We start from the raw sequence: 142409 nt of genomic DNA on the forward strand, positions 1-142409 counted from the left end.
GTGCTCCTGATGGAATTACCTCTGTCCTTTCCTTTTGCCAGTGTAAAAATTCCTATCTCCTGCAAGAGAGAGAAGCAGTCACTGATTTACCTTTGCCAAGTCCTTTCACTTCCATCATAAAGTAAGAAATAACTTTTTGTCCCCAAGAGTAAATATTAGGAAGCAGTTACAAAAAAATTAAGAGTGGGTAACATATTAGAGATATTGAAAGTCAGTAGGATCTCAACATCACACTAAAAACACATGAGAAGTAGGCATTCAGTAAAAGTAAGTCAGTTATATGAGGCTATCTACCTACAAGTTTACTGCTCGTTTCACTTGGTAAAAGCAGAAAGAATGCCATGTAGCTCTGTCATGTTACTGCTAAATTAAACCAACATGTAAGGTCACTAGAGGGGGCTTGGGGAGGAAGGGAAAGGGGCTAGAAAAAGTGGCATAAAGTTACTATTTTGGAATATCCAAGAACTTGAAGCCAAAGCCACTGCCAACGCCAGGTGTGCTTTTCCAGGAACACAGCTGTGATGGAAACAGACCAGAAGCATAGTGTGGTCCAGTGTTGGGAGAACATCCTATGTATATGCTAAATTTAAGTTGCTTAAATATTGAAGAGGTAAAAATGGTAAAACACTTTCTCAAACTAAAGCATTAGAGTTGGAAAAGTGTGTTTTAGAAATAACTGTATGATTATTTGAAAAAGCCACTCAAAAATGTACAGGAAGCAGATGCTGTGCTTGCAGGTGTCCTTTAACAGCAGAAAAAAGTTCTTGGTCAAGTGGAAAAAACCAAAACAAAAAAACCCAGGTTACTTTCTGAGCACGACTCCTCCCAAGACAAGGCTGACTGACAGCTGTCTGACTGGCATCAGACTGGCAAGATAAAATCATGTTGCAACCTGCTGCAATTAGGAAAAATAATGAGATGGGATAAAAACACACACATGGAACACCAAAACAACCCTGCACTCTGTGGAAGAACTGAAGTCATGCTTCACTAGGTTTGATTTTTTTATTTTAAGGTGTAGTGATACTTAATATGCCCCCTTCTGATGAAAGGCTGTTACATCTTCAAGATTGATTTAATCTTCTCAAATACAGCAATGAAGAATCAAGACAGTTTTGTACTAGAGGAATTCGATCTCAGCACAGGTGTTTTATTTTGAATGATGTACACCTGTTCACAGCACAGTAAGCTCACCTAAAAAGCTCAGCAGCCCCAAAAGGGGAAGTTTCCTTATGCTTCCTTCCCTGCTCCCACCCAGGCCATTCCATGGCTGATCACCAGTGGATTCCATTACGTACCCCCAGCTACCTGGGGAAGTTTATAGCCTAGGTTAATTTGTCTCCAAACATCTGAAGCTCTATTGATTTTAAGGCAAGACTTAGGAAAATGCCAATACAATTCCAACACAGCAGCAACCCTGTCTGACCAGGTAACATTTAGGAGGATTATTGCTTTGCCTATCTCCCTTAAAGCAGTTATGCATATAGAGCCCATATGCAAACTCTTAGATGTCAGGAGAAAACATCTGATGCTTACTAACGACTTTTTAAAAAAAGTTAACAGAAGCAGTACTAGGCTATCAGCTTTCAAACTGGAATTCCAGTTTAAGACTGAACTACATTTTTCTACTTGCTACTGCAAGTAAGTATACTATGTACTGCAAGTATCATTCCCTGCATTACCACCTGTCTCTGGAAAAGTGTATTTTTATCAATATCGAGAACAACAAAAAACTGCACCATTTAGATTGTGAGTTGTCATAGTCCACGCTGGAACTACAGAAACATCTTTTCATAACCAAGATTTATTTGGCTTCTTTTTGGTGATCACAGACACTATGAACAATTTTACAATTATTTTTTATTGACATAGTTTTTAAAATCTAAAAACGTTGTTGTGGTTTTTTTCCAAAGCCTATTTCAAATATTTTTCATTTCATCTTTGTAGACAGGCTGTCCTTTAAAACTGGGATGTCAAGTTCCAGTATCTCGAACACATTACTTTGCCAAGAACACACTTCTACTTAGTATTTAAAGATATAATAAAGGTTTCCAGTATTTTGCATCACAGCTACAAAGTTGTTGGAAAAAAATAAAGCTGCAACTACCAAAAATAACTTTGTCACGGATATAACATCACTCAGCAAGAAATCCAACACTAGGGAGCAGTTTTATTAGATAAGCAATTCTACTGATGGTACAACCACAGATAAGTAACTACAATGTTAAGACATTCTCAACATATCATTATGAATTCAAAAGTCAGATCTGTGTTATGCTTCCTTTATTAGGATAGGAAAACTGTCCCTCATAGTCTGTGGAACGTGAAGCTTGATCAAGGCTTCAATGCTCTCCTTAATGTAATATGCCATTAATTTCTGGTTTCATAGAAAACAGACAACCAGTACATGATTTTACCACTTAAAAAAAGCATTTACACTTATCTAAATATGTAAAAAAATGGGTTGAGTTGGGATTCTCTCCTTCTTAAAAATGTGTTTTCTAGAACTACTAAAAAACTTGCATTTACAAAATACTTGATAAAAATATTCCTCTGAATTGTACAAGAAGAAAGGTGTAAGGGCCACCCGCTGAAGACTTGGTACCCGGTATTACTCGGACTTCGCTTCTTTCTCTACTGCTGCATCAGATGCTGGGGGCTGAAAAGAAGACAGAAAAACAGAATGCATCAATGCAGGAAGTTTTTAAGTGATTCAGCTTCTTACTTTGGAGTATTTTTAATACAGAAGTTAGCTAACTTAACATACAGAACAACCATGGCTTGTTTCTACATACCGTGCTTTACAGTCTTAATAAACTGGTGTCATGATCTGCTTATTTCTCTTGGATAATGACCTAGTAAACCCAGGCTGTCTTGAAAAGGCTTCTGTCTCCTCAGATACATCTGTATGACTTTCAGAATGTTGCTATTGTTACTACTCAATACACACTGCAAACGATTTTTATTTTTTTAAAGAAGAAAGCCTATTTCAATTATTGCCTTCATGACAGAAAAAGGGAGCTTTTAAGCCTACTAAGCTAAAAATCCCTGTAGATACGGTGTTTAGAAAAGACATTATAAATACACTTCATGCAGTTAAATTTCAATGCAGCACTAACATTCTCAAATCTTAGCATGTTTTAAAGTAACTGAGACTTATAAACACCATACTGCATTGAACAATTATGTAAAAATATATTAAGTGAAACTGAACTGTAGCAGCAGAGCTATACTGTTGAAGTCTCTTTTTGCTGTACCTCAACTTCAGAACAAGCTCATACAAAACTGACTAAAATTACAACTCCACTTAAGTCAGACAACTCACTGCATTTGCAGTGTAGGTTTAAAAAAAGGAATGCAGTATATGTATTAACATATCAATTATACTTATGATTCCGAAGCTTTGTAGCACCACCAGCAGAACAGATTGTGTAGTTACAGCAGAACCTAGAGAGGAACCCTAACACCACTGCAGTCTGTGCTGGGGGAAGCTTTTGAAGGATGAAGTACAGAAGCCATTTCCATTCACAGATGTTAGTCTTTGCGTCATCAGAAGTCATCACTGGCTTTTCACTGTATCATGGATTAACACCACCACCAATGACACTATTGTCCTGATTGAAAACAGCAACGTCCAACAGGACAGCCTATACCGCTGCCTCTTCTAGATTTAGGTATTACATTAAACCTGCCATTTTCGCTGGCGTGACCAACATGAGACCAGCATGAAGATGTAACCCAGAAGTAGTTATCCATACCTTATAAATGCGTATCATCTCTGCATTAGTGTACTAAATAGACCCCAGTTGAGAAATAACTGCAAAATTTAACTTTTGCTGTTACTGCCAAAACGCTACCTGCACAATTAAAAGACCACATTATGCAACAGTAATACAGAGCTACACAGAAAGTTGTCAGCTGAAGCACAAATTTTCACACTGTAAGCTTTTCAAATGAAAAACTGTTACCCCAAAGTAAGTTGTCTTTTACACTCAAATACCATCCTGTACCTTCCTCACCCACCAAAACGCATCATCTACCTAAAAATCAAATATTCTTCCCCTCTACTTGAAGATCTATCTGCACACTGATAGATCAGTGTGCTAGAATTTAGGTAAGACACTTTTTCCCATCTTAAAAATGTTAACTTTTCAACACAACAACCAGACAGGAAGCATGAATCACATTTAAATGAAAAAATCATCTATCTGATCAAGCTCAACTGAGCTAATTGAAATGAGTGAGGCATTCAATACTGCAGAAACCAGAGACTAATTCTAGGCCTGTTACCACATGAAAACTTGTGTTTCATCCAGTTGTTACCAGCTGGCCTAGGAAGAGGCAGGCACAGCTTCTCCCTACAGATCTTGTCCTAAATTTAAAACTAAATGATGTCCACATTCCAGAAAAAGAACAAAGTGTGGAATATGTCTCAAGTTAGATATTCAGTGATTCCAAAAACTTCAGCAACACAGCCATTTTAGCTCAGTATTACAGCCAACACTGACTTGGCATGTTAGTTTCTTCAACAACACCAGCTATTAGTAAATCTTCTTGCACTTTCCCTTCCCACTCTGCCAACCTGTCCCTTCTAACCAGCAGTGTCTGTATCTAGGACTCCTATAAATGTTACCTCAACTTCGGTTAAGTCATTTCAGCTTTGAGTTTTCATTGTAAACTCATTCCAGTCCCAAGAAAATGAATAATCTGTTTGTCAAAAACACTTCTGCAGCAAGAAAGAACTCCTCTTCTAGTAACAACAAAGATAGACTGCAACACAAACCAAACTCCACAAAGACAGAAAAGGGCCCCACCCCCAAAGCAGTATCCTCTCTGTACACCCTTGTAGGTATTATTTTGTCAGCACCTCCCTGCAGGGAAAACCGACCCTCTCTGAAGAACATCATCCTGTATCAGAACTTTGGTAGAATTCTCACCCTTTTCCTTAATTTGAGAGACTGTTATGACATCCCTGCAACTCTTTTTGGGACAACTAGAAATTTCCAATATATCTTCTAATGTTTCAATAGCATACACCTTTCTCGTGGCAGAAATAGGCTATTATAAAAACTGTGCATGTTCCTGGCACGTGTTTAGATAAACAGTAAGTTATCCAGCTACTTTGCCCCAAAGAATACAGACAACTTTACCTCCTCACTTTTGGCTTCCCCATTTTCTGCAGGCAAGTTGTCCTTTGTCTGTTCTTGGTTTGTCTCCTCTGTCTGTTTTCCTTTAGGCCCCTTCTTCCCCTTTGATAGAGCTTTCTTTTCTTCAGATTTATCCTATAATGAAATGAATTTCCAGTAAGTAAATTCCTATGACTACTAGACAAACTTTGACAATAATAAAAACCACACAAAACCAGGATGGACTTAGAAAATATAATTTTTTAAAATCCTCAAGCACATGGAAAAATAACAATTTTTTTAAATGATAAAGACTAAACTCAATATTACAAATTAAGCTAACAATTTCATAACATGTACACGTCTATCTTTTGATTGTCAAAATATATTTTCTTCATTAGTACTTCAAAAAACCCACCAAGTAACTCCACAATGAGCAAACTTCTCCCGGTGAGAAAAAATAGTCAGTGAAGTTTTAAAAATCTTCAGCATTGATGCAAGAAGCATCTTCTGATGAATCAAGTACAGTAAAAAGGTAACAATAATAAAAAAAAATACATCTATCATTTGACTGGTATGTAACAGTGAAACATTTCTGCAACCCATTTGAACGAGGTTCAGAAATAGCTACAATGAGAAAGTACTGAAGCTAGAAAAGTAAAACACAATCAGAACAAAAGAGATTTTTACAGTAACAACAACCAAGCTTCCAAATGACCAGAGATTATAGTGACAATCTGAGTTTTAGAACAAAGACGATGAAACATAAATTATACATTTGAATTGCCAATGATAATGGCAATTAAAAAAAAATTATATTGTTCACATAATTCACATTGCAGCAACATTCCATGGGGACCTTTTGCAAGGTATACTTAATATTTTACCATTACAATTGTTTATGATGTTACTGGTTTACATGAGTTTGTTCCCAGCTGCAAACTGTGGACATGTTTCTAGAAGCAAAGTAGTTGTAAGAAGCAAAGTAGTTGTAAGAAGCAAGTCAGTATCATGTGTATTAGTTAGCATCAACTAGCAGCATTAGCAATTAGATGGACCACATAAAAGACACTGGGGAAAAAAAAATAAATCAGAATTGAACTAAAACTGGGAAGCTTCCTCAAACTCTTTAGGCTTGCAACTTTGAGAATGGGAGGGCACTGATATTCAAACCATTGGAATGAAGGTGCATTACTGGTAAGTAACTGTTGAGTAGGATTAATGAAATGAAAATGTGAAGAAGCCTGCAAAGCAGAGCTCTAAAGTAGTGTATTTGAAATGCTCTTAATCCATACACGTTATAAACAAAAGCTTATCACCACAACGGAACTTACTTAAACACACATACACAGCCTTCTTTTATTTCTCCCAAGAAACAAAGAATTTCACAGCTCAGTTATTGGCACTATGAAGGCTACACTGACAAATGGAACAATCACACATCATGCTTACTTACACATACACACAAAGACCTGGAAACCAGACTACATGAATGGAAACTCAGATCTTTTCCAGTGTCTGCCTAAGCAATTAAAGTATGTTTTCCTCTCCTAACATACTGCCTTTGTGAAAATACTCTATCCCCGTTTAGTATGTACAGTTGCTTCAACATGCGAGTCGTTCCACCCAGTACCAAACTACCAACAAACCAAAATCAGTGCCCACGCTTCTGCGCAGTGTGAGTGCCTAACAGAGATCTGCCCCAACACTGGGGGAATGTACCTGTAGGTACTGACAGAAGCATCTGAAAATGATAACTTCAGCTACGTGAACGTTCTCTCAAGGAAAATACGAAGACGAGTGAAAACCGTGCATCGGCCGCAGGCACTGGGACGCCACCCTCAGGCACCTGCGCAGCCAACTCCAGCACCTCCTCTCCCTCCCCTTTTCCACAGCGACTCTCACCTTTGCCGCTAGCTTTTTCGGCTTCGGCTCCGCTTTAGCAGGGGCAGGTTTCTGAGAAGAAAAAACGCGAGAGACTCAGCCCCGACGAAGCCCCTTCCCGATACGGGAAGACACCTCCCCACCCTCACCCCCCCGCTCCCGCACTTACCGCGGACAGCCGCGCCGACCGCCTCTTCGGCTGCAGACACGGGAAAGAGAGAGACACGGCGTGAGCGAGCGGACGGGCCCTGAGCAGCCGGGGCCGGGGCCGAGCCCCGCCCGCCCGGCCGCCGCCTCCTCCGCCCTGCCCCGGGCACTTACCTCCTCGGGGGCCTCCCCGTCCGCCACCGTCACCTGCCAACACAAACAACCCGCCTCAGGCGGCGCGGGCGGCGGGGCGGGAGGGGGCGGGCGGGCACGTGACGCCGCCGCTCGCCCGCCCCCCCGCCCGCCCCTTCCCGCCGTTGCCGCCGCCGCTGCTGCTGCTGCTTTCGGAGGTTCAGTCTCGGAGAGGCGACGAGCGCCGCCAGACCCCACCGAAGCTTCCAGGCGCCGCCGCTGCGGCCGGCTGCCCGCGCCCCACGCCGCCGCCCCCGTGGGGCCCCAGGCAGGGCCTGCGGTGCTGGGGGAGGCGCCAGCCCCGGGCAGCGAGCGCCGGAGGCCGCCGCGCCGTGCCCGCCGAGCGGCCGCTGCCTTCCCAGCCCCGTCCCCGCGCAGCCAGGCCGCCCTGCCCTACCCTGCCCTCCCCTTCCGCGCCCTCCCGTCCCCACGGCGGTGGCCGCCCCGGGCAGCGCCGGTTCCCCGCTTCGCCCTGCCGCCCGCTTCACCTTTCTCTTGGGCATGGCGAAGCTGCGCGCCGGCAGCTCCCTGCCGCGACCCCCCGGCGCTGCTGCTGCTGCTGCTGCTGCGGCGGCGGCGGCGGCGGCTCCCGCTCCCGCCCGGCTGCTGCGCGCCCGGAGTGCCCGTCGGGGAGCGGCTGCCTCCTGCCCGCCCGCCCGCCTGCCAGCCCCGCTGCGCAGGGAAACCGCCCCCCCTCCCCATCCCAGCAGCGCCAGCGGCGCCGCAACAGGATCCAGCCGGATTGGAGGGGGGGGCGGGGGGGGGGGAGGGGGCGACGGGGGGGGGGGTGGGACACAGGCGCGCGCGCACACGCGCTCCCGGCTCTTCGGCGGTCACCGGCACCGCCCCGCCGGGCGGGGCGGCTGCGCGCGCACCCCCTCGCTGTCTCGCGCGAGGCGGGATCGCTCACCCCCCCCCCTACACCCCCTCTCCCTGCCCGTTAGCCGGGGGAAGGTGGGCGGCTTTGTGATTGGCCAGCCGCCGTCACGTGGCCGCACCTGTCCCCGTGTCACCTCCTCGCATCCCTGCCCCCCCCTCCCCCCCTCCCCCCCCCCCCAAACCCGGGCAGGCACCTGCCGCCCCACGTGCGCGGGGACCCGCCCGCGAGCACTCGTTAGGGCGGGGCGGGGGCGCGCGGCATGGCGGAGAGCGGCGCGTGGCTGCTGGTGCTGAGCGCCGTCTGCCTCTGCAACGCCCTCAAGATCCTCCTGCCCTCCTGCTCCGCCATCGTGAGTGACGCCGCCGCCGCGCCTGCCCCGCCCCGCCGGAGGGAGGGAGGGAGGGAGCCGGGCTGCGGGGCTGCGGGGCTGGTGCCGCCGGCCTGGGCGCTGCCGCCGCCCGGCGAGGCAGAGCGGGGGGCTGGGGGTGGGGGTCTTGGTGACAGGCCCTGGGGGGGCCGGGGAGAGGGCGAGGCCGCGGGCAGGGCCTCGCGGAGGTGGCGTCACCCGAGAGGCGAAGGGGGGGGGGGGCCGGTTGCGTTCCGGGGGGGGCTCGCGGGGCCCGTCCCGCACCCGCATCTGCGGGTGGCGGGGCCTGGGTGGTGCTCCCCGCCTTGGGAAGCTGGAGGGGCTGATGGTGGGCAGAGCTGGAGATGGTGAAGCGTGGTAGCGCCCCGAGAGCGGGCGCCTTCAGCAGCCGCGTTCCAGCAGGTCTTTGCTTGAAGCAGAGTTACGAGTTGTCAGTGTCCTAAATGTTGCTTCTGCGGCTGCAGCCCTTAGAACACTGCAGGGAATATAAAGGACAGCTTAGCTCGATTTTCCTTCTTTTTGACAGATGGACATCTCCCCTGTTAAGAAGGAAGATAAGTCGATACAGAGATTAAAGGAGTTAGGCGTCATAGTTCCCTAAATTGCAGTCCTTTCCTTAAGTCGCAGACACTAATCAGGATGCCCCCTGGTCTAATCTTAAGCGTTGCTGTGGAAGCATGGATAACAGGTTTACGGACCAATAACCTGAGAAACAAACTTGTATGTGAGAAACCACACTGAAACACCTGCCGTTTTGCTCTTTCAGATAGATAACTGCCGGGTCACGCAGATCAGTGTGCTCTTGTTTGATAATGGATAAAAACCCTTTAGAAGTTACTCTTAACAATTTGGGAAGCTGAACCTCATGTTAATATAGATGACTAATCAAACTCTTTGCTCAACTTTCTGCTGTGGTTTGTGACAAAGTCATGTTCTCATTAACTGCAGTACTGAGAACATGATTTGTGGGGGAAAGATACCCATGTCTTGAGAAAGCTAGAAAGATTTGGAGCAAGAAAAAGAGCTTAAGTCCTTTGTATCTTCATCTCTGAGTTAATGAACCAGTAAGCAGGTGGTGCCTCATGAAAATAAAGTAGGAAGGTGGAAGAAGGGGAGTAAATGTTTGCTAACACAGCATGTGATCACCTTTTTACATTTCTGCTGGTAGGAAATAATTTTAGCCAAGAAACGAATGAGGTGTTACAAGGAAACTGCGTTTAAGCGCATGGGTGAGATGTAAGGAAATAGTAATAGCTAATGGAAATTTGTATTTCTGGTTTTGAGGCAGTGGTAAGATACTGCACTAGGTGGGTCACACCTCTCAGCCAGTGTGGCAATTCCTGTGCTTCTTATAGTCCAGACTAGACAATCTGTAATTTGGAGGAGTGATTCCCAATTAGTGAGCCATTCATTTTGGTGAGGTCTGAAATTTGGCTTCAGTGAATCAAGTTTCCCCATAAACTAGTTTAGGCCCTTGCTGAGGCTCCTGGAGCTGGAAATGGCAACAATGAATGAGTAAAGGGCATTGCTGGAGCTGGAAAGAGCAGTGATGAGAAGGAATGCTTCCCTGGTCCTTCCCCTCCTGCATGTACCTGATGCTTGTCATCCAGGCAGTGGATGATGAGAACTGCAAGGAGGGAGGACAGTGGTTCAGCTCAGGATGCAGCAGCAGGGTCTGGCCTGGGAGGTTTGAAAGGTCTCAGGAGGCAGCAGAGTGAGTGGGGAGATGGGGAGATCAAGACAGAAATAAAGAAGGAAAAAGATGTTAGCCATAGTTAGCACAGTTGAAAATCAGTGTTCTGCAGTGACATTAAAACCCTTTTTGGTTTGCTTCAGCCAGAACAAGAGAGTAAAAATGTAGAATATGTTCCAAACCATAAGCCAAGGTTTTCCTGAGTCCTGATAAGAGAGCCTTTTTTTTACGGGAGTCTTTTGAGTCTTTAGCAGATTTTTGAATTTTAAGCAGATTATAGATATTAAAGAAAATCAATGGAATTCTGGATAAAAAACTGATACTTTTTCTTTACTTCTTAGATATCCAGATTATTACAAAAGGATGCAGAGCAGGAATCCCAAATGAGAGCCGAGATTCACAACATGAAGCAAGAACTCTCAACCATTAGTATGATGGATGAGTTTGCTAGATATGCCCGTCTGGAAAGAAAGATTAACAAAATGACTGACAAGCTTAAAACCCATGGTAGACTGCAATGTTTAGTCACTTTTCTAGTTTCTGAAAAACATTTTCTCAAGCGTGTTTTCAATTTTAAGTATATTTCTCCTTCAGCTTTTCTCCTTCCCTTCTTATCCATTTCTACTGTTAATTTGTTCCCTCTCCTCCCCCTCTCCCTTCCTCTCTCTTCCAGACAGTATTTACAACTGGCAGTTTTAGATTTCTTTTAGTAATATCATTTTTAGCCCAATAATTTCAATTAAACTAAATTTGAATTGTTTACTTAGCAACCAACATTGTTTCAGAAAACTTTAGGCCACCATTATCTTTAAAGATGTGCTGTCTTCACTGGGCTTCTTCATATTGGTCTGAGGTATTTTAACAGCAGAGAAATGGACATGAGAAGTTTTAATACCAAGCCTGACCAAGATTTGCTTAGTGAAGGAATAGTCTTAACTGTGTACTGGAATGAAGTAAGGCAAAAAGTGCATCTGCTAAAGTCATCATTCTTCCCTTCCAGGAAAGGGAAAAATTTATGCTTCATCTGGAGCAGGTTCTTAAATTAGTAGCCACAGTGACTGTTCTCATTTGGGAATAGTGTTCTTGATTATGTGTGGCATTTCTCTGTCTAGGATATTGGTGTTCTGCAATTTTTCATAATAGGGTTAATAAGAAACTATGGTGAGATATGAACTTAGCACTTTATTGCAGAAGGGTACTTTCAATATAGCTATGAGTCATTTGAAATAGATGTTTTTTGAACAGTGTAATGTCCTGATTTGAAGAGTGAAATATTAATACGTTAATAATTTTATGTGCCATTCACTATTATAAATAATGCAGAGTATTTTTTTTAACAGTGAAAGCACGAACTGCCCAATTAGCCAAAATAAAGTGGGTTATAAATATTGTGTTCTACATCTTACAAGTAAGTAAATATTTTCTTATGAATACAAAGTACAAAACCAAATATCCAGTAGTGTTACAATTCTCTCCTGCATTTATTGACTGATGATTTGTTACACAGGTGTTTGACATTCCAGTGACTCAGTGTATGCCAAACTGAAAGAGTTTCTTGAAATAGAAGGGAAAGATGTTGCTGATAAGGTCTAGTACTTGCGGATGGAAGGAGTTTTGAGTTTCACTTTAGCTCTGTGTTTCTGGTTTTAAGATAACAAGATGACAAGATAGTTTTGTCTTAGCCCTTTCATCACTGTTGGGTTGGGTTTTTTTTCATGTATATATGGCACTGGACCCAGGAAAGTTCTGATACCTGTAAATATGTTTTGCTTACGTTTTTGGAAACAAAAATGTGCTTTTGATGAGAATGTAAATCACCACTTAGAACTGCCGCATATTTCTCCCCAGTGCCTCATTAGACTGTCTCTGTAGTTCAGGCTTGATGCCAAAGAATTGTCTGCTAATAAGGATGACAGTGGTCAACCTGAAGGTGTCCTGGTAATGTTAAAGTTGGATTTCTAGCAGACAAGGATTATGGTCACAGTCATCAGAGTATAACAATTGCTACTACTGTGTTTGTCTCTGGATTGGAACCAGGGTCTTCCAAGAAAGCAGTACTTTCAAACATCTCACTGCTACCTCTTAATATTGTGTACAAATTTAAGGTTGTACCGAGTTTAAACATATTTAGAACTTGCTTAAGACCAATGTAGCAAAATAGAGAAACTGTTCCCTTTGATTAAGAGTTTTTATGGCTTCAAAATAGTGGTGGAAATGAACCTTGATGTGTGTTATTAGCCAAGCTAATAAAAATTTCAATTCCAGGCTGCCTTGATGATCTCTCTGATTTGGAAGTACTATTCTGAACCAGTTACAGTGCTTCCAAGCAAGTGGCTTGCTCCACTGGAGCGCTTGGTAGCCTTTCCTACAGGGGTGGCAGGTAAGGACTTCACCTTAGAAGGATCACCTTTCCCAAGCTGGGGAAGATTTCATGTTGGAAATATTTTTATATTAACGACTCCACTGAAATAGTAGAATTGGATTTAAAAATGGGCAAATGCTTAATTGGTCAGTATTGCTTACGTATGTTTCTTATAAATTGCTGGGGTTTCATAGTAGTGTAACTCCAGAACAATTCAAGTATGCTCTCTCCTGGCATCTTGTCTTGTCTGTTCCCACCCTTTTTCCCATCATACTTTTGTTGTGTTTTTACCTACTTAAATCCTTTTCTTTTGGGCAATATAACGGATTCGTGATCAGAACAATATCACAGGTTGCAGACACTTGTTTCTGAGTGAAAAGTGTGCTTGGCTCTAAGCTAACAGTATAAGGAGACAGGCATAATGAGTTGACTGTGTAGTATGGAAAATTACCTTCAAGCTAAAATGCTGCTGGTCAATCTTCATTTTAGGATTCTAAGTCCTAGTTGCCTTAGAAGGAATTCTGAAATACATTGTTGGAATTGTATATTGTTGTATCTTTAAAAGCTGTCTAGAGAGTGATTTGTATCCAGCATCCTTACTGGGCAAGAAGAGTCTGCTTCGGTGCAGGGTGGGGGAATAGTCCTTGGAAAACGTTAATTTACGTAGCTGTTGAAGGCATTTTAAAAGTTTCACATTCATGTCTGCCTTCAAATCTCCTTTTTTTCTCTTGGCTGATAATCACAGTAAAGAGATCAGTTTTGAATTCTAGAGGATAAACAGAAAAATGTCTAAAAATGATCAAAAAAGTTGTTTTTTCACATGTGCACTATGAGGAACTATGTATTCTGTGATACTGTGTAGCATGGTTCTCTGTAGTTTGCAATATGGACCTGCTGTGTATTACAGTCAGGGCACACCCTCTATTCCATCATACCAATACAATCTTTGTCCTTCTAGTTGGAGTAACAGGACCCTGTAAAACACCAGTGCAAGGCCTCTGGGTTAGTAGTGGAGGTCTCAGTGGTTGTTTTATACATTTCTCTATAGCTGTATGGGGAGCAAGGGGAAAGGAGAGAATTTTGGATTCAATACTTTTAAAAAGACTGATAAAAATTTCAGAGTAAATGTACTTTTTACCTCTGACAAATCTTTAATTTAGGTTTTAGCAAAATGTTCCATTACTTGCCAAGCCTTTGACTTCAGCACCTTAGACATTTTCTGTTAGGTATATAGCAAATATTTTTACCTGTGGGTTGTATATAGAATGAGAGAATGGTTAAGGTTGGAAGGGACCTCAGAGATCATCAGGTTCCAACCTCCCTGCTATGAGCAGGGACACCTCACACTAGACCAGGCTGCACAAGCCTCATCCAACCTGGCCTGGAACACCTCCAGGGAGGGGGCATCCACAGCCTCCCTGGGCAACCTATTCCAGTGCCTTACTACCTTCACGGTGAAGAATTTCTTCCTGATGTCTAACCTAAATCTCTCCTCTTTCAGTTTAAAACCATTACCCTTGTCCTATCACTGCACTCTCTGGTAAAACATTTCTCCCTGTCTTTCCTGTAGGACCCCTTTAGGTATTGGAAGACCTTATAGGTCTCCCTGAAGCCACAGGTTGGCCCTTTTTTGAGTTATTTGGCACTCTTTTCCCCAGACAATCTTTAGCTATTCTTGGGATGAGCATGGAGTTAGCTGCCATCCCTTGATGAGACAGTTGTAAATAAATAAGATGTTTTGTGCCTGTTCACCATGTCATAACTTTTATGCTTCTATTTTTTACACTTCCAAAGTTGTTTTCAGAAGTTTGTGTGCTTCAGGGTTATTGATGCAATGACTTAAAAGATGTTTTATCTCTTTCAGGTGGTGTTGGAATTACTTGTTGGCTTGTGGTTTGTAATAAAGTTGTAGCTATCATGCTACATCCTTTCAGCTGAAGGAATCCCAGTAATCCATGGAGACCTCAACTACATTTTCATGATCACCGTTTTAAGTGAATTTAAAAAAAAAAAAAAAAAAAAAAGGAACAGTTGTCTTTCATGAGACTAGGTCTGAGATAATCTTTGCTACTTCATTTGGATGTCAGTTAATATTCCTTCAGATTTATTTTATCTTTCCTTTGTTTTCCAGTTTGGTGGTCAGTTTTCAAAGAATAGCATTGCTATTTATAGAACCTCATGTCTATTTTGACCAACATGAACACTGATTGATGGGAGAACCATGTCATGGTATATATTCATCAGAATGTAAAAGTGTTTGATTTGTATTTTTAAGTTGGAAGATGGGGGAGATTTGCAGTTTCTTTGCTGTATGACAGTTTCACCCAAAGGTGGGATTGTATTCGGTGGCAAGCGGTACTAGAGGACACATTTGCAGAATCATGCCTTAAGAGACTCGCTCAGTTGTTAAATACAGATGGCTGGCTAGTTTTTCCTCTCTGACTTTTAAAACTCATTGAACACTTGATTTTTTTCCTCCTTTTATTGATAGCTGACGTTTTTTTTCTGCTTCCCAAGTGAGGATCACTCAAACAATTTCCTTCCGTGTTTGGGAGGAAAGGTCTGGTCAGCCTTCTCAAGCTCCGTGTTAAGAAAGTAGAAGATAGTGCAGTTCCTTCAGGGTACTACATTTCCAAGGGCTTTAGCATACATTGATGGCAGTCCAGGAAAGCCTGAAACTGCTGTATAAATGTAAAAAGGCAAGTTAGTGATTGAAATGTCTGAAAGGCAGCAAGCAGAAGGAGGAGGGAAAATAATTTTCTGTTTTGGAGTAAAGCTTTCTCGCTGTATTTGGATACAGGAAACAGCCCCAATATTTTGAATTTAAAGGCAGGCAGAATTCTTCCTAATACCATGTCTGTAGCATAGCAACAAAGCTGCATTATCTTCCATGCCACAGTGGTGTCTGCAACCCTGGCATTGCTGTCCTGTAAAATGCATGGGTGGTTTATAAAGTTCTTTTTCCAAACTTCCTTCTTTTCTTTTTTTTTTTTAATATGAGCCGGAGCAAAGCTCTAGAGGACACCTTTCCCTCTTCTGCTGGGCTTTGACAATTCTGGTTCAGCTTCCTTCTGTGTACAGTGGAATGCATCTGGTATGTTATTTCAGGTCCTTTGCCTTCCTGCAGGAAGGAAGGGGTTAGGGGCCCTCCATAATTAGCACTGCATTTAGAAACTAGTTCAAAAGGTCATGAGACATTGTGTGTATGTGTGCATGAATCGCTTGGGGTTTTTTTAATGTTAATTTTTTTTAAAAATTGTTTTGGGATTATGTTTAGCCAATACGAAAAAAAAATGTGATTGAATGTTATGTATCAGTGTTTTTATTAATGAAATAAAGCCTTTCAACCCATTTAAAGTTTTCTAATGCATTTTTCAGTGTTAATTAGTTTTCCTAAAAAAACCCTACAAAATAAAAAGCCCCCAAAACCCAAACCAACACCCACCCCACCCCCCACCATGTCCTTGCATAAGGAGATAGTGTTGGAATCAACAGGATTCATTTAATAATTTTTAAAATGTATTTGTAACAAATTATTTAACTATGACATTGACATTTCTGAATCTAAAGATGCAGCTAGTGGTACTTTTACTCAGCTTGTATGGTGCTTAAGACAGTGAAGTCAGGAAAAACAGCATCATTTAAAATCTTCCCAGTGGCTTTTGCTGTTCATCCATACTTGGCATGGGGTCATCAGACATGCATGCTCTAGTGCAACATTTGTGTAAGGGTGAAAGGCTTTTGGTCACCTCCTCAGTGCAAATAGGAGTGTGGGATTATGTCTGTTTGTTTGCCCTTACCTTTGGGACAGCAGTAGAGGCATTGTATTAAAAGCTAGGAGAGGAGAAAAACCTACTCTTCTGACTACCCAGATCATGCTTTGGAGCCTGTCCACTATACAGCTTAAGCACTGCTTCAAGAATTTGAAAAGATTTTGAAAAATATGCTCTGAGTACGTTCAGATCTAAATGTCTTAATAACCTTTTGTGGTATAATGTTTCAAATTTTTTAAGTGCTACTGCATTTTAAAATTAATAGAATACCCAGTTTTCCCTAACATTACAATTTAGCAAGCATTTCATGAATTACTATCAGGAACAAAACATAATCCTCCTACCCTCGCTTACATAACCTTAAACACAGGATTTTTAAAGGCTTTTTGAGAACTGGTTATGCCTGACTTCTCCAAAACAATAGTTTACTCTTGCACATTCATCTTTGGATGTCAGCTGTGGAAGTTACCAGGCAAACTGCTTTGATAAGTTCTAACAGTGGAAAAGAATGAAGCTTTAGAGCTTTATAATGCTTGTGAAAACAATGTAATAGCGAATTATTTTTCTTATGTGTGAATTCTGGAAACTTTTCAGGAGTGAAGAAAATAAAAAATTATTTTAATACATTGTTGGTACTGACCCAATAATGAACCTTATGAAAGCAGATTGCTCACTTTTGCCAGCTACCAATCAACTTCAAAACTCAAAATGCAGAGAGGGTGCAAAAGGACTAATTTGTTTTGTAATTTGGACTAGCTTGGACACATTTTAACAAGTAAAAATGTAGTAATTGTTAAGGCACTCTTAGGGAGATGCACATGCCTGCATACGGAGCAAGAGCAGAAAGAAGAATGCACTTCTGTGACGATCTGACCATCGTTTTGGAAAAATCATCAAAATAGATTCTCAGTACTTGTTAGATTTAATATGCATTTAATGAAAGTAAAAAAACATTTTTTTTTTTAATGTTTAAAAATATCTGTATTTCTAGAGTAAAAAAAAAAAGTCGATATACTTAACTAAATATCAAATAAAATAATTGTTTTGGGTATTCTTATGGCTGTATCATTAGTGTTAGATGCTTTGCCTTATGAACTAGTTAGTACTGGTGGTTTGAAATTTGTCTTGTGTAGTCCTGCATCCTTTCACTTTCTTCATTCCTCTCATGTTAGAACTTGAATGGTTGTCTCTTCAAACACAGCCTGGTCCGAAGAGTTCTTTCGTAAGACTGTTTTTCCTATCAGCAAATGTCATATGAGCACAGACTTCTGCTTCAGTGGAAGTGACATCTTGCCTTCTTTCGGTAACTTTACCAAAAGATGGTCCATATAAATCAAATGAAGTTCTTGCTTTTGATTGAGCTGTTTCACCGCAGTTCTGACCTGCATGTCTGTTGTTGCAAAGACTGGATTTTGCACCCGATGTAGGAAGCCCGTGATGCAAATTCTCAGTGGCTTCTGAGAATATGTATATTTTTTTCAGCCTAGCGCGTGTTTTGTTTCTTGGACCTGGAGTTACACATTTATTCCCTGTCTTCTCACTGTTATTTAGCTGTTCTTCTGGCTTTTCTTTTTCAGATTCTTTCACAGCATCTTTCTCTTGATTGTTCTCTTTTATGCTGTCTCCTAGAGGAGTTTGTTCAGTTTTCATCAGTTTTTTCAGCTCCTGTTTAAGCAAATCAGTCTCTTTTTCCTTTATAAATTCCAAGAAAGCATGTTCTTCCATCAGCAGTCTGCCCTCTCTTAAATGCCCTAAAATGAAATATTTGGGGTTTTAGGAATGTTCTTAAATTGCCAAGAAACATAAAGAATCATGAAGCATTAATGAGAGCAAGTTTTAGTTCCTTAATTAATTACTTCAGTTGTTATTATTGATAGTATTTCATTCTTGAGGGTTATGGTAATGCTATTTACAAATAAATATAACAGGATGGGGCAAGATTTAAAGAACAGAATTGTACCATTGAATCCAGGTAAATTTACCTCTTCCAATTCTATTTATTTTTATTAAATAAATTAACATGCATGCTGGCAGGAAGGGAGGCCATCCAGAGGGACCTTGACAGGCTTGGGAGGTGGGCCCATGCCAACCTCATGAAGTTCAATAAGGCAAGGTCCTGCACATGGGTTGGGGCAATCCCAAGCACAAATACAGGCTGGGCAGAGAGTCGATTTGGAACAGCCCTGAGGAGAAGGCCTTGAGGGTGCTGGTTGGTGAGAAGCTCAACACGAGCTGGCAATGTGCACTTAACAGCCCAGAAAGCCAAACACTTCCTGGGCTGCATCAAAAGAATCAGGTCAGGCCAGCAAGTCAAGGGAGGTGATTCTCCCCTCTGCTCTGCTCTCGTGGGACCTCACCTGGAGTACTGTGTTCAGGTCTGGAGCCCCCAACATAAGAAGGACATGGAGCTGTTGGAGCAAGTCCAGAGGAGGGCCACAAAGATGATCAGAGGGCTGGAGCACCTCTCCTATGAAGACAGGCTGAGAGAGTTGGGGCTATTGAACCTGGGGAAGAGAAGGCTCCAGGGAGACCTTAGAGTGGCATTCCAGTACCTGAAGGGGCTACAGAAAAGCTGGGAAGGGACTTTTTATACAGGCATGTAGCAAGAGGAAAAGGTTTTAAACTGCAAGTAGGTAGGGTTAGACATTAGAAAGAAATTCTTTAGCGTCGGAGTGGTGAGACACTGGCACAGGTTGTCCAGGGAAGTTGTGGAAGCCCCATCCCTGAAGTGTTCAAGGCCAGACTGGATGGAGCTTTGAGCAACCTGGTCTAGTGGAGATGTCCCTGCCCATTCAGGGGGGGTTGGAACTAGATGATCTTTAAGGTCCCTTCCAATCCAAACCATTCTATGATTTCATTACATATAATCAGTAATGTCTAAGTATAGGGCCAGAAAGTAATAATGCAACAAAGAAACCACATGAGATCTCGACTCTTAATTGTAATTTTCTTGCTTTTAAATGGAACCTAAAAGAGATCTGTTTTTCTCTCTTAATTGACATCACAGTTGCTTGTTGCATGGAGCAGAATATACTGCAATTCTCTAACCCTCTAATAAGTTGGCTCCACTCTTTATTATGAAAAGGTAAGTGTATAGTGAAGGCCTACAGTAAATACATTTGTCTGCTGCAGTGGACAAATTGTAGTAGGTTCTGTGCTGTGGGGAGACTTAAGAGTACCTCCAAAATGAGATAGAGTCCAGGCCTAAAGGAGAATATGAAGTTGCAGTAATTAAAATACTTCTACTTAAAATGATGCTTCAAGTAAGTCTGATATTGGCAGTGGGAGAAAGCCAGAAGAGAGTCTGGCAAACAGTGAGGAAAGAGATTGACAGGCAGCATCAAAAGACCTGTATTTTCTGACAGCTTTAAAAAGGGATTTCAAAGACAAATGATAACTTCAGTTATCTGGTGCAGTCTGGAAAGGCTGGAGGCTGAGAAGTTGGAGTTCAAAACACATTAATGCATTCCAGATTACCAGCTCTGTTACTGATCTAGTAAGTGACCTCAACAACCTGTTTCACCTCCATAAATGCATGACCTTTAGGTCATGTAATGTCTCTAAGCATTTGTGAAGTATTTAGCATGATAGCATTCAGATCTTTGTTCTTTCTACAAGCCTCTCTTTAATGAAAATAACATAAATATTTTTAGAAAGAAAAAAAACTCAGCTAAAGGAATAGAAGTTCTATACAATCGCGTCAAAGTAAAGGTGTGTAAAGGTGTTTATAGATGAGTCCTTTGCATATAACCATCATATGAGAACACAGTCAATGGCTAAGATTTACCTAACATCAATTTACACTGATCATTGTAATGAAGAGACATTCCCAACCCTTGAGGAAGACCTTTTCCTTTCTCAGCAGTAGATCATAAACTAGATATATATGTTGAGATCATCTATGATGAAGATTCACAACCAACAATTTGAGATCAGTATTTCATCAGGGGGGAATTAACATCTATTCATTGAAGTACAGTTTTACAGATGAAACACTGATTTTTTACCAACAGCTAAAGGACCTGGAGCTCCTTTTAGAAGCACAGCAGTATGAGGATGCCTTATTCTGTTGAACTGCTCTGCTGCCAGCCCAGCAGTGCCAGCAGCCTTATTTCAGTGATGCTTAATTACATTATTTTGTTCAACTAGCTCCGGCCAGTCAGGTGCCAGCTAATGGCTGTCAGAGCCATGTAAACTACCATCTGTTCATTCAACTTTTGAAAACATCAAATGAGTTTCTGAAAAAAATGTTAAAATATACCTCTATGTGTTCTATTAAAAGTTTCTGGCTTTGGTATTCTCTTGGTTGATTGATTTTCTGTTCTACATTGGGCATCCATGTATGCTTCATTTGCTTTAGCTTTTTGATTCTTATCTTCAGAAGTCTTTTTCTCCTGTAATTGGCAATTAAAGGCAAAAATAATGAGAGAATAATTGTTTACTGACTTTTAAAAGTACACGGTCAATGCAATATTAATAAAAAGATCAGTAATTTCTATTACTATCATATTATTATTTTGTAATGAAACGTTTGCCCCACATATTTTCTGTAATTACATTCACAGAAAATCCACATCCTAGAAAGTTGACAGATCAGGCTATTCAGGCATATTCCTGAAATCCATGGAATAACATACAGTTTAGTTGAGAGATAAAACAAATTATTAGATCCAGATCTTTCATACCTTTGTTAGCTGAATTGGACTTTCTACAGTTTCCTGAGTTTGGTACTGTGACAGCAGCAGTGATCTAAAACTCAGTTTATCTACTTGTACTGATTTGTTTCTATGAAGACCTATTGAAAAAGGACAATCATTAGTAATACAGTAGTTTCTAGAATTATATTGTTGGCCTAAACAAAAGATTTCTTTGATTACTGATAATACTGGTTTGTGGCCTAGGATTTAAATTTTTTTTTCTTTCTGGTTTTTTTCTGTTTTTTTCTGCCTGATCTATAAGTGTCAAAACTGGAGCACAAACATAGCTACCTGGACTTCTGAGTGTTTCCATCTGTACATCAGTATATCATAAATACACTTCAGTTTTTGATCTACAAAGTCCTGTTCAGGCAGAATATGCAAAATCAGACAAATGTGTCTGTACCCTACAGCCCCTATGGGCTTAATTTGTGTGGTAACATTCTAGTGTAAATTTAAGAGGTGTGGCATGAGGCCTCAGCTTTCAGGTTCCTAAATTCAGATTTTACAAAGTATAATAAACATGCTTGCTTTTATGTCTTATGACTTGGTTTCTCATCTTTCACAAAGTTAATCACTTATCTAACAGTTTATGGAACCACTTATCTAACCAGTTTATGGAGTGATTGAATAAGACATTTGAAGAAATTGCTGAATGGAGATGCGATGGGAAAGGTAAGTATATTGTTCTTTTATTCTAATTTTAGAATAATTTAGACATGACTACACTAGCTGAGAAAGTTGCTAGCACAGCAGCAAAAATGTGATCTTACCTATGTCAATATTCAACCTTATTCCCAGTTTTGATCACTGAAATCAGAAGACTCCATAAAAATGGTGATTTTCAAATGTTTGCAGTTTGGCTATAAAATGAATGTTGATTACCAATCTGAGGATAACTCCTGAAGGAATGGCTGTGACGATTTGGAGGAAATTAGTTTTCCCATTTGAAAGGCAACCAGTAGTTCAGCAGCTTTTCCAACAGCAATCAGCAGAGCATTCCCCAGATTCAGAACTAGGGGGAGCTGCACCTCTAGATGAGCTAGTGTGACCTTCTCACCACTGAGCAAACTTGGCTTTCGGGAAGTTCATGAAATTAATGGCTTCATTCAATAAATAATTTTTATTTATGTACATACATCTTTCTGATAACCTAAGCAAACCTACCATCAGCTATTTCTCAGAAGTGTTAAAAAATGCAGCCCTAAATTTATTTTTTTCTTTCGTGCTGGATAAAAATTCTTGCAAATGCAAAATAGAAAATAACAACTTGAAGATGTAGCTCTTTCTGTTATAGGAAAATTCAAGTCAATCGTGAAAAAGAAAAACAATTGTCAGTAATTCCAGTTCTAGATTTCTAAATCATCTGTTTCCATTAACTGGCAGAGAATGAAATCTTTATTGGTCAAAAATACCAGATGATCAGACAACTTTGCTTGGAACCTTTTCATCAGGCCTTTGCTCAAAGAAAAGAACTTAAATAGTAAACAGTGATCTAAGTACTGTAATTTAAATAACAATATTGAACAAGTCCATTTGTATGTAAAATTTTTAAAAACACAGCTTGTTATGTAACATAACTGCAACTGGAATTCAGAGCTTCCTAAAAAAGTTTCTGACTTGGAATGACAAGTAGAAATTTGTGTTTCTAACTTGGATTGCCATCCTTTTCCCTGATGTTCACTTGTAGTTAAGGCAAAGTAATGAATTTGAAAAGGAAATGAAGAGGAAAGAAATAAGCACTGACTACAATAAGACTTTGTACTGCTTCTATGTTTTTAAGAATTCTGTGGGCATGTGTGATATTTCCATCAAAATTTTAAGTTCTAATTCCTCCTTCAGTTTAGGAGCAGGAAAATCTAAGCAAGTATTTTAAAGAGGTGCTTGACCCAGGAAAGTAAAGGTTTAAATCATTATCCAAAATTAAGGATGTAAATTTGCTGTGCAGAAAACTCTCCTTTGGGATGTGACAGAATGTTTATGTTACTGGTAAGAGGCAAAATATTACTTCCAAGTACTTGGGGAAAGTACTTGAAATGTTTTTAAGTTTCTGTATAAAACACATTTATTATTAAGTTCTAGATCCTATATCTAAAGCATATGACAATTAGAAATTTGTAAATGCTTCAAGAAAATTATCTTCTTCAACATTTTTGTCCTTGATTAATATAGTGAGCACACAGGCACCTTAACATGTCTTGGCTTGTACTGTTTGTACTTGTTCTTAGCTGTTGCTCCCTTAGTTCAAGGGGTGGGATCCACTTGTCTGAACACAGGCGCCTCATGCTATTTGAGATGCCCTCAAGTATTCAAGGTATCCACATAAGGCTGGCCAATATTACACAGAACTGATGAGACACCCATGTCCTTCTGGAACAACTACAGGGCCAGGCAGAATGTGCTGGGACATCTCAAGTGGCACTGAATGCTTATAATGGACGCCGCTCTTCATAATCTTTGAGAAGCCATGGAGAGTGGGAGACATCCCTGAGGACTGGAGAAAGGCTAACATCACCTCCACCTTTAAGAAGGGTTCAAAGGAGGACCCAGGTAATTATAGACCCATTAGTCTTACTTCAGTCCCTGGGAAAGTCATGGAGCAAACCCTCCTGGGGACTGTCGTAAGTCAGTTGAAGCATGTGACTCGAAAAAGCCAACATGGATTTACCAGGGGCAAATCGTGCTTAACGAACCCTATCACATTCTATGACAAAGAAACCCACTCAGCTGATGCAAGGCGAGAGGTGGGCATTGTCTACCTGGACTTTTCCAAGGCTTTTGATACTGTCCCCCCACAGCCTCCTCCTGGAGAAACTGACTCATTATGGCCTTGACAAGTGGTTTGTACACTGAGTGGGGAACTGGCTGACAGATCATACCCAGAGGGTGATAGTAAATAGTTCCTTCTCAAACTGACAACTAGTCACAAGTGGGGTTTCCCAGGGGTTGATATTGGGTCAAATGCTGTTTAACATGTTCATAAATGACCTGGATGTTGGGATCAAGAGCACCCTGATGAAGTTTGCTGACAGCACCAAGATGAGTGGAGAGGCTGACACTCTGGGAGGCAGAACCACCCTCCAGGATGACCTGGACAGGCTAGCAGGAACCTTATGAAGTTCAACAAGGAGAAGTGTAAGGTCTTGCACCTGGGAACACATACCTCAGGAGTGCAGGTCAGATTGGGATCCACCTGGCTGGAGAGCCCTGTGGAAAGGGGCCTGGGGGCCTTAGTGGATAACAGGGTCAACATGAATGAACAGTGTGCTGCAGGGGCAAAGAAAGCCAACAGGTTGCTGGGCTGCATCAACAAGGGCGTCACCAGCAAAGATAAAGAAGTCATCATCTCACTCTGTTCGGCGCTTCTCAGACCACACTTGGAGTATTGTGTTCAGTTCTGGTCCCTGCTCTACAAAAAGCATGCTGGAGACAGGCTGGAGAGGGTCCAGAGAAGGGCCAGAAGGATGATCAGAGGACTGGAGGACCTGCCATATGAGGAGAGGCTGAGAAAACTGGGCTTGCTCAGCCTTGAGAAAATAAGGCTTTGGGGAGACTTCCAAGAAGATGCAAATTCCCTATTTACAAGGAGTCACATGGAAAACATAAGGGGTAATGGGCACAAGTTGCTCCTGGGGAGATTTGATGGGACCCAAGAGGTAAACTTTTCACATGAGGACAGTCAAACATTGGAACAGTGTCCCAAGGGATGAGGTAGATTGCCCCACATTGGACAGTTTTAAGTCTCAGCTTGGGTGCTGAGCCATCTCATACAAACTATAGTATTACCTAGAATGGTTGGACCAGATGATCCTCGAGGCCTTTCCAACCTGGCATTCTATGATTCTATGATAATTAGGCAGTTGAATCCCACACAAAATAGCTGCTCTTGGAATATCTTATAGACAAGACTGCATATAATAGACGTTTGCCTCCAATACCTGTCTGACCATCCACGTGAACGATATATTCTTTAGTAAAGAGCTCTTTCTTCCTTGATAGAAATAACTTTCTATTGTTCTTTTCTATTATTCTACTATATTATTCTAAATAACATCAATTCTGTGGAGAGAATTGAGAGGATATACAATAACTGGGTATTGCAATCTCTGGTTGCCCATTGCACTAAAAATTAAAGAACTACTAAAGATAAACATTCTCTTCTCTCAGATAAACTGACAGTATGCTTACCAGACTGGTCTTTAAACTTCCTAAACCTTGGATCTGAAAACTCCTCCCCTCCTTTCACCCCAACAAAAGGCAAATTGCAGGTGCTTCACTAATAGACATTTAAGCATCTCTGCTATTTGTACATTACAGGGTCTAAGGATTTCCAAGATAAGAAAACAGATCTTAAAGATCCAATTAAATTCATTATTTTTGCTCATATAAAAGCACTTTGAAGGTCTGTAATAAAACTAGGATCTTGCTACAGAAGGGTTGTTTGTGAGGTGCTCTAAGTTACTGCCATGTTGTGGAAATTCTAGGTCTAGGGTAGGCATTCCTCCAGGTCAAGTCAAAGGGAAAAGCCTGAACAAAAATTTGTCTGAAAAAGCTTTGTGGACTGATAGATTCACCTTGGTAAAAAACAAAGAGGCAAACAGCTCTTGATGCAAACAGACACTCAAAATAGTAGCACTACTTCAGTGTCACTGTTAGTATCCTAAAACTGTGTATGCTAAATGGGTCATGTATTTGTATTCATAAATTATCAAAAAAACCCAAGCACTTCTCTTTAACTTATATGTGACAGAATATTTTTAGCCCACATAAAGTACTCTATTGGCTTGTATTTTGTAATATATATCCCAGTTATAAAACAATGTATGTTTCACATCATTAAACAAAAAAAGAAACGAAAAGACACATACTTTTTTCACAAGGTACTCCATAACTTTTGTCTTTTGGGATTTTAGGCATCCGATTTGCATAGATATTTTTTACAGAAAGTTGCCGATCCTTTTCCTAGGAAGAAATAAACACTATTAAGCTTCTAATACGCATTAAGAATTACTTTTTACTGACTTAATTTTCCCATCTTGGGAGAAAACTGTCAGTGATTTTGTTTTGTGCCAGGCCATGTGCTGACTTTGTCATTTACATAAATAGGAATCTGTTATTTTCTTTGATGAGCCAAATAAAAATTCTCCCTTTTTAAGGCTCAGAACACATCTGTACATCTACATGATCTTTTTCATAACACAATGTTCAGAGGATGAAGTCTTCTCTAATGATTTTTTCATTTGTTATTCTGAGAGGGCTTTTTTTCAAACTATTTTTTTTTACTTCCTTTTTAAAATATGAATTTACTTGGTGCCCTTGGTTACAATGTGCTCAGTTCTGGTTAGCAGCCTATTGCTTGGGACATGACATAAACTTCAGAGGCATAATTTTAAAATTGATTTAGCGAGAGTCCTCTTTCCTTACTGAAATCTGTCATAAGCACAGAAGAGAGATTTCAGTAACACTCTCACTGTATCAGTTTTTAGCATGAAAATAGGAGCTGTGTTTACTTTGGACATACAGGTTGTCCTGAAACTGTGTCCAAATACCTTAAATGGTATGAATAAGCCTAGGTGCCCAAAACTACTAATGTGTAAGCATGAACTCTGTTCTGGAACAGAAATAAGGTTCATAAGCAGGTTGGGTCATCTTTGTGGAAAAACAATTCAATGTTTTGTGAATCTAAATGCAACATTGACAGAACTGGACCCACATAGAAAACTGTGTGGTAAACACATGAAATAAAAAATTTTTAGGTAAGTGTTAGGGTGAGAATTGTATTTTGGAATAATTTGCATTTTGGAACAGTTTACAGTAGTGTTCCTGGGACTACAATTATTCCCATCTCCCAGATTTGCACATAGACTCTGGCAGGGAAATAGCAATGAAAGTGCTGTTTGGGGCATTTTGATATGGGGCCTGGGAAGACCACTCTGCTTTTTCCCTTTCCCAACAGCTCACTGGGCTTTTGCAGCTGAGCAGCCTGCATTGGGAGGAAAGTTTCTGCACCTGATACATAGGTAAGACGGACAAACAATGGCCCTGTACGGAAATGCAAATCCCCATGAATCCTCAGGAGTTGCCTCTTCTGCTCTTCACAATGTGTGGGAAAACTCCCCATAACATTTCACAGACATTTTATTCCATTTAGAAAGGGCTCCCTAGTGGGATCAACAGATGGATCGGTCACTTTACATAGAAATAAGGAAGTATATTTTAACTGTGTTACAAACACAGTTTAAACTGTTAAAAAGCCACACATGTTTTTTGAGTTTTCTGGAATATGTACCGTTTTTCTTGTTTGCAACTCATATGACATACCTTTCATGGCAGTTTTGTTTCTTTTTCTGTTTAGCGTCAGTTTTAGGTTTTCCTGTATGTTTGGTTTACAAGCATGACAGTAAGTGTTGAAGTGAAATATTTTTGTTCCAAAAATATTTGTCTAAAAACCAAGCTGGAATTCAAACAAATTATTTAAATATTTACCTAAGTCTTTTTGTTAAACACTAGTTTTGCAGATTGTAAGATTTGGCTCATTATAATTTGAAAGTGTTACTGCAAGAGAGATCCTTTAAAATTAGCATATTAATATATTGACCTAGATATATAAAAATGGTAACAAGTTGGTGAGGATTATTTGTTCAAATTGTGATGCAATCATCTGTTTTGATTAGAGAATCACAGACAAGAATCATTCTGGTTGGAAAAGACCTTTAAGATCACCAAGTCCAACCGTTAACCTAACTCTACCAAGTTCAGTGCTAAACCATACTCCTAAGCACTACATCTACTTGTATTTTAAACACCTCCGGGAATGGTGATGTAACCACCTATCTGGGCAGCCTGTTCCAGTGTTTGATAAACCTTTTAGTGAAGAAGTTTCTTCTAATATCCAATCTAAACCTCCCCTGGTGCAGTTATCAAATTACTTTCAACTTTTCACAAATAAACCCTACAATTATTTCATCATTTGATATTTTGACTTCTTTTGGTAGGCTGTAGACTCAGCTAGGAAACAAATATTCCACTAACAAATAATATAAAAGAGGCAAAATAAATACTTGAATTTTCTTGTAGGAACAGAAACCTATTTAAAATCTTGAATACCTTAATTTTTTGCTGAAGAGCGTTAATTTCCATTCGCAAGTTTTTTGTAATCATCTCAGCTTCCACAGCTTTTTTGTTCTCGTTTGCCAGCTGATGACTAAAGGTGCTATTGTTCAACCTCAGCTGCTTTTCTAGACTCTTAAAAAAAAACAACATATTTTACCACATGATGTACTCATTATGACTGTTGAAAAATTTCAGTTCTTTCTTAGCAGGTTTAAGGAATAAGCATGCTAATATAATGAAAAATAAGCTTCTAATAATTATTGACTATTGTAAACAATGCATGAAATTATGATGAAGTATCTAAAAAATTCCTTTAAAAATGAGCAAAAACTGTTTAAAACCTAATTTACTAAAAAAAAAAAAGTATATTTGGTATTCAAACATATACTATAACATTACCTTTCTGATGGATTAATGAATACAGTTGTCTTTGAGAAATGTTAAGACAACATTTCTGTTCACAATGAGATCTACTACCTGCAGCAGCATAAGGAGGCTTACTGTAAATGAGAACGAGGTAATTTATTGAGTACTTTATCAAGTACTTTATTATTCGATCCCAGTGCCATGCACTGAAATTATAGTTACTAAAACTGTAAGGTGGACACCCAACCCTGTATGCTTTTTATAGCTTCTCAATATGACTTCTGTAAATATAAAGTTTTCAAGGGAGTCTGAATTCAGTGGTTTCTATTTTCATTTTCTTTCATGTAATAAATGTACTTCAGACCTAGCTGTTCAGATGGTGAAACACTTCTAAGATTACCAGGCTTTTTATTTAATTCTATGCATAACATACCCCATAGAAAATAGAAATTAATTCTTGGAGGACAATGGAAATGTCACTCTTCTAGTTTTGTATTAAATAAAAAAATCTGTATTTGTATCTTTTTGTAAAAGGTTTGATAAGAGTAAAGAGCCATGAGACATTAAAAAGAGCTGAATTATCTCCTCTTGAACTCCCACCAGGCTTTTACTACTGATGCATAATAAACCAACAGTAGAACCAACCCTAAAATTTAGGACATCTGACTGCTGCTTAATTCAGCAGCAGCCCTACAGCTGACTACAGTGACTGACAGTAACTAGTGAACAGGAGATGTAGTTATGCCCATACTGTCCACCAGCACCATGTAAAAATAACAGTGATTGCTAGTTCCAGGTAAGCCAGTTTCACTTGTTCAAGGAAGTAGATCAGCAGCAGCCTGGTGGTCTCCATGTGTGTGATAATCCCGTGCTTTGCCAAGGTAAATTAGGGTCAGGGCTATTGTGGTGAGATGGCCTAGGCAAGCCTGGATGCCCCATGCTGCTGGCAGGGAGCAGAGTGGACACTCTGCTGAAGATTGCTCTCCAGCAACGTGCTGCACTTCTGACCTACCAGGGTTAAGGCATATGACTTAATTCCTATAAGATTTTTACTGCAAACTTTATCTACTCATACATTTCTGATGCTGGAAAGGGGTACTAAACTTGGGACAGCACTGGAATTAAAAAAAAAAAAAAAAAAGTTTGACTTTACATGATTGTATCAGAATCATTAATGCAAAAGGTAAAAGCTAAAAACTTGCCACTTTTCTTTCACAGAAAACTCTCCTATTATTGTTCCACAATACAATTATATGGATATATTACCTGTATTCTCTTATCATTCACTTTCATTTTTTCTATAAGGACTGATAATCTGTGATCAAGCTCCTCTCTCTCTGCAAGAGCTTTGTCTTCTGAAAGCATATGCAAGGTCTGGCATGCTTCTTTAGCTTTTAGCAGTTCTGCTTCAACTTTTCTAAGCCTCCTGGATGTATTTCGCTCGTCCTCCTGAGACATCCTCAGGAGCTTCCTTAAATCTGTCACCTCATTATAGTGATTTGTGAAAAGATCCAGCAAATTACTTTCTGAATTTTCATATCTATCTATTGCTTTTGACTGTTGACACTGAAGCTGTTTCAAAATGTTGTTTTCTAAGCTTGATGCTTCTAATTTGTGTTGTAAATAAAATATTTCATTCTTCAGCTCTTTAATTTTGTGAAGTCTTGATGATGATATTCGCTGAGCCATTGCATTTTTTTTCTTGGAAATCATAGTACTCTGCAGGCTTAAAAATGAAGAATTCTGATGTGGTACAATCTCAGTTGGCAATTTTTTTTCCTCCTGCATTGAGACCAAAGTAAACTGGCATTGATATAGAGCAATCATTTGAGATAGCAAAATCTCATGTATGTCTTTACTGCTCACATAAGCTCATACACTGCTCATCCAAGCTACTTAACTGTGGTATATTTAACAAAATACCCAAGATCTATAGTAAGATTCTGATGTTCAAGTATTTCACAGATTAATCCATTAAATATTTTATATCTCTCTGTGTGCATTTATGTGGCTGCACTGGGACACAGCTAACTAGCTCTATAGCAGGTGAAGGTTCCTTCCTTTCATTTTCTGAAGCCATTTTCATTCAAAACAGCCATCATGCTCACTTTCCATTAATAAAGGTGTCTACACTGGCAGTGTCTTCTGAGGCAAACAGCAATAATACTCTGTGAATAACTAATACAGAGCGTTTGTGTTAACACATTACTCCAGTATCAATGGAAATAAGTTTTATCTCTGTAAATCACGTAGCTCACTAATGTAGGCATGATCTGGGGGGTGATGAACAAAATCCAACCCATCTAGAAAGATTCCCAAGAGGGAGGACCTACACCTTGAATGCGGCATGACAAAAAAAAAAACAAACATAACATTGGAATCTACATGTCTGCAAGAACTCAAGAAACAAGGTGATCACAATAGCACATGGTTAAATTTCTCTGCAGATAGGATTTCTAACCAGCTTTCTGGAGTTTTCAAGTTAGCTGTGAAAATAACTTCATTCTTACACCTTACATGCTTATTAGTATAGAACAGTTACACAGTTGTGCACACTGTTTCTATACAGCAATTAAAAAATACTTATGGGCTAATATTCTAAGTATATTACTGCCATTTGCCTTTCTTTATGGCCAGCATTCTGTGAGAGTTACTCTCATTTTCCTTTCCTGAAACATAATTAGTATTTGAAAGTAGTCAAAACTGTAAATCTGAGTGTGTTCCACCTTTTCAGGCATATATTTAATCTCATTATAGCTCTCAAGACATTTCAGGCAGTGTTTTGCCAGAACTTTATTATAATAATTTATAAATCACATAGCATTTTATGGATAAAATAGGCCAGGGAACAAAATACCAAAAAAATACCAGAGGAAAAGGACAGATCTTTTCAAGCATTTCTGTTGAATCCAATGGGGGTTCTGCACACAAAGTCTTTACAGGAGCAGACCCCAACCAGAGCACCCCACAGCAGATGGGCAGCAACATCACACCAGGACTAGGAAAAGTAAAGCAGGACACTGCCTAGGGCACCACCACACCACGCCCTCATGGCTTCCATGACCTAAGCCAGAGTTTTGGAAAGCTACTGAAAGAGTATTAGCTAGGAAGACAGAGCTGTGTGGGGCAGTTGCTTCAGCTGTAGCAGCAGCCACACCAGCTTTCTGGTTCTGCACAGCTCCAGCCCAGCTCCACAACTCTCCTTGCCACAGCAGAGCCTGGAGCTGGCCCAGATACCCATGGGCCTTGTGTGCGAAGCAGGAAATTAGAGGAACGTATACAGGGTGTCAGTCATACAATCTTGTCTGTCCTTTGTTTTTATTCCTGAAACACCTGATCCACTCCATCTTTGTTCTGATGGCCCTGCTGATGGCCCTGTTGGTAGAGGAGAGAAAGCAGGACCAGCTGGTAGGACCTTGCCCTCACAGAGCCACATGGCGAGAACAGGTTATGGCAAACGAAAGGATAGACTCTGAGATGAGGGAATCAAAAGGAGGAGAGACATTTGTGCAGTACAGTCATTTGTTTTACATATGTTTTAAATGGATTAAGAAGGACTATCATGGAAGTTTAAGTAAACAGAGAAGAAATAATAGCAGTCAGCTAAGGCCAGACACATTCGAGACCTGTAGTGGCCAAAATTAACAGGTGCTGTGAAAAAACTCATCAGAGGTAAAAAACAAAGCAAATGGAAGGCATGCAAGCATCACACTTGCATGTTCTCTGTAACATGATTCCATTGCAGGAAGACCACAATATGACCACAAATGTCACACAAATATTTGCAAAATGAGAATGACCATTACATTACTATTTTATGTTGGTGGAATAGAATGAGATGATGTAAAAGAAATGAGAAAATGCCTTCCTGCAAAACCTGACAAAAATCCTGTAAAATGTACAAATGTGTTCCTGGAAAACTGACAATTTCAAGTAGCCATGAACAAGCAAAACCAACCACCTAAAATATCCAACATTACTAGCAGCCAATGATTCTTCTGCTAAGCAGATTTTAAGATGTGGTTATTCTTCCTGGTCTGCTAGTGTCATGTCAGTATGGCTTCTTGATAGCAGCATGTAACTTATATAGTAGAGGAGATAATCAGTGGTTCCTCCCTCCTGTTGTTGGTTGATTTGCATCTTCTAGATTGGGTAGATGTAGATGAATTTTTGTAGCTCAGCAGAAAAGGATCATTAGTTTTATATTCATTTTTTGACATGGCATGGTGGGTTTTAAGAAAGTATGAGTCTAGATATGAAACACGCAGACATAAAAAGATTCTTCACTGTTAACATTTACGTAAAGGGGATGTATTTGTGCTGTGTGGTCATTCCATTGAAGCACTTAATTTTACATGATACACCACGTCAAAACTGACACTTTCCTGTGGACATATAATATTTGAGTAATGTTCCTCAGGAAAGGCTCTTTCAGACTCATCATATGATGCATGGTTAAAAACCAGAAATTGCAGTATATGTGGGAGAGCCATTTACAAGTTCTCAGATTAAAACTGAGCTCCCATATCTCAGGTGATTATCCTGTCTCTTGGATTGCCGAGTATTGTGGGAGAATGCAGTAGGAAACCTCTCTCTCTCTTTCCTTCCTAGTGTTTCAAACATTATTTATAATTTTTCTGCACTGAAAAATTGTTTCCCCTGTCTTCCTAAATACTGAAAAATGCCAAAGAAAGGGAACAGCTATATTTCTCAAGATAACTACATTTTACTACTACCAGAAAACTAAGTACCTTTCTATCATCTTGGGGGTAAATACACTGCCCTTTTTTCTTCTTTCCCTTGTTTTTTTCCTCTTCTGGTGTTTTCTTGTCTTCAGTGCTTGGTAATTCTAAACGTTTGCTGCTCGTCACTGTTTCACAGCAAGTCACTGACAAACGCCTCAGAATAGTTAGTGTGAGAATTTTCACTTCTGTATTCTCTACTGCATTGTCTACAATCATTACCTCTGCTACAGCTGCTGCTTCTCATACTTCTGTGCTTTGGGGAATCCTCAGTTTCCTTGCTTTTTGTGCCATGTTCTACAAAGACTTAGTCCCTGAAATATGGAGCAAACAAGCATCTGAGTTTACCACTGTGTTTTGGTAGAAGACTTAAAAGCTGAGCTCCATAACTATCAGGAATCAGAACGTTACTGAGTTATTACAGCTAACACAAACAATACTAAACAGTGTTAGGGTGTATTAAAATGGTGCTAAGAAACACTTTGTTACCTTTAAAACAAACAAACAACAATACTCTTTAGCCCATTAAAAGAATTGTTTTTATCTCAGAATTTACAATGACACTAGCATGTGTTTTCTAAAGATTTACAAGGCACTACCATTTAAATATAAAGAAATACCATTGTTTGTTTCCTATAATGTATACTTTTTCTCCACAATGTAAGTAATTTAAAATAAGTTTAATTGTAGTTATGCTCAATACCTACAAAGTGCTATATGATATTTAAAAAATGTGTTCAAGTCTCTAGAAACTGGATATTTCTGTGTTTTTATAGTATTTTTAGCTTTCTACTAATGTAATAAAAATATTATTTAGTAATAATTTTCAATAATTAGATCACAAATCAGATCACAGAATTAACTTACATATTAAAATAGAAAAAAGTCAGCTGCCTTATTAATATTATAGGTAGAGAATACAGCAACACCTAAAGCTGCACCACAGAGTACCTGACTTGGACAATGAAATTAAGGTTTTCTAAAGCTTTTGAGATGTTTATTTTATTTATTTTAAAATCAGGATTGTTTGTAAACAAGAAACATTGCTAAATAAAACCTCACAATAAAATAAAATTGTCTCTGCAAAATTTCAGAAGAAACACGATGGAAAATTTCAGGTTTTTTTAATGAAACAATTTCTTCACAGCCTAACTGTAGCTAACACACTTGTTTGCTTTTGAAAATGCTGCAAGACACTTATCTGCATGTCTACATACCCATATAGCTTGGAATGTATCACCTGTAATGCACTGTTGTTGTCAGAGTTATGGTTCTCTGATGAGATTATGATCTCGTTTCCTTAATCAGGTTCTAAGTAACACTGCTGCTTCCTCTGGAATAGTCTTTTCTCAGCAGTCCAATTCAATAAAATGAATGCTCCTAAGTGTTTGGCTTTTTAAAAAACATGTATGTAACATACAATATAGAATAGTGACTAATTTTTAATGTCTTGGTGAATATCTTTTACACCTCAGTTTTTTTCCCTACTGAGGCTACTGGAGAGTAGAACAGACCACTTCATATTCCTGGCAGCGTTATTTAAACACTGTGATTTTATTATTTCTTGTCATATTGTTCAATCCACTAAATTTCCATAATATCACATTAGGACTACTCAGACCATAGTCTTATTGATGCAGAATTCTACCCAGCAGTAAAATAAATTGTACATTTGGGGGTGTCTAAAAAGGGCATAGCAATTATGTAAAAGCAATTTTAGGGGGGGTTAAAATGATATTTTAGTTCAAACATACAAGTAGCCTTCACTAAAATAATTAGAAGGTATCATTCCAACTCCTTTGTTGGCATTTTTGCTTTGTGGTGGCATTTTATTTTAAATTAAGTTTCTGAAAGGGGCAGGGGAAATCACGTAACATCCCAAGGAAAATTAAAAAGTCTAATTTCGGATTGCATAAGATGTTCCAGGTTGAAACAGAATAGTTTCATTACTCTTGATTCCCTTACATGAACAACTCTTCCTTGTAGAAAACTGACAAATGCCCAGGGTCCTACTAAATTTGAGCCAGTGCAATAACCCCTAAGAGATAAGAACTTGTAAGATGAGGATTAAGCAATGGCCAGCTTGGCACATAGATTTGTACTTCTGTTTAAATTTGATTTGGCACTGTCAACACTTTCTGGCTAAATCGTCTTTGAATCAAATTAGCTTAAATTCAACTTAAAACTACTGCTTGAATCTGACAAGAAGTGTGGGCTGAACCTCACTCACCATCCACCTTCAAGAGCAGATGTTGAGAAGTAAAAAAAATGGAAACGGAGACAAAAAGACAGAAAATCAAAAGGTGAAGGACAAGAAACAAAGAAATAAAATAAAAGCTATTACTATAGAAATGAAGGGGGAAAAGGAGTAGCTGAAGGGGGACTGAAACGGACAAACACTAGGACAGTGTATGCTTAAGGAAGAGATACAGGAACAAAATAATTATGGCCAGATCGATCTGTCAAAGATGAAAATGCCATTCCAAGCAACCAGAAACTGCAAAACTGTCACATGGAAGAATGAACTGTAGTCTGTGTGTAAAAATGAAGGTAAATGCAGGGGGAATCCCGGTGGGAGAACACTGCCTGGCTTCCCAAACCAACCGGCCCTCGGCCTGACCGCCAGGCCCTGAGTGAGCCCCAGGGGAACCAAGCAGGGAGGGAGCGCGAGGTCCTATCCAGGGCCCTCAGACCTGCCCCTGGGCTCCTCCAAGGGCGGAATCAGCTCCCTGGTGTGGCCTGCACAAGCCAGACCTCTCCCACCTCCCCCACGAGTTCCCCCGGGTGCTGGCGGGCTCCAGCTGCCACCCCGCCCGCCACAGCCGCCTCCCAGGCCTCAGAACCCCAGGGCCTCCCTCCGCGCCCTCGCACCCCCGCCAGCCGCGCCCTGCCAGCGCAGCCCCCCGCCCCAAAGCCAGTTCAGCCCCCGAGCATCCCGGCGGCCGCCGCCAGGCCCTGCCGCCCAGCCTGACAACGCCTTGCCCTGCTCCCCGCGCCCGGAGCGGGAGAGCGTGCCCCCGGCCCCGCGCACCCCTGAGCGGGGCATCCCGCTTTCCCCTCGGCCCTCTCAAGAAACCTCCTTCCCCCCCTCCCCAGTCGCGTCCCGCTCCGGCCCCAGTGCCCAGCCCAGCCTGCCTGGTCCCCACCGCCCCTCAGGGCCGCCCCCCCGGGGCCGCCCCCCGCCGCCATTACCGGCCTCCCCGCCCGCCCGGCGCGTCGCCGTTGCCATGGCGACGGGCCGCGGCCCGCGGGGCGCCCCGGGAGGCGGCGGGCCCAGCCCCACGGGCTCCCGGCTCGACGCAGGGCGGGGAAATCCCGTAGGAGTGAAGGCAGACGGGGCACTCTTTTTTAATTCAAGGGTGGGCAGCGTAGGAATCCTGCCCTGAAGTCCCCCGCCGCCCAGCCGTCGGCGGGCGGAGGCCGCGGGCCGCATCCTGTTCCCTCGCCATCTGCTTCGGGAGGGATGCTCAGCGGGAAGGAGAGCAGGAGGGCGTTAACTGGCAATTTTGTCCCAGTCCTGACCGTGGGCGTTTGATGGTACAAATACTTGCTGCTTTGCGTATTAATTATTGGTATCCCTATACTGGCAAGGCCTACCGGTATGTTTTGAAACAAAGGACCGCTGCATCTTGTTTGTACTGGTTGAGAGCATTAGTAACCAAGTAAATTAATTTGGAAATGGTATGTTCCAAATGGCCAGTTATTTATGTGGAGTTTAGTACACTATATTTACATACAAAATCTCCTGAGAAGCAAGCGTGTGTAATAACTTCTGGCTATGCTTTATGTTTTTGCATTAAGGTGGATTTGTTTGTTTGTTTTACAGGAAAACACGCTATTCTAGCAGGCTTTTATTTTACTGGACTTCCTATTGCCTCTCCAAAGAAGAAAGAAATGACAGATGATAAGACACAGAAAACAGTGCAAACACCATACTGTTATTTTAGTGAAGTTCTTTCACAGGATCCCGGCTCCATGCATGCAATACTGAATTTCCAGCTTCACATAATGGTTTGCACAGACAAAAAACTTACTTTCACGAGTGTCTTTACTATTGTGCGTTTGGTCCTACCTAGTTGATCCTGGAAAGAAAGTTTTACATTCCATTTTAAGTATTTTCAGGATTGGACACTGCTATATTCAATCTTAACATTTAAAATATGTGTGAAGACTTTCTAAAACAGTTTCACCTCCGACATAAGGGAATCTTTACTGAGCTCGGTGGCAGGTTGCTCAATTACAGCAGAAACAAACTTTGCCCTTAAAATTTGAAAGTAATGTTACCATTTAACATTCTTAAAATACCTCACATGCTCAAAGACCTCCTTAAGCAAATACATCCAGGCAGCCACTGCACTGTAGCCATCTCTGGGCTAGGAAGTGACAGCCAGACAGAAAGAGCATCCTGGATGACACAGCAGAACAGAATATTTTTTACCAAGTATTTGAGTGCTGGAAATTTTCACTGGTAATGCAAAAAGAAGGAGAAAATACAACAGCACATTCTGGATATGAAAATCAGCCAAATCACTTTCCTTAGTATTAGGAAGTGTACTGGCACATTAATTTCAGAGAAGCCCCTGAGCCCTGCAGCACGGGTGATGATCTGAATTCTTTAAAGCTGATAGAATTTGTAACCGAGGCTTATTTCAATATGATCTCTGCTGAAATTACTTCTGCATCTATACTCCTCTGCCTCTCCTCTTCCTTCTTCCCCTTTGATAATGTAAAATTTGCAGCTGCAAGTCTGAAGTCTCCTTGCTGTGGTCAGGGAGAGGACACAAGCCCTTTTATGCAGGAGGTAGCTGTGACAGTGCCCATGCAACATTAAACATTACCTGACAGCTTTGTGATCTCCCCCGGCACTAATTTGCCAGCTCCCTGTCCCTTCTCCCTTCTCCCTCATCCCTTCCCCCTCTCCCAAATATTTCTCCAGCCCTGTCTCATTGGTGCACTACTCTCCTTTGCCTTTTTTGGACTGCCACCCTGTCAATCTAATGCAGTAAGGCCAGGGGCAGGTGCAAACCCCTTGCTATGGCTCTTCTTACTAACCAATCCCCTGCTGGCCCCTTGTCCCAAAATACCTAAGAGCCAATGGAGTGGGAAAACCTGGGACCCTGGGGAGAGGCCAAAGCTGCTGGATTGCTGGTGGGGGGGCATCCATTTAGGACCCCAGTTAGCCCAGGAGCTGCCGAACACTTGAATTCCTCTTGGGACTGTGGTGACTTGTGAATAGCTGCTGTGCTCTGCTGATTCTTTTTCTTCGCTTTCAACATGGTGATCAAAGTCTTTGTAGCCACATCTTCGGGGTCTACAGCGGTAGGTATCTCATTTAACATACTCTTCTTTCTTCTGGAATCTGGTTGTTAAGTTAGTCTAGAACAGCACAGAAGCCAGGGCAGCTTGAGTTTGCATATGAGAAAAAAAACTCCAGTGAATTTCTTCTAGTCTATATTGCATGCCTTGTTCTTAGAATCAACTCAAGATGTGGAGAAATCCTGTTAATGCAGGTCTGCTTGCATGCAAGGTTTTACTACAGGTGTAATATTTACAAATAAATTATCTAGTAGTTACTGGATGTTCTACTGTTTGGTATATTTTGATATATGTTTGATATATATTCATTGAAGAAGGAAGAAGTGGATATTGTATTTGCACAAAAGGTAAGATAGATTGTTTATGGTAAAAGTTAATGTATTTGTTTTTAAAAGAGGCTTTAGGACAATGCTCCTGCAAAAGGGAAGCTCTTTCTATGAAAAAGCCTGGAGCCAAATCAAGCTAAATAAAGCTATGCAGAAAAAATACTCTTCCTCACCCCCCTCCCTTTCTGTAAGTTTTTGAGGATTTTGGTTGGTTGGTTGGGTTTGGTGGCTATTTTTTTGTGGTTTTCTGTTTGTTTGTTTGTTTGTTATTGTTTTTCTTGTGGTATGTTTTTTGGTATGTGTGGCTCTTGAGTTACTATACTGATGATTTTTAGTATTGAGATCTACTGCTGTAGCTGTCAGCATAGGGTAACAGTTGAAGACAAGGGCATGAGAATACTAGGGAGGCTGGAAGTCTGTGGGAGGTGGGAACCGGGAAAGGACTGTTTCCTTTTATATCCAGTTCCAGATGAGCTCAGATTGCAGCTTTCCTTTGGCAGTCACTCACTCCCAGTGACATGGCTAAACAAACTATCTGGTGCTTGCACATAGCTGTAACTACATCTCTATCTCTCTGACACCAGCTCCATTTCTTTAAGAAGCTTCCAGAGTTGAAAAGCTCCAAAACCTGCCCCTGTTCAAAGGGCCATGTCTAGAAAATGAACCAGGGGACATTCACAAAAATTCAAAGAGGAATACAGCTGAGAAAATTTGCAGTTCTCTCATGAGCTTGTTTCACCAGCCTGTCACTAAGCCTGACATTCTAAATTTGCTATTGATGCTGTACCATTCCTTTTTTAATAAGAAACCACAGATGCAAGGGAGAAGAAGAAGGGGTTGGAAACTTCAGTTTTGGTAATTTGTAATATAGCAAATACTGGTCAAGCAGCTTTATAAATTGCCATGTACCATGCACTGGCAGTCTTTTCTCCCCTGTTTGGTCTCCTGTTTTGAGCTCTCCTGGTTGACCAAGGCAGAGTTATCCCTTCCTGCTTTGACAGTCATCTATTCTCTGGGAAAAGTTGTGACCATGACTGAAATCCCAGTGCAGACATTCTGTATGTGTGTTGGGGCCGTTATCTGTTGGGGCCGTTATCATCTTGTGCACCTCAAGAATGAACTTTGGCCACTTCAGCCATAGGATTGGGGCTGTAGTTCACCAAGACTTTGTTTGCAGGTGCTTTGATTAAGCACTGACATTCAGAGATCACTTATGCAATAAAAGCTAAGTGTATCACATATTTAGCACTAGCTGAACCAAGATCTTTCCTCTAGTATACACATGCCTTGTATCTCCTCCCAGCTAACAGCTATAACTAATTCCTTTCCTCTTGAACTGCAGTCAAGGAATGTGCATGCTGCACTGAACACTAAGCAACATGCAAGCTTTATCCAGCCATTTTGAGCTGAAAAGCATTGCTCCTGTGATTTATTACTGCTAAGAAAGATACAAATGCCAGGGAACGGTAACAGGTTTTAAGCTTAGCATCGTAGAATCATAGAATTGTTTTGGCTGGTAAAGACCTTTCAGATCATCAACTATTAACAAACTGCCAAATTCATCATTAAACCATGCCCCTAAACACCACACCTACACATCTTTTAAATACCTCCAGGGATGGTGACTCAACCACTTCCCTGGGCAGCCTGTTCCAGTGCCTGACAACCCTTTCAGTGAAGATTTTTTTCCTAATTTCCAATCTAAACCTCCCCTATAACAGTTTGAGGCCATTTCCTCTTGTTCTATTGCTTGCTACCGGGAGAAGAGACCAACACCCACCCCTCTAGAACCTCCTTTCAGGTACTTGCAGGGGGCAATAAGGTCTCCCTTCAGCCTCCTTTTCTCCAGGCTAAACAACCCCAGTTCCCTAAGACGCTCCTCATAAGACTTGTGCTCCAGACCGTTCACCAGCTTTGGTGCCTTTCTTTGAACTTGCTTCAGCATCTCGATGTCCTTCTTGTAGTAAGGGGCCTAAAACTGAACACAGTACTTGAGGTGCAGCCTCACCAGTGCTAAGTACAGGGAGACAATCACTTCCCTACTCCTGCTGGCTGCACTATTTCTCATACAAGCCAGGATGCTGCTGGCCTTCTTGGCCACCTGGACACACTCCTGGCTCATGTTCAACCAGCTGTCAACCAACACTCTTAGGTCCTTTACCTCTGGGCAGCTTTTCAGCCACTCTTCCCCAAGCTTGTAGCATTTCATGGGGTTGTTGTGACCCAAGTGCAGGACCCAACACTTGGCCGTGTTAAACCCTCATACGATTCATTGGCCTCAGCTCATCGATCCAGTCTGTCCAGGCCCTGCTGTAGAGCAGATCAACACACCTGCCAGACTTGAAATCATCTGCAAACTTACTGAGAGTGCAGTCGATCCCCTCGTCCAGGTCAGTGGTAAAGATATTAAGAGAATGACCCCAATTCTGAGCCCTGGGGAACACCAGGAGTGACCAGGCACCACCGTGGCCCCAGCTGATTAATGCCAGTCTCCACTGTATGTTTAGCAGCCCACAGAAGCTCTCAGTGAGATCCCAGACACATATTGGAAGGAAGATTATGGCTTCTTTACAGGGCAACATGCCTCTCTGTTTCCTCCTTCGTGGTGTGTTGGGCCTATGTACAGCTGTAGCAATCTCAGCGGGCAGCATGTGTTCAGATTACTGATACATAATTGCAATGCCAAGTAGACACAATGTTCAGCTGGAGTAGTTTTCCACATTTTGTAATTAAAATGGATGGAAGCTATGCTTTCAGTGGACCTTTAATGAGTTTTGGTATATATAAAATAAAACTCACTCATGCAAGGAGCCAGCACAAAACACAATATATCACTAAAATCCTATTAAAACCAAATTTTGTATCAGCCTTGTACAGCCCTTCCTGAGAAGAATGAGTTTAATCCTTAAAGAGCTTAAATTGGAGTCTAAATTGCCTCAGTAGCAGTGGTGCTCTCTTCAATGTGGCTGATCTCCACCAAGTGCATCTGGTTAATTTTGAATTTCAAAATAAAATGAACCCTGCCTTGTCTGATGTAGATCAGCAGAAGACCACTGGTAAAAAATGGAAACTATTTATATTCTATGCACTACACAGTCACACTATACTAACTGCAACTGGTTTTCATGTTAATAAATACTTTTTTCAAGTTACTGCATTGAACCCAGTAACACTCTGGTGCTCTGGATCTGATGCTTGAACAATATAATTCACTGCTCTAGAGTAAATCTGCAGCCTGAATTTTTCTCCTGAATCATTTGGAAATTTATTTTAAATAACTTCAGCTTTTTCTTTCTGCTTCAAACTTACTTCTTATTGAATTACTCATTAAGGCAAGCAGCACTGGAGACACTTATTTCTAGCAATAAAAAGTACTAAATTGTTGTTTTGAAGCAAGAAATAATATTTAAAAAAATATCTTGATATTAAGCACAGAGGTATTTAGAAATTAGTAATATCCTGCAAGATTCTAAGGCATCATGAATCATGGGAGGAAAAGGGTTCATCTCCTACACAGATGAAGTCTTCCAAAGTCTTGCCTGCTGCTGTGCACGGTTAGGGCACCTCCAAAATCCTTTTATTCCCAGTGCTTTTGGTGACATTTTATGAACTTTCCTACCTTCAAATCTGTAGGTCTCAGAAAGACTGAGGAAAATGTGGACTATTTGTATTACGTCCTCTGAAATACAAGGTAGAGGTTTGTCATCTATGTCTGTGAATTTGGCCATATATAAGCCTAAATTCAAATTTCAAGTCAATTTCAAGGCAAATCAGAGGTTAGAGTGTGATATAGAAGAATAATTATCAGGAATAAGTTGTCCATATAGTATTAGAACCAAAAGCTGCAACAACTCTTCCTACTGACATTAGCATTCTTCTTGCTGTAAGCCATCGACTTCATACCATTTGCTTCTGCCACAGGCAACTGGTCAACATGATATGAGGATATAAATGATAATAATTAATTTTGTATCAGGTTAAACTAATATTATCTATAGTTTTTATATGCTAGCTAGATAATAACTATTTAAAGCCTTTATTATTTTTATTTTATTATTATTTTAAGGGAGTAGTAGCTAGAGAAGGTGGAACTTAAACTTTGTTGAAAGAGAAAATTACATTAATGAAATGAACATCCTGCTCACCACCACTTTCCAAGGAATCTATGCCCAAGTAATCTGAGTTCTTGCTATGCCATCGGACACAAGTGAGGACACAAACAAGCTCCTACAATCTCATTCATTCTGGGAAAGCCTTTACCTGTCCGCTGTGTTGCTACGTTCTGGAAGATCTCCCTCTCTGAGTGTTGTTTGCTGGAAAAAATATTTTGGTTGCCCAGCTACCTAGTGCCAATGACAGCAGAGGCTTGCTTTATGGTTTTGTACTTAGTGTGTGTCCTAAGTCCTTTCTTCTGCCTGAACTCAAGTAATAGTAAGCCTTAAGACAACCTACATCTTCTGCATAGTTTATTATTGCTATCATCGTGAGAAACACCTTGTCTTTTCTTTATATAGGCATAATTGCATCTAATTAATTTCCCTCGGCATTCATTTTTCACACAACCCTCCCCTAATTTTTTCCTTCCAGACCTGGTGCTGTCTGAGCCTCCTGTGTATTATGAACCTCAAGCTGAAGAAAAACTTTTTACCTGGGTTTAATTTTAAAAGTTATAGCTACAGCCATAAACAACAGAACACAATGTGTAGCTCAGTTTCCATTATCTCCTCATAGGCACTATCTGTCTGGGACAATATCTATTCCAGGAGCCATATCTACTTCAGTGCCTGTGTCCAAAGAGACAAGCTGATGCTGAAATTGCAGCTGACAGCCTTTGAGTGCACTGGCTTTCAGAGCATGTGGTGAAGCACTTAGTACTGGCTCATGCAGATTTTATTAACCATTTATACAAACATTATTCTGCCACTTCCTCCAATGAAGTGTCCCCACAACTGTCCTTTCTGCCACCTGAATGTATTCTGCAAATAACTGTGTAGCAAAATAGCCATTAAGAAAATGACCTCTGTTAACAAAGTGAGAATAAGAATATAAATAAACACCTCTGAGATCTGTCAACTGCATGGCTTTTGAACACTTTGGATTAGTGTTTCTATTGAAAGTGATGTGTTTGTTTTGTTATGTTGTGTTTTGTTTTGTTTTTTAGCTGACCATAAACTTCTACTGTTATAAAACTGTACAGGATTTCATGTTTTTAATTTTTTATAAGCAAGCATAGATGTATAGATAGATACTTCCTTATTTGAACAAGAAAAATAAATTTTATCTTTAATCACGAAAATTCATGCTTTCAATGTAATAGGTTATCACACTATTTCAGCTTTTCAGGTCTACTAGATTATAGAAATACATAATCCAGGAATTAATTCTTGTCTCACTGATTGTCTCAGACTCATTTACACTAGCTTGGTGTCACATCAAATTCAGTTGTTCAGTTGTCTGATTTGTGGAAGATGTGGCTTCAAATCATATGATGACTGGTGTGTAAAAATGACCTTGATACCTGATTCTAGCTACTGTCTATACAGTACACTAACTTGCTGCATGGAGTAGCATACCTGGCAGCAGAAGAAAGTCACGTCTGGAACATAATTGTTCTAGGAACTAATTAAGTTGACTGTAACTAAAGAGCGACAAGAGAGAACTTACACAGATCAGTCCAAACGGTTCTTGCTTCAAATGCTGCAGTACTTGTAGGGCTCAAGTTTGGCCTTGCAGCTCTTAGACAGAGTAGACATGTGCAAAATGGGGAAGTTCTATAATGTTGCTTATTGTAGCATTCCTTTAGTAGAGAATTATAGTAAGTATTATTTCTTCAAAGTAAGGGGAGAAGTTAGAAGGTTGATGCCTGCATCCTTGGTGTGTGCAGTACTAACATCAAAGGGAATTAGGGTGATGACTGAGTTTTAGCTGGCACAGAAGCTGTGTGTAACAGGCTTTGTGTGTGATGTATTCTTCGTCCAACTGTAGCATTGTTCTGTTGTGTGGGAAATAACTAAGTACAGCAATTAAGCTGTACTGGATATTCATTGAGCTTTCATTCATATTTAGTTATTCCTATCATTAAAGAACAGGGACAAAGAGAAATGTGTGGCTCACGGAAAGCTAAATATCATATGTAATGAGTAGGAAGCAGGAGACTGTTACATGCTGGGAAGAATATGGACATTCTCAGACCTGTGTTGTCTTTAGGCAGGATTAACTTACGTATCAGTACTCCACACTCACAGGACTGGGGACAGAGCAGGAGGCTTCCTGCTGAACCTTGTTCCCTAGATGCAGGTGTCAGTGCTTCCAGGGAGGAAAGAAAGAAGCTGGGGTTATAAGAAAGTAATGGAAGTGGTCTGGGTGCTGAGAAGTGGTGTTGAATCTCGGCTTCAGAAAATGTGGGATCTACTGGAGTAGTGGATCCAACTTGACATAGTTACATCAGCTTTGCTTGTAATGGCAATCTCTTTTAGAAAACAATTTTCCTTTTAAAGAATGAATTTTGTTTTTCCTCTTTCCTAACCAGATTAAAAAGAAACAGCAAGAAGTAGTGGGCTTTTTAGAGGCCAACAAGATTGACTTTCAGCAAATGGACATAGCAGGTGATGAAGACAACAGGAAATGGATGAGAGAAAATGTCCCAGGTGAAAAAAAGCCTCAAAATGGAATTCCCCTCCCTCCACAGATCTTCAATGAGGAGCAGTACTGTGGGGTAAGAAGCTGTTTAGAAATTTAAATACACCTAGAGAGTCTTCTTTCACAGAAAATGACTTCCTTTAGTAGGAAGTGACCACAAACAAACTCCTTAAGACAATTAAAGGTTCATTTTGAAAGAACAGTTCTTAGGAAATATTTGTTGGGGACAGAAAAACAATGAAACAAAATATTGTTCCTTTTTAAGAGAAAAAGATTAATGGAGGGAAAAATGAGTAGAGAAACTCTGCTTAACAGACTGTATGGATCATTCCCTGCAGACCCAGAGCCTATACAGGACCCAGAGCTCACTGCAAGGTGTGAAGTTTACTACCTGTGAGGAGCTATGTGTTTTCCTCTCACATTCACCAGCCTCCTGCTCTTTAGCCTACTCACAGTTTTTCCTGCTGTTGGCTCTCTGCCTGCACTCTCATTTCAGCTCCTGAAGACCAAAGACAGTCCTGTTTTGGTGATACAGTGGCTTCTTCACATAGTAGCTCAGGAGAACTAAATGTAGACTATGAAGTATTACGAATCACAAGAGATATCTGAGTCAGGTTTTTTTGCTCATAGTTTGGATGAAAATACAAAATGGAAAGTACTCTGATATGATCTCTGAAATGAACTTGCAAAGTATTCTGAAACACAGATCACATAGTGAACCCAGTTTTAAGTTACTCCACAAATCCAATGTGAACTACTGCAAAGGCTGTTTTGAGAGAGAAGGGGTTTACAAGCTACTGAGTTTTGGAAATAACTTCAGTGCTCTCAGTGCATAAGTTGCTAGCATGAATAACAGTGCAATTGTTTCCTTATTTTATTATAGGAATCTTGAAGGACAACTTGGTAGGTTAGAGTTGATATGAATTTCAACATCCAAGCTGCACCAATGGAAAGTGTAATTTGATGTAACTTAGTCTGGATTTTACAGCAGCCTCTGTTGCAATAAATATTTCTGAGATTCCCTGGAGAGCTAATGTAGTGAATTAAAGAGTAATTGCCTTACAAAGCATTGCAGCTGGTCAACCTTGCCAGTAAATTATAAATACATGGTTTTTACTCCGTGTCTGAAGCTATTTCAGGAAGCTAAATAATTTACATCTTGAAATAAATTCAGGTTAAGAAAGAGTCCTCTGCAAAGACACTGCCGTGTGGAAAGGGGTCCAGAAAGAAGTTGTAGCTACTAATTAAAAAGCTAAATCAAATTTACAGTTAGTGTAAAAGTCTCCAGAATTCCAATGTACACAGCTCTCAAAGCTTGTAGCTAATCATCCTGGTGGCTATATACAAAGATTCATTAATAACATACTCATTTCCAAATAAATGAGGTAAGGAAATCCATATCAATACATGAGCCTTACCCTTCTCCCCAGGGAAAGGTTGCCTTAAGGGAGCTGCATAGTGAGTGTTAAAGTGGGATTATGTGGGCTGGTTGAGAACATGGCTGGGGGCTAGCAGATTGGGGCAAAATTCCCCCAAGAGATGTGATGTCTTCTGCAGCATGTCTACAATATAAAGCTGGGGATTTGCATTCTACTTACCTGCATAACCTGTACAAGTCCAACAAACCCATTGTTCTGAAATCTACAAATCTGTTTTATGCTGTTTGAGGTTTACATTCTTTGTCCTCAGCTACTTTATGAAAAACAAGACTTACAAAGATCTGTCAGAGTCATGGAGTCCAGTCCAGTATCCTGAGTTCATGAAAGTGCCTTTAAAATATGTTGTTTTAAGGGTCTCAGCCTCATATCATCTAGAAACTTTTGAATTTATAGCCTGGGTATATGCAGCCAATTTATACCCATTTCCTGGTGTGCCAAAATCACCCTTTAGCTTTAACAGCTCTATTCCAATGAACTTGTATATTGGAATTATATCCTCTTTTATTCTTCATTTTGCTATATTGAACAACTCAAGCGCTTTACACCTCTTCTGTTTAAGTAACTTTCTCATTCTCTTTCCTACTAATTTTTTTCTTTCCTCATTCCCAGGTAGTCATTTTTTTTTAAGCCAAGCTTCTTATATTTAATTTCTGCTCATTCTCTTTTGTGAGGTCGCTCTTTTTCCCTCATTTCCCTTCCTATTGATTGTCCTCTATGTTTCGTTCCCATTCTCACGTGTGCACGTTTATACATGTTAATACCATGCTGGCCCAAGAACACTGGTCTTAGGGAGATGAACATTTTAAGATAAAAGGTTTTCTTCCTCACCCTGGGAAAGAGGGATTTGGAGAGACACGTGACAACTTTCAAATATTGTAAAGGCTGCAGAAAAGAAGAATTCATTATTGATCTGAATTCAGTATTGACCCTGCTTTGAGCAGTGGATTGGACTAGATGTTCTCCTGAGGTCTCTTCTCACCTGAATTATCCTGTGGCTTTTGTAAAATATGTTCTGATCCATGCCCACTGGAGATGGGACAAGATATTTTGAGCAAAAAATGCATCACAAGACATTTAAATCAGACATCCAAAAAAAATACACAGTATTTGGGAGATTGTTTTGTCATCTTATTAAAGGTCCTTACCAGTAGATTGGAGAAACACCTACTGGGAGTAGTATAGTGGTTCCTGCCTTGGAGAAATGGTCATCATAGAATTATAGAATCATTAAGGCTGGAAGAGACCCTAAAAATCATCAAGTTCCAAGCCCCCTGCCATAAGCAGAGAGCCCTACCACTACACCAGGTTGCACAAAACCTCATCCAACCTGGCCTTAAAAACCTCCAGCTATGGGGCAACAACAACCTTCCTGGGCAACACATTCCAGTTCCTCACCACCCTTATAGTGAAGAATTTCTTCCTAATATCTAACCTAAATCTCCCCTCTCTCAGTTTAAAGCCATTACCCTTTGCCCTTTGAGATCTTCCCCAGTTCCCTCTTCTGCAGTTCAGTGAATTTTTTTTGAGGTGGGAATAGGAAAAGAGAGGATACTGGGGAGAGGAAAGAAGGCTTCCTCTTGGTGCTGGAACAGGCTCACATGATAAGCAAGTAAATACTGTCCTGTTGCCAGTCTCCTTTTCTGCTGATAGATAAAACTATCTTCATCCCCTGGCTGAACCCAATGAGCTGCTTCACTTCCAAACTTGTACTGTAAAATGGAGATTTCTTACAGATGTATTTATGAAAATATACCAACTGTGAGCAGCTTTTCCATGAGGTCCGAGAAGCTTAAGGCTGTCTTATAAATAGCTTGAATCTTATTTCTCTTTCAGGTCTTTTTTACTGCCACTGGAAGAAACAGCTTAGAAATGGATTCATATGCCTGGCTATAGCACCAGTTTTATGTATCCATTCTAATCCATCAGCATTGGCAATAATGTTCTTATCTGATATTTTTCTTAAGCTGCTTCTTTACTCATGTCTAGACAGACGTCTGCATCTGTGTCACTTTTTAAATATATTGAGTGCTCCCTTGCTCTTTTCTTTGCTTTTGCTTAACAAAAAGCCCTAGAAAACTAGGAAAGAAGTAAAATGTTTTATCTGTAAGCTGAAATCTATGGTTTTCCCATTAAAAAAATGAAATCCATGGAATAAAATAGCCATGTTCATATTTTTAAAAAATCTCTGAATTATTAGATAAGGCTTTTATTTGATGCTTTATATAACTACTAAAGTAAAATATACAGAAGCTATAGGGACCTCTGGAGGTCTGTAGTCCAGCATGCTGCTTCAAAGCAGGGATAGTGTTTGCCTGGGACTTTTATTATCGGAGTTTCAAAAGTCTCCAAAAGGCATTTCCATGCCCTCTCTGTGTGTTCTGAGCTGGTACGGTACCACTTGTGGGGAAGAACTTTCTGCTGATGTCCAGGTGGATTTGGCTGTTTTGCTGTTTGGCATTTCCCCAGTGGCCATACAGAGGAAGATAGTGTAGCGTGTAAATGCACCTATGCACTCGTAGCTTAAAGAAAAACCCATGAAGGTTTGCCTGTTTTGGTTTTTTTAAAGACCTTTTTGCTGTATTTTTCAAAAACACAACTACCCTGCTCCTGGAGCATTTATGTCTTCTCAGAGAGATATATTATTGCTTACCTGAAATAAAGTCTTACTGCTCATTTTTATTTCTGTCCGCCCTAGGAACAGTTATATGATTCAGTGAATGGAAATATGAGCAAGTCACCATTAGGAAAGTAAGACTGCAAATGTACAACACCAAAACTATTCCATGGTCACTGCAGTCATGCCTTTACCCCATACCAAATACATAATAGCTTGCTCCTCAGTGTAAGCAAGGTTAAGTGACCTTCCATTTACTGTGAGATACCGTATTTTCTGTGGGATTTCATTGTACACTACTGGTTGTCAAGGTGTACCTTTGAAGATAGAAGGTTGTATCTTCTTCTGATAGGGAGTTCTGGTCATTCTCATGTCTTGCTTGTGCCCTCAGGTCTGATTATCTACAAGGCTATGCGCCTCTGAAGAATTTTAGTACACCTGCTTTCTGCTGCTTTTCCTCTGGGAAGGAAATAACAAGACATATAAAATGTCAAGTCCACTTTGTGGCCCTTCCTTGTTATAGTCTTATTTGTTTCCCAGCTATTGACATGTTATGTCATACTTTGTTTAGGCTATTTTATGAGTATGTAGTATGCAGGAGAACACAAGTTTCCTGTCAAAGGCTCATGTCAAATTCCAGCCCTTCAAATTGCACACAATCCTTATGTTCTTGTTTGCTGTATTGCTCCAAAATTTTTGGGTTAGACTTCAGACAATGGCTTTCTTAAATATTTAGGGCAGACTTAGGTTGGATAAGAAGAAAAACCCCACAGCAAAAAGATGGTTTGAGAAATGGGTGGCCTGAAGCAGCAGCAGGTATTCTGCCTGGTCAGGGTAAAATATGCTCAGGGGCTTCTTCCAAACTGGGCAGTTCCTACTGCCTGTAGCTAGATCTGTGTGAAAGCCCATTAGTCCCTTAGATAAATCAGTAAAATGGGCTGTCATTTATCCTGTCTCTTAAGCTGTGTTGCTGCTTCCAAGCTGGACTGAAATGTCATTGATTTTCATCTTGTTGATAGTAAGGTGGCTTCTAAACCATCCACTCCAGTCTTTCCCTAGGATTACCCTGGGCCAATAGTTTATTCTCAGGAAATACTAGAACAGGCCAATAAAAAAACTGAGATCCTAACCCAGGTTTACAAAAAATTCTTAAGGATAAGTCAGCACTTTACCATTTACAGGCTTCTATTTTTTGAGTTATGTGGGATAAGAGTAAGGATGATAACTCAATCAAAGCAATAGTCTAAGACTGAGCAGATGTGTTCAGTCCCCTGTCTTACACAGAGCTGCTGTGGGATTGTGGGCTGGTCACTTGTGACCACAGTTTCTGTTGAGATCTCAAATACCTGTTGATTTTTATGTGTGTGAGATGTGAGTTACGAACTTACCAGTAGCAAACTAGTGATAGCAGAACTTCCTTAATTAATAGGAAAATTGCATGGGTGAATACAGTAAAGACCATGCAAGGTCTAGATGGTAGGACAGGAGCCATCCCTCGTGTCTTTTCAGTTATATTGGAACCAAAGAGAAAATGAGAATTTAACATAATGGTGTATAATTTCAGTTCACACATGGACAAGACATTTTGGCTGGTACATAAATGTCAGAGGGAACAACACTGTCCTTTGCTAAGTTTGCCTGAAAAGTAACTCCTTTTTCTAACCAGTGTACCTTTCTTCCTCATTATCATTTCACTTGTGCTATTACATTGATTGTTGTCTTTTATTCACAATAGAACTGTTTAGGGCTTTGAGGGCCTATTTTGTGTTCTTACTCACAGCAAGTTTTTATTTTAACATTTTAAAGTGAATAGCTTTGCTTTGACGTGTACAGCTGAGGCATGTTAAAATGAGATGCTTCATTTTATCTGATTCAGACATGGATGTGATATAACTAAAGTGTAAGTCTCTGGAGAAATTTGCCCATTTGTTCATTTTGCCAGCTGGTGTGAAATTCCCTCTATCTGAGTTTTCTTCCTGGGGCTTAGATAATGCAGGTGTTTGTACAAAGTCATAGTAATTCTCATCATCATAGTAACTCTCAAGATTTGCCTGGGCTTGTCTCTTCCCCCTGTGTTTTTGTTTGGTTTTTGTTACCAACTCTCTGTTGTTTGCTCCTTTTTTAGGATTTTGAATCTTTTTTCTCTGCTAAAGAAGAAAATATTATTTATTCATTCCTGGGTCTTGCTCCTCCTCCAGGCACAAAGGTATGCACTGCTCTTCTTCCATGGAGACAATTTATTTGATTTTAGTAAAAGATTAAGATAGGTAGTGACTCAGCATGTCAAATAAGTGGCAGTAACGAGCATTAAGTTAGATGCTGGTGCAGTAAAGTGTTCTTAAGGGAAAAACAAAACAAAACAAAACAAGTGCTTTGTTCAGTAATAGTAGAAAATATTTTCCTCTTCTTTCACTGCAGCCTCCAGCTGCCATTTTGTTGTTTGTGTTTTTTCTTGTTGCTATTGCTGACACAAAGCAGTATTTTATCATAATGATGCAGAAGTTCCTAATGCAATGTACAGGTTTTGTTAATTACAACAAATGTTCACTTCTCCCTGACTGCATCAAACTCACAGCAAACTAGGCTTCTACTGGCAATCAACAGAGAGGCAGGGGTGGGGACCCTTTCCAGCCTCTGTGGGTAGATACAGACTGGCACTATGGAGTTTGCTCCCTCTGCCTTGCGGAGAAAACTTAAAAGTCTTATGCAGAACATCATATTTCTGGCAAACAAAAAAAGATTTTTCTTTGCTCTTTGGTTTGATTTTTTTTTTGTTAGTGTTGTTTGTTTGATGTTTGGTTGTTTTTGTTTTTTCCCTTTTACAGGAAACAATATGTTTTCTCTTTAACAGAATCTCTTTCTAATTAAAGGTTTTATAACTAAGAGTATTACAGCTCTCTTATCCAAAGATCATGTTAGGTGATAATCAAATGTTGCCATGTTTAACATGGATGATTCAACAAAAGAAATGAATCGAGAGTGAGGAGCCAGAGTGACAGCACAGAACTCTGCTGCATTGTGGTGACCTCGCTGAAGAACTACCCTGGAGCATGACATGGAATTTTTGGTCCCAACCTGCAGCCAACTGTGTAGCAACTTCAAGTGAGACACCGCTGTAAATGTCTCTGGTTTTCCTGTTCTGTAAAAGCAGAGAGAAAAAGGAGCCTTTGCTCAGTGCTTTGAGAGCTAGAGAGGAAGGGATACCCAGGGGAGAGCCACAGTTTCTATAAATGTCTTTGACACTGAATTCCTGTGTGATAAGGGGCAAGTGATTTAAACTTTCTGCTTTAGCTGCACCATCTCCCACCAAGGGAAATAAAAATTACTTGCCTACCACACAAGGGCCTTGTGAGAATTTATTTAATGAACATCCACAAAGCCATGAAAGGCTTAAAAGACTGCAGGTATTACATATTATAATAATTATAAAAAGATATGTGGAGAATCAATGAGATAGAGAAAATTGGATTTTACCGTCTTCCCACTTCATGTATTATCTGCTTCTTCATGCAGGGCTCTGTTAGAGAGTGTGTCTATGAGGTGAAGTAGCAATTTTTTAGAATTCATCCATTCCCAGCTGTCAGCAGAAGCTATTATGGTTTCTACTTCGTGACAACTTTGTGACTGTTGAAAATAGTATGTTTGTTATGTTCTGCTGGGCAGGTAACTGTTAGTGCTATTGGTAATGAGCAAGTATTGTTTATGCTGATTAACTGCTGCATTGGTGGTGGTGGGAATTGTTTCAGTCCAGAAAGTGGAAATAAGCGAGAGTGGTTTTTTAAAACCCATGTAAAGAATGGAAGTATATTTACATCATCTCCCTTTTAGAATGTGTTCCTGAATTTGAGTGAGACATATGCAAACGTTTTAGCATTTATTGCAGAGGTGTTTCTCAGCGCATTCCCTGCATGACAGTCTGGCTGTGCTTTGTTATACAAATAACCTTGCACTGCTTCTGCTTTCCTCTCATTAGACTGTCAATTCAACCTTAGCATGAAGTACAATGGATGGCTCATGACATTGATTTCCAGCAGCATGAATCTGGAATAATGAGTGAAGTGTGCAAGAGAGGGTGATGATGACACATACAAAAGGGTTTTCTACCAAAATCTTCTTAAATTATTCTGGTTTTTTTTTCTGGAATATGGTGATAACTTATAAAAGAGACAAACAATAAAGCACAGAAAGAGCACAAAATGGTCAGTAAGTTTCTAGGGGGTTTTACTTCACTGAGTTGTTCAAAAGATTAATCCGAAGCTGATACATGTTTTATACTCTTTCCTCAGATAATTCTCTTTCCTTTTCCATCCATCTTTTGTCTCATATTGCATCAGCAGTAGTAAAGCTCTTTAATGACCATGATGCTGTTTAACAGCCCAGCCCACTGACCCAGGATGGATTAGAACCTGTTTTCTAGAGGCAGCAGAGGAACTTTTTCTACTTCCTCAACAAATTATAGCTTCCTAACAAAATGCTTGTAGTTTATTTCATTGCCACATCAGCCTGCTGGGTGCAAAATACATTTCAATTTTGCAGATTCACATTTTTATTGCCTTGACTTTTAGTGGGTTAGGTGGCTACAACTTGTGACCAGACCTAGTTGACCAGTGTTTACCTTGAACTGTTACTGCTAGATATTGAAGCTCTGATGATGCCAGAGCCTAATGTGCAAGCTGATCTACATTTACAGGATGAGTGTGACATGTACAGGACACATCAAGGTACAGTTGACTGTAAGATACCTGTAAAGAAGCTGTGAGTACACAGAGATTCAAAGGAGATGCTTTTCAGGTCTGCAAAATAGTCTTTATGCACTTATTTAAGTATCCTCTTACTTACACAAAAGCTCTAATTGTTTCAGTAAGAAACAGCAAATTGACATCAAAGTTAACCAGGCTGGCAGGAAAACAGGCTGGGGAGCAGCTCCCTAAGCAAGCACCTGCTCCTCCCTGCAGCCAGCCATGTTCAGACCTCTACTGAGGGTTCTGGTCAGGCACTGCTCTACAGGTGGCCAGCTGTGGTGTCCATTGCCATGTTCCTGGATGGAATACAATTAATTATTTAGATGCCTTGGTGGCATATGGAAACTTCTGCAGATCTTGGTGGAAAGGCCAAAGCTCTAAATGCTATTTGCTTAGATCAGTGTGGGAGTCAGGCAAAGACTTTCACACTTTTTCCCCCCATATACCAGGTACATTTTTCTCACTAAAGGGTGCTGTGTAGCCAAAAAGCTCAGTGACACTACAAGAAATTGGCACTTCTTTTTGGTACTTCAGAAAGGATCAATTAGCTCACATAATCTTCTCTCTCCTGCTGCCTCCCCATTGTACTGTTTATCATATTTTCTAAAGCATCATTTATCAGGAGCGAGCTGCACAGTTTTCTTTGCCTAAGAGAAGAAGTGGGCATAGTGTTTGTGTTCTTTAGTTTATTATTATGAAATGCCTTCTCACTAGAAGGAGTACTTGGTCGTAAATGCTTCTAAACCTGCTCCATGGCAGGCTGGGCTTTAAATGACAACTATGCTTTGTTCCTAACCCAAGGAGCACTGAAGTTAGTGATAGATTTCTTAATGATCCCATTTAATCTTGGGTTAGTGACATGAACAGTGATGTGACAATAGTATCCCTGTGTACATGTGAGCTATAATCAATGTAGTTTGTACGTTTAGGGCCAGGTATGTCAGTTTCAGCTGCTCCCAAAGTTGGGTACATTTCTTTTTAAAGCCCCCACGACTTCTACGCTTAATCTGAGACTGTTCTCAATATTATTGAAAATGTTCAGAAATATTGGTGATGTGTGAACTGCCCTTTAATAGCTGTGGCTGCCCTGTTTGTTTTAAAAAATGGCACAGAGAATTGTTCTGTCAGTGAGATGTCTGTTACTTAAACAAAGATGTTAAACAGTATGCCATAGCATTACACCTTCTTGGTATCTTGGCAAGATTTGAATGCAGGTAATTAATTGCTTTTTATTTTCAGGGGCAAACAGAGGTTTTGACAGTATTATTTACTACAGTGAAATACTGCCTCTGTTTCCTAGAAGTCCAGAGAGCCAGTAGCTTGTAGCAAGATTATTTAGGTTTGCAATTGTTCGGTGAACTCAGTGAAGCTGATTTACTTGAGCTGAGGATCTGTTTTCAAATTTTGTATGTCCTTAAGTCCTTAATCTTAGTATTCCTCATCTTAATATGTGTGATCTTGACATCCCAGAATCTGTAGAAACTTGAGCTTTAGTCTTATAGTTGAAGAAGTCTTATGCTAAAGCTGCTTTGAATTACAAATTTACAATATGCGTATTTTATTTGAAGAAAAAATGACTGGTCACCCAGTCTTTATGAGTGGGACTTTAAATTAGTTTAAAATAAAATTTTGTGTTACTATGCACAGCTAGTGTAAAGATGCTATTCTGATTAACACAGTTCTCTATATTATCAACAAAAAGTCTCCACGTACATGTGTGTGTGTATGCATACTCCTGTGTCCTGGCTGATAACACACTGCTTCTAGACTTGAGCTCTTTCACCCAGAACCTTCATTTGCCTTCTGCTCTAACTAAGTATATGATTCATCTGAGGTGGTTTTACACTGTAGGTATATTTTAATTAGAATGCCATCTTTACTCTTTATGTGTTTGATGTATCTGCCAAAAAAATATTGAGCATGTGGTTTTTAAAATGAAATTTTAAGATACTTGCTGAAAATTAATATCTAACCAATTTAGCTTTCATGAACACTATCATTTTCATTTTAGGAATTGCTACAAGGGAAGCATCTGTAGGGAAGTTATCATTGGCTTGAGAAAACAGTGTATAAACATAATGATGCACAAGACAATTTCAATCTATGTCTGTTTTACTGCATATTTTAATCTTCAAATATTCTGTTAGCTTGTGGAAGAAAAGCAAGATATAAATTAAGCCAAACAACTGCCTCTGTAGCTCTGCTTTTAATAACACTGCTACCAGCATCAGGTGCAGTGTACCCACAGTTTTGTGTATACTTGAAATGAGGCAGCATTGCCAAGAAAATAAGTCTTTTCTCCTTCCTCTGGCTCCTTCTGCTTACTCCCAGCTGCTCATTCCTCTCCCCAAGCATCCCTCACATGCTGGCAAAAATATTCTTACAGCTGTGTAACGGAGTGTGCTAATTGTGTAAGATAAAAATGTTTTTCTTTTTAATGCTTTTATTTTGATCAGCCTCCTGCTCCAGTTCACCAACCAGCCCAGCAAAGGCTTTTGCTGCCAGGAGGGCAGGGGCAGTGCAGGGCTGGGAAGGACTGCTGGGAAGGCAATGCTTGCTGCTGAGATTTTTTGCTGTTGTTATTCTCTGGGGAGAGGAAGAGGAATTAATGAACCGATGTACCTCCCCCCTTTTCATTACAAGCTCCTTACATTTAAAGTGTATTTTCCATTATTCAGGAAAAAGTTGCCAAAAGGGCACTAAATCTTACAGATTATGAAGTTTCCAGAAAAAGATAAAACTGCAAAAGGATTTTGTCCATCTTCACTCTGTCATGATATCCTCTTCCAAACATTCTCAACCTCCTTTCTTTCAATTTTAGTCCCTATCCAGTAGGGCATCTCAGCAGGAGGGCATATCTTACATTGAATATCACATCACTGGACAGAGATCCCTACGTCTGCACTCCCCAATATCTGCTATCTGGGGCTAAAAGTCAGATATCTATGGTAGTTTCACACTTCTGCAGGCTAAGTATGGTGGCTGAAGAAATCACATGTGCTGAGGAGACTTGAGCAGGACTTGTGAAACTTAAAAGCAAGGGGATCATGAGTGAGGGCTTTTGTTTAACTGTAGAAACAAATTAAATTATGGAAAATCAGAAAAACCCAAACCAACCAGGTGAATGTGTTGTAAGGACTTAGTCACAGTGGTGAGAAAGGAGCTCATCTTCTAACAGGATGTCATGGTTAAACCCCAGCAGGCAACTAAGCACCACACAACTGCCTGTTCACTCCCTGCCGGTAGAATGGGGTAGGGAATCAGAAGAGTAAAAGTGGGAAAACTTGTGGGTAGATATAAAAAGAGTTTACTATGTAAAGCAAAAGCCATGCACACAAGCAAAGCAAGCCAAGGAATTAATTTACTTCTTCCCATGGGCAGGCAGGTGTTCAGCCATCCCCAGAACAGCAGGGCTCCATCATGTGGTTACTTGGGAAGACAAACACCATCACTCTAAATGTCTCCCCCTTCTTTCTTTTTCCCGCAGCTTTATACGCTGAGCATGATGTCACATGGCATAGGATATCACTTTGGTCATCTGGGATCAGCTGTCCTCCCAACTGCTTGTGTACCCACATACTAGCAAAATCTGTGAAGCTGAAAAGTCCTTGATTTCTTAGCAGCAACTGAAAGCATCAGCCTGTAATCAACATTCTTCTCATACCAATTCCCACACTAAATCCAAAGCATAGCACTGTTCTGGCTATTAAGAAGAAAATCAGCTCCATCCCAGCTGAAACTCGGACACAGGAACACGCTGCTCTGACCAAAGCATTTAGGACTTAGGATGACACAGGATAGGACCTCCCCTGAATGTAATTCTCTGTTGTTGAAGGCAACCACACCAGATGACACCTCTCAGAGGCAGTAAAAATTCCCTTTTAATTAAATACTAGAAGTTCTTCCTAAATTTCACACCGCGGATGTTTAGAATTTTTATTTACTGTCAGTTTGTATTAATTCTGCATCTACCTCAGTGCTGTTCCTTATCCTGTCCCTCCCTCTGATGTTTACTCTGACCTATTTTTAGAGAGCCATCGTATCTCCTCACAACGTTACTTTCAATAGATTAAAGTAATGAAACTTTTTTTGTCACCCTTTCATAAGACAGCCTCTCCACTCCCTGAAATATTCCTGGATCCCCCCTCTGCACCTGTTCCAGTCTGAATTTCTCTTTCTTGAGCCTGAGTGACTGGAAGAGTACAGAGTGATCCAGAGGAGGCTTTGCCTTGGCCTTATACAGTGACAATAATATTTGCTCTCAGCTTCACCAGCTATACCTCACTTCACACATCCAAGGATCCCATTTATTACCTCTTTCGCTATTGCATCACATTTGTGACTCGGTTATTCTGTGATTATTTAAATAAATCCATCATTTTCTTCTTTGATGATCATCAACTAACAAGCTCCCAAAGTGCAGTAGAAACATCTCTTTCTAATCTCTGTCCCAGAACTACCTGTCCCAAATAATGTGCCTTTGCTCTTCGTGCTACTGCATTTCATCTTTTTTCTGTTGTTCCATTCAAAGCCACACATGTCTCCTATTATCTGACACAGTGTGTGATCCAGGGTGGCCTTTCACAGCTACCTAGCTGAAGGTACAGCAAGACTTAAAATAAAGAGCCTTCTAGAAGGTCCTTGTTGACCATGCTGGAATAAATAGACTGAATAGATTGGTGTGTGAATTGAGGAACAGTTTCCTGGAGATTTTAAGCAAGAAAGTTATGAGACTATACATGAAATCCCTTATTCTGTTTTTCTCTAACTTCTTGATGAAGTTTAATTGGAATATACGCTGGTGAAAAAGGCTTTTTTTTTTTTTTTTTTTACTGAAGCTCATCAAGGTGAGCATTGGTTTCATTCAAACTTTCACAGAAAAGTTAGAGAATTCACTGTGCTCTGAAGAGGAAGAAGTGCTTGAATTAATATTTTTCCCACACAAACCTCATGACTTTACCAACCGATCAGCATGTCAACAAGTGTCCCTTTCACAGGAAAGTTACCAAAGAGTAAATTTTCATTTGACTTCTGTAGTTAGAAAAACACCTGCAAAGACTGTACATGAAAGAGTTTTACAGAAATACATTGTTCGTTATACGCCCTGAAGCTAACAAAGACTTTTTCTTTTCTGCCAGGAGTCTGAAAAATCTGAGGCCACGGGGGAAACTGAGGCACACACAGAAGACAAGGCAGATGAAGGAACTAATGAAGAGGCTCAGTCTGCTCAGTCACCGTCAGAAGATCAACAGGTTATTTTTCCTTTTTCCCTTTGTGACATGAAGGTTTTACCTGTGTTTAGTGCCTGAAATATAAACACACAGGCTTCCCTAGTGTGCCTCAGGGTGGGAAGACTGACAGCAGAGTGGTCCTGCTTGTCTTTTGGGTGTATTTTCTTTGACATCATGTTGATATGAAACCTAGATAAAACTCCAGGGAACTTTGCTCTGAATCTTGACTAACATCAGGTGTCTATTTAACAGTTCCCTTTTTTACTTGCTACCATGAGATTTCTGTGAGGTTTTTTTTTGGTTTGGTTTTTTTGATGCTTATTTGGAACCAGACACTGGTTATGGAGAATAATTTAGGAGTAGACATCTGAGTCCTATCTGGCAGAAAAATTTGCTGCTATCAGTGGCCAGCCTCTACAGTGCTTGTAAATCTAGTTGTTAATGTTTGTTGTTATGTACCAACATTTACTGTTGTTGAAGCAAGCTAGATCTGACACCTCTAGGCCATGCAGAAACCCCTGGGCAGTACAGAAATGGAATTATAGAATCATAGAATGTATTGGGTTGGAAGGGATCTCTAAAGGTCATCTAGTCCAACCCGCCTACAATAAGCAGGGACATCTCCAACTAGACCAGATTGCTCAGAGTCTCATCAAGCCTGACCTTGAATGTCTCCGTGGAGATCGTTGTTACCGTTTCTGCCTGCATCATGGTCTGATATTACAGTCACATGGGCAGATCTCAAACGGCAGTGGTAAGGAAGCCATCTGAGTTCCTTTAATTCCCTGCTATAATAACCAGCAGTCAGCTAACATTCAAGTTCTTGTGGTTGAAATGTAGATGGATCCCTCAAAAAGGGACCAACCTCTTGTGTGCTGGTGTCTTCCTCAGTGTAGACTGAGCGGAAATGGATCCTATATCTGGAGACAGAGATCCAGCTGATTTATTTCTACTGCTGTTCTGACAGTTTGGCATTTAAGGATGGGCTTATTTGGATGTTGCAGTGTCAGGTGACTCTCTTCTCAAAGAGGAAGGCCTACTGCTGGGTCCAGCACTTACACTTGATGGGTTTTTTTGTGGTTTGGAGATCAGGCAGTCCCAGTGGATTATCTGTTACAAATATATCATCTTTCTCAAGACCAAAACAACTGTGTTTTGTTTTGGTTTTTGTGGGGGTTTTTTGTTTGTTTTTGTTTGTTTGGAGGTTTTTTGTTTGCTTTGTTGTTGTGTTTCTTTTTTCCAGCTAGCTGCAATGTTTTTTCCAGAGGAAGCACCTCACTGTAAGCCTTTCCCTGTTCCCCTTTTTAACAATGACTGAAGCAATCATTGTTAGACTGGAAAAGCACTCTTTTACACAGCCTCATGCAACTCTCAGGCATTGGGAAGTCCCCTTTAAAATTTCAAAATGGCAATGAGGAGAGACAGTCCCCAGTGAGAACTGAAATTTCTGCTTAAATTATATCCAAGCAATTTTCATGTCCCTGTGAATTTCATCTGTTACATTAGTGCCATCAAATACCTTTATTGTTGGCTCTTAGGAGAAGCCCAGCATAAAACTGCAATGCATCCCCTGGCTGGATTAGGTTACTTGCCATTCTGGCTGGCAGTCTAGTCTAATGTTTTTCAAATGAGAACAGAATGCTGGAACGTGTCTGCAAATGTGTCAAGCAGCTGTGTATGAAAGGCTTTGTAATGACATAATGCAATGCCACTCCTATACAACGAGCACCTTGCTCCATTTCTCACAGAATGAATTGGATCTGCAAGTGGAAAATGTATTCCCCTTTAGATTGGCAGAGGAAAGAGCACTAGGCAAGATAGTGTGTTTGAACTTCTGTGGTTATGAGGGCATAAAATATGAGTAGTCTCACAAATCCTCCCCATTCACCTGCACAGTCTTGGCAGTGTTGGAATGTTCTTACAGGGCCTTACCTAAGGAGGAAGAGGTGTATACTGGCTCTTAGGGGAAGAAAAAGCAGTGCTTCTGTTCCTTTCTCACTTGGTTTTAGAGAGGGTACTCACCACTGCAGGCAACAAGTTACCAGGAGTTCCTGCTGTGGATGCACAAAACTAATTTTTCACCTTATTCCACCACCCGCTTCCCATGTTATCTAGCACAAATCACTTGCGTGATGTAGCATCTGTCCACCTTGCCACAGTTCATCCCAGTTACCTATGTTCGGATGGCATGAGTCGTTCTGTAGAAGTTCTGGTATTCACATTCACTATGAACAGTACACAGAGGATGAGTTTAGACAAGAAGAGTAAGTTTGAGGCAGCTACACTGAGATGAATTCTGCCTTTTTTCTCTATCTCGTTTTTTGCTTACAAAAGAAAGCAAGAATAACTTTTCCTTACCTGATCAGGGTTTTATGAAGTTAAATACATTTAAAGACTGTCAGATTGCCATTGAATGTTAGGTCCTAAAGAAGACACGTAGTAACAACACAGTATTTTCAGTATTTCTTCCTCTTCCTCTCGTTCTGCAGCCCAGCACAACTTGTTTGACTGCCTGGCCACACTGAATAGGAGGTGTCTTCTGTGTGCTCACCACACCCATGTCTTTTTTTTTCTTTTATCTTACTAAGATCTGCTCTCTGTATACTGAGTCCTTAAAGGGTGAGCTTTATATCAGCTGCCCATTACCTTTTGCAGCCAACACTTGCATTTTTTGAACAGCAGTCCTGTCCCTTTTGGAGTGTTAGCTTGATCTTTTGACAAACCCTCAAATCAGAATGCCAGAATTGAAAAAAAAAACAACAGAGTTCTATGTTCTGTTTCTGAATTCATATACCAGTGGGAATCTAGTACTGGCGTTTTGGCCTTATTTAGAACTCAGTTTCAAGCCAGCTTTAAAGCAACTCTCTCATGCAGGGTGTAACCCAGCCAGATTTTCTCCAGTGACTTTGCAGGAGAAATGTCAGTGCTATGGAAAAATTCTAGAAGAGTCTTGGCAAGGTAAAGATATCTGTCTTTGCCAGTGAGCATAAGAGAAGAAACAAAATAAGTGGAGACTGTCTCAGTTGTGGAGCTGCATGGAGATTTCAGAAGATTCCTTCAATGCCTCAGTAACAGGATTGTCAGCTGATAGTGAATGTGGGTATGTGTGGAGGCTGCAACCCTCCTCTGCTGCTTCTGCCACCCTTGCTGGGAAATGTGGGAGTCCAGAAGCTCCAAATTTTTGTCTCAGGCTGCTACAACTCTGAGAAAACCTATGAGAGACCCCAGCCCTTTGAAAAACAAACCTCTGACATCAGCAGTTGCCTCCTGAAAGTGGGAGAGTTAAGTCCACAGTGCAACGGGTTGTTCTTCACACACCTCATGTTAGACTGCCTTGGCTTCAGCAGCTTCAGCCCATTATTCACAGAAATTTCCAGGAAAGACTAGAGCAGATGTTGAAGTAAAAAGTCCCTTACACAGATCAAGTAGTAAGTAGCAGTAATAGCTTTCATCCTGGGACACCAAGGGTCAGCTTTACTAGGATTCCTTTAGATTATAGATTTTTTTTTTTTACCTTATGCCTGTTGCATACTTTCCTTCCCTAATCACTTCATGAAGCTTATCCTTGACTTCCTCCTAATCTTTTTTTTTCATTACTAATCCCCATAATCTGATAGAGAAGGCTGAGGAACCCTTTTGTTTGGATATAATGTCCCTTTTTCTTGCTTTGTTTGTGACTTTGTCTCTGAGATTTTTGAGGAAGGCTGTGGTCTCCTATCCACATGGCACAGCAAGGGCTCTGCTGGTTGCTAGATGTGATGGTAATAACTTGTCTTTATTTCTGTAATCTAATTTTAACATTAGATTTTAGCTTGGGGGTTAGAGTATTTTTAAAGTGGTGTCCCAGTTAAATCAGTTTGAAGTACAGGTTAGGCTTGCTTTGAGGCAGAATTATTTTAGAAACATGTTAAAAAATTTTATTAGAATGAAAGTCTATATCCTGTCTCAGCAATTTCCCAGGCCATATATAAAACCTGGCACTGCAGCTCACTTCTTAACTCAGCTCATTCTGTGCAAACTTGTATCAACTGCTCGTGCCTTCTGCATGGTACTACTCAACATATCCTTTTTCTTTCTGATCCTGTGTAAGATGAGATCTTTCTTCCAATAACCAGCTTGGTATCAAACATTTAATTCTATTCAGTGTACAGTTATATATTTTTCTCTTTTTTTCCTCTCTTCTCTTCATCATTTTTGCTCAATCTTTAATCTAAAACCAGCTTGAATTATGTCTTACTCCTCAGTACCATGGAGCCAAGACATCTGGTCCTGCCTACAACAGTTAACAGAATTGCAAGCCAGAGCTGAGTGATGATATAGAACATAGATAAGACTCTGTATAATTCTGATTTAACTTTCATTTTGCAGCCAGCTAATTACACCAAAAATCCAATGAAAAACCTGGAAAAAAAAAGGTTTAATGCTGTGTTTTTCAATGAAGCAGATTTGATTTGAAATAACTGAGAAAAAAGGAGCTGTATTTAATGATTTTAAAGCCTTTTTTCAAAGTAAAAGCTTATCTTAAATGTGATTTGTGAGTTAATCTGGAGGGCATCTCAAAAGAAATCCACCAAATTTATCATAATTTTCCTAAATTCAGTGTTTAATTTCTACTGTGCTTTGCCTGTATGACTTCTGATATTTTTTATTTGACCTGTATTTAAAACATTTTCTTTTGTATCCCTTATATAGGAAAGCAAGGAAGAACATACAGAATCAGAGGTAAAGTATATTTGGACGTTTTGCTTACATCTTTTGTTTTGTGTGCTTTTAATTCCTTCTCAGTCTCATTGATTCTCTCAGAAGTTAGTAAATTCTAATTCTTGAAACTAAATATGCTAGTGTTATATTCTGCTAGAGATAATTATTGACCATATCATAGTCTTATTTTGGGGAATAAAGATAGGTCTTGAATGCTTAAAACTATAAATCCAATAGAAATTGTCTTTCACAGATTCTTTAATAACATTTGCCAAGGACTCCCAAAGCAACAATATCTTTGACAATCACTAACTGACACCATGCTGATTACATTTTCAGTGTTGTGAATGTGAAAGAGTAATTCTGAAATTTTAGGCACTTCTTCCTGTAAAGGAAATATTTTCCTTGCCAGAATTTGTAAGATCCAGGTGCAGATCCTTATACACTTTCTGCTTTGCCCAGCATTGCAAGTTTATGCCTTGAATATTTCTTCAGTGTTTCCAGTAAAACTAATCATTACTTTAGTCTATTATCCACTACAAACCTGCAATTAATAAGAGGACACATTCACATCTTCCCACTTCCAAACTGCAATGCATGCATATATACATGTGTGTACATACACGTGCCTGCTGATGCATGAGAGTTGTACATCGTGGACCTGACAGCTCAAATGGAGCTCTTGGGCCCATAGGGAAAGTGTGGAGCCTCCTGGTGAGGCTGGCGAGAGCTGTTACGGCTGGTTAGTGCCCTCTGGCACCCCTAACTAGTACTTCAAGTCAGAAGAATGCCATTTTATTTTCTGTAAAAGTTAATTGACTTTAGTTTTTAACGGAAGATGTTAGTATCTGAAAGATGTTTGTCTGCAGGCTTGCCTGGCCCTGTTTCACCAAGTGCTAGTGAAAGGGACATTCCCAATGGAAAGGCCCTGAAGAGGCAGTATTCCTTTGGCACCAGAACTTCTAAGCAAGCTGGCCTGTGCGGACATTCATGTTACATTTATGGTTTTGCAGGGATGATCACTTAGTGCAATGGTTTTCCCTGAAAAACAGTGACTCAGACCAGGAATGTGATTACAACAGGTCCATTTCCAAGCACATGGTCAAACAGGATTTTCCTTCAGCAACTCAGATGTGACTCTTGTACAGACTGTGTGTGTCTGAGAGGAAAATCTAACATCTGTGCTGCTCACACACTACCTGCAATCCCAACTGAAAGCTGATATTGTATTATTTGATTGGTTGATTACACCAGGAACAAATTCCCATCTTTTTTACAGTCTAGGCAGCATATGAAGGTATGACACGTTGGGATAAAGCTTAAAGAGGTGCCTTGGAACAAGAGTTTCCTAGAAGAGAAGGAGCAGAGAAGCCTACAATGCAATGTTCAGGTGTTTTTCAGAGTAGGACTGTACATCAGAACTTCTTGTACTAGCTCTCAGAAGGCAATGAAAACAGATTGTTGCCTATGTTACATAAATGCTAGCTTTCAGATAACTGTTGAGTTTGTTGGCTGAGGCAAAGGGCTGTTAGCATTAAATTGTGCCATTTCTCCTATAGAAAACAGAGAAATAAGAACTTTTGAAACAGAGACAAGGCTGTGACATTAGCTGACTCTGAATGATTTCTAGATTATTCATAAGGCTAGTTCCTGTGCCACAAATCTTAACTTGTTTGCTGCTCCAAGAAAGCAAATAAAATACTAATTTTTTGTCATATTTACATATCTTTAAATTATCATTTTGATCTTGAGCATCTATGTACAACTTAGCCACTTAGAGGGGTGTTTTAACCCTCTAAGAAGAGAGTTCTTGTATTCCAGCACTTGCCTATTAACTCCACTTAGCTAGAGCCCTGGCATATTAAGATTAAAAGCTCTATACAGTACTTCTCTGTTGTATTTTTAAGCCCAAATAATATTGCATTTGCTAGAAACAGAACAGTTGCAAAAGTAGAACTCTGCATTTCAAGACTGTTTCTTTTTCCTTCAATTCCTACCTGATAACTACAACGATTTTCTATAAAAAAAAAGAAAGAAGAAAAACAGGAAGAGGGAGAAAAAAATCAGGAAGAGGGAGAAGAAAAGCAGGAGGAGGGAGAAGAAAAGGAAGAGGTGAAGGAAGAAGAAGAGTCTTAGTACACTCCTCTACTACACATTCTCTCTTGAACAGGTTTTCAGGTAACTATTAAGACATCCGGCAGTTTCTAAATATTCTTAAAGTAACATAAACTTGAAATTTTGTCCATGTTATTGTTACATGCAATGACAAGAATAGAAAGAATGTAACAAACCCAAAAAAGATACTGTGCATTTGACACATAATGATTCATTGAACTATTGCCCTCAATGAAGCTGTTAGTTTTCCCCATTTCTGTGGCACTGATTACTCTGAATTTCTCACCCACCCATCTCTCTGATCCCTAATACCCAACAAATACTGCAGGCCCTTTGATCCATCCCCCATTGCTCTTACAACCTTCAGCTCCTTGCCAGGCTTCTGATACCTGCTTTGGGTATATTCCTTAGCATCTTCCTATGGTACCCCCTACCTCTGCCATGTCCCCTAAGTATGAGCAATGCAAAGAGCAGATTGTTAGGTGTGCACTGCTTGAGGGGTCAGTGTGGTTAGTAAGTCAAGGGAGATTCTCCTCCCCCTCTGTTCTGCCTTGGTGAGGCTGCATCTGGAATATTGTGTCCAGTTCTGGGCCCCTCAGTTCAAGAAGGACAGGGAACTGCCTGAAAGAGTCCAGCACAGAGCCACAAAGATGATGAAGGGAGAGGAACATCTCCCTGCTGAGGAAAGGCTGAGGGAGCTGGGTCTCTTGAGCTTGGAGAAGAGGAGACTGAGGGGTGACCTCATCAGTGTTTACAAATATGTTAAGGCGAGTGTCAGAATGATGGAGCCAGGCTTTTTTCAGTGATGTCTAGTGACACGACAAGGGGCAATGGGTGCAAACTGGAGCATAGGAGGTTCCATGTAAACATCAGAAAAATCTTCTTTACTGTGAGAGTGACAGAGCATTGGAACAGGCTGCCCAGAGAGGCTGTGGAGTCTCCTTCTCTGGAGACATTCAAAACCCGCCTGGATGCATTCCTGTGTGATGTGCTCTGGGTGATCCTGCTCTGGCAGGGGGTTGGACTAGATGATCTTTTGAGGTCCCTTCCAACCCCTAGGATTCTGTGATTCTGTGATATATGCACAAAGTGCCAATGGATGGGCCAAAACTGCACTTAACCATTAGATTCGATGCAGCTTCTCTTTCATCTGTGATAAAAATTTGTTCCTCTGCTCTCTTGCTTACCTTACTAAGCTACTCTTACTGCTTCAATTGAAAATTTTAGGATCTTCATGTCTGAAGTTAAGCCCTCTCTCAAATGTAGTTGAAATGGAGAAGAGAGAGGACCCTGACCAGAAATACAACACACTATAATGTTACTCTGATTGCCTTAGAAACCAGGCCAAATGTGACTTTAAAATCTCAAAACGGGAAGCATCTGGGAGGCAAAATTTGTGACTGAGTGAGCATGAGATGTGTGAGTATCCAGTATTACTTAAGGTTTGTCAGCATGTGGCTTCAAGTTTAATTTTCAGGTTTTCTTCTTCCTCCTAATGTCTCTTCTCTGCATGGAAATAAAGATGAGACAATCACTGTTAACCTACAAGAAAGCTGGAATTTCCAGCAGATTTTACCCTGGGTGTCAGGACTCCTTCCCGATTGCAGATACAGAGTGAGATATGTACTTTCTAGAAGAAGCAGGACTCCCAGCTACCTCTGCCTCTGAGGTACTTGCTATAGTTTCACCAACTGTACTGTGATGTGTAGATTCAGTGTCTCAACAGGACAGAAAACCCATCACTTCTTTCATGCTACCTTTCCCAAATCTGAGTTCCTCTGTTGCATGGGAATTAATTCACCCCAATGTTGTCCAGTGTTCAATTATGTTGCATCATAGAATCGTAGAATCATCATCCAGGTTGGAAGAGACCTTCAAGATCATCAAGTCCAACCATCTGCCCTACAACCCCTAACCACTAAACTGTCTCTTGATACACCACATCTACCCATTTTTTTAATACCTCCAGGGATGGTACCTCTACCACCTCCTTGGGCAGCCTGTTCCAATGCCTCACCACTCTTTCTGTGAGGACATTTGTCCTAATATCCAGTTTGTAAAATCACAGGAGTGCTAATATAATTTTCCTTATTTTTCTTCAGGAAGCAGAAGCTGGAGCAGCCTCACCAAAGAAAATAAAATCACTCATTGAAACAAACCATCACTACCTTTCACGCCTGTAGACATATCAATATATAAATACACAACAGAACGAATACACCACTCTGTCCTACCTGTAGACTTTATATATGTATTTGGTATTCTAATTACTTGTTACAATGGGTCTTCTTATGTCTTACTGATGAGATTTCTGTCAATTGTTATATGTTGGAATAGTATTCTTGTCACGTTTTAGATTGTAAGCTCCTCAGGGCAGGAACATTGTCTTCCTCCATGCTTATGTACTGCCAAACACATTGCTGCCACTGAGCAGGTGACTGCACTCACACAACTGATGTATTCAGAGACAAAATATTCAGCACTGAAAACTGTAAAGTGGCTTCCTTTATACAAGCTATGTGAGTCACTTCTCCCTCAGCTGGCTTTTGAAAATGATTGAGATTTCCATTGTACAGCAGTTTAAATAAATACTTTTCCCCTCATGTCTGTTCTTTGGCTGCAAAAGCATTAATTTAACCCTAGCAAGCTGTGCTAAGATTTGTAAAGTTAAGTTTTCTCCATTGTTAGAGTTGTAGGCTGTGCAAAGTCCTTCACCTTGCCTTATGTTCCTGCTGATGTTTCTCCTGTTGTGTGTAAGAGCCCAACCACGACAACACACAATTCTCATTGAAGGGAAGAAATGTCCCAGCCCCTTCTACTGAAGCCTTGGTAGTCTTCGTGGGTACATCTCTATTCAACGGGCCAGAGAGGCAGAGAAAATTAATCCATATTCAAGCTGTAACTGTTGGTTAGAAGTTCACTGAGCTTGGATTTCAGTCCCTTGTCCAATTTCTTTTTATGAGATTTATAAAAACTCTTTATAGAGGAAGGGAGAGGATGAGGACTGCTTATTGCCAAAGTAGCCCATAGCTTCATAGGCAAAACAATCTCCAAAGAAACTACAAGTTTATGTTTGACTCTCATCAAGAAGGCTTTTCAAGCTGAGTACTCATACACTGAGAGAGCTTGAACAACGACTGAACAAATAAAATAGATGAAAAATTTGTGGAGTTTCCCTGAATGTACTGGGTGGATACATTTTATTTGTTTAGGATATATCTAAAGTTGCAGTTGTTGGGAAGGGATGGATGAGGAAACTGCTCTCTGTCCTTGCGATTCTTACACTTGCAGGCAGTCCTGAGCTCAGAGCTGGCAGGTCCAGGTGAGGAAAGGAGCTTGGAGCCCCCACTTACAGCTCATAAAAATAATCAGCTCGGCATGCAGCAGTGGCCAAGACCCAGGAAAATGCTGGGCACCAACAGGAGGACAGCATGACTTTGCTGCCATATAAAGCCTTGATGAGTTGGCATCTTGAGCACTTCGTGCAGTCTGGTTTCTGCATCTTAGGAGAGATGTAATGTCATAAGAAGAGGTACAGTGAAAAAAACATGAGGAGACTGGGAAGAATCTTCAATTTGAAGAAGAAGCCAAAGAATTTACAAAAATCATAAAGGCAGTGAATAAGATGAAAACAGAACTGTTAGCCAAAAAATCCTGCAATACTATAATGAAAATTAGTATACACCTTTAGTATACACAATGAAATTAGTAGATGAGGTTAAAAGAGCTAAAAGAGAGTACTCTTTTATGTGGTGAGTTGGGAACTTCTGGAATTCATTGTCACAGGATACTATGGAGACTGGCAATATCAACAGGCCCAAGGTATTGGGCAATGTCAGGAACAAGAAGCTCATAAGTGGATACTACAGCCTGGGATGTGTCCACCAGTATCCATGAACCAATGAATCATGGATGCTGGGGTCGAATACAACAGACTTGCTCTCCCTAAACTGTGTTGCCCATTTCCACTTTGAAAGACTGAGTACTAAGTTAGGTGAGCCACTGATCTGATAATTTCTTATGTTCCTGCAGCTGATTACTCTTCCTGGGGAAAATGTTCCCCATCTCACCAGCAGCTGAATTGGGGTGCCAGTCATTGCTGCAGTAGCTTTGAGCAAAAGGCAGGACTTTTGGGAGTATAGTAGACAAATACAGCAACCATTTTCTTGAGAGGGTATAATCTGGCAAGCCTGTCAGGGAATGTGAGGAATGCTAAGCCTCCCATAGGGGTATGACTCACTCCCCTGGTCTTCAGCTGGTGATTGAGGTTATGCTCAGTGTGTAGTAAAAAAGAAGACAGGATAGGGGATGGTTGTAATCACAGCACAGCCCTTCGTTGTGCTCCTTGGAATAGTGCTCCTTAGCATGTGCTGATCATCTTTTCTGCCAGATGGAAAGGAGTTTGTGAGTATGCAAAGGATAAACTGAAAGCTGACTGCTGCTTGGTGATTTTAGCCGTAATGTTAATTCTGCTTACATAAGCTTAATACTTTCTGCAGTAATTTAGTGTGACTAGGAAAAGAATTAAGTCCTTTCTAAGTACAGCACAGTATCCCAAATATGTGAACTATTGACTTAAATGTATCTGAAACATGCTGTTGGCATTTTTATATAATTTATGTTTTATTGGGAGAAAGCAACTGTAGTTGGTTAACAGGGCACACCTGGTTCATGATGTTTCACATACTTTGGGAAACTGTGGGTGCAAAATAATCCCAGCTAAAAACAAAACAGCACACTGCTTTTTGTGACAATTTGGTGTGTAAAGTATTTTCCTTGGATGATTGACGCTAGAAACTTCTAATGTACTGAAAAAAGCTAAAATTAGAAAGGCTTCAAGCTATGCTCCCTACAGATTAATATATGTCATTGCATGGTGGCTGTTTGCACTTTAAAACAAATGATTGCTAAGTCCACACTGCTGAAATGTAGAAGAGACTGTAAGTATCATCACAAAGCAACTAAGTAGATAGGGCTAGTCAGTGGTTTGTTTTCTAGGAAACTAAGTATTAGGAGCTTCATTCTGTTCCTTGTAATAAAGAGATTTGAAGAAAAGTCCAGAAGGCAATCTGGTCCATGTTGTGTCTTACATAAGAGCAACTCTGAGCCAACAAGTTGTAAGAAGTTTTCTCCTAAGAAAACTGTAAGAGAAATTCACTGGACAGAAATGAAACAATTCCGCAGTTTTGGCAGTACAGCACTAGCCCCTGTCAGTGTTTCTGGACACCTTTCCAGCCAGCACATCTGTTCACCTGCCTTCCAAGTAATTAGACTTGCTAACAGTCATCTGTTTACTATGAGAACATCAGTGTTAAAGGAGATAAGGCTATTTATCTGCATCCTTTGACAACTTCAGAAGGTCAGAAATACACTTGAAAAACAATCTAAGAAGCTGAAAATTCAATACAGTAATTTCTTCAGAAGGCAGATTGGAAGTTTGTGGTTTGATGTCAAATGTCTTGAGGAATGCTTGCTGTTCCTCCAGTTGCCATGCGCACAGCCAAGAGAGGAAACAGCAGTTCTCAGCTGAGACTCATTCTTAATGAGTTACTGTCTTCATTTTGCTCTTGAGGAAGTAAGGTGCTGAGCTGGGACAACATGCTTAATACCACAGATCAAGGGCACTAGAGTCCAAATTAGATATGAACTACTTGCTGGGCATTCTCCTGCTTCAGAATATACCAACCATGGTTTTGTGTGTGGTGATGATTTTCTGTTACAAAATGTTTTGAATCATTTAGGTTGGAAAAGGCCCCTAAGATCATTGAGTTCAACCATAAATTTTAATGCTGCCAATTCCACCGCTAAGCCATGTCCCTGAGCACCATGTCTACATGTCTTTTAAATACCTCTGGGGATAAAAGTAGGAAGGAATCATGAAGTCCTTATCTTAGAGGGATGAAGGATGAATCTCTGACAACACCTGGAACTGCTTTACAGTGACCATAGTTTATTTTAGGAGCAGTACCTTTCTTTTTCAGGGTGTTTGATTTGTGCAGAATATAGATGTCACCTTGTTTAAGAGAAGCTGATTTTTTATACCAGCTTGTCCAAACCCATTTTTGACTAGACACTATTCAGGTAACTTTTTTTGCACCTTATTTTCCCTGGGAAAGTGAGAAAATTCTTGTTGAAAATTTATGGGAATAAAATCAAAGTATCACTGCACTGATTGAAAAATGAGAGTATAACTGCATCTTATAGAATTAGAATCGCTGAATGGTTTGGGTTGGAAGAGACCTTAAAGATCATGTAGTTCCAACGCCCCTGCATGGGACAGAGACACCTCCCACTAGATCAGGTTGCTCAAAGCCCCATCCAGCCTGGCCTTGAACACTTCCAAGGAGGGGCCACTCACAAGCTCTCTGGAAAACCTGTTCCTATGTCTCACCACCATCACAGTGAAGAATTTCTTCCCAATATCTAATCTAAATCTATCTTCTTTCAGTTTGAAACCATTACCCCTTGTCCTATCACTACATACCCTTGCAAAAACTTCCTCTGCAGATCAAAGACTGAAGAGAAATCTTGCCTTGTGGGGTGGGTTGGTCGATGACCCACCTCATGCTGATGCACACCCCATGCAGAAGCCCGCTATCTGTGTGCTGCCTTGGGTGCTTTCCTTGTCCCAAGACAGTAGCTCAGGACCCAGCCGATGAGATGCAGCAAGTCCCCATGAAACCCCCAGTTCTGCTGTGTTCTCCTTGGAGCAGCAGAAGGGGGCCCCTGGGGAGTGTCAACCTTCTTAGTCCCATCAGATGGCTGGAAGGTACCCACAGTTGGAGGGGAGCCCAGGGAAGCCTTCCTTAAGTCAAGGCTTGAATTGATTATGGCCCAAACTGAACACTTGAGGCCCATTCTCCTCTTCAGACCAGGAGGACTTTATCTCCCCCACTGCAACCATGTGCTGCTCATCCTGCAAAAGCAGCCTTGGAGAGGTCTTTGTGACAGGGGAGTGTGCAAAGGTAAGGGTGAGGGGAGCTGCCAAAGCCAGAGCACCCAACTCCCAGCTGACTGCCCATGCAAACGGGTGGCTCTGGAGCTGGTAGAAAAATGTGGCAGCTTTTGCTCTGCTGACATTGACAAAGGGATCCTGGATGGGTCATTTTTCAGACAGGTCAAATTTCCAGCTTTCTGGAGAAAATTTTTATTTCTTTTTGACCTTCAAGTTTTACACTCTTTGAGCTGTACAGTTAGTTAATTCATGTCGTTTTTCTTAATAGTGGCTTACCATGCCAGAGAAGCATTTATGTGCCAGTGTGTGACGAAGTTGCCACCCAGCACCCACCAGCCCCTGGTGGGGCAGAGCCAGAGCAGCACACGGAGCAATGGTAAAGCCTGCTATTGCTGGCCTGAATCTTCAAAATCACATTACCCTGATAAAGTTAGCACTCCAAGGGTTACCAGGCAGCACAAAGCACACAACCTGCATTATTTATTACTACCCAGCTTGTATTTCCCTTCCTGCACACCATCAGGATTTCTCTCTTTTTTTTTTTTTTTTTTAATATATTTTATTTTAACAAAAGTGAATTGCTTCCACAATAAGCTCCAAAGAAATAATTAAAGCAGATGCATCCTCTTCCAGCATCCCCCTGGCCAGGGAGATGATAATCCCCACAGCAGCAGCCCTGGCTGCTATGCTGGGCACTGCAAATGCAGGCTGTGGGGTGGCAGCTGGCAAGGGCCAGGCTGCTGGTGGGTGCTTCTCCTGGGCTTCAAAATAAAGGGTGCTGTTCCAGTCCTTACAACTAACTTAGCAGCAGCATCTTGGCTGTGAAAGCTTGGCACTGAGTCAGTGATATTTCTTACCTGGTCTGGTCTGGAGGGAAGGAAAAGCAAGAAAAGTGACAAAGAAATGAGGGTAGAAATCCCCTTTGGGCTAAGGAACTCATCTTCTTGCCATTGCATGGGAATGATTCCCAGCAGTCAACAATGGAGCACAGTGTGTTAGAAGAGTTTTGGCTTTCTATGTGCTCCAGTACTTTTCCATAAGGATTATAACATTGCTGGATTTTAATGATGCAGTGTACTGCATTAATATTGGCTACAGCCAACCTAAATGGGTCTGCCACTGGCGTCCATGTGCTCCTAATCTGATTTTGATCAAAGCTGGAGGCAATAAAAGAAAATTACATTCAGCTTCTGGCCAGCCTCTGCCTGGTTTCAGGGCAGGCGCCAGCGCGGCCCATTATGGACAAATGCAGGAGCTGGAGGAAGCAGCTCTGGCAGGACCTTGTGGGCTTGGGTGTCCAAAATCTGGACAGGGAGTCACCCAGCTACACCAGTCTTGGTGGGATGGGTGATGTATCACCCAGCCGTTGCTGGAGGTGGTGAGGACATATCTACTTGATGCCAAGCACTGGAAGAGAAGAAAATGGTGGGGATGGAGGGACAGGGCAGCCACCCATGGGCTGGCATGGATGTGCCCAAGATAGCAGAGACCTTCAAGGATGGGTGGACTGTGTTTAACCAGCCAGCCCAGCACAGGATGCATTGCTGATAAAGTTTGCCACTGGTGACAAGTTGGGAAGCATTCCCAGTGTGAAGGAGAACAGGATGGTGGCCCAGAAAGAAGAGAAAGGCTTCAAAGAACACAAGTGAGACAAAGTATGTGATACAGAGTACCAGCATTGCATACTTTGGGGGCAAATAAGAATTTCTGCTTCAATCTAGGAGCTTGTCCTCCTTGGGTTGGCACAGGAGGAGAAAGGTTTCTGTGCATGGGTTCTTCTCCAAGCCACACAGAGCTGTAATGTGATGCAGTGGTGACAAAGAGAAATGTGATGAGAAGATGCACTAAGGAGCTATTTTCAGAAGTGAAGGGAATACTGAGTAATGTTGCAAAGCACTGCAGTGACATCTCATTTGGGACAGGTACAGTACCCCTGTCTCACACTGAGACATTGGGGAAAAGGTATTCCAGATATCAGGAATATACTTGTACTGACTAATTTACACAAGGTGGCAACAGGACCTTTGTTGGTGTAGTCCAGCAAAATTTCTAAATTTCCAAATTTGAAATTCCCCCAAATGGTGGATATTGGTAGTTGTTTTGTACTTGGGAATAGAGAAAACATAAAACTGGAGAAGCAGCTTGCTCCAGAGGAAGGGGAAATAATGTGTCTTCAGCAGGTGCACACTGCACATCATGCCTTACATGTCATGGGGAAATGCATGAAAAATAAAGCAAGGAGACAGTCTGGCTGACTGTATAACACCGTATACTGAATGTACAGGACAGGTTTACCTGAAATTCTGAGAAACGGGATCACAGCAGGAATATTTCCAGGATCTGGAAGCACCTCTCACCTGAAGGGAGAAAGATGCTGGTGAGGCAGAGAATGACAGGCCCGCTTCACACTGCTGCATGGTTTTTCCCTGTGGGGACATGGCTGAGACTTTGCAGGACCTTGCAAGGAAGCTGGGAACTTCCCTGGAGAAAGTGGCTGCTGTTTGCAACTAAGGTTTCTGTAGTGGAAATCTGCTACCGTGGGTTGTCTGTCATTTAGCGGAGAAGAGTGAATTAAACCAGTGCTATATACCCTTAGCAAAGTATTCTGCTCTCCTGCTCTTAGCAGTACATTTTTAACCAGTCGTGATCTTTGCCTGACTGTTACTATTCCTAACATCAGCATCAACATCTTCTCTCAAGTGACTCATGCTAGAAACACAGGTATTTTGGTGCATGGTGTCTTAAGGGTGCATGTTGCAGTCTTGTCCACAACTACTCAAACATCACAAGAGCCTGGCAGACACTTGATCCTTGTCAGCATCAGCAGACCTCAGGACTCAGAAATGTGCACTGAGATAATTAATCCCCAGGGAGGTGATGAAGCCTCTTTGGATTACAGACAGGACCACCCAACAGTTGCCTGTGGGGTGAGTCTGAGTCCCAAAAGCCGGCAGCAGGGCTTATCGACATGCCGTCGATGAAGGTCAGCAGCTTCTGAAGGGTGGCCCATCAGGCAGTGTTTTTTCTTTCCAAATTAGATGCAAACTTGACAGCAGAAACTCAGCAAGTGCTTCTTCCTCGCTTGGTGCCACCGGTCAGTGAGGTGGCACCTGGGCGGCAGCTTCTGCCCCGGAAGGGGAGAAGCAGGTCCAGGGGCTGCCGTGTCCCTTTCTCAGACTCCTGCACTGAAACAAGGGCCTCTGTGAGTTTAAAGCCATCTTCTGCTCACCAGAAAGAAGTCAATGGTACCTGCTATAATCAAAGATTTTCTGCTTATTTTTCTATATTTTACCCACTGAGGGGTCATGGGGTTTAATGAAGACAGATTTTTCATCAGGTGTTGAAACCAGCTGCTGTTACAGATGTGTGCATGGAATACAACAACCTTGCAAATATCAAAGCAATGTGGCATTAAGAGATCACAGAATGATAGCATGGTTTGGATTGGAAGGAACCTTTAAAGTTCACCTTGTCCAACCCCTCCCTCAATAAGCTGGGACATATTCAACTAGATCAGGTTGCTCAGAGCTCCTTCCAGCCTGACCTTGAACACTTCCAGGGAGGAGGCTTCTACCACCTCTCTGAACAACCTGTTCCAGTGTTTCACCACTCATTGTAAAAAATTTCTTCCTTATATCTAGTCTAAATCCACCCCCTTTTATCTTAAAACCTTGTCCTAATGCTACAGGCCCTGCTAAAGAGTTCACCCCCATCTTTCTTATAGACCCCTCCAGGTACTAGAAGACTGCAATAAGGTTTCCCTGGAACGTTCTTTTTTATCAGGCTGAACAATCCAAACTCTTTCAGCTTGTTTTCATAGTTGAGGTGCTCCAGCCCTCTCACCATCTTCATGATGATGTGTGTCATCCTTCCTGAATTGGGGCCCCAGGACTGGACTCAGTTATCCAGGTGGAATCTCATGAGAGCAGAGTAGAGGAAGAGAATCCCTTGACCTGCTGGCCATGCTTCTTTCGATGCAGCCCAGGATAAGTTTGGCTTTCTGGGCTGCAAGTGCACATCGATGGCTCTTGTCCAGCTTTTCACACACCAGTATGCCCAAGTCTTTCTCCACAGGGCTGCTATCAATCCCTTCCTCCCCAGCCTATATCAGTTCCAAGGGTTTCCCCAATACGGGTGCAGGACCTTGCACTTGATGACTTATCAGATAGATGGCTTCATGCCTGAACAGTAGCTTCTCCTTATATTTGGTTAAGCCTTTGCCAAGCAAATCACTTTCATGGGATGGGGCTGGGGGTAGTGACCACATGCTTTTGCCTGACCCAGAGGTGGCTGGGGTGGGTTATGCTCACCAAGCCCCCATCAAATGCCACCATTGAGAGTGGTCGGCTGCTAATGCCTCAGACTGGGCAAATGGAAAAACACCGGTGAACTGCACGTCACTCAGTAAAGTCTTCCTAACCTTAGTGAAACTAGTAAAGATAAAAGATCAATAAGATGTCCACTTGTTGACATTTTAAAACACCCCACCCCACTGGTGTGCCAGCCAGGTGGCAATCAAGGATGACAGGACACCAGAGGGCAAGAACTCAGCAGAATAACTTGTCTGCAAATGATATAGCCAAAGAAGCAGGGGCAGGCTTTTGTCTCTTGGTGACATGGCTTGCTCACAGGAAAAAAAAATAATCACTGCCTTTTGATCAAAAATAACGACTCCAGCTATTATTTTCCATGAGTTGGATTAATTTTTTATGAGTCTTTTCCTGTAAAGAAGTATGACTAAAAAAAAAGTTTCACGAAAGCAAAGCTCAATGACGTCCCCAAATTTTGCATAAAATTTTGTTTAAAATTACTTTTTGCTCTATCTCTTTTGTGTGCAGGGACCCTGAGACACCCTCTGTGCTGGGACACTGCCAAAAAGGGAACTTTTAACCCCAAAAGAAGTGTGGGGTGAGTTTTGCCTTGAGGGGTATTTTGGGCCCCCTGTGCAGCTGGGACAGTGGGGGGAGCAGAGCTGGGGTGTGAGAACTGTCAAATGTGTCCCCATGGTCCTTCTGCAGCTCAGCAGTGCAAGAAAACCATCCAATGGGGAATTTGGGATTACCTGAGTCTGTCAGCTGCTCTGAGCCATGCCCTCCCTTGCCCACTGCCTGCCCATTACTCCCATGTAAGCCATAGAACCATAGAACCATGTCCAAATGACCCTTAAACACATCCAGGAATGGTGACTTAACCACCTCCCTGGGCAGCCTATTTCAGTGTCTGACCACTCTTTCTGTGATTTTTTTTCCTAATGTCCAGTCTAAACCTCCCCTGTTGTAGCTTGAAGCCATTCCCTCTTGTTCTGTCACTAACTACCTGTGAGAAGGGACCAGCACCAACCTCTCTACAATGACCTTTCAGGCAGTTGTAGAGACTGATGAGGTCTCCCCTCAGCCTCCTCTTCCTCAAACTAAACATTCCCAGTTCCTTCAAGCATTCATCATTATATTTATTCTCTAGGTCCTTCACCAGCTTTGTTGCCCTCCTCTGTACTTGCTCCAGCACCTCAATATCTCACTTGAACTGAAGTGCCCAAAACTGGACACAATACTTCAGGTGTGGCCTCACCAGTGCTCGGTACAGGGGGACAGTCTTTGTGCTCCTGAAAGCAAAGTTTAGCCCAGCATTGGTGCATTTCTGGGTTTTCTGTTGTTTTGGCCTGGATGATCGTGCCACTGATCTGTACTTGTCATGGTACCATTATTTAGAGATAAATTATCTGTGAAGCTCTTGGTCTGGTGCTTGTTTCTGTACTCTGATTCTATGACCTGCTGGGGCCTTGTTCTGTCTGTCTTGATTTGGTGGCTGACCATAATGCTTATGAAAGCTTGCTGCCTCACATGAAATTTTGGGGAGTCCAAAGGTAACAAGAAAGTAGACTGATGGTCTTGGGTTTGTGTAGGGTAAGCATGGACAGTGAAACAGCTGACTTGTAGAGTGGGGGGGAAAGTGCTAGATGGTCCTGAAATGTCACTTCATATTAATGTGCTGTGTACTAAGTACCTTGCAGAGGGTATGGCTTAACCTTCAAAATATAGCAGAAAAGTGCAATATGTACCTATTTGAAGCTGCTGAGCTATCTATTTTTGAAATGTTTGGTCTTTAAAAATCTTCTTAGACGATGTGGGAAACTGTTCTTTTCTTCCCCACATAAGTCTAAGTTAGGGCATTAACTTTTCCCCCCCCCTTTTTTTTTTCCTGCCCATAGGTGTCTTTTCCTGTATTAAAAAGCAGCATGGCTTCAGGATTACCTCCAGCAGCACAAGAAGTGCAACTCTGTGTACTTAGAAATCTGGGGCAGGATGGAAATGGAGGCATCCCAGTTTGATCTTTTAAGTGGAAACACTATACTAGCTGAGCTAGAGGTACTACAGTCCCTCATTGCTTAAAGATTTGATGGTTTAATATTTTAAGCCCAACACCAACAATTCAAATGTACGCAGTTCTCCCAGGCATTCATCACACATTGCTATTCAGCTTTCTGTTTTTGTTGCATTTTATGAATCTTCTATTTCCCTGCAATGACTGTGCAGACCACGGGATGCAAAGTAGCAAAGCTGCTGTGGGAACTCCATGGCAGAAGTGTGGGTCCATCTGCCTGACCACAGCTTTTTCATGCTCAGGTGCTCCATAGAGGAGGCTGGTGGTGATCCAAAGGCTGGCACATTTTTGATCCAGGGGACCAGAATAGGAGAATGTAAGTTAGACACAACTGTGATGAGACTTTTAAGTAATACCAGCAGAAGGGCTCTGTGTCCTTGGTGGTTGCCTTCTCTTGGGCAGAGCAGGGCTTTGTGGAGCTGTGGACTGAAGCAACCAGACAACACTCATTTGCTCATTAAAATACTAGGGGTTATATTTTGCAGTAGTAATACTGAGGACTCCTTTCAGGTAGGAAGAATTTTTCCTTTCTTAATTACAATTCCATTTCCTGAATCCCAAAAAGCAGGCAGTTGATTTAATGGGAAAGAGGAAACAAAGACAGGTACACTTATTGCTTATCTATGTTTTACTGTATTAAGAAGATTTGAACTTCTGGCCTGACCCATGCAGAAGAGAAGCCTGTAGGGTGCTGATACCCCAACATCAGGGTATGCACACCCTCATCCAGGACAGATCACCATTTCATTCTCTTGGAAAAAGGAGAGCTGAGAAAGGGAATATAAACTAAAAGCAAGATTTCTCTTTTTTTTTTTTTCTTTTTTTTTTTTTTAATATCCTTTTCATTATTAAAAAATGCCATCTATAAAAACTTATCTGGCAAGCAAGCATTGAGAAATAAATATGTAAGCCCTCAGCTGGACACTGTGTACTTTCCCATGATGTTCACGTCTTCAAGCTTGTCCTTCATGGGGCAGAGGGCTAGAGCCAAACACACGAGTCGTGACAATCCTGGCTGCAGAGAGACCCCAGGTCCAGAGCTGCTGCCAGGCAGAGCCAAGCCAAGGCTGAAGAAGGGAGAAAGGGCAAGAAGTGGGGCATTTCAGCTTGGCATCCAGCTATCCCACTGGCTACTTATTTTATTTAATGACTTTTAAATACACTCGGGGGGGGGCCTTATTTTGATAAGTGTAGTGAGTGCCAGCCCAGCATACAACAATAAGGGAAACGCCCATTTTTCAGAGAAAGGAATGTTTTAGTGACAGGAGAGGGACAGACCGAGAACCTGCTTTCATATGGAGCACTGCAGCTCTTGGTGGTCCCATAGAGCTGTCCCCATCAGCCAGGAACAGGGAGTTGTACCCCCTACTCTGCCTGTTGGGTTCCTGACCACCGGTTCCCCTCCTCATATGCCAGACAAGCCCTCAAGCAACAAAGAAGGAAAGCTGAAAGCTGTCCACACAGGAGAAAAACATGTGAATTATCTAATTAATCCTGGAAATTATGGGAAAGATGAATGTCTGGCAACCAAAATCCACTGTCATCCACCTGAAATAAAACCCCAAACACCTAAAAATCCAACAGGAAAAAAGCTTTTCATTTTTAAAAGTATAAGTATTTAAAAGGCATTGATAAATACTTGTGGAGCCAGTGGTTTTGCTCAATTTACTAAATTACTGCAAATAATACTTGTAAGTAACAGAAAGCAGTGCAGGAGATCAGGGTTGTAGACAGGAGGAGTGTGGAGGCCCCATACTGGTTAAAAAGGCTTCCCTGGAAAAAAAAGAAAAGTAAAATAGTTAAAATTTTCTTTCAGGTGCTAATATGGCAATACATTATAATCAGTTCCAGGATTTTAAAGAAATAAATGTTCACTGAACAGCCTTTTCTTCTTCTGTGAAAACGTGTTTCACTACTTGGAAATCATTTTGAAACCAAGCAGAAACATTTCAAAGAGGAATTACGTAAAAACTTTTTTTATTTCTGTTGAGTTTTTAGGGGAACATTTTTAAATTTTCAATCTATTTGAGGTGATACTACAACAGATTTCCCTTGCATCCCATTTTATAGCAAAGCCATGCCAGACAGTATATTAGCATGTTGTGTTCAGCTGGATTCAGAAACTTCTGCTCCAGGAAAAAACAGTGTAGGAACCTTTTGTGTTGGTGTCATAATGCTCAAAACGATTCTTCAAAAACCATGGATCCAGGCTGGAGCCACAGCCTGTATCAACCACAGCACACTTGTAACAAGGCTGCTCTGTTACCTTTAGCACCAGCTAAAAAACAAGTGGAAAGTCTGAAGACCTAAATTGGGCTTGGTTTTCATTTCTGTTGCTTTGGTGCAGCTCTGCTGGCAGGTGTGGTCTCTCATAGGCTGGTGGCATCAGGCTGTCTATTGTAGTGAAAACAAGCAGCCCCAGGCTTGAGTCAAAGGCTTCTGCTAAGGGGCCCTTTATCCATCAGGGTGGGTGTTCAACAATGCACCTGGTGTGTCAGTGAACTTTAAACTTGTCTCATAACATTATATGCCTTTGCTGGCTCTGTACAGGACTCAGCAGGACATATACAGGGCAGAGTTGGCAGCTGCCCACAGGACAGGCTCATCTTGCCTTTCAGGCTGCTGCTGAGGGCTGCTACCAACCGTGTGTCTCCCAGCTCAGGTCCACCGAGGTGGGGGTTCAGGGTGGCACATCACTGTTCCTTGCCCTGGTCCTCACTGGCCATGCTGAGGTGGGACCTGGGCTGAGCACTCACCGGCAAATTTGGTTTGGTGGCTGCAGAACTCTTCTTTGATGATGCTTTGGGGAAAAGCATCTTGCAAGCTTTCTAGAAAATATTTTTGCTCTGAGAAATACTGGTGTTTCTTTAAAATGCAGAGAAAAGACCAAAAAAGGAGAATACAATACTTTGTTTTTTTAAAAACCTGGAAGCCTTGGTGGACTTAGTTTTAACTCAAATGACCTGACACTTTTGGGTTAACAACACTTGTTTTGAGCCAGATCAAAAATTTGCTATTTGGATACTTTCTCCTTGGCTTTTGCTCTGTCACCAGCCCAGAACAGGAATACAATGATAATAAATTTAAAAAACCCAACACATTAAACTCAGCAGCTCAGAGGGATCCATTTGTGAGAGCCATAATTGAGTGAACAGTTTTCTGGCACTGCAATCAAGCTCCATCAGAACCTTCATCTCAAGCTGTGTACCAGGTAACAGTGCTCAGATCAGTCAGCGCTGAGAAAACATTTGCAGGCAGATAAAGCCAGAAGGGAAGGAGTGAGAGTTATATTAAACCTCTTTTTCAATCACTTTTTCTGGGGGAATCACATCCTTGTCTGGGTGGCACCATGCCTTCAGGAGGCAAGAAGATACAAGATCTGCCCCCAGGTCAGGCCACTGGGCTGGGGGGGCAGAAACCACTTCCTCAAGGGAAATGAGGGCGTGTGAGCGGGGCACACCCCTCATGGCTTTGCAGCCGTTGTGGCCCAGCGTCCTGCACCCAATTGTCAGGGCTTTTTTTTCTTTTTTTTCTTCAAAATGGGGGACAAGACAAAGAGACACATACAAATGAAAAGCCTCTCTATCCTTCCAGTTAATTGCGCAGTGGGCAGAGACTGAAAAATACTTATTTCCTTATTCCTGCAGGCTGAAGCCCTGGAGCATGTGATTTAATTATCATCATTGTTGTAAGGCAGTGCCCAGTGGCTGCTGAGAGTAAGGACATTTCAGGGGGGCTTAGGAGGCCACTAGTTCCTGGGGAAGATGTGGTGACCCCTGTTTTTTCCAGTCCCTGCCCCTCCAGCGGCTCCCCACAGAGATGTGCCAGACTCCTTCCAGGAGAGAGCCAAAGTGCTGCAGGCAGTAAGGGGGAAGCTGTGATGGACCTTTCTGGTGGCTCCAATGTTTCATACACTGCACTTTTCATTTAAGTAAGCCACATAGCTTAGTTAAAGTCTAAAGGGCTTGAAGCCCAGCCTGAAATGCTGTATCAGGAGGGATGTGGGAAGGTCAGGTGGCACTTGAGAGCACCATTAGCATGCTTTTGTTTTTGGGTGCTCTGTCCTACTCTGGTTTCATGCTAGAGGAGGAAGGTGGAAGTATGGGAAGAGTTAACAGGACCCAGAGGGTGAAAAACAGCCTGGCAAATGGGGGATGTAATCAGCTCAGATTGCTCAGCCTAGCAAAGGGGGGGACCGAGGGGAGCTGGCTGCTCTATGTAGGTCATCTTTGTAGGCCAGACCTTTGAGCCCCGGCCAGCTGTGAGGCAGGCAGGGATGTGGCAGACCTGGTGGCCAAAACCTGCAGCACAGTGGTTGGCAGCACTGGGTCCATCCTCAGAGGGCAAGGAGGGCTGAGAGCCAGGTGGAGCCAGGGCTCAACTCACGCTTGCTGCAGTGAGATGGCTTCAGCATCTTCAGGAAAAGACCTGGGTGAGTTGGTGAGTTGGAAAGAGCCTGGGACAGAAATGCAGTGCCATGTTAATGAAGGTTATCACAGAATATTAGGGGTTGGAAGGGACCTGGGAAGATCATCTAGTCCAACCCCCCTGCCAGGCAGGGTCACCTAGAGCACATCACACAGGAACGTGTCCAGGTGGGTTTTGAATGTCTCCAGTGAACGAGACTCCACAACCTCTCTGGGCAGCCTGTCCCAGTGCTCTGTGACTCTCACAGGAAAGAAGATTTTTCTGATGTTTACATGGAACCTCCTATGCTCCAGTTGCCCATTGTCCTATCACTAGACATCACTGAAAAAAGCCTGGCTCCATCCTCCAGACACTCACCCTTTACATATTTGTAAACATTGATGAGGTCACCCCTCAGTCTCCTCTTCTCCAAGCTCAAGAGACCCAGCTCCCTCAGCCTTTCCTCATCAGGGAGAAGTTCCACTCCCTTCATCATCTTTGTGGCTCTGCGGTGGACTCTTTCAAGCGGTTCCCTGTACTTCCTGAACTGAGGGGCCCAGAACTGGACACAATACTCCAGATGCAGCCTCACCAAGGCAGAATAGAGGGGGAGGAGAACCTCTCTTGACCAACTAACACACCCTTTCTAATGCACCCCAGGATGCCATTGGCCTTCTTGGCCACAAGGGCACACTGCTGGCTCATGGTCATCCTCCTGTCCGCTAGCACCCCCAGGTCCCTTTCTCCTACACTGCTCTCCAGCAGGTCAGCCCCCAACCTGTACTGGTGCATGGGGTTGTTCTTCCCCAGATGCAAGACTCTGCACTTGCCCTTGTTGAATTTCATCAAGTTTCTCCCCTCCCAACTCTCCAGCCTGTCTAGGTCTCACTGAATGGCAGCACAGCCTTCTGGTGTGTCAGCCACTCCTCCCAGTTTAGTGTCATCAGAAAACTTGCTGAGGGCACACTCTGTTCCCTCATCCAGGTCATTGATGAAAACATTGAACAACACCGGTCCCAGTACCGCCCCCTGAGGGACTCCACTAGTTACAGACCTCCAACTAGATTTTGTCCCATTTAGCACAACTCTGACTTCTTCCTTTCAACCAGTTCATGATCCACCTCACTACCTGATCATCAAGACCACGCTTCCTCAGTTCATCTACAATGAGGCTGTGGGAGACAGTGTCAAATGCTTTACTGAAATCAAGATAAATCACATCTACCTCCCTACCATCATCTATCCACCTAGTTACTTCCTCATAGAAGGCTATAAGGTTGGTTAAACATGACTTCCCCTTGGTAAAACCATGTTGAATGCTCCTAATGACCCCCTCATCCTTGATATGCCTAGAGATAGTGCCAAGAACAAGTTGTTCCATCACCTTTCCAGGGATGGAGGTGAGGCTGACTGGTCTATAGTTGGCCGGGTCCTCCTTCTTGCCCTTTTTGTAGACTGGAGTGACATTTGCTATCCCCCAGTCCTCAGGCACCTCTCCTGTTGCCCACAACTTACCAAAGATGATGGAGAGTGGCCTAGCAATGACCTCCACCAGTTCCCTCAGCACCCATGGGTGTATTCTGGCAGGACCCATTGACTTATGGATGTCCAGATTGCTTAACTGATCCCTAACCCAATCCTCATCTACCAAAGCAAACTCCTCCTTCATCCTGACTCCTTCTGGGGCTTTAGGGATCTGGGGGTCCTGGGGAGAGTCTGCAGCAGTAAAGACAGAGGCCAAGAAGGCATTCAGCACCTCTGCCTTCTTTATATCCTCTGTCGCCAGGGCACCCACCTCATTCAGCAGTGGGCCTGTATTGCCTCTAGTGTTAGCTCTATCTGCAATGTATTTGAAGAAGCCCTTTCTGTTGTCTTTGACCTCACTTGCAAGATTAAGTTCCCAAGGAGGCCTTAGCTTTCCTTATTGCCTCCCTAGATCCTCTAACAGTCCTATCTTCCTCCCAAGTGGCCAACCCCACCTTCCATGATCCATAGATTCTCTTTTTCCATTTGAGTTTGCCCAGCAGCTCCTTGTTTAACTATGCTGGTCTCCTGGCTCCCTTACTTGATTTCCTACCCACTGGGATGCTCTGATCCCGAGCTTGGGAGAAGTGGTCCTTGAATGTTGACCAACTATCTTGAGCCCCTTTACCACCTAGTACCCTTTCCCATGAGACTTCCCTTAACAATTGTTTGAAGAGGCCAAAGTTGGCCCTGAGGAAGTCCAGGGTTCTGGTCCTGCTGGGTATTCTGTTCCTCCCACACAGGATTCTGAACTCCACCATCTCGTGATCACTGCAGCCCAGGCTGCCATTGACTCTCACTGCTTCAGCCAGACCCTCCTTGTTGGAGAGTACAAGATCCAGCAGCGCTCCTCTCCTGGTTGGTTTGTCCACCATTTGTATCAAGAAGTTATCATCAATGCACTGGAGGAACCTCCTAGACTGTGAATGGCTGGCTGTGTAGGCCTTCCAGCAAATATCTGGGTAGTTAAAATCCCCCATGAGGACTAATGCCTGTAGTTGTGAGGCTGCTTTCAGCTGCCTCTAAAAAGCCTCAACTCCCTCATCTTGATCATGATGTCTGTAATAGACCCCCACAACTGTATCACCCATGCCAGCCTGTCCCTTAATTCTTACCCATAGACTTTCCACTTGCTCCTCATCTGCCCCTCGACAGAACAGGTTATGGCTAAAGAGTCCTCATGGCAGCAGCAAGGAAACCTCCAGTGCCCAAAGGCCCCACACCGTGGTGAGCATCAGGCAGCCTCATGTGCTGCGCCAATGCAGAAGACATGTTCCTTGTCTTCACCTGCTCACAATTTAAGATGGCTGCAGGGAAACTTTTGGCCAGCTTATTCAGAAGGAACGCAAAAGGCAGCTTGGTGGTAATCTGTGTCTGCTGACAGAGAGACAAGGCAAAGCCACTGGACAGGACATCAAAAAAGCATAGCAAGATATAAGGCAAAACAGCCTATAGTTTGAATGGTTAGCTATTCTGGAAGCTTATCAGTAGAAACAAAAGGCTTTTGTGTCGCTCACAGGCCATAGTTCAAGCTGGTGTTCCTTGGCAGGGCAAAGCAAACACCCACCCAGCCTGCAGGGTCACTTGCCCAAGGAAGAAAAAAAGCTGCAGCCTGTGGCTCTGAGCATGTTTCTCCTCCCATCCTTAGGAGACAGTGCTGCCAGGTGCAGTGCCGGCTCTGCTCATCAGATGGATTGCTCCAGGCTCCACTAGTAATTAGCACTGGAAATGACAGCTACCAGAATAACAAAAGGATGAGGATAGATGGGAGGTTTTATACAGGATGAAACGACAAGTTGCAGTCCATACATCTCAGATCTTGCACTGAATTAGTGCTGCTGTAATTGGTCAAGGAATAAATTCACAGCTTCAGCAGGAGGTGGAGACACCCCTGGGCTCACTGAAGTTCTTCCTGCTTTGCAAGGCCTATTTGTAGTCCCATACAGAAGTAATTAGACTGTAAGACTTTGGCTTAGGTAGTCAAAAAAATTGTTATCAATGTACCTTAAAGAAAATCAGAACACTTTACTTCATACCTCTGAATAAAATTTTATTCAGCTATTACTTGAATGCTTTGTTACAAATAAAGGGTAGAAGCTGGTATTAGGCATGCATAAACAAAAATAAGAACACCATATCCTTTGTGAAGATCAATTCTAGAAGGTTTCAAAGCCCAGTCAGTGTATTTAAGCAATTCCATTAACTGACTTCTCTATGTGCTTTTATTGATTAGTTTTATTCATGTATGCAAAGTTAGGGTGTAAACGGCTATGAGCAGCCTAAGATTTTTCCCTTCAGATGGGAAACTGTGTCAGAGAGCATGGTATCCAGTGTTTTCATAATTGGCTTAAATTTAGGATGTGGTGTGCTATAACTGAGGTTCACCAATTAGGTCCAGTCTGCTGTACAGAAGAATACAAAGCAACCAAATGAGTGTAACACTTAGAGTCACATTAACAGCATGGACGCATCTTTTTGAATGGGAGCCCTGCTTTCTGTAAACATCTAGTGCCCTTGCTGCTGTTGTGCTGAACACAACCCTGCCAAGGGAGGAAACAGACTTTTGCCTCCCTGACCTCACCGCTGTCCCTGTCCCTCTCCCCACCCTCTCCATGTGCCACCACATGTGCCCAGGAGCAGCTGTGCCCATCAGTGCCCTGCAGAAGTGAGTGGAAGCAGGATATGAAGACAGGCAAATTTGGCTTCCTTTGCTCTTTAGGCAGTGGTTAGACAAGTGTGTCTAGATTTTTAAAAAATGCTAGTAAGTTTACCTACACACAGCTTAAATCCTTACCTGCTGATTCAACTAAGCTCAACAGACGAGTAGGTTAGGGTAGGGTAGGGTGGGGTGGGGTAGGGTAGGGTAGGGTAAGGAGGAAACAGGAGACAGGGGGGGTTGCAGTTCAGAAGGAAAAACCCTTCTGTGCTACGAGGGATTAAAGTAGGGCAAGATGCAGCCCCAGGAGCACTGACCAGTACGGGCGTCGGCTGTGGAGAATAGTACGCAACGCTGACTACCCACATATTTTGTTAGCCGCTGATCCTGAGAGGTATTTAAGCCTTGTTTGCACAAGTTATTGTAGAACTTCACATATTCTGTTATAATTAAGTGAGCTGTATTCCCACCTCCCCCCTAGCAGGCATCCTGTCATATAGATAGAGCTTCAAGCGCAGCAAGTTATCTGGTGTGCCTAGCTCACCAGTGGACCTTGCACTGTCTGCCAACGATAGGGTTTTGCATAGGTAGAATGATAATACTGTAAATGTGAGGGTAGAAACCATTTTGCTACTATAGAGGTATGTTTCATTGGTAACTATTTTCCTAATACTAGATTAATCTGCACTGCTATTAATGTCTTTATAGCACAAACTGTGACCATTGAAGGGATGAAGCTGTCATTTCCACAAGTCCTCCTCCTGACTGAAATAAATCCGAATGTAGATTCTGTGTAGAAAAGTCCTGAAAACTTCTACATGAAAATTTGATAAAATATTGCATTAAAGTGAATAGCCTTGACACTTCCAACGCAGTCAGGTAATAAAGCCCTTAAAACATCCTTCGCCTATACCGAGTAAGCAGCCTGTAAATCACTTACCCTCTTCAGCGGCAAGTGCTTCTCTGCCTTCCCCTGCAGCTGTCTTATCAGCACATGCATTCAGAAAAACCCAAGGACAGAGCTCTTATTCACATTTTTCATAGTGCTACCAAACAAAATGCAGCAAACTTAAACCCAAACCAAACAATGACACCTTTTGATGGGTATTTGCAGTCTGACCTTATCTCCGCCTGCCTTATGTTTGAACAAGTTCTTATTTGGAAATATTAACTGTCACTTAGCGAGGCCACATCCAACCAATGTTACTTGTCAGGAGAGATGACAATGTAGAGCCACCAACGCAATCAGTGCTTCAAGCTGCCAGTTTCCTGCTTGAAGGAGGAAGGAGCAATGTGGATAGGGGTGCTGAGGAAGCTGAGTTTGAGGGTCGCTCTGGTTTGGAAGGCAGAAATACCTCTTGGTTCAAGCCAAATATCCTGCTCTGTAAGCCCCACCTGTTCCTAAGCAGTATCTATGTTTTTTAATTCGCTCTGGAATTTGATTGAGCCTCTTTTGATGACTAAGGGAACAGGAAGATTATAGTTTAAGTATATAATTTTCATTTGATGTGACAGGTTAAAGCTATGTGCATTTGGATAAAGCTTAGATTATTTTGGTTTCCTTACAACACTGATTTAGACCCTGACTCACTCTTTATGGCCTGACTTCATGCAGGCATATGTTGACTTAAACCTACTGCTAATGAAATATAGGCATATGGTTACACTACTCTGCTTAAATACTTTGCTGGTGTAGAGGTGGACTTACACAGCAAGTCCAATCCTGAATCAGTGGTATCAACAAGTAGGTTTTACTTGGTTTTTTGGTGGGTTTTTTGGTTGTGTTTTTTTTTTCCCCCAGCACAAAGGCTAGCTATTTCAGAGTTGATTTTTCTTCCTCTTGTGCCCCTCCCAGATATTAGCCTGTGTAATCTCTATGCCCAATGTGTGCTTTTCTGTGTGCAGTCCTGCCAAGAGACTAAATGCCCTCCAGTCTCTCTTGCTTTAGTGACAGCTGGGCAGGTTGAGAGATGTGGAGGAGCAAAGTGCTGAAACTCACATAGCAAGCTGGGAGCAGTCAGCTTTCACTGGCCTAGCTCAAGGGAGTGGAACCAGGTTTGATATGAAATGGCAACACGTTCCCATTTCAGTACTCTCCTTGACTAGGAGACCGTGACAAAGAAAGCCTCAGCAGTTTCCCAAATCTAAAGGAAAGATTTTTGAGGAACTTGGAGCACAAAATAGATAGTCATGCATGCCAAGGGAGGCACAGGCATTCTAGGTGCCTTAACTAATGCTTGCTTCCTTCTTAGAGGGAACTCTACCTGGGTTTGGCTTTATGCCTTTAGAAAAAAAAAGAAAAAAAAAAAAAGATAAACCACCATCCTTTTGGGTGCAGTCCTTCTCTGCAACAATTCTGGAAGTGGATCTGAGCCTCTCGTATTTCTTCTGCAAAGTAGAGGAAGCAAACAGCGTTTTGTGTGTTTCCTTCGCTACATCTATCCATCTCTAGCCTTGGAGGGGAGAGGGCAGAGAAAGAGAGCTGCCAGCAGCCTGCAGTGATTGATTTGTCTCTTGTTTTTTTTTTGCTTTTGTTTTATTTTGTTTCTTATGCTGTGCTAGAACAACCTGTTTCAAAAACTACAATGACAAATCAAATTAAATATTTCTTGTTAGAAATTCAAATGCCCTGAATTGTTAGTAAGTATGTTTTCAAATGGGCTGCTTTATCCATAACATTGAATCAGAAGTTCTATTTTCTGGTTGAACTTGCAGCCCTTAAGAGAGAAATGTATTTCCCCAAAGCTGTTTGCTTCTGTAACTTGTGAAACTTTCTGTCACCGACTGTTCTCACGGGGAGAGGAAGGGGAGGCTGCGGCGGGACGGGGCTTTTTGCACATATACAAAGCTAAAAATGCTGCACTTCTTCACTTGCACCAAGAAGTGTTGGAAGCGGCCCTGGAAAGGGTCTGAGCATCTTGCCCAGATTCAGACCAGCCTTAAAGCCACATTATGCCCGGGGCCAAGCATTGTCCTGAACACTGAAGTGTTGAGGGTCAAGCTAAATGGGGATCTGAGGAGAGGGGCGATGCAATGATGGGGCAGAAAGTGGAGACAGGATTAGGGAATAGGGTGCTGCCACCCTTCCAATGCTGCTGCCCGGGGGTTGCACAGGGTGGTGTTTGCTCCCCTTTGCCCTTTTCACCAGGTTGTCATTCCTCATCAGGAAAAATCCCATGACCTTGAGGGTGCCTCAGTGCAGCCTTTGTAGCAGAGGGAGATTTATCTCCCACTGTGCAAATCAAGGCATGATGTCTCTAATTGGGATCGCGGAGCCGAACTTTCCCAGCGCCGGGAAGGGCTGGCTCTGCTCTGACAGGATTTCCAGCTCCGTGAGCGCCGCTCCCGCCCTTGGGAAGCCGTCGCCTCCCCCTCGCATCGCAGATATGCAGTAAAAAAAAAAAAAAAAAAAAAAGATTTTCAGACAGTTCCTAACTTTCCCTTCCCTGCCGATGGAGCTGCAGCGGTACTGTTGGTCTGCTACCTACGGGAGAGAGGGAGGGAGGCAGGGAGGAGAGAGGCAGGGAGGGAGGAGGGAGAGAGGGAAGAGGCGAGCCGGGAGCTCAGGTTACCGCAGCCGCATCGCTTCCTTCCCTTGCTCCTCGCTCCGGAGACACAGACGATCATGCACCGCCTCGCTCGGGATAGCCGGGCTGCGGGAGGATCGGGGGAGACTTCTCAAACTGTAGCCGGCGCCTCCCTGTAGGCGAGGGCAGCCCGCCCGCTGCCTGCAGCTCCCGCGCCCCACGGCCAGACCCGCCGGAGGATGGATGGCAGGCGCCTGAGGTGAGGAGGCTCCCCGTCCTTCCCCCAACTCCAGCTGCAGGTATGACCCTGGGCGGGGCATCCCGTTCGCCCAAGGATGCACCCTTGGACCCGGCGTCACCGACTTTCCGCCGCCCGCGGTTGCCGGGTGAGGAGAGTCGGGTAAGAGGGGATGCGGGTGCAACTCGGCTGCGGATACTGGGATCAAAGTCCGGACTTCCCTGTCGGGGAAGTCACTCCCTGCGCGCCGAGCAGCCCCATGGCGGTGTGGGGTCCGGCCGAGGGCTCTGGATGGCAAAGCCCACCCTTTGGTAAAACGGGCGATGAGGTGCATCGGGCTAATTGGCAAGAGGGGCAGACCGATGTGGTGGTAAGGAGAGAGTCTTAAGTGATACGCTGCTTGCCAGGGGATTGCGTGTTTTAACAAGGGAAAATATTTTGACAGCCTGTGAACCTGTCCCTAGATAAAGACCAGGATCAGTTAGGACAAATACAGGGCAATGCTCTCCTTGCTGTCCTGTGTGTTTGCTGACAACTTGGATAAAATGCTTAAAAGGAGACAAATCGATGAGGTGCGGGTAAGTAATTTTTTTAAAAAGCCCTTAAAAAAAGGGCCTGATCCTGCAAACATTGCTGTGTGTATTCAGCACTTTTAAAGCCAAGTAGTTATTTACAAGGGATTTGCCAGCACAAGGGCCCCACAGTGGGATTTTCTGTTTCTCTGCTTTCGGCCTTTGCCCTGCTAATCAAAAGAGGAGCTGAACACCATCCTTCCCAGTTAGCATTTGGCACAGGGGCTGGGGCAGCGAGAAGAGTCTGAGTGGCTGTCCCTGGGCTGTCTCTGCTCTGGGTGGAAACTGTCTGATGTCCAGGAACATCATCCTCCAAAAGTACCAGATTGCTTCTTCAATAGAAATGTAAATGCGAAGACTTAGTTCAACTGTTGTATTGATAGGTGATGAATAAAGCTCCAAATGCTAAAAAATGTCTGTGCCAAGAGGCAGCCTGAAACAAGGCAGCACAGAACAACACGAGCTCTGGGCTCACCTGGTCCATGTGAATGCTGCCTCAGTTTAAAATAGGGGAAAAATACATGTCTGAAAGGTAACATTTTAACAAGTACTCATCCTGCAGTGATACTGGCAAGGCTGCACAGCATTCTGTTTGTGGAAGTTTTAAGAGTGACATCGGAATGTCTTTACTGGTAATTTTCCGGTTTTGAATGCTGTTTGAACAATCTGCATAGGTATCTCTTCTCTGCAGTGCTCTTTGACTTCTTACTTTATGTATTTTGAGATTGCTTCTGGGTCAGAGGAACAAGACCCTCATCCTGTCTCAAATACCATTTTTAGGTTTATTTTTATTTTTCATTAAGATGAAAAAAACAACGGGTAGCACTAATTATAAGTGAGCATGCAAGAAATAATTCTGCTTGCTCGACACAGACACATGCATGCTATTTTTTAAGAACTTTTTGCTTCTATAGCTCAGAGAATCAGGCTTTTGGAGTCCTACCATTGACAGCAAGAATTTAAACAAAAATTTTTCTCATTGCTTTATTTGTTTATGAAGATAATACTTTGACTGTGAGTTGGACTTTGTTGCTGCTATTCAGCACAATGAACTAAGTGGGTTTCTATGTGATAAGGTTGCTCTGATTCATCCCATTGTGGACCATTGCTTATCTTTGGTGAGACCTGGAGTTTGGAATATAGCAGGTAAAACAGCAATTATAGTAAAACTTCTGATTCATGAGACAATTCTTAAAACAAATAAATATGCTCGTGAGCATCAGTGATAAAAGTAAGATGGGGATATTGTAGGAATAGGGGGAGCATCAGAAGATGCAAGTCTGTTAGCACAGACGAGAAACCCGGAAACGGATGTTTGGTGCACAGGGGGTGAAGGTAAGACTGAGACAGGAGGAGAAAACTTTTAGGCTGGACGTTTGGAAGAACTTACTACCAGGATGAGAAAAGGTCCTTGTGGGAGAACAAGGAGTGAACGCCCCAGAGGCACTGTTGTTGTTTCTGCTTGTCAGAGAGAGGATGCCTCTGCTGGTTTGCCTGCCAGCTGTGTTTAGATCACCTGTGGAATTGGTTAAGTCAAAACTGTCTGAATATGCTCTTAAAAAGGTAAAAACAACCCAACACCTGCACCTAGGACTGGACTGTAATAACTGTCCTGTACAGTTTCTTTGTGTTGATAGTCTGAACTTTGCCTAACAGCCCATATTGCAACCTCCACTGCAACATCTTTGTCCTTCCTGGAAAAGGGATCTGGCCTTACTAAATATCCAAGCTGATATTTTGGTGGATTTTTAGGGCCAGGAGTCAACATGAGAATTGTGCAGGCAGTTTGGAAAGGCAAAATTATATTTTAAAATAGAGGTAAGCTTTCTTGACTTGGCTGAAATCCCTGGAAATACATTTCTTTTAGGCTTTTCAGAAGCAACACTTTTTTCTCGTGACATTAAGGGAGCAGCTCCACCTCCTGCCAAACTTCATTCTGGTTTTGGGAGCAAAACTACCTTTTGATCATAGGATGTTTTTTGGCTTTTCCAAATGAATGTCATGAGCAGGTTGTCATGGTTGGGTGGATGAGATCAAGGTGCATCAAGAGCTAATGGCTCTTTATGATATTTTAAGTAAAGAGGAAGATGCAGCTTCTGATTCAGAAGATCCTTGTGCCACAAACACCTTCCCTCTGCCAGAATATTCTTGCCACAGTCCTTATTTTCCTTTAGGCATTGGCTGTCTGAGTAGTCTCAGAGGCAGAACCCAGAGACCAGATTTTAGTGTCCAGAGGCAACCATTTTAGTAATGGAAATCTCCACACCTGAGGTGACACACCATATCTGAATCGGAAAGATTGTGCTTTCAAGTGGATGAGACCTGCAGATGTTTGTTCTTTCCCTCGTAATAATAAAGACACACCTTGTTAGTGGGTGAACGTTGCATGGAAATCTCCTATGTCTGCAGGTTCGCTCTGAGACAGCTGCCATATTAATGTTATGTTTATATGCTTATGCTTGCACTGTGGTTAAGTATCAGCAGATTACCCTCTGTACTACAGAAAACACAGTTTGGAGAAGGAAATGGTGGAATTTTTTCTTTGAAGAGATAAGAGTAAGGAGTCACAGTGTGTCAGGTGGCTCTTCTGAAACTGTATTTGCCATAGAATGATGGGAGGTGATCTCAGGCAGGAAGGTGAGACTTCCAGGGACTCTTACTCAGTTACTGAATTTTAACAATCTTATATTTAAAAATCTCCTTTTCTTGGTAATATTTTTCTTTGGTAGCTGGGAAAAAAAGTTCCTTGCTTATTATAACTATACCAGTGTTTAGGCTGTGTTGGTTGTGCTTCTAAAAACAATACACTTATATGCAGATATCTGTATACATCGTATTATGTATATATGCAGGGCATTTCATTTGGATTAATATTAATCTAGAATGCAACATATCACTCTCATATGTTTTGGGTTTTTTTTTCCCCCTAGAACTATTAATTTCAAAACTTGACTTGTTTCTACTCTTATTTTTCTAAATTATTTTTTTCTTCTCTTATTAAAGTCCAAAATGATAACAAAACCCAAAACAGTCCAACCTTCTACAAAGAAGATTTAATCTGCTGTTAAAGTTACGAAGTCAATCAGCTAAATGGGTATTAATAACATAATGACAAGACATAAGTCAGGCAGCACAGAAGGATTTGCAGATCAGTAACAACAATGCTCCTTTTCTATCTGTTGTCTAACTGATCACTTAGGTTGTGGAAATGAGGACACCTGCTGTGGGTCTGTGATCATAGGCGAATCACTCACTTGCTCCTCAGTGTCAGTTCCCAGGCTGAAAAACATCGTGGCCTTTCTGGAAAGCCAGAAGCTTATTTTAAACATGAAAAGCATACACCCCTCAGAGCCCTTCTCCCCCTGAACACTCCATCATGGCAGGGCAGGGGCAGTGCAGAGGTGCCTGGGGAAGAGCAGGGAAAGCTAACTTCCATAGCAGCATTGCAAAAAAAATTACAATCCAAAGAGACAAAAAAAAAGGAAAAAAAAAAAAAAGAAAGAAGGAAAGAAAAAAATGAAAGGGAGGGGAGTTGGCTGTAAATAAAGTGCCTAGCAACTCTCGGTGCTTAAATGATCAAAACTGGCATGCATGGAGTAGACTTGTTTTGACTCACTGACAGACTGACAAGGAGAGACAATCCTGATAGCAGAGGCTGGTGAGAGGTAGCACAGGGAAAAATGTTTTCAGTGGTCTGACAGTCAGGGCAGAAGAAAAAAATTTCCTTTATCCTGTACCCTTTTCAGGTTTCCGTCCTCCTCTTGACATTTGGTTTGGGTGAGGACATTGTTAGTTGCAGTAAAAATCTCCCTCTGAAAAGTGGCATTTTAAAGAGCCAGGAAGGAGATGTTCAACCTCATTGTCTCGTGGCTGTTCATGTGCAGTTATTTTGGTTTGAAATGGCACCACCGGCTCAGGAGGATCTGCAGGATCTGCCCCACTGAGCACCTGGGGCAGGAGGAGCCAGCCAGTGCTCCCAGGGCACAAGGCAGGGGAGTCTGTCCCTGTGTGACCCTTTATTTTGAGTAGAGATTCACCACTACTCGGTGGTCTTGTGTGGGACCTGAGCGGGCGCTGTTGTTCTTGATTAGGTCTGGCAGGTGCCAGGCAGTGTCCTGCTCCAGGAGCAGACAGCCAAAAGATTCTGGACCAGAAGCATCTGGTCATCTCTCTTTGGCTTCTGAGATTGGGCTAAGGGGGAACCCAGCTACTCACTTGCCTTCCCAGTCTCTCCGCTGCTGAACTCACCGCTTTGCCAGAGACGTCATCTTTGAGAGCTCCAAGCTGGCTGCTGCTCCTTTGAAACCCTTGCACTTAGGAAAAAAATAAATGTTTCCTGCTGCACTTGACATTTTCTTATTATCTATGCATGTTTAATCCCTCTTCATGTCCTGCTGAGCTTCTGAGAAAGCGATTTAGAGACTTTATTCTGAGGAAATTCAAACCTTAGCAGGTATTACTAGTACTTATACCAGGGCACATTACTTTAAATTATTAGGAAAGGAAAATGAGAATATCACTTTAACTATGCCATATTTGAAGGTCATAATTCCTGTTTCTGTACTTAAATTATGCCTCTGGTTTTGGGTCTGCCTTGTCACAGCTCTTGTGTCTCTGTTTACAAAGAGTGATCAAAAGCACTTCAGTTGTTTGTGGTTGGGGTCATTCCCTGGCTCCTATGTGCAACCTCAATGCAAAGCCAATGCAGGTCATCCACTGAACTCAGTGACACGACTGCAGCTTTGCCCCAGAAAAATTCAGAAAACTTCATTTCTTTAAACTGATATTTTGCATCTATTTCTCAGAGGGACTCTAGTCCTACTTACCTCTCTCTGCCTTGGGCCAGATTACTTTTCCTGATCCGTATGGCATATAATCTTGATCTCTTGGTGCTGTTTAGATAATTATACTCATTAAGAGACCTGAAGGAGGTGTCAGAATAATTTTGATGGGATAAGTAGGCTTCATCACAGGAGTTACCATAGCCTTGTCACTGTGCAACATGAAGGAGTTGCAGAAGGGTCAGTAGTGTGAACAGAGAAACCCTGGAGCCAATCTGCTTACTGGGGCAGAATGCTGGAAGAAGCTCGTGCCACTGGTAGAAAAAAGTACTTGCCAGGTAGAGATGGGCTGCAGTTCCACTGATTTGGATCACAGACCCTGACCACCTTCTTCTTTTCTTCATGCGTCATTCCAGGCTTGTGTGAGTGGAGCACCAGGCTGCAGGCTCCTGCAGCCCACATTCCTTATGTCCCAGGCTTTTGTGCAGACTTCCTTTGGATCTGCACAGAGCGATGAGACACTGCACCAGTCAGTTTAAACAAGCTGCTCTCTGGGACACAAAGCAGGTAATTTTTTGACAATGCCCTACATAAAATATTTTGCAGTTGGAACAACTGGAGACAGAAAAAGCTTTGAGATAATTATGAACTGCAATTTCTGACTCAGATCAGAGAGGAAAATAAAGAAAAACATAATGCGAACGGATTTTCTAGAAAACTGGGAAGATCTGTTTTGGTGAAAAATACCGGGTGTTGTTCAAAATGACCTCTAGAAAGGAGACTGACTACTAGTAGGTCTCCATTGCTTTCTAGGCCACCTCCTGTAGATTTTTTGCTCCCTTCAATTAACATCTCCAGGACTGTTCCATAGAGATACATGGGTGCAGGCTGGAGTCTTGATTCACAGACCATACTTTTCTGTCAGATGCAGGGAAAGGAGGGAAGACACAGTGACAGAGAGTTTAGAAACCACAGGCCCCATCACACCTAACCTGTGCTCATATCCCTGCTGTAGAGCAAGACACTTTATGTTGGATAGTGATGGTTTAGCTAAATGCAGTCACAGACACATTGTCCTGTTGAAACATGACGGAATCTGTCGTTTTCCATATGTTCTTCATATTTAGCAGTTCTCCCAGGGGAAAGAGAGCATTTGTTCCATTCAGGAATCTAAACCTGCTGTTCCCATGTGGGGTGAGGGACAGTACATGGGCTCAAGTTTCCAGGGGCAAGGAGCCAATTGCAAGGTGATTTCATTGTCTGATACGGCAACTTAAGCAGCCCAAGGAACTGACCTGGCCATCTTAGTATAAAAGGTTTTTAACTTTCAAGATTTTATTTATTCACCTGAAAGCAAGAATGAAATTGATGGTTTTAAAAGCAAAATGGCCTCAGTGAGAGGAAGATGGGCATCTCCCTGTTACCCTTTCCCTGGGCATTCTTCTGTAAATGTCCGCATCATAAAGCATTGCCAAGCTTAGGTCCTCGGGACACCAAGGCTGTACCTCTGCAAATGCATCTTTTCCAAGCACCAACCCCCCATGCCGCATTGCAACACAGGCTCCAGCTGGCCTTGGAGGCATCCAGGGCAGCTATTCCCTCCTTGAGTTCCAAGGGAGGGAGAGTTAATGGCTGGGCCATTAAATGAGGCACCTGGGTGCACTCCCCTGTGTTTTCTGAGTTTACCTGGAGGAGGAGTTTGGGGAATTTGGGAAAGGCTATTGGAGAGTGAAATGGTGAAGAAACAGGATTATGACAGAATATGAGGCACAGTCCTGTATGGCCAGGGAAGCTGAAACTCCTCCACTGCACCTGGTCTGGGGGCTTGGCTGGCTCTGCAGGGCTGGGAGTTGCTGTGAGGAGCTGCAGCTGGGGTGAGTCCCTGGAGTGGGATGCAGCATGTTGTCTGGATGGCTCTCTCCTGCCTGTGGCTGGGGAGGCAGACATAGTTGAGACATCAAACTGGGAACCTGGGTCATTGCAAGTCCTCCCCCCAGACCTCTCTGCAAATACTTTTGTGAGTAGTTCAAATGTTTCATTTGAGAAAAAAAAGAACATGATTTCTATCAGTTTCAGATAAGCTTGGTTTTCCTTTTGGTGATTAAACTGATGATAAAAGCTAGTATTTTCCAGCTCTCACGCTGTCAGAACCATGTATGGGTCTTATCGAGGCTACTGACTACTCATTTGTGGTAGGCAGGGGCCTCCTGAGAAATGATACATGTACGTGTGTACAACTTACAAAATTTATAAAATACATTTTGCATAAGTTTAAAAATGTTTGCATTGCCCAGGCATGTATGTATGTGTTTATATACCTGTATAAGGTATGCTGCTTCATACATGGACTGCAAAAGGAAGACAGTTTGGCTCTGGATAGGCAGTATGCTAATTACGTGCCAGAACCTAAGTTGGAAGACTGCTCTCCCAGATGTCCAGAAGACGGACCTTTTAAATTTTTTTCAGATCTGTTACCAGTGTCCAAATCCAGAAACAAGTAAGAAGCCAAAATATTAAAAAATGTATTTAACATCTTTGCTGACAACACGGACAGTGGAATTGAGTGCACCCTCAGGAAGTTTGCTGATGACACCAAGCTGTGTGATGCGGTTGACATGCTGGAGGGATGGGAGGGAGGGACCTTGACAGGCTTGAGAGATGGGCCTATGCCAACTTCATGAAGTTCAATAAGGCCAAGGTCCTGCACGTGGGTCAGGGCAATCCCATGCACAAATACAGGTTGGGCAGAGAATGGATTGAGAGCCCTGAGGAGAAGGACTTGGGGGTGCTGGTTGATGAGAAGCTCGACATGAGCTGGCAATCACAGAATCACAGAATCATAGAATGGCTTGGGTTGTAAGGGACCTCTAAAGGTCATCTAGTCCAACCCCCCTACAATAAGCAGGGACACTTCCAACTAGACCAGATTGCTCAGGGCCCCATCAAGCCTGACCTTGAATGTCTCCATGGAGACTAGTGTGAGTTAAGTCATACAAGAAAAAACAGATCTGAGGAATACTCTATATAAAGATAAAGTTAATTTAAATATAAGTGGCAGAAGAAATGTGAACTTTTGCAGTATTTTGAAGATTCATTAGGGAATCATAGCAAAAGCACATTTCACTGTGGGAGGAATTTCAGTAAATCAGTACTCCAGTTCTAGTTGTTTCATGCTTTTGAGAATATTGGCTGAGGTTAATGGGATTATTCTTTTGGGTAAAATTAGCTGGATTTGGTCCCGGGAACACCTGTCTGGCCTTTAATATAAACTTAAGCCTGCAACACAAAACCTTTTAATTGTTTGCAAAGTGGAATTTGAGCAAAAATAGGGCACCAATGTGGTTTTGGGGAGTCAAGGCAGAACATTGCTGGTTGGAAGGCAGAGATCAAATTTCCATGAAATCTACAGCTCTGGGGAGTGTGAACTTCATATGCTGCATTTTTAAATGGGAAGCCAGATTCAATCCTTTAATAAGAAAGAGGGAAGCAGAACAGAATGCCCTTCCCCCTCGTAACAACACCACCATTCTAATGCTCTAACATAGTAGTTGGGGGCCCTATATGTGAATGGAATAATTAACTGAAGCATTATACTCTTCTCTTCAGGTTAATTTATAGAGATGTGTAATTTTTTTTGGCACTGTGGCCTAAAAAGGTCACAGGGTTTGCTTTGATAATTTTTCTCCCTCTCGTCTCAAAATTTATAGTAGATTTGTAACCAGATACACAGGACCTTATTCTCTTACAAGGACGAACAAATTAACACGGTTGTTATGTTTGGATCTCTTTCACCTAGAAACTAGGGGGGAGGGTATGGACAACCCCCTTCTCTCCTCAGCATGCCCTAGTGAGTCACCTGCACTCTGCAAAAGGTGAAACATCCAAATAACCTGACCCATTGACGTTTTGTTTCTGAGCAGCTGACCCAACATCAAAAACGTGACTCATGGCCCCTCCAGCAAAAAGATCAGGAGCAGTTTCTCAGTCAGTGCAAGAGCCCCACAGGATGTGAAAAAGACAAAGATGGAAAGAACATGGATGGGTCTACCGGTTGGACAGTACTTCTTGGCTCTGGGACACAGACACTTTCCAAACAAATGGCGAAACCTGGTATTTAAAAAAAAAAACAACCTCTTGCTTTTATTCTCTCTCATTGGGCATGGGCACAAATCTGCTGCTTCTCCACTCTCTGAGTCATGAGAGCCCTGGTGGGTCTAAGTCATGGTTTGTAAGATGTTGAAAACGGGGAGGAGGTCTGAAGCATGTGCCAAAGGTAACCTGCTATCAGTGGACATGCCTGTGTAGATTTCAGAGGATATGCTGGCTTGGGGGGCAGATTCAAGTAAGCACAAGTGTGAATTTGATTGCTGGCAGAACATGGGAATGATACTAAGAGAAATGCATGTGGGTGAGTGTCCTGAAATAGGTAGCTTTCAATTAGGGATGACCTGGCTTTAAATCCCTGGCTACGCAGGGAGTTTGGCATGCAGCACTGAAAGGAACTACATATAATTTTGTTTTGATTTGTTTTTAATGTGCCGTTCCTCCTTTATTCTTTCAGATGGATTCCAGAAAATTCAGGCTGTTCATTTGCCTTGTAGGGCTCAGCTGTGCTAGCTTCTGGGTTTTTTACAACAATTTGACTGAATACTGTATGTTCTGTGAAAACAGCCAAAATTACATATTTGCCACTGAGACTTTTAGGAGGATTGGAGGAAACTTCTTGCAGCTCCCAGATATAGACTGTCGTAAGAACCCGCCTTTCCTCGTCCTTCTTGTGGCATCCTCACACCACCATGTCGATGCCAGGATGGCCATCCGGCAAACCTGGGGGAAGGAGAGAATAGTTGCTGGCAAGCACCTGGTGACATATTTCCTCCTGGGATACACTGTGAACATCAGCCAGCAGGCTGAGATTGCTGCTGAAAGCCAAAAGTACAAAGACATTATTCAAAAGAATTTTACAGATACCTATGACAATTTGACTTTCAAGACTATGATGGGAATTGAATGGATTCACAGATTTTGTTACCAGTCCAGCTTTGTGATGAAAACTGACACAGATGTGTTTGTCAATGTTTTTTACCTCACTGAGTTGCTTCTAAGGAAAAAAAAGACCACTACATTATTCACAGGCTTTTTAAAACTGCAGGAGATCCCCATAAGGACAAGAGAAAGTAAGTGGTACGTGAGTACAGAAGAGTACCCAGGAAAGACCTACCCGCCGTTTTGTTCTGGGACTGGCTATGTTTTATCCACTGATGTTGCTAGTCAGATCTATAATGTTTCAGAGAGTGTTTCATTCATTAAACTGGAGGATGTATTCATAGGACTATGCCTTGCCAAATTAAAAATTCGGCTGGAGGAGCTTCATTCGGAGCAGACCTTTTTTCCAGAAAAAATTAAGTTCTCTGTTTCTCGCTTTAAGAAAATTGTGACATGCCATGAAGTAGATCCATCTGAGCAGCTCAGCTACTGGAATCTCTTAGTGACAGAAAATCATGGAGGAGTGTTCTAGCACCTTTTCTGCACAAGTTAACAAATTGAAATACTCCGTATTTACAAGGCTGCTCTTGACTCCAGCAAAACTCCCAATTAACTCCAGATCCATCACATTAAAGAATTGTAATAGCTATTTTAATCTCAATTTCTGCCCCAAAACATGCAAACCCCTTTCTCTCCAATTCACTCCCACCTCTTTGAATCCCCTGTCTATACAAGTTACAATTCTTATTTTCTTTCTGAAAGATGCAGGCCTGGAAACCTGCCCTCCAAATCTTCCTGCTACAGGACTGGGAACATTTATGCAGTGCCAAAATAAAAGTCAAAGTACTTTTGTTCAGAAAACAAAATCTGCACCCTCTTCTTGGTTCTCCTTGATAGATTACTGCATTTGCATCCTTTTCCAAAGGCATTTAAGAAAAGGCATTTGTAGCTGTCAGGATGTTCCCCTCCTGGCATAGGGAGCTGCAGCCCTGTCCTTGCAGCCAGCTCTGTGTGGGCAGCACTGCATGCTGGCACAGATCCCTCCTTCAGTCTAGACAAATTTTTTTTTTTGCAGAGATGGAAGAATTTGCCCATGCAGCACTCTTGGAACTACCTTAGGTACTACAGGTCCCTTGGTGAATGTGTAAGGCATCAGTTTCCCTATATGTGCCATGAAAATGATACATGCTAGAGCAAGGTCCATGCTCAGTGGAGTGTCCTGGACTTTCTATTAAAACCGACCCTAGAGACAAATTTTCATTTTTGTCTCACTTTGATTGCTAGAAAACTACTGTAAATGGTTTGCAAAGGCTAAACTAGAGTCACTTAAAGTAACATAAACAGTACACCTGATTTAGACATTTTTCCCCATGAGAAACTAGGTATGTAAAGGAGAAATCAGGATGATTTTTCTCTTTTAAACAAGACTTAATGAGAAAATATGCTCCAGTAATAATTCAGGCTGGGATTCTCATTTCTTATTTCATTACCAAAGCAAGACTCATGAAATCACTAGGACATTTGTAGGTTTCAGAGATGAGGAATGGCCTCATTAAAGTAGATGCTGTGAAAAATACAATTGGGCTATGGGAAGGGAGAAAGAAGTTCATGTTTTTTTCATGGAGCAGTAAAAGTGGGGCCGCTCCCTAGGGGAAGCTGAGCCAGGAGCTGAATGGATCTGGCAGGCAGCAGGGCTCTCCCCTACACCCACACGAGAAGGAAGGACCAGCTCAGACATAGTGGCCAGGTCCAGCTGAGAGAGATAAGGCAGTATCGTGGTGACAGGTAGGTCTGAGGACAAGTCAGTGACGGCTGGGCCCTAGTGACAACAGGCAGGGTTCAGGATCAGGCCCAGACAGAGGAACTATGGCCAGACACTGTCCAGGGATGGCAGGGCCTAGGGGATGGGGATGTATATATCCAAAGAGGTAAAAACCATGGAGGAAAGGCAGGGAATTGTATTTCATTAATTTGAGGCTATTAATTTTTATTGTTTATTTTCTTATAATTGAAGTTTGTGAGGACTGTCCAAGTGTCTCTTTCTTTGCTGGTGTCTGAAGAGCTGGATAAACATTTTCAGCAGAAATACGCCCCATCCTGAAAAGCATTTAATAACAGTAATAATACATTATTTATTTTCTTCTGATGTTGAGTAACCTGAACTCATGCACTTACTTTTGACAACTGCTGATAAAAGAAGTAAAGTTTATTTGTTTGGTAGAAGAACAATCTCCTTTATTTTAAGTTTCCCATTCATAAAAGAGCTGCCTATATGGTGTTCGCAGGGATATGGCTATCCAGGTGGTCAGGTGGATGACTGAGGAGATCTTTGCCTTTCCCTATTATGTACCCTATGTAAGGGATTGGGCAGCCCAGTTCCATATTGAACAGCATCTTTCCACCTCCCATTCCAACTTTGGAGCTGTATCTGCCCTTGGACTGAAAGCTATGCTGCAGCACATCTACTTTTGCTGCTGCCTTTGGTAGGTACAATGGGTCAGACTGATCAAACTTAGTAACAGCATTTTAATTGCTATTCTTTTCATGTAACCTGTAGAAATGTCTTTTTGCCATTCACTGTTATTGTACCCAAGGTACAAGCTGACTATTGCTTTAATTTACATAAAAATATTGAGCATAAAAGGATACTTCCTTGCCTCTCCTAGCTTCCTCTCTTGTGGGAGCAGAGGGTCTGTGAGCTGGGACAGCACAATGCAGCCTAATGTCCATCTTGGCCTCTTCTTGTTCTCAGAGAAATAATACTGAAATCCCTTGTAGGTCTCACTTCCACATCTGTGCCTGGTGCCAATCTTCTGCCAGCTGGCAGGACCAGTCCAGCCCCGCAGTCTCAGGGAGACTGTATTTTGGCAGAATATCTGTCCAGGTTTGTGTTGACTTGCTCACCTCCCGTAGGTGTTGAGATCCAAGAAATATGGTGGTGTCTGGCTCCTGGGATGGTGCAGCTGCTGGTCTTCTGTCAGGCTAAGTTGGTGGCCAAAAGGTAAAGTCTCCCAACTGGGGACGTATTTTGGATTGCTTCCCTGAACAATGGTTGCTTGTGGGTGGCATTACCTGAGCAGTTTGCGGCTTTGTATCATCGTTAAAAAGTTACCCTTGAGGGCTAAGTTCTGCTAGAATTCTTGACTATAGCTTTCATTTTATTTCCTAATTACCTGAATGTAGCTACTAAATGGGAAGATGGTGCTATTCTCTGTTAATCACATCTGCAGATGCTACTACTACATTTTTGGGGCTACATTCATAGCTACCATGTCATTGGGAATAAGGCCCTCAGGCACGTGTTAAGAAACCATCCCATTCTGGATACTGTTTCTGAGGAGTCTATTTGTAATTTCTAGTGACCCATGCAAGATGTCTCTCTTTATCACTGCATTTCAGATACTTTGTCCCCTTTGAATATATGTTGTTAAGCACCAAATGGCCTGTCTGTCCTAAGCATTTGCCTATCCCTGTTAAATGTCTGATGAGGAGCACATGAGTACAGGTTGAAATGTTATAGATTCAAATAGCCTGTTCCATTCCTTTTTGTGAAGTAGCTTCCCAAGTAAATGCTTCAGGTTGCTGCACATTATTTCCCTCAACATATTCTTTTCTTTGTGCTCACATAATTTAGAAATTAATTTCATATTTCTCTCTATTCAGTAGGTTTCAACAAGAATATAGTACATGAATAATTACTTATAATACAAGCTTATCTTGCTTGAAGAAAAAGGTGTATTAAGAAAAGTAGATGATTGCATGTAAGGCAAATTTATTTATCTAAAAAAAGCCACTGTGCTAGTCACTTTATATGTATCAGCTAAATGAAATCAGCTTTCTCAGCTTAGGCCTCAGATATTGTTTTTAACACAATCAAAACCATATTAGTGGCCTTTTGCCAAATTATATGCAGTATCCTATGAAAGATCACCACAAAAAGATCAGAAATATAGGTAGAACTGTAAAGATAATACTACAATGTACATATACTTATTTTTCAAATTTTGTACAGGCAAAGAAAGAATTTAGGCAATTTTGGGGTAGTTTATCTGGAAAAGTAGTGCACTATCCTAACATTTCAATTTCTGTGTCAGATTATCTTGAAATAATTTTTTTATTAATAGCTTAGAAAAGTAATTCTGGAAAGCAACTCCATTGCATCTCATTTAGTAGGAAGAAGGGTAAAAATCAACAGAGCTGATAGTGTCTGGTTAGAGCTGTGTATTTCAGCATACTCTGCTTCTTCCTACACAAGAACAGTTTTTCAATACAGAAAAATGAAAACCTTTTTCACAATTCTAACTCAACTAACATATTCTTAGTTTAAGTTAGGATTTTCAAAAATATCCGTGGAGGATTTGGTCGCATGTATCATCCGATTCAGTATTACTAAGGAGGTGTAACCCTAAAGGCACTTTTGAGAATACAGAGTAGCTTTTTGAAATGAAACATTTGCCTTATGTAAAAGCTGAGCGGAATACAAGGCCTAACTGTCTGTAATGGATCAGACAGGAATGCTGCTCTTCTTGGATTTGTGCAGGTTACTCTATAATGTTAATATAAAATGTGTGACAGTGTTTGCATTACTTGCATAGAACGTGAGAATGTTGAGCTCACTATTCAATGTATGATATTTTAGTAAAGTCTTTTATTACCACAGTTTTGTGTGTTCACTTATCTTTCAGTTGTGAATGCATTAACATTTTGGGATGTAGTCAGTTTAGGAGGCTTGCTCTTTTTCCAGTTAAAATTAATAGAACCTTAGAATCATTTAAGCTGGAAAAGACCTTTAAGATCACTGGGACCAACTGCAAACCCAACGATGCCGAGTAGACCACTAAACTGTGTTCCTAAGCACCACATCTACATCTTTTAAATGCCTACATCTACAGGTCTTTTAAATACCTTCAGAGATGGTGACTCAACCCCTTCCCTGGGCAGCCTGTTCCAGTTGATTGACAACCTTTTCAGTGAAGCAATTTTTCCTAATATCTAACCTAAACCTCCCCTGGGACAACTTGAGGCCACTTCCTCATGTCATGTTGTTTGCTAGTGGGAGAAGAGACCAACCCCCACCTCAGTAGAACCTCCTTCAGGTAATTGTAGAGAGCGAGAACGTCTCCCCTCAGCCTCATTTTCTTCAGGCTGAACAGTCCGTTCCCTCAGGTGTTCCTCATAGCTCTTGTGTTTCAAACCCTTCACCAGCTTCTCTGGACATGCTCCAGCACCTCACTGTCCTTCTTGTAGTGAAGGGCCCAGAACTGAACACAGTACTTGAGGTGCAGCTTCACCAGCGCCAAGTACAGGGACACAATCACTTCCCTACTCCTGCTGGCCACAGTATGCCAGATACAAGCCAGGATGCTGTTGGCCCTCTTGGCCGCCTGGACACAATGCTGGCTCATATTCAGCTGTCTTGTTGATCATTGCTAAAATCACAGCAAGGGAATTAATTGGTAAAAGACAATTTTAAATACAATTAATACCTTTTGGAAAATAAAGATCTAAAATGGTGTTACTGTAGCCAGTATTATTTGACTGTGGCTGACTGGCATCCTTCTTGGGACCTGGAAGCATAGTGCTGGTCTCCTATAATTTAAGAGGGAAATGTGATTTAAGTGAAGACCATTAGATATTTTTTTTTTTCCCCCCCCAAATACAAGCAGTTATGAACTAAAACCTGTAACTAGAAAAGGTCTCCCTTACTACCTCTATTTTTTGTTTTCTTTTTTCCTTGCTTACCTTTCTGGTGTATTTTGCTTGTTTGTTTCCAGCTGGACTTGAATTCATTAGTACATTCTACCATTACATTTACAGACGTATCTACAAATATTGTCACACTGGATAGAGGAAAGCATTTGGGTCACAGGAATTAGACACATTCAGTATGTTCAGCCTGAAAAGAGCAGACTTGAATTTGCACATTTTCTGGCTGAGCAAATAGAGATTTTTTCAAAGCCTAGTAACATGGTGGTTTTAAGACTACTCTTCTACAAGGCTCACCCAAGTACATTTTCACAGAAAAATGTAATTGGACAATTTCAGTGGCTGAGAAATAACATGGTTGTTGCCTTACATTTCACAAATTCAGAAATGCATTATTTTTGTGGGGGAAAAAAAATAATCTAAGTCCCTTCCTAGAAACTTTCTAACTGAACCATGTGCACAACATTCCCTGCATTTAGCTACTGATCTAACAGGACCTCATTTAGTGTATGACTTTGGGTGCAGGTATAAAGGCCCATGTAATAAGCTTTGTCTTCTTCCACCACTAAAAGCACATAGAAATCACAGCTGCCCTTACACTTACAAACTGTCAGCATATAGCTATAGGCACAGAAAGTCATAAATTAGTTATGTGGTGTGATTTACACCTCCAGCTTGTAGATCTTCCAGGCAGCTCTATTCCCTTCATGTTTAATTTAATTGTTATTGCTGGAACAGCAGTTGTAAGTAAATGTTTGACTCCAGTACCTGAAAGGACCCGCAGCTTTTACATGTGCTTCTGCTTGTAAAGCTTCAACGAGGGAATTAAAAAGAAGAGTGAGCTGAGCCTGGAGGCAGGAGTGGGAGTGAGCTGCCGTGTACGTGAGTAACACAGCTTGCTTGTGCCAAGGGTGACAAAGAGGCAGAATAGCAGCACTTGTTTTTGGCAGGAAGAGTTAGGTGCTGAGGACGAGGGTGTGTAATGCACCTCTGTGCTCACCTGCTCCTCTAGCCCATTTTAGGAGTCCCATATGCTTATGCTGAGGCCAAACCCTGCATGCCTTGCAGGTGGAACTCAAGTGGCAGGAGGTTTGCTGCTGGAAGACTCTGTAACCGAGGAGTGTTGCCTTCTCCAACTTTGCTGAAGAAATTGATGCAAGGAAGAATAGGGGGCTGGAAATTTTACCATATAAACATACCAGTCTTTACTACATTCTTGAGATCTTCCAGTACTCACCAGCTCCTTAAGCTTTTGGAAAATCTGATTTTATATACAAGTGTTGCAAAGGAAATGGCTGACTATCAAAACGAAATTTACTGCCCCTCTATAAAGCCAAAATACGGTGGCGATCATGATCACTTCCATTACTCTGCCACATAAAGAGAAACTGAATATGTGAAACTATCTCTGCCCAAGACTTTTGTTCTCTTTGCAAAAGGGCAGCTTTCAGTCACAGACTCGGTATCACAGATATGTGCAAAGAAGACATTTATTTCTAAGAAAAAAATACGCCATTTCTACTTGGTGATCTTAACTGCATGCCCAAAGGGAGCAGTAACATGTCAGTCATAAGGATGTATTTCACAGAAATGCAAAAAAGACACAGCTCTTCCAATGTTATTCCTACTTCTATGGTGATAATCTGCTCTCTCATCATTGCAGTGTCTGTTTGGATCACTCTTGCAGGTAACTTCAGGAATATTCACTATTATTTTATTTTCAGAGGTGTAACTATTAATGTTTCTCATAACGAGCAAACTTGTAAAATCAACAGGTAAGAAAGAAGAGGGGTATAATTTCATACTCCCATGGAGTGTTTTCCTGGAATTATCAGGGAAATCCTGTGGGATATGGAGCCCATAGTGCTTGTGTGTGGATGGCACTGACAAGGCTCATGCATCCTTCCTTTGACTTGTCCAGAGCTGGACATACCATGCACTGGCTGATAGGTGTTGAGCACACCAGTTTGAAAAGAGCTTTGCCTGAACTCCTTAAAGAATCTGGCTGTGCACAGGAAGCTCAGGAGGGAGTCTAAAATCATGACCTTAAGCAATAATTAAAAATGTAACAGTGATTATAATGAGTGTAGAGAATTATGTTTACATTTTCTTGGCACGCTATCGTACACTGAAAAGCTCCTTAGAATAAACTGAATGATAACCAGAGAAATAAAGCTAACTGTTTGGAACAGAGACAAAACATTTCTAAAGCTAAAGAAAATGTTTCCAGGGTAACTGATTTACTAGAGAGCACTAAAAATTTTTGTCTTAGATGTACACTCCTAACAGCACCAAAGCTGCATCTTATTTCATTCTGTGATAACCTTTCCTACTTACCTATTGTTGCTTGGCCTCCATGATGAATGTCTTCATCTGCCTTCCCTAAATGATGACATTTTCATTTTACCAGCTACAACTCATCACTGATTTTAGTGCTGGAGATGTGGAATGCACCTGTCAAAAGGCAAACATGGAATGCGGTTCAGAAGACGTGCTGGCTGGAAAGAACTAGAGAACCACATTCCAGTTGTGCATATTTATTTATGCTAAATAAAAACTTCAAGGATATTCATGCAAATAAAGTGTTTAATCATGTGGCTTCCTGTGTGAGAAAGTCTGTAAGAAGACAATACCCAAAGGTTTCCTCATTAAGGGCCCACAGCTATTCTTCACAGCTAGGGTTTTATAATAGCCAGTGAGGGAACACTAAAGAAAAAACTCTGAACAACAATAACAAAAAAAATAAATTAGATGAGTTTTATTTGTGTTGAGGTTTTTGAGAATTTACTCAGGCCTTGACTCATGGTAGCATTACTTCACAAATCCCTAGGTCAGGACAAAGATGACCTGCCTTCCTAGGAAGGAGATAAAATAGGATTCCTCAGATTAACATGAAACATCTTCTGTTGGTGGGATTGGTCTCAGCTAACTTCCACAGCCTAAAATAGCATGTCCAGACCAACCCAGTATTTCAGACTACACTGTAACCAAAATAACGAGACAGGCCTAACCAAAGGGTGACATATCTTGCCTGCTTTATACCCTCATACCAGGACAGGTGAAGCACCACCTGGTAGTGCTTTTATATCTTTAGTGACTACAGAAAAAATCCTTGATAAATAGTTTAGGAGAGATGCCTGTGTCTTAGCTGGTTAGTGGTGACTGAGGAGATGGTCCTGCACACTGTGTGTGGTTACTGGTATTCATAAGGATTGCAGCTCCTCTGGATATGCTCCAACAGCCCTAGTTTGTATCACATCAGCTATTCAATGGGGAAGTCACATGATATGAACAGTACCTTTCAGATAATTAATACACTGTCCAGCAAGTTTTTTTTTGGTTCATTTGGCAAGCCATTTTTTACAAATGGAGGTTTCTTTTGAAATACAGAGACAAACATTACACTATTGTTGGTGTAACAGAGGGACATTTGTACTATCCCATTTTTTTTCCACATAAATATATGTGTGGTAGACAGCAAAGGGCCCAGCTTGCACTGATTTCACTACACTTGATGATGAAAGAAGAAATGGGTGTCTGAACTTCTCATACAGTACAAAGTGGAAACAAGGTGGGGAATGCATCTCAACAGTCACATAAGTAATAGAGGAAATGGCATGGCTCTGTTATTGCTAGAGCTCTTCCTCTAGTTCATTTGGGTCCTGATTAAGGAGGAATGTGAATCGAAGCTTGAAACTGTGATGAGTCTTCAACATATTAACAGAGTAATTGTCACCATTTGACTCAGTTTGACAACAATGCTCTTGATCCGCTCCCCAGGTAAGGAAGGAGAGAGAGAATGAGAGAGAGATGCTCTGGATTGAAAACTAAACTACACAGCTAAATTAAACAACAATGATAAAAGAAAAAACATATAATTATATACAAATGGGTTCAGGAAATGTACAGAACCCCTATTGCCTCCCCCCACCCCCAGAAACTCCCACAGCATCTCCTGAGCTGTGAACAACACAGTAATGAAAAGATTTTAAAAACTAAAGCTGGTGAGAAGAGAAGGATCTGTGTATCTCAGTTGATTTCTATAGCTAGCACTACTAAAATGTTTTGAATGAGAAACATGGCTTTTAGAGCACCAGATATTTGGAGAAATGGTTGGGGAAAGGTGTAAGAGCAAAGAAAGAGGAAAACTAATGGAAATATAATTGGAAAAGTTATGGCTTAGCATCTCTTTGACCTGACTGGATACGAGAAAGAAGCTGATTCAGACAATAGGTCAGCTTCTCCCTTACCTTAGTCTTCCTAGATGTTTCCATTTTCCTGTTCTTCACTAAAGAAAAGAACATCTATTTTTTAGTAAGAAGCCATTTCTTAAAATCTTTGTAACCTTCAAACACCTTCTTAAGCCAGTTTCTGTGGGAAAACAAAAAATTTTATTCCTGTTTCTAGCACTGACCTCAAATCAGATTTAATGCTGTATTTATAAGCAGTTCTTCTTCGCTATTTTAATGCTCAGATCCTCTGATCACATTTTCTTTGACTCAGCTAAATAAGATAGCATATAACATGGAAGTGTAGGGACTGGTAATTTCTCCTGCTAAGTTCTTGCTCGTTAGAAGTAATTTACAAACTAAGGTGTATAAATGCTCTTCATTTTCCATTATGACAATTAGTCCAGCCATCCTGTGAGGAAAAAATAAATAAATAATGTGTATGGCCATGATGGCAGAAGACTTCACTAAGTGACTCTTAAAATGTCCATTTCACTTGGAGCTTCTTACGTGGGTTTGCAGAGCAAGCTGCAGAGATCTGTTCCAGACCACATCCCAGAACAAAAAATGTTGAGGGTTGCTCCAGAAGATCATACAGAAGAAATATACAGTCTGCAAAAAGGAGTTTGGAAGTGTTGGGGGAAAAAAAATGGGCAAAAATCCTCCTACTCAGAGGCAGAAGAAAAGGAAGAATTGGAAAGAAGTGTCTAGAGAAACAGGAGTGGGAGGTAGGAATCTGCCTGGTACTCAGGCAGATGATTCACAAAATTATTTTCCATTTGCATCAGACTGGCAAACTTAGGACCTGATCTTTCAAACACCCAAGAGCATGGATAATCTTGTATATGCATGCTGTTCTCAGTGGTTGGCAATTCAGACACGTTACCATGCTGTGTAATGTCTTATCCCACACGCACCCCAACCAGTGCCAATGGCTGCATTCAGCACAATATCATGGTTGATTAGGAAAGTCAAACTGCAGAAGGAATTAACAAGGGCAGTGAGAAATAATTAATAAAATATTAATACTTGTGTTGGTTGCCTAAGCAGCCCCAGGGAAAACAAAGGACATTTGAATCCAGTCACTGTGCTCCCGACTTACCCAGGAGGGTTTCAGCTGATGAAGCCAAGCCAGCGAGCGTGTGGGTGGAGGTGACAGGTGCTCTCCTGATGAATCTGACTGGGGTCAGATACAGAGCAGGATGTAAACATGGGGGATGCTCTTAGCCACAACACACCCAGTTCCCACTGTGGGCTTAAACCAGTCCTCCCTACATCGAGAGGATGGGAATGAAATGCCTGCAACGGAGGCCAGCAGGGTGGTGTGTGCCATCTTTGTGTGCTTACATGTTTAAGGACACAGCTAATCTTCAGAATGTGACCGACCTCAGTATGGTAAAGAGATAGCGGATCAGCCTTTGATTAGCTAGTGTTACAGTGACAGCTGCAGCACAGGTGCAGCAACGTGACATCCAAAGGGACCTTGAAAAGCTTGAGGACTGGGCCAACAGAAACATAGTGATACCAGTGTGAAGAAGCACAAAGTTCTGCACATCAGGTACAACAACCTTGAGGTACAGGCTGCAATGGTGTTGACTAAGGGACAGTGGGTAGAATTCTTGATGATGAGACCTGGATGAAATGAACACTAGGGTAAATACAGGCCAGAAACACTCTTTCACTGCAAATAGGGCAAATAATGTACTAGATCACATTCAGAAAAGTTTTGTCAGCAAATTTAGAGAAACTGCTGAACTCCTCTACTAGATACATCTGGAAATCAGTTCAAGGAAGATGTAGAGATGCTAGAGATGGCCCAGTGGCAGGATATCAAATGGACAAGAGTCTAGAGCACTGCATCCTTCAAGAGATGCTGGGAGAGTAAGGCTTTAGTTGGGCAGAGGAGAAGTTAAGAGGTGATCTAGTAACAGCTTAAATCTACCTGAAAAGCAGCTATGAGAGAGCCAATCTCTTCTCATTAGTACCAAAATTATAGTTTTGTAATAGTTCCAAAAGCAGCTGTTATCCTTTCCAAAACATTTTTAAGCACAGTTATCTTAAGTCAAGCTGGAAATCCAATCTATCCATTTTAACTTTCTGTACGTTTCCTACTTGGGCAACCAGAGACAGAAACTGCTTAGCAGATGTTTCTGCTTTTCTTCCTCTAGCTTTATTTGGTTGGAAATCAAACTATACACAGAAGGTATTTCAAGGATACTGCTATGCAAATAGGGCTGTTGGTCAGACTGGAGTGTAAGATTTTAGACTTTAAAAAAGAGAGATATTTGAAAAGGCAAGGAAGCAAAAGGAAAAAAAATGTAACTGGTGAAAAAATTTCCTGCAGTTTTCATAGCTTTAGAATTATTTTCTTTACCAAGTTGGAGTGATATTTTTTCTAATAAAGGATAATTCTTGAGATTTAATTATGGAAATTGATCGAAATTCCCCAGACTCTTTTCCATTTGCTGACTTGAACCTTTTCTTCTTGAGGCACTAATTTCTACTTGCTAGAACTGTTACTGTCCTCAGCAGGAAATACAGTTCAGGAGAATCATATGTTCCTTCTTCATGGCTTAAGCTTCTTGGCAGATAGACTCATCATAATCATCTCCTGATGTGTCACATCAATTCAACTCACTAACCACTAATGGCATAGTGCAAAGGATGCAGTTCATCTCTAAGAGGAAGATGAAGGCTGTAGCCATTGGAAGGCAATCTCTCATGAGGTAGCATGGCAGCTTTGGTGAACACACACAACTGTCAAAGTGGCAGGAAAAGGTATGATTTAACTGAGCAAATAAAATATTTGAGAATTAAATTAAATGTTTTAACAAATGTTTTCTTGACAGCACAAAAAATTCCCCAAAATAAAAGCTGAAAGGAGGTCAGAAATATGAAAACAAAAAAAAAGAAAGGAAAAAAAAACCCAAACAAAACACTTGGGTCCTGTAATTTTCTACTGAGGGCTGAAAAACCAATTCCGTTTTCTCAGCAGCTGCTTACAAAACTACACTGCACAGTCAGGGCCCATTTTGCTGGGACCCTTGATGGCAGCAGTGGGCGGGACCCTCCCTTGGCAGCCCCCTGGGGCACCTCCATCCTGCCAGTGGTGCAACCAGGGCCCCTGCGCCAGGGACACCACAGCCTGCTCCACCCCTGTGCCTGGCCCTCTCCCCTGGGTGGGTCCCTCGGCACCATAGAGTGGCCTTGTCTCCAGCCCTGCCTCCAGCCACATTTCCTTCAGTTCCCAGCTGGACCCCCTGAATGCACCCAGGCTCTGGCCCACCCGCTCACCCCACCGAGGCTGGACCCTGGCTGTGGGTGACAGGGCTGGTTGGTGAGAGCACAGCCAGTGCAGAGCCCGCAGGTGGGCATTTCTGCTCCCTGCCGTGTTGCCTGCAGCTCTGTTTCGGCAGGACAAGCTCCAGCCTTGGCACGGGGCACCGAGCCACTCACCTGCGCAGTTATAAACCAGGGGGGAAAAAAAATCAGTCCTGCACCTCCCGCCCTGCCCTGTGTCCTCCCGGGTGTCGGGTGCCTCCCATCCAGCTTTTCTGGCTTGGCTGGCGTGAAGTTTGTTCCTGCTGCGTGTGTCATCAGCTGTGCCTTTCTCCTGCAGGGCCAGTGAAATATTAACAGAGCGACCTGGGCGGGGGAAGGAAGGGGAGAGGCGATCCTCCCCATGTCATGGGGACAATGTCTGGGCAGGCTCCTACCCGGGGGCCCAGCGGCTGAGAGGCGGCCGAGGTCGGAGGGAGGTTTCCCCAGGAGAGGACTGACCTGTCGTCAAAGGGAAATCGATTGAAGTAATCCAGGTAACCCTTCCGGAGCCATGATTCCCTTCCCAACAGAAGGAGCCGGTGGCTGAAAGATAATTTAACCCTCCCCCTTGCTCCTGCCTCAGCGAAGAAGCTAGCCCTGGGCCACTTTTGTGACCCCATCTCCTGCTTGTGCCTCCTGGCCTTTGGGGCAGGTGTCCCCCACATCATGGGGTGCCCAAAGCACCCGAGCTCCGCCCTGTGCTTGGCTGGATCTGGCTGCCCCTCCTTTAGGCCGGTGTCACCAGCATTACCCCCTTGCCTCCAGCGCGGAGGCAGGAGGGAGCAGGCGGGGAGCCAGGCGTGCGCGGCAGCGCTGGCAGTGCGAGTCTCCCTGCGCACCTGCGGAGGAGGGGACAAAGCAGCTGAGGCCAAACCCCAGGTATTTAATTAATCTTCGGCCAAAAGATCCTATTTCGTCTGGGGATTGGGTAGTATTTCCTGTCCCTTTGAAAGTCCATTTTGAAACAAAGCAAGACGAAACATTACAGACCCTTTCATTTCCCTTCTTGCTTCAATTCAGTCCAAGTTACTTACTGATTTTGTCCAGAATTTGGGCATAAGTTTCTGGCAAGTTTACTGTTCTCCATAAGGCTTTGCTTGTCACTGCTTGTGTTGGTGCAGCCGGATTTGTGAGTGGAGGTATAAAGGCTGCTGCCCAGGCTGGCAGGGCTCTCTCCAGGCCTGTAGATCCTGCTGGGGGTGGCAGCTTCCTGGAAAAGGACACAGCACTGACTTTTAGGTGTATTCCCTGGTGCTTCATGTCAGCCATTTCACTTCATACGAGAGATAGTACACCAAAAATCCCAACTGGTTTGTGCACTTGCTGAGAGCTGTTGCAGTGACAGAGCAAGGAGAAATCCCCCTGGAGCCATGCACAGCAACCTGACCCTCTCACCTCACCTGCCCTCTGGGGACACCTCTGCACACAAAATGTGCAAGAAAGGAGGTAGTTGAGAAAAAACCCAAAACCTTTCCAAATGTACCCGGTAAATGCAAACCAGTCAGTCTATAAGGTAGCCCCTCTTCCCAACACACAGGTGAAGAAATCATCCCACAGGTTTGCCTTAAAATGTTGATTAGATGACAGGGCTGTCCCTTAGGTTTTCAAGGTAAATTGAAATCTTGCAAGATGGGAAAACACAGAGCAAACTGCCAGTTGCTCAGGTTGCAACTGCTCCAGTGAACTCAATGAGACCCTCTTGCTTAAAGCACCAAGCAGTGAAGAGAGCTATTGTATAGCTTGATGTTGCAGCTGAACATGTTTGGAAAGACAGCAAAAATGTTTTTTTATTGGTTGCAGTAGTGCAGCTTGTGGTGAAGGTCTGGATATGGGGCAGTTCTCCTATGCAGGCACACTGTGAGAGTCACTGCCACCCACCTCTGTGCCATCCCACCACCACTGCTTTCACAAAAGCCCTGCTGGGAACGAATGCAGGGTCTGTGAAATAAACTGCTGGGCCAGGGCTTTTGTATTTTGTGGCTTTGGTTTTAGCAAAGGGAATGGTTAAAAAAAGTATGCTTGTTACAGGAAACTCAGAGAGTCTCTGTGGTGATACCAACATTTATGCATTGCACAGAGCTGCCACAAAGAACAGCCCTGAAATAAAATATTAGTTCCTGACAATAAATTTGGGCGGGTCACAAAGCCACATCCTCTGACCCAGGTCTGTTTTGTGAGGGCAAGCTTTGATTTCCCAGCTGAGAAGTTTGAAAACCAAGCACTGCAGTCAAACTGTCCCACATATTTTGAGAAGGAGGAGAATAAAATCACATAAGTGAATCACAAATTCTGGAAAAGGAGAAAATGCAGAAGTAAGGTCATAGCTTCCACTCAAGCTCTGTATCTTACCTCTGACCACAGTAGAGGGCTGGTGGTGTTTTATTTTGAAGTGCAACAGACACTCTCAAAGAAATAATCTTGGGGACCGTCTTTGTACTAGTAGCCTTTCTGAATACACCGTCTGGGGAGCTGGGAGGAGATTAGGTGTTTCTCATCCTTGCCCCAAGGCAAGTGGGATGGAGAGCCCCGAGTGGCAGAAGGTGGTCCCCCTGGCCAGGGTGGCCCCTATGTGGTCAGGGCCTGACAGAACTGCTGCAGCAATGATTGTACAGGGCTCTCCCTGGAAATACATGAATAGGAATCCTTGTTTTGGAGTAAAGCACCCACACAAAAAAGGCAAAACAAACTTTTTGGGTATAGTGGCACATTACAACATATTCCTACTCTTTCTCCCAAATACTACCTGGTGCAGGAGGCACCAGTTTCCCAGGGGTGGGTAACAACCCCTTTGAATAGAGGTCTGTTCCCCTCCGACCCCACAGGAGCAGCTGGCACCCTGCACAGCTGCCCTGCATGTAAGGGATGGAGCACAGGGTTCATTAGTCTGCCAGGACCATGCACCCACAATACACATGCAATTGCAGGCAGCTTAGAGTTATTTTTCCCAGCTGCTCATGATTAACTTTAGTGATGGAAATGAAGCTCTCCTGACACAGTCAATCCTGAAACAGTAGTGTTGTAATAGCTGGGGTGGACTAAAGGTGCTTGAGATGCAAGGTCTGTAGGGGGAGGTTTCTCTGCTAAAAAAGCTCCTCTACTTCTTTTGAAACAGTTGCTTTAAGAAAAGATACTGTTCTTTCAAACCCTGGCTCGTTTAAACTTCTCTCCTTGTTGGTACTACAGGTCACATAAAGTCACATGTTATCACAGGACAGAAGTCAGCAGCTCATTACCAAGTTTCCTGATAAGTTCTGTCCTTCAGCTTCTCAAGTATGCAGTGACCACTGGTGGCTTTCTGCCTAAGGGACCAGGAGAGAATGCTCCAATGGAGAAGTTCCAGAAATATATTTTACTTCCTCTCATCGTAACTGCCTTCCTAACAGGTAGGACACATTTATAACTCACCATGGACAAAATGTGTGAAATAATTTTAAAACCATGTAAATGGTATTTAATGACAATGTCAGATTGAACAGTCAGTCCTAGAGGGGGATTATTTTAAATGTTTGAAATTTTTAAGTTTGCTTTTCAAGCCTGAATGATCGAATGGCTTAGAGTGGGCTTCAGTATGCAGGAGTGAAAAGTGGATGGGGTGGGGAGGAGATGGGGAAGCTGCGCTCTCTCTCTTCCACTGAGGAGGGATGACCTATTTATTCTTCTCTCTCTTGATGTTCATTTTCTTCTTGTCTGCTTGGGACTGCTTTTGAGGAGGCATCTGTAGAGAGCTCCATAGCAGCAGCTGATTCTTTTTCCAGAAATATATGCAAATTACCATTTTGCTAGTTTGCTTCCAATTTAGATTTTTCATGCCTGAGTATCAAAAGGAGTTCAGATAAAAGGTATCTTGGTGGCAGAGCTTTAAAGAAAATGTGAATATAAAATGACTAGTTGGGTAACGAAGACAAGGTTGATTTTTTTATTATTATAGTCTAGTCGTGATTTTAACAGGCTCTGAAAGGAGGGAGTTGAAGTGGGATGAGAGGGAAAGTATTGTCATGGCTTAATAATAGGTGAAAGAAAACACAATCATGGAATAAACATTGAGTTTTCTGAGCAGAGTGGTGTTGCCAGTGGAGTTGCACAGGGATGTGTGGTATTCAGTAAGCTCTTAGCCAATGTAGTGAAGAGGAGAGAACTGTGGCAGACTTTGCAGGTGGTGCAGAATTACTTAGGGCGGCCAAATCCAAAAGGAAGCTAGGAATATTTGCCAGAAGATGTCATGATGACAAGTGAGTAAGTAATAAAGGAGCAGAAAACATTCAATGCAAAGAATCACTTAACTGAAGATGTGTAGTGGGAAAAGAGAATAGTTATCTTGGAAAGAGGGTAAATTGCTGAAAAGAGTGGAAATGTCACTGCTTTGTGTCTTCAGCAAAAGAAATAGAATGAAACCTGGCGTTACATAAATCTGCAAAAAACTAGTATCGTGAATACTAGATGTTTTGTTAGCCTTCCTATTTCAAAAACAGACTTGCTCAATCTGAGAAATGTACAAAGTGTGACAGAGGTGATGAAAAGTAGAGGGAAACCTTCATTAGATTAGGGTACTTTTCTGCTTCTGGAAAAGAAGAAATAGTAAGGATTTATTAAGATAATTAATTATATGAAGGGGAATAGTGAAATGGTTATTTACAGTTTCTTCTAACAAAAAGAAGTAACGGCAAGACTGGTTAAACTGTCAGAAAGAAGACCTAAGGCAAATCAAGGGATTTACTTTTCCTCACAGTATGTAATTAAATAGTAAAGCTCTCAGTCAAAGGATATGAGGTATACCAAATAATAAACAGACTGAAAAAAGCTAGAAACAAGTATCATGAAAGACACATCCACAGGTGCAGATGCAGTCATTGGCTCAGGCAGCCCCTAGGTCTCTTATTTTTGGACACTGAGAAGATGTAACAAGGAAGCCTGAATTTTCATTTGTTTTGTTTCTTATGCTGTCTTCCAAAGCATCCAGAGCAGAGCACGTGTTTTAAGAGGATTTCTCTTACTTTTCACTAATGCTTTTAGTTAAGCATGCCTGCAATGGATGTTTTATTGCCCTAGCAGCAAGCTGCACTGGGGCAACCAATGTTGTCCCCACTGCGCAATGGATCCATAGGAGCACATCCCAGAGCAGAGAGAAAGAGTGTGTTGTGGAGAGTCAGGTGTTGCTCTTGAAAGAATGTTGCTGCTTTTGGGATGTCAGGAATTGCACAGCTGGGTGGTGTGTCTAGGCTGCCAAGGTGGCTGCATGGCACGGGTGGCTTGAGCCTCCCCCTGTGTGGGCACAGCATGATGGCCTTTGGCAGCAATGGCATTGCAGACCACAGGGCTGATAGGCAGTGCAGGGTCCCAGCCTGCTGCCAGGAGATTGCTGCTGCTGCTGCAGTGTTCCCAGCCTGGAGACCCACATCACTGGACAAAAGAGACAGTGCAGGAGGAGAGAAGTGGTTCAGCAGCAGAGCCAGGAGAGGCTGCAAGCAACAGCTGCTGAACAGTGAGTAAGAGAAGAGATGGGAACACACTTGGGGGCTGCGGAGAGGTTTGTGTGCACGTGGGTGGAAATACGTGTTGCTGAGTACCGGCAGGCTGGTATTACTTGACAGAAACATCCTGTAATAATTTAAAAATCTTGTTAACATAAGCAAATAAGCTAGTTCTTCTCTGCAGTTTTTAACAAGCTCTGTTTTGGTTTTTAAACAGCTCGGCTGCGGGGCTGTTGATTTTTGAAATTAACTTGAGATGTGCTGAGGAAAAATCTCCCCAAGTTCAAAACAATGTACTGCTGAGCTGTTGCTGGAGCAGTGGGCCAGCAGTGAGGCAGGGAAGGCAGAAGACAAGGTGGGGTGAGCAAGAGATGAAAGAGCAAGTGAAAATAAAAAGCAATTAAAAACAGACTGGAAAGAAAAACATGTGGACATTAAAACAGAAATAGCATAGAGGGAAAGGAGAGAAAGACAGACTAGATGCAAAAACTGAAGCATAAAAGGCAGTGTTTATGGATGAGTGAGATGGGAATAGAGGGGGAGATAATTTTGAAATGCAATAATGAGGGTGAAAAAAACAAAAGGGAATTGTCATGGCAAAAGGAGAAGTCCATTCTGTCCTTTGTTATGCTGCATCCAGATAGATCACTTATAAAAGAGAAAAGACAGCCAACAGAGGAGAGGAGGGAAGGAAAATAAGGTAGCCATGTCTTGATGTCCCTGTTGCCAAGACCTTCAGTATGAAAAAGTCGTCCTTGAGAGTCAGTTTGAATTGGGAAGAAAAAATAGGTGATGAAGGGCAAGGGAGGTTCTTTTGGCAAATGAAGTTCCCCCAGCGCAGGCATCATCCATGGAATGGGATACATTTTTGTTTCTTCAAAACCCCCAGTGATGTGACAGTGAATTTATGTGACAGAGGAGGGAACAAATAGCTTTTAAAAGAGTTGGTATATAATCTGCATGTTGTTGGAAAGGATTGAGCAACTTAAATACCTTAAATACTTATCAGTTTAAGCAAACTTTCACCACTGGTGACTGATTTATAAACATTTAGCAATGTGTCTCAGTGAGGGGGTCCTAATTCAGTTTTATTCTTCAAAAATCAAGGGGTAATGCAATATCATGAAGACAGCCTATCATTTCCATATTGTGAAGATGCTATTTGCGTGGGTGGGATTTCTCATTGCTTATGGGTGAGAAAGCAGATGTTAAACCAGCTGCTAAGACCTGAACACATAATTCCTGTAAGGTGCTGTGACAATCTAGCCTGAGGCCTTCATTTGTCTAAAAGCAGTCATCTGCAAGGCATTTTGAAAGCAGTATGTAAATGAAATTTGCACTAAAATTTTTTCCTTAGTGCAAGAAGCAAGGCTCAAATGAAGGACTTCCAGCACAGGCTTAAAGTAGTGGTAACTGGGTTTAGACCCTGTTTCTGTCATGTATGTCCTTTTTGACCTTACACAAGCTACTTTATCAGTGTTTGTACATGGGTCGAACAATGGAACGCACTGTTGGTTCAGGACTCCTTGCGCTATTGCAGGATAAAATAATAAAAGCAAAAAGAAAAAGACACAAAGTTGTGGCAGCAAGTGGAGAAGGCCCATGAAACACTTTTTTTTTATTTTACTGGAGCTTTAATGAGATCTACATGGAGGCAAGTTTGAGGTATGTCCCACTCCTCAGTTCCTCCTGCCACACATAGGATCCCTGTACACAGCTTATGAACCTGTTCCCTAGCTCTCAGAAGCCAGTGAAAGACCATCTATTACTCCATCAGGTATGGTTGGAGGAAGAAAATCTAGATCTTGCCATAGCTATGGACTGAAGAAAAATTATCTAGTGGGAGGTGTACCTGCCAATGCAGAGGGGTTGGTACTAGATGATCTTTAAGGTCCCTTCCAACTCAAACTATTCTGTGATTCTATGATAAATAAAAGAATATCTCATACCTACCTGCCTATACTGTTCTGACTTTCTAAAGAAAACGAAAGCAATATTAGCACTGATTATGTTTAGGGATACATTTCACTACTGTAATGGAACTCACAGATGTGATCTCATAGCAAATGATTAATTAACAGCTAGCAGGGTACTGGAAGACACACCATTTAATCAGAGCCATGGCAAACTGCAGGTTCTTAAGAAAGTAAACTGTTTATACTGGCATAAAAATAAATTACAAATGCACAAAGATCACTTTGCATAGAGACAAATGGTGTGGATGAGTACTGCAGCTTCTGTTTCAGGAGTAACTAAGTGCATTTTTATGTTAACTCTAAGGAAGTTTGTTCATGGCTACCATGTGTCTGCCATCGTCATAGCTGTTTATATCCACTTCAACCAATCAGGAAGAATTCAGACAAACTGTGAAAATCAGAGAATTCAGCACATTAATATGTTATAGACACCACAGATGTACAGAGAGTAGTGTTGTAAAGACTGTCTGCAATATGAGTAATATTCGAAGACTTGTTTGAGCTTAGGACAGTTGGGTCAACTGTTTATAAAGCAACGTACTAAGTTATGCACGTAGATTTGATTGCTGAGTTTGCAACCTGTTTCATGTTTTAAAGCAATTCATTTCACCTTTACAAGTCTGAATAGAGCTTTCAATAAATGCTACTGGAAAAAATTAGCTATTTTAGTTGAACAGAAATTTGCTTTACTGTGTCTTATCTGCCTTTATTAACTATCAGTGCAAGTGAAGTTTGCTTACACATTGATATATTTTGGAGAACGAGGTGCATGGCAGAGGTAACATAACACAGGAAGGTGGAAAAAATTTTAAAGGTCTTTGTAAACATGAGAGAAGTCAGGATCAATCATACAAAGAACACAGGAGAGCTAGGTTTGTATAATCCTGCGAAACAAAGAATGAAAAGGCTCTTGTCTGTAAATAAATGTGGTGGGTGGGAGGAAAGAGAGGAGCTATTTATATTAAAGAAAATTTCTTGACACAAATCTGGCTAGATATACACTGCCTAGGATTGAATGTGAACTGGGAATTCGAAAATTATGTTGACGTTGGAGCAATGAGATTACAGAAGCTATGCCATGGGAGCATTCATGGAGGCTCTGGTTGCAACATTGTAACTGAGGTTGGCCTCTGGTTCCTTTTATGCGAAGATCAAACATCTCTTTTCTGTGAAACAAAACAGCATATTCTCTCCCTGGCTCATGTCAGCCATTGAGTGAACTAGAAAGTGAATTTTTCAATAATTTAGAATTAATCCATTAATGAATATACTACCTAAAATGTACAAAACTTGCATTGAAGGAAACCTTTAAAAATAATTTAATTGCCCTGAATACTCTTGGCAATGCAGTAACAACCATTTCAGACTTTCTTTCTCCTGGAAAATAATTGAACACTTATGCTCAGGCCAAATTTACAGACATGGGGTTTTAATTAGACTGCTATGGACTATAGTATCTAATTGTTGTAATTATGCAGACTCCAATGTTATTCATTAGGGTAGGACTGTCAGTCCTGGTGCTTCCTCACCATGAATGTTTCCCAGTAAGTCATGACAAACTCACTGGTGAGATAGACCTCACTGGCAGGAATGCTTTTTGCAGAGGGCTCGTGAAATCTCCATCCTTGGAGATATTAAAAATTTGACTTGACAAGGCCTTGTGCAAATGGTTTAACCGAAGTTAGCTCTGCTTGGAGCAGAGAGTTGGGCTACAGATTTCCTGAGGTCCCTTACCACAGAAACCTTTCAGTGCCCCCATCAAAGAGCAACTGTCACAGTGAGTTACAGGTGAACACTTGGGCCAAAAGAGAGCAGACTCAAGCTTAGAGGCAGATGAAGAGAGGAGAGCATCCGTGCAGGAAGAGAAAGAGCTGTGTCTAGTTGGATATGTGCAGAGCATGGGCAGTCTTCTGAGGTGACCTTTGATGACAGCAGAGCCTGCAAGGGTATCCCTCTCCCTCCCCCTCCACTCCACCTGCAACCAGCAGGACTGTTGGTAGCAGTGACTTAGTGAAGTGACAGCCTTCTGAGAATGTGTCATTTTGGGGTCCCCAATACATTGATAAACTAGACCAAATTCAGTAGAAGGTCGCTAAGATGGTAATAGGCTAGAACACTTGACCTCTGAGGAGCAGCTGATGGAACAGGGTTTGTTCAGCCTGTAGAAGAGATGGTGGGGGGTTTCAAATGGCAGCCTGTCAGTAGCTGCAAGAAGGTTGTAAAGAAAATGGAGCCATGCTCTTCAAAGTGGGGAATGTGAAGTTGACAAGAGACAGCAGGCATATGTTGGAACAAGAGATGTTCAGAGTGGACAAAAGGAAAAGCCTTTTCCCCATGAGGACCATCAGGCAGTGGAGCAGGTTGCCCATAGAGGCTGGGCAATCTCCATTCTTGGAGGTTTTCAAGTCCTGGCTGCCTAAAGCTGTAAGTAAGCAGATTCAACATCAGAACTGGTCCTGCTTTATCAGGGGGATTGGATTTGAGACCTCCTGAGGTCACTTTCGACTTGAATAACTCTATGGACAGTCAGCTGTCCCTCCTTGAAAGGCATTGGTAGTACCTCTGCCTTTGCTCTGCTGCACATGGACATAGCATGCTCTGGGGAACTGAGCCAAAATCTAAAGGAGAACACAAAGAAAAAAGACTCAGATAAACAGGTTTCTCACAATATTGTTCTCTCAAGTCCTGTTCCTTAAGACATTAACCAAATAATCTTAATTGTTCCTATAATTTGAAGTTTTGTCCTTCATGAAGACTAGGGTATGTGATGTCCTGTCTCTGAAAAATACTGTAAGATTTGCCCACCTTCAAAACTGCACTCACTTCCCATAGCTATTTAAGGGACTGAAGTCACAGTTGCTGCTTTGATAAAAGACTTTTTCCTTCTTACACTTTCTGCTTGGTAGAAGTGAGTGCTTCTGCCTTTCCATGTGCAGGGGACTCACCATCTGCCTGGACAACAACTGCAAATTCATTCCTCTGAGGGCAGTGGGAGGCCCTGGATCTGTTGAGAAGGAAAACAGAGTGTCTGCATTAGAATAAGAATTCATTTGAAATAAGCTTTCAGTTCTGAAAAATGGTCATCAAAATTCACATTGCCGTTTAAGGCAAAAAGCTCATGAGTTACAGCAGCTCTGGCTAACAGAAAGCCTGAGAAGGTGAGGAAGGATGTATGTGATGCATGTATGAGAAATAAGGGAAGAGGCAGATGAACAGGGGAAAGAGCATAGAAGGATATATACTTGGGCTGCAAAAAATCAGTGGCAATCTAAGGAATGGAAAAGGGACCAGCTGCACACTCTTTTATTTATTTAAAATCTAGAGGACTCATGTATTTTCCTATTTAAAGGTGGAACTTTTTTCTTTCAGCAAAATGAGAACTCACCTTTGAGGCAATCACTGAAGAAAGGAAGTTAGGTGATTTTGAAGTGAGAGGAGGAGAAACCAAAAATCAAATGCTCCACTAAAGAAAAACACTTAATCCAAGGTGGATCTGAAATATTAGATTGTACATCTGCATCTCTGAACTGGTTGATATCTTTCAATCTATATAAACCTGTACTTCTCAAGTGCTCAATGCTTGGATTGGGAATCTGTTATAACAATGTAGTGTTTGACCACTGCTTACTACTGTGGGATTAACATTACTCAGTTGCAATTTCAATTCACCATACATACCTTTTAAATTTTTACTGACAGTCACTACTGAAAAAGAGAAAATAATCTTTTCCTGAAAGTATCAGGTACTGATGACTGTAAGAGGCAGTGTCAGTTCAGCTGAATCAGCAGCTTTTCCTGGTACATGACTTAAGTGCTTAATACCTCAGTGCTCCTAGTGAATAATACTATTTGAACCAGGGTGCCTGGCTTTTTAGCCTTGCATGACTGGCAGTAAAAATTAAGCCAAAGGCCTCTGGGGGTTGTATTGTGTATGTATTTACAGATTTTTTTTATTTTTTTATTTCTTTGTTCCAGGTCTTGGCTCTTGTTACTCTATTATAGAAGGCCCTTCGAATGCAACAGTCCTTGCTGGTTCAGAAGCCCGCTTCAATTGCACGGTGTCGGTCGGATGGGTAATTCTCATTTGGCTGTCCAATGCAAATCCTGTCCTCACCGTCATCAGTTCTCAAGGAGCTGTTGAGACGTCAGACCGCTTCACCTCTCAGAATTATACCAGTGGCAATGCGTTTACCTCGGAGCTGATCATCCACAACACACAGCTGAGTGACTCTGGAAAAATCGAATGCAGCACCCAGCAACCTAGTGAGAGCAGGTTTGCATTTCTTTCTGTTCAAGGTGCGTACAGACATCGATAGAAAGCTGTTTTATTATACTGTATTTAAAGGAAGCCTCTGATGGATTGCTCAGATTAGCCCTGTGAAGGAGCATATGCTCTCATTTACCATCCTTTGCCTCCTGTCCTCCTTGTCTTAATGTTACTGTCAAAGCAGGTTTCTGAGTCACATTCAGAGTGCCATTAACAAAGGTTTGAACTGCTCTTGTTTTTTCCTGTTACATCTCTTACTCTTTATTGGATTGTGTTAAAGTGCCTGAAGGCTGTATCAGGCTCACCAGCAGTCAGTCAAAAAAGACCTTTTGGCTAGAAACAGCATGGATTATCACGTATGCACATCTTTGTCCATTAAATTTCTGATGCCTTTAGGGCAGAGCTCTCTCCTGATTTCTGACTCAGGAATAAGTCTGTATCCATTTGAGTTTTATTTAAGGGTGTGTAGGAGTAAACCACTCTAGACACAAGGCGATACTATTCATATGATTGCTCACGCAAGCTACCGTATTCAAGGAACAGAAAGTTTTTTGTGTGTATGCAGTCACTGTGTATGAGGCCTGTTCCTCCTCTCTGAAGCATCAGTATGGGCAGTTCAGCCAGTAAAGTGAAATCTAACCCATAGACACTATCCATTTGTCAGAGACGCTTCATGCAATGAAAATGTCTCATCACCTACCCGTAAAATTTTCCTAATAAAAGCCAAACATACTTAAAATTTAGAGAGAAACACTTATTTCATTATGTTGCCCTCCAGCTGGAAATATATCAAGATGGCTAAAAAGTAAAATTTCCTGCTTTTTATTAGAAATGTACTAAAAGCTGAGGCTTGTGCTTTAAACACACTGGACAGTGTGTCCGTGAGGTTGCAATATCTGTAGTGTATATAATACATATGGTATAACTGTGTTAATAATTATTGTTTTGAAATTAATATCTCAAGCCATAGCTGATTCTGAGTATCAAGATAAGATTTAAAACTATCAGTAGGAAAGCAATGCAGCCTGTTCTGAAGGAACAAAACATCTTTTGCCTCCCACAGTTAATGGATCTTTATTAATCAAAAATAGCACCTTAACAGTAAAAGAGAACAAAACAGTTGACATTGTTTGTGAAGCCTCAGGATGGTCTCCAGCTCCAGACATTACCTGGATGACAAATGACTCTTTCATTGATAAGTCGAGGTATGTTACCCAGCAAAGTCAAGGATCTGATGACCTCCACAATGCCCTGAGCATCCTAACTTTGACTCCAACGGATACTGAGATTTTGACTTGTTTAGCTGACATAGAAGCACTCCCTAGCCCTCAAAATGCAAGTGTAACTGTTATTTTTGTCAACTCTACTATGGGTAAGTGAATATTTGTTTTACTCTGCTTATACTGTTTTCTTAGAACTGTGTTTTTTGTTTTGCTTTATTTTGAAGTCTTTTATTTGCAAATTAAATAGTATGAGATGTGCAAAGACGCAGCAGTCACAACCTGATACGTGAGTAGGGTTAAATTCACATTTGTGAGACAACTGATACAAGTCTAGTGAACCACAAAGTCCAGCTTAGGACTGAACAAGATGAACAAAGCAGTACACCTGCCACTGACTCCTGCTACGGACTCGCTGCTAAGAAACTGGCTTTTTTTCCTTGACCAAGTACACATCTAATGAATTTAGATGTTAAATATCTGATTACGCCATGCCTGCCATGTGTAAATAACTTATTTACTACCTCATTTACTCAAAGCCAAACCCTGAGTTGGAAACCCCCCTTGGATTTTACTCCCAGTTTCCACACACAACCCAGAATAGATTCTGTACTAGCACTTCAGATGAAAAATAGAAAGTTCTCCACATGAGCTGTGATCAGGTGTGATGTAGCTGTTGTAGCATGGTGTTAATATCCCCAGGGCTTCACTGAAGTGGTCACCTAATTGCAGATGGTAGCATTTATATGTAGGAACTTCTGTACCAATAATATCTATCATCAATCTACTATAAGAATTCCTTTCCACATAGTGTATTCAGCTATTACAGACCAAAGATCAGGTCATCAAAAGAAGCTGTGTGTCATGGGCTTTATCCCAAAGTCTACTGAGACCAAAGAGTTATTTGGCCTGCTTTTCTCTTCCTGGTATGGTCTCTTTCACATCTTAATGGAAGGTAAAATTTGTCCTGCAGCAACATATGTGGAAGTCTTTGGACAGTGCATTTGGTTGCTTTTTATTGCCTTTTATTTAAGGAAATTCAAGATCACTTTAATCCAAGCATGTATGTTGAGTCAATTTCTCAAGAACAGTTAGACCTTTGATAACCCTAAATATTTCCACAAAAGTTGTCAGCATTTCTTGTAATGCTGCTAATCTTTGGCCTCTATGACAACTTATGAAAATAAATTCCTTAATTTAGCACATTCACAGTATTAGGAGATTTATCTGGAAAAGGGTGATTTTATCTGATCAAAGCAAGTGGGATCCACTACAATTCTACCTCATAATCTAACAATCCTATGAATCATGTTTTTCTTTTCCAAACCATGACACAAAAAGAGCAAGTAAGAGGAATTATCTCCCTGTGAGTTAGTAGTGTTTAATGCAGTTGAAGGAGACCATACCAGACAATTTATCTGCTGGGATTTGGCAAGTATCTCAACTATTAGGCAGAGAAATCTCAGGAGAAATTAAACTTGAAGCACTAATTGTATGAAAAGGAGTTGAAGTTGCTGGATATAAGTACACTGTCACCTGTGGTGACATAGTCTACCCTACAATTATGTCCTTTTATTTGCGTTATCCTGTGGTATGGCAAATGCATAGGCTACATGGAATTGGTTGGTTTTAGTTTAGTTGTTTGTTTATTTGGTTTTGGGTTTTTTTGCAGTGGGTCTATGCATCGCCAGCTGTCTTCTGCACAGAGTAGGGCCTCAAAACTATGATTCTTTTCATGATGTGGTGAGCATAATGAGCTTATATAATCATGCTGACAGCTTCTCTTGATAAACTGATTTTCGTTTTGTAATGGGTGAATATGGCACACACAAAGACACCTTATAGTGGATTGATGAGGGGCTTAGTATAGAAGATTCAACATATAAACAACTGAGGAGGCTGAGTAACTGTGCCTTATGAGTCATTATTGGTGAGCCTTTTTCAGAAGTACTTGCTTTGTAATACAGTTGAAAAAGGTCATTTCACTATCCTTAATATGACTTTTTTTTTACAGTCGTATTGCTTCTAATTACTGATTGAGCAAAATAGAACTATCCTGAGGAAATTAATTGATTCCCCTGCCTACTCATTTGTGAAGTACTGAGGTATCCACCCTCAGTTGCCATAGCTACTCATTGTAAATCAGAAGGGGAGAAAAACAGATGTCATGAAGCACAATTAGTGTATTTAGTGACTGTATAGGACTGTCATTCATTTCTCTTTGGAAAAATCGTTGTGCAGCAGCAGACACTCAAAATTTGTCATGATGTGAGAATATGAAGTCTTTAAATCATTATAATGAAATAAAGACATGGCATTTACGACAGAGAAAGATGTATAATGTATATATCACTCTTGAAATCTCAGAGCTTGTCTGGATTTTCATATACAGGCTCAGCCTTAGCTAGCTGTTTTCAGGAAAGAATATAACTTCAAACATCTAGGGAGTCCTTCCCAAATAAAAATTTCAGCCTTCATTTAAAAAAGCTTGAGGATTTACATTCCTCCATGTCCCTCCCTCACAAGGAATACCTGTCTATTCATAAGGACTGCAGCCAAAAATCTGAGCTCTCTTCAGCCAACCCTCTCCTGGTCAACAAATGTCTTACCTTCCCACATCTCTAGGTCAGTCTTAATCTCAGACCTTTCCATATAAGGTGATGTACTTTTATGTCAGTCACTCCTCCACCAGAGCTGTCTCCCTCACAGTGTGTTTGGCTGAGTCCTAGATTTGGAAACTCCTATGGAGTTATCTCAGAAGATGCATTCACAGAGCTGTTACTGGAAAATGGGGTCCATGGCAGAGTCCCTTAGCTGGGCCCAAGATCTCTTTGGCATCAGTGTTGATTTCATGTGGCCTTTGACCTGCAGAAGATGAAGATAGGGAATCTACCCTGAGCCTGGTCTTCCTTTTCTTTTTAAGTTAGCCAGAAAGCTCTGAAGTATCCAAAAAGCAATGTGCATCTTTTCCCAGTCTCTCATTTCTCCTTGGTCACCTGCATGTGCCAAGGAAAATCCCCTTTTCTTCAGATACTTTGCCCAAGTAAATTTTTTGGGCAGATTTGGGAGGCGCCAGAGGTCAGAATAGCAGCAGATGGGCCCTCTAGAATGAGGAAGTGGTTTTGTCCACCCTAAGCACCTCACATAACTTGGTGTGGATTTACTAATGCAGCCAAAAGGGATTTAACGCCCTCATGCCTTAGTGCCCCTCTCTTGCACTCCTACTTGTGTGCTGAGCTGTCAGCTCCTGCATTCATACTGCTGGTGTCAGCTCCAGTTTCTTTCTGGATCATCCAAAACTGGAGAGAAACTAAAATGATGTAGTATCAGGCATGTTTGTGCTGTATCCTGTCCTACCTGCTTCAGCTCCATAGAACCTCTTTTGGCAAGTAACCTGAACCTGACAGGGAGTGAAATACCTTGGTGTGGCAGCCAGACTGGAGGTATGGGCCAGTGCAGATGTGTTTAGCTCCTCCCTTCACACTAAGGGTAAGCTTTCCCCTATGGCTACATAGTTACCTTTCATATTTTAGGTATGTTGAAACTCCTGTGGCATGTTTTGTGAATCCAACTGTATGAGAAATACAGGGTATTTTTAAAATTCTGTGCACATGTAAGGTCTGTTGGAAAATTGGTCATAGCAACCAATTTCATCAAGATACTGAATTATATTGAAATTACCTCATTTAACTCTGTAGACTACAACAAAGACAAAAGAATAAGTGAATGTGAGAATGTCAGTAGTGAAGATGTCAGTAGCTGCATATTCCCAAACACTGAGACTTTTTACAGGTTTTGCTATTTGCTGCTCTTAAAGTGGATAACAGATGCCCTACCAAGTATGTCCCAAAGTCAAACACCTGCTGAAATCAGTGGGAGAAATCCCAAAATCCAATTTATCAGAAAATCTTATCTACTGGCTAGAGATCTCTGTCTGTACTAGTCACCTGTGACTATTGCTGTGATTTGTAGAGAGAAACAGACACTTCTTCAGAGCTGTTCATCCAAAGGGACAAATACACATTTGGCCAAATGAATTGTAGCCCAAAATACCTCTTTTCACTGAAAAGAGCAGCTGGGCAAGACACTTAATATCTGCAGTATAGACATGTAAACCAAATCTCAAAACTTCTTCCCAAACTCAAATGTCTCCAGAGGATGTTGGGAGGTCCAGCACATACACAAAATTTAGTTTAGGTTAGAAGATTGCAGGCCTGTGTTTTTCTGAAGAGAAGTAGCTGTTGAAAAAGTTACAATTGCAATGAAGAATTTGCATGTGGAAACATTTTTAAATTTTGGACACTATGTGTAAATACAGAGTCTGTCATTTGGAAAACACAGACTCCCTGTTAAATAATCAACAAACATTTAATATCTTATCACAGAAGAGATACATGTTCTGAAAAGGATGTTTTGAGGCTCTGATAGTACAATATTTTTCCATTTAATTTAATTTAACAGAAAATGAATACAGTGAAGACAGCGGAAGCACGAGGGTTATTGTACTTGCAGTTGTGTTTTCAGTACTTGGTATTGTTCTTCTGATCGTTATTATTGTGGTTGTTGTTCGCTGCTGCTGCCTAAAGAAGAAAGGTGAGTAGAGCTTCACAGTTGGTCTATACATTAAAATGATCTTCCATTAGGTGTAATTCTCCTAGTTGTGTCAGCTCTGGTGCCGTGCAAGGACCTGTAAGCAGAAGGGTGAGCAGAGAGATCCTGCTCTTAGCCATGACACGGTTAGGATGCTCCTTACTTTCACCTTGCTGTACATCTCTTATAAATTGGTTCCAAAGTAATCAGTGTCAACTGTTGACCTTAACTACAAGGGGGTCATGTGTTTCAGGAGTTAATTTCCGATGGCATTCTGTTCCTATGCTGAGGTTCTTTGTTGAAGCAAACCTTCAGGGCTCTAAGCCTCGTTTCCAGTTTCTCTGTAAGCTGCTCTACGGGGACGTTGCACAATTTTATGAACAGGGAGGAGAGATACATGCCCCTGTGGTAGAGGAGCTCTATAGTATCACACTTTATTTTCTTGCATTTTAAATGCATTCTTTTTTCTTTCCTAGAATCAACGTATCAAGATGAAATCAGGTAAGCTGGATGAGGCGGGAGGATTTTTCCTTTTATCTGAACTCTTCCAGGATGTTGCAGGATGGTGAGAGGGTTGTGTCGCTTCCCATGCCCAGCTGTCCAGCACTCCCAGGATGTGTGGCTGCCTCCCTGCTGTGTGACCTGGCCCGGCATGGGAAGGGAAGACAGCATGCGGGGGAGGGAACTGACTTTAAGAGGGGGGAAAAGCGAGGGCCGCAGCACGTTGTGAACTCCGCCCCCACCACGAAGTGGGCGAAAAGACCCAAAATCCTGCCCGTGACTCGGCAAGCACAGAGCTCGCAAACTGCAGACACGCTCCCAGCGAAGCTGAGGGGCGAGGCGAGTCCTCCAAAACCTCCCGCGCCCCCGGGGAGGCTGGAGAGGAGCCCCGCCTGCCCCGGGCTGGCTGCCGGCAGCCGCCACCGGGGGGCGCTGCGAGCCCGGCAGCGCGGCGGGGCTGCGGGGGGCGGGGGGCGAGGGGCGGTCTCCGGAGCCGGGGGCGACGGGCTGCGGGCTGGATGGGGTGGCAGGCGGCTCGGACCGTGTCCCCGGCTCTTGTAAGGTTCGCTAGCGCTAGGCTGATAATGGCTAAAGCAGGAAGTGAAGCTGCCCCGAGGATGAGTGTCAGCGCTTCGCCGAGGGACCCCCGGGCGCGCTGGGGTACGGAGGGGCAGGCACGTTGTTGCACTGCGTCGGAAAGCCTTAGGAATCGTGAGCCGGTGGTTATCAGCATTAAAATCTGATTTACCGGCGCCAGGGCGGCTGTGACAGCAACGTCAGCGAGGTTATTTGGAGTTGTTGTTTTGTTGTTTTGTTTTGGTTTTTTTTTTTTTCCTGAGTTTCCAGGGAGCACTGGAAATTCAGCCTGTGCCTCCGTTTGTGGGGCTTTTAACTCCTCGTCTCCTAACGCGCTGACCGAGCGTTACACCGCGGTGCCCCACTCCGCAGGGATACCTGCCTTCATTAGCGGCCTCTAATGGGGACATTGTGTGAAGGTCTGTTGACAGATTCCCATTTATAGAGAGCACTTGGTTGATACGAAACAAAATAAGGAAATTAGGTAAACACAGTTTTCTCCTGAGGAAATGATGCTTCAGTTATGTCATGCCATACCAGTAAACGTCCACGTGATTTCTTCGTTTCTCATGCTAAATTGATCCTTTTACCAAGGGCAGCTTTATAAATGAGGCAGGACTAAATCAGTAGGGAATGGGCAGCCAAAAGCAGACACAACTTGCATATGAGTTTTGCTATGAAAAAAGTCCTACGAAGCCTTTTTGCTAGGATTCTAACTTGGCTCTGCTGAAAACCTTCTGCAAGGGTCAACCCTGCTAAGACAAAAATCAACTGAACACGCAGAGAAGTGTCTGCCCAGCAGTGGGGACTGGTATGGCTGGCTCTGTAGTGTTCCTTGGACTCCACCTCACTGATGTAGGTCTGCACAGTACTTTCTTTCCTCCTGTGTCTTTGAATCTTGTCTGGGCAAATACCATTCTATCTCCATGAGCAAATATGTGCTTTCAGATCTCAGTACGGTCAGGTTCTTATTTTCCAAAAAAGTTTAAACAGGAGTTGTCATGCTGACCTCATAACTGTTGCTTACACTCTGAAAGTTAAAGAAACTATTAAGCAAGTACTTAAGCACTGGGTTGAGTCCAGGCCCTATGGCTCAGCTTGGACTTAAAAACTCAGTGTTCAGTTTTGCAAAGTTTTAGCATGTGTAAACAATGACACTGATTTCACAGGAATTATTTACAATCACTCCCAGATTTTGTAGGTTTGGTGTTTTTTTCTTGGGGGGAACCTACCTGACATAAAAATAATTATGATTGTCTAGATTTTGAAGCTGTGTTGTAATAGTAGTGAAGAAGTGTTGAGACCAAGGACATAATTTTTTACTTCCCACATTATTTTTAACTTGGCTGGCTAACTTTCTGTACCTCCCACACTTTTTTTGTAGCTGCTTTTGGTTTGACTACTACACTGACTTTGTTGAGATCTAAGGATCAGATAAAATATACACCACAGTATCATGTAATGTGTGGAGGTGGTATTCCTAAACAATTACTCTTGTCTTCTACCAACCACGACAAGTTTCTTAGTGGTATCTAACACGTTTATCTCCTAAAAGATATAGTCATAGCTGACTACTTAGATTTATGTGTGCATCAGTTGTGCTCATCTGGAACTCTACAGGACTGCAAAGTAATTCCTGCTAAACATAAAAAAGTAAATTCAGCAGTTTCCACAAGCATTGCTAACCGAGAAGATTTCCCTCTTCCCTGTCAAATGCCTGGCTTGCCATAGGCCTGCCATCAATTTGTGCTTGCCACACCAGAAACCTAGGCAAAGGTGGACCTGGGACTATCCCAGAGAGGAGTCCATGGTAGGAACAGATGAAAAGTAGCATCTCTGCTAGCATAAGTGTTTTCCTCTTTTCTCTCTGTTCAGCAATCAGGTCACCATTCTGCTAATTCAGAGATGTGTAATTTTAACCATGGTAGTTCTGTCAGCTTCACTGTGGTTATGCTCACTTGTGAAGTAAATTTCAAAGTGAAAGGTTAACTTTGGAGAGTACAGATGAATCCCTCAGGAGCCATCTGTGGTGATGTGAGATAACATGCTTTTTATTTTTTTGCAATTAGAGGGGGATCAAATAGCAAAAATGATGAGCTATCATAAGTGACCTAGCTGGTGTTCCATTATTAGGACACTGAATATCCTGTAATTCAGAATTAGGCATCAAAATTAATTTCTTATAAAGCCTATGATACGGAACAGAGTCTTCACCCTTTGAAGATTACTCACCTTATATTCTTGCTTTCTGATAGTGTAGCTAATGAAAACTTCCTCAGCAGAATTTCAGAGGTACTACTTATATGGGACAAGATTTGTACTAGCTAATTATTTGGAAGGCTCAGATAGGTTTTGCACCATTTTATTTTTTTTTCAGAGGTGAGGCATATGATTTTTTCTCTGTAGCCTATTACCCAAGAGTTCCCATTTATTAAGTTCTAATGACAGACCTTTTTGTTTCTAGAAAAGTTACAGCTGAGAAGAAAAACTATGGTGATGTGGAAAACAGGCAGAGGCATGGCGGTGAGAATCTGGGATACATTCCGGAGGAACTGTGGAACATAGAAAAAATCCCAAGTAAGTCTGAGTTAGTGCATCACATATTGTCTGACTGCTTCTTACCATGGACATTTTGGACATGTCAAGCAATCACATTCCAGGATGTCACAATACTTTGTGAAGTACTTGTGTGTGGCTTCAGAACTCTTTATTTTCTAGAGTATGGTCCTTCAAAAGTATCGAGAAAACATCAAAGTTTTTTGCAGTTAAAGTTAGTTTTATTCCTGTGTTTGGTTTTATTTGTTTGTTTGCTTTTTTTGCCTCTGTTCTTCCAAATATCTTCTGGGGCCAGATGTGGGAGTTGGTCTGTAGAAACAAAAAAAACAATCCACCACCACCAACTAACAAAAAAAAAAGGAAAGAAAAAAAGGCAGTGAGAGAAGTATAATTTTAGTGATGACTAAGGCATTATCAATTCTAGTCCTTAAGCGCAAAGACTCTTCAAAAGCAAATGTAAATCACCACCAAATCATTACCCACCACTTGCATTTACAACCACATTATTATCATAACATTTAATCAAACACTTAATGGCATAAAATTATTGTGCAGAGTCTATAATCCAGGCATACATCCTTTTATTTCTAACTAATAAATTGTGAAGAAGTGCGTGCAGTAGAAAGGTTTCAGGAGCATGAGGTATTGTTAAATGCAGCAGTTATAAAATGTAAAAGAAAAATTAAGTAAACTGGCCATGAAATCCTTACCAAGTGGCTCTGTTACTTCCCCTTCTTAGCAGGGCAATGGAAGAAAACAAGATGGAAAAACTTGTGGGTCAAGACAAGGAGGGGGGGATCACTCACCAATTACTGTCATAGACTCCACTTGGGGAAGTTTAATTTATTACACATCAGTAATCAGAGAATGAAAAATAAAACTAAAAACACCTCCCCCACTTCCACTTTTTGAAGGCTCAACTTTCCTCCTAGCTCATCTACCTCCTCCCTACAAGCAGTGCAGGGGGAAGGGGAATAATGGGAGGCAGGATCAGTCCATAACATCCAAAATCAGTCCATCATCACTGTCATTCTCTCCTCCTCACACTTTTCCCCTGTTCCAGTGTGGGTTCTTCCCACAGGCTGCAGCTCTTCAAGAACCACTCCAGCCTGGGTCCTTCCCACATGGTGTTGTCCTTCAGGAATGGAGTGCTCCAGCATGTGTCTTGCAAGGGGTCACAAGTCCTGCCAGAAAACCTGCTCCAGTGTGGGCTCCTGCCAGAGCCTGGTCCAGAGTGGACTCTCCACAGGCTGTAGCTTCCTTCAGAGCACATCCACCTGCTGTGGCATGGGGGTCTTCCATGGCCTGCAGGTGGATATCTGCTCCACCATGGTCCTCCATGGGCTGCAGGGTAACAACCTGCATCACCATGGTCTTCTCCACAGGTTGCAGAGGAATCTCTTCTCTGGCACATTAGTGTCTGCAAGACTGTTTCTCTTACATTTTCTTACTCCTCCTTCCCAACTCCTGCTCACTGTATTTTTTCTGCTTTCTTAAATACACTATCATAGGGGTGACACCAATGTCACTGAGGTTGGCCAGCAGCAGGTTTGTCTTTGAGCCAGCTGGAACTGACTGTCCAATGTGGGGGCAGCTCCGGGTCTCTTCTCAAAGTAGTCACCACTGCCATCTCCACCACACTACAAAAACTTGCCATGTTAGTCCAACAAGTTAGCTAGAGTTTAGCTCATGCTATGAAATAATATTTAGCTTCATTCCTGAATGGCTTGTGGTTCATGCTACTGAATAACAATAATCACACTGAATAACAATAATCTTGTATGTTCTTGTTACAGGAGTTACTTCTCTTGCCCCAGTGTCTTCAGAGTTCACTGTCTCTGCTGCAGATTTACATACCAGTTCTGTACCAAAGGTAACTGTAATGCTGATATGTTGACTTTCCCCCTCTTTCCTCCTGCCCCTCCATCTCCCCACCCCAGTGTGTATCTTACTACATCCAAACATAGATTTTGGGTGGAGGTACACATTTTTAAGTAAATTACACCTGTAAATGAATAAGTCAAATGTCCTTTCAGCATTATAACAGTAAGTGCCCTGGGTGTTAGCCTCAGGTTTAGATTGAGGGGATAGGAGGTAAGAGAGAAATAAACACTGCTGATATTTGGAAGACATGTTTAATAAAGCTTCTGTCACATCTTTCCTTCAGCAACCTGCTACATTTTCCTCCCCACCTCCCAGGCTAAAGTTAAAATGTCACAGACTTCCTCCCCTCACAGAATCATAGAATTATCTCTAGTTGGAAGTGACCCATAAGGATCACCGAGTCCAACTCCCTGCTTCTTGCAGGACCAGCTAAAACTAAACAATAAGACCAAAAGCATCATCTAGCTGCCCCTTGAACTCTGCCAGGCATTCAGTGTTTGCTCTTTCCTTTCCATTGCTTTCCATATCTTTCTTCCTCCAAATGTCAGCTAGGCCTTTCTGCTGGCCAGCACAGTGGATACACTGGCTAGGACAGACTTCCCATAAATAAAGCCAATTGTCTTCTCATAATTTCTGGGATGCAAAAGTTTCCTTCTCTCTCTCCACAAGCTCACTTATTACCTTTAATTAATTCTTTCAGCCTGGCCAGCCAGAATAACTCTGGCTTGGCTTTTGAGAACTCACCTCTGTGTATATTATACATTAAATCATTCTAACATGGAGGTTTGCTTTGCTCTGGGCCTGTAAGAAGTTTGGACAGCTGTTATATAGATGCCTTTGCCAAGGTGGAGGGCTGCAATGTTTTTATTGTTCTTCCCACTTGCCAGACTGGAGGAAGTGTGGGTATAAGTTGGAGGCATTGGTGAAGGTGAGGTTGATGCTCCTTTGCAAACAAAATCCAATTAAGGTAGAGTAAATAAATGTACATTTTCTCTGGATCATTTTCCAGTTCCATTTCCACATTGAAGAAGTTGCTTCCATCAGGAACTTTACACTGATCTTAGAGATCTTTGGTATCTCAGCAGTAAATGCTGGAAGGGAAAGCATGCAGCAAACACCCATTCCATTCCAGAGTTTTGCTCCTTTTCCATATGGCTAACATGTAAAGAAGTAGATCTCAGTGTTTGTTCCTCTACTTGCTCAGTTCTCAACTACATCAGTTCTGAAGGGTGATGCTGAGCTGCCTTACCTTCTAGTACAACAGCAACATGAATCTTCATTTAGGCCATGTATTTGTAAAATACATTTAGCACCTCCATGGTGGCTTCTGCCATTATTCTCTTGGGAAAGTGGCAGTAATCCATTACGGAGCTCACTCCTCAACACAATGATAACTCATTTAGTTTTGAAGAGCTGTTTCAACATCTACAAAGCAGAAATCTGTCTTGGGATGACATTGCATATAAATCAGAGCAGAAACATGTCTAGTTCTTTTGGCACACAGTGAAATTTAGGAAGTACTCAATCAATGATTAAAACAATGATCAAAATAATAACAGTAAAAATAAAGGTAATGATAGTGATGTATTTGTGGCTGGTAGTTATAATGTTTGACATTAATGACTTGTCAAACAAAATACTATTAAAGCAAAGCTGAAAATAACGTACAAAACTGCTGAGGGTTCAGTGTGGATCTATTACCATAAGCAACAGTTTCAGACAGTGTTTGATAGGCTTATGAACAAGATTTTAAGCCACTGGCTATGTTTACATGCACAAGGCATGTGGCACAATACAGTCTACTCTGAGAAGCAAAAATGCTTGTGTTGAGGACCCTGTAACCACCTTAATGCATTTTCCAGTGGGAGGCAATAACTTTAGTTTGCTGTAGCTGTGTGCTCATGACACAGTGCTCATTGGTGGTTGATGTGCACTGGTTGTGCCCTGGGCAGCATTAAGCCGTTTGGTGTCATCTGAAAGGTATGCAATATGGGTCATGTCAGACAAGTCCACAGTGAGAATGGTAATGTTGTGAGTGGGGACCATCAGGAGGCTGTGTTCACAAGCACTGTGTTCATGCTCCAGATTAAAGCTGAACCACAAATGTAGGTGCAGCCCTCCATGTCAAAAGCTTGATTAGATGGCCTTGGAGGTCCCTTGCAGATCAGTGGCTAGGGAAACTTTGGAATCCATCATGGCACACAGCATAAAGTTGAACCCTTTCTGTTAAACCAGTTGCCCCTGGACAGTGTTTGGCTCAAGTCTGTTATGGTGTCTTCTAGCTGCATCACTAACTGAACACATATTTTTTAAAAATATAGATAAACTGTTTTTCATATGTTGGAGGAATATTTAGCAATCTAAAATGCCTTGTGAAAACACAGTATTTCTCAGTTTGAACAGGGCTATTCAGTATATTGTGGTGGCTCCATTTTGCATATGCAGGAGCCACTAAAGGTTGGTGAGTTTACCTTAAATTGTGGATTTGCAGCCTGTCAATTTATGGCATTATATACAAACAGTAAAACTTTTTTTTTTTTTTTTCCTGGGAAAAGTGGTTTTCTTTTACATTTGTAACCTCCTCTGTTAACTGCGCAATAGAGGTTTTCTGACAAAAAGTATTACTGGATGCTTTCCAATAAAGCTCAATTGCCACTGCTGCCAATATATTGCATAATAAACATTGTAGTGCACTTTTGTTATATTTCTTGTCAAGTAGGAGAAATCAGACAGCAAGCCATTTAACTCTTTGCTGATTAGAGCTGAAGAAAGCAATTTCTCCAGAAACCACCTACCTTCCTGCCACTGTATTTTCTTAACACTGAAAGTTGTGTTTCTTAGTTGACTTTCCCTGTCTGGATACTGGAAACATTCCCAAGGGTTTTTCAACTTTATTCTTCTGGAATTTTTAATGAGAAATTTGGGTAAAAAAAACCCAAACAAAACAAAAAACAGGAGGAAGAGAAATGACTGAGAATTTTTTTCCATGTGAAGGAGGTCATAAAGGGGTGGACTTCAGCAAATTGCCTCTCTCCCCCTGGAAAATCAAGAGAAATGAGGATATGTATTTGCAATACTTCTATGGAGGTCAAGCAAAAAGAGTGAAGAACCCAGGTCCTCCCTCAGGAGCAGTGTGGGGAAGTCCATCTACTGATGGAAAGAGTCACAGAGGCTGAACACCTAAAGCCTTGTCTCTCCATCTCTGCAAGGTGAAAGAAGTAAAGATTTCTGTGGTTGGCTTGCTTGTCACCTTATGAGATCAGGATAAACCACAGCAACATGGCAAGAAAATAGGTCCATATGAGCAGCTTGAATGGAGATTTTTAAAATTAAAAGAAGCTCGTGGATGTGAGGACAAAATGAAAAGCAAGCCAATCACAGTGACTTGAGATTTTTCAAGTTACCATTTTGACTGGACAGAGGTAACTGTATGTGCTGCACAGCCTTTTCCTCCCGCTCTCAGGAGTAAACTGCATGGAAAGTTTCAGCAGTGGTCAGAGGCATTAGGCAGTCTCCCTGTGTCTGTTAAGGGTATCAGCTTCAAATTTGATCCCTTCTGTTTCATATGTAAAAAGTTATAATTTTAAATTATTTGAGGGATTAAGGAAGACTTTGTATCACAA

The 142409-nt window shown here is 41.9% G+C and overlaps 6 protein-coding genes and 1 long non-coding RNA gene across 11 annotated transcripts in view; 4 read left to right on the forward strand and 3 right to left on the reverse strand.

Annotated features, from left to right (window-relative positions):
• Positions 1 to 1786: 1786 nt before the first annotated feature.
• Positions 1787 to 8062, reverse strand: HMGN1 (high mobility group nucleosome binding domain 1). Its single transcript, XM_051634185.1, has 6 exons — positions 7838 to 8062; positions 7332 to 7364; positions 7180 to 7209; positions 7032 to 7082; positions 5151 to 5282; positions 1787 to 2659 (listed from the first exon to the last, which is right to left on the reverse strand). Exons 1-6 carry the CDS (start codon positions 7850 to 7852, stop codon positions 2612 to 2614), a joined length of 309 nt encoding a protein of 102 aa, XP_051490145.1. The 5' UTR covers positions 7853 to 8062; the 3' UTR covers positions 1787 to 2611.
• Positions 8063 to 8397: 335 nt separating this feature from the next.
• GET1 (guided entry of tail-anchored proteins factor 1) lies at positions 8398 to 16002 on the forward strand. Its single transcript, XM_051621195.1, has 5 exons — positions 8398 to 8578; positions 10631 to 10796; positions 11630 to 11697; positions 12555 to 12669; positions 14516 to 16002. The coding sequence occupies exons 1-5, from the start codon at positions 8489 to 8491 to the stop codon at positions 14587 to 14589; spliced, it is 513 nt and encodes a 170-aa protein (XP_051477155.1). The 5' UTR covers positions 8398 to 8488; the 3' UTR covers positions 14590 to 16002.
• A 1536-nt stretch (positions 16003 to 17538) lies between these two features.
• Positions 17539 to 30313, reverse strand: LCA5L (lebercilin LCA5 like). The gene is made up of 6 exons (XM_051621172.1): positions 29867 to 30313; positions 28229 to 28366; positions 25990 to 26083; positions 21110 to 21219; positions 20686 to 20818; positions 17539 to 18175 (listed from the first exon to the last, which is right to left on the reverse strand). Exons 1-6 carry the CDS (start codon positions 30311 to 30313, stop codon positions 17616 to 17618), a joined length of 1482 nt encoding a protein of 493 aa, XP_051477132.1. The 3' UTR covers positions 17539 to 17615.
• Positions 30314 to 38430: 8117 nt separating this feature from the next.
• SH3BGR (SH3 domain binding glutamate rich protein) lies at positions 38431 to 69068 on the forward strand. Its single transcript, XM_051621184.1, has 7 exons — positions 38431 to 38661; positions 45514 to 45699; positions 51802 to 51882; positions 59557 to 59670; positions 64342 to 64371; positions 66382 to 66528; positions 68568 to 69068. The coding sequence occupies exons 1-6, from the start codon at positions 38617 to 38619 to the stop codon at positions 66484 to 66486; spliced, it is 561 nt and encodes a 186-aa protein (XP_051477144.1). The 5' UTR covers positions 38431 to 38616; the 3' UTR covers positions 66487 to 66528; positions 68568 to 69068.
• Positions 69069 to 101510: 32442 nt separating this feature from the next.
• B3GALT5 (beta-1,3-galactosyltransferase 5) lies at positions 101511 to 103104 on the forward strand. Its single transcript, XM_051627141.1, has 2 exons — positions 101511 to 101616; positions 102068 to 103104. The coding sequence occupies exons 1-2, from the start codon at positions 101530 to 101532 to the stop codon at positions 103022 to 103024; spliced, it is 1044 nt and encodes a 347-aa protein (XP_051483101.1). The 5' UTR covers positions 101511 to 101529; the 3' UTR covers positions 103025 to 103104.
• On the reverse strand, positions 102246 to 116223 carry LOC127388105 (uncharacterized). 3 transcript variants are annotated; one of them, XR_007890309.1, is made up of 5 exons: positions 116144 to 116223; positions 115884 to 116040; positions 110536 to 110652; positions 107979 to 108081; positions 102246 to 102333 (listed from the first exon to the last, which is right to left on the reverse strand). It is a non-coding gene; the product is annotated as an uncharacterized LOC127388105 (long non-coding RNA). The 3 variants fall into 3 exon arrangements; XR_007890308.1 differs by lacking the exon at positions 102246 to 102333 and adding an exon at positions 103578 to 104589; XR_007890307.1 differs by lacking the exon at positions 102246 to 102333 and having other exon boundaries at positions 104588 to 108081.
• Positions 116154 to 142409, forward strand: part of IGSF5 (immunoglobulin superfamily member 5) — a 40965-nt gene continuing 14709 nt past the window's right edge. For all 3 annotated transcript variants that reach the window (XR_007890305.1, XR_007890299.1, XM_051627128.1), the window contains exons 1-8: positions 116154 to 116242; positions 118932 to 119131; positions 127168 to 127488; positions 128523 to 128831; positions 133141 to 133272; positions 133746 to 133770; positions 136811 to 136923; positions 138699 to 138775. Coding sequence is in view for 1 of the 3 variants with exons in the window: in XM_051627128.1 (XP_051483088.1) it covers positions 119074 to 119131; positions 127168 to 127488; positions 128523 to 128831; positions 133141 to 133272; positions 133746 to 133770; positions 136811 to 136923; positions 138699 to 138775 (1035 nt within the window). In the remaining 2 variants the exon portion in view is untranslated. The remainder of the gene's footprint in view (positions 116243 to 118931; positions 119132 to 127167; positions 127489 to 128522; positions 128832 to 133140; positions 133273 to 133745; positions 133771 to 136810; positions 136924 to 138698; positions 138776 to 142409) is intronic.

Source organism: Apus apus, chromosome 1 (assembly GCF_020740795.1).
Source record: "Apus apus isolate bApuApu2 chromosome 1, bApuApu2.pri.cur, whole genome shotgun sequence".
NCBI classification, from domain to species: Eukaryota; Metazoa; Chordata; class Aves; order Apodiformes; family Apodidae; genus Apus; species Apus apus.

Excerpts from the sequence above, each read along its gene's own strand:
- HMGN1 (XM_051634185.1), bottom strand. Across the intron at positions 7,083-7,179 it reads GGTCGGCGCGGCTGTCCGCG|AAACCTGCCCCTGCTAAAGC; the intron begins GTAAGTGCGGGA and ends TTTTCTTCTCAG. Across the intron at positions 2,660-5,150 it reads GGGAAGCCAAAAGTGAGGAG|CCCCCAGCATCTGATGCAGC; the intron begins GTAAAGTTGTCT and ends TCTTCTTTTCAG.
- GET1 (XM_051621195.1), top strand. The coding sequence starts at position 8,489 with ATGGCGGAGAGCGGCGCGTGGCTGCTGGTGCTGAGCGCCGTCTGCCTC. Across the intron at positions 8,579-10,630 it reads TGCCCTCCTGCTCCGCCATC|ATATCCAGATTATTACAAAA; the intron begins GTGAGTGACGCC and ends TTTACTTCTTAG. Across the intron at positions 11,698-12,554 it reads TTGTGTTCTACATCTTACAA|GCTGCCTTGATGATCTCTCT; the intron begins GTAAGTAAATAT and ends TTTCAATTCCAG.
- LCA5L (XM_051621172.1), bottom strand. The coding sequence starts at position 30,313 with ATGATTTCCAAGAAAAAAAATGCAATGGCTCAGCGAATATCATCATCA. Across the intron at positions 26,084-28,228 it reads CTCTTCAGCAAAAAATTAAG|GAAAAGGATCGGCAACTTTC; the intron begins GTATTCAAGATT and ends ATTTCTTCCTAG. Across the intron at positions 20,819-21,109 it reads GTCCAATTCAGCTAACAAAG|GAGAAAAAGACTTCTGAAGA; the intron begins GTATGAAAGATC and ends TGCCAATTACAG.
- SH3BGR (XM_051621184.1), top strand. The coding sequence starts at position 38,617 with ATGGTGATCAAAGTCTTTGTAGCCACATCTTCGGGGTCTACAGCG. Across the intron at positions 45,700-51,801 it reads ATGAGGAGCAGTACTGTGGG|GATTTTGAATCTTTTTTCTC; the intron begins GTAAGAAGCTGT and ends CTCCTTTTTTAG. Across the intron at positions 64,372-66,381 it reads AAGAACATACAGAATCAGAG|AAAGAAGAAAAACAGGAAGA; the intron begins GTAAAGTATATT and ends ATAAAAAAAAAG.
- B3GALT5 (XM_051627141.1), top strand. The coding sequence starts at position 101,530 with ATGGAAAGAACATGGATGGGTCTACCGGTTGGACAGTACTTCTTGGCT. Across the intron at positions 101,617-102,067 it reads CAAACAAATGGCGAAACCTG|ATGGATTCCAGAAAATTCAG; the intron begins GTATTTAAAAAA and ends TTATTCTTTCAG.